This window comes from Manis javanica, chromosome 18, assembly GCF_040802235.1.
Source record: "Manis javanica isolate MJ-LG chromosome 18, MJ_LKY, whole genome shotgun sequence".
In the NCBI taxonomy this organism is placed as follows: Eukaryota; Metazoa; Chordata; class Mammalia; order Pholidota; family Manidae; genus Manis; species Manis javanica.
This window is the reverse complement of record NC_133173.1, coordinates 16,540,669-16,677,669: the sequence shown is the minus strand read 5'-3', so window position 1 is coordinate 16,677,669 and position 137,001 is coordinate 16,540,669. Positions and strand designations below refer to the sequence as shown.

General features: G+C 42.5%; 1 protein-coding gene and 2 long non-coding RNA genes across 6 annotated transcripts; 2 read left to right on the top strand and 1 right to left on the bottom strand.

Annotated features, from left to right (window-relative positions):
• Window positions 1-19,830: 19,830 nt before the first annotated feature.
• LOC140847252 (uncharacterized) lies at window positions 19,831-36,634 on the top strand. The gene is made up of 3 exons (XR_012127068.1): window positions 19,831-19,974; window positions 23,823-24,162; window positions 36,523-36,634. It is a non-coding gene; the product is annotated as an uncharacterized lncRNA (long non-coding RNA).
• Window positions 21,138-116,381, bottom strand: TRPM1 (transient receptor potential cation channel subfamily M member 1). 4 transcript variants are annotated; one of them, XM_037000485.2, is made up of 27 exons: window positions 116,288-116,381; window positions 85,510-85,589; window positions 80,797-80,992; window positions 79,325-79,538; window positions 78,567-78,691; window positions 76,845-77,016; window positions 74,181-74,355; window positions 73,626-73,749; window positions 72,781-72,853; window positions 71,761-71,861; window positions 63,867-64,040; window positions 62,535-62,669; window positions 61,833-61,883; window positions 59,483-59,623; window positions 58,613-58,642; window positions 55,045-55,337; window positions 53,885-54,113; window positions 46,266-46,388; window positions 45,927-46,058; window positions 43,815-43,943; window positions 41,485-41,736; window positions 40,218-40,392; window positions 38,533-38,553; window positions 37,653-37,797; window positions 36,473-36,675; window positions 35,720-35,852; window positions 21,138-24,370 (listed from the first exon to the last, which is right to left on the bottom strand). In XM_037000485.2, the coding sequence occupies exons 3-27, from the start codon at window positions 80,797-80,799 to the stop codon at window positions 23,098-23,100; spliced, it is 4,626 nt and encodes a 1,541-aa protein (XP_036856380.2). In that variant the 5' UTR covers window positions 80,800-80,992; window positions 85,510-85,589; window positions 116,288-116,381; the 3' UTR covers window positions 21,138-23,097. The 4 variants fall into 4 exon arrangements, with proteins under 4 accessions (XP_036856380.2, XP_073083138.1, XP_073083139.1 ...); XM_073227037.1 differs by lacking the exons at window positions 38,533-38,553; window positions 71,761-71,861; window positions 72,781-72,853; ... (6 more) ...; window positions 85,510-85,589; window positions 116,288-116,381 and having other exon boundaries at window positions 40,200-40,392; window positions 63,867-66,492; XM_073227038.1 differs by lacking the exons at window positions 38,533-38,553; window positions 71,761-71,861; window positions 72,781-72,853; ... (6 more) ...; window positions 85,510-85,589; window positions 116,288-116,381 and having other exon boundaries at window positions 63,867-66,492.
• On the top strand, window positions 76,706-83,088 carry LOC140847251 (uncharacterized). The gene is made up of 3 exons (XR_012127067.1): window positions 76,706-76,944; window positions 77,504-77,622; window positions 80,937-83,088. It is a non-coding gene; the product is annotated as an uncharacterized lncRNA (long non-coding RNA).
• Window positions 116,382-137,001: the final 20,620 nt, after the last annotated feature.

The following is a 137,001-nucleotide window of genomic DNA, read 5'->3' as shown; positions in this document are numbered from 1 at the left end:
ACATGAGCAGCAGATACGATAAGATAAGGTTCAAGGAAAAAACTGTCCAAACTCTGCCCAGGTAGGGGGTCCCACATGAAGATAACAAAGGCTTTGAAGGGAGATAACTTCTTTGCCTATTAGGACCAGGCCAAACCGGTCCCAACCAGATTCCAACAGGGGCTCAATCAAACAAAACAGAACTGCCCAAGCCACACCTTGTCATAATCTCATTAAAATAAAATCGTGGTTTGGCTTCCCCCAACACCCCCCCACACACCTTACCCCATGGGCTTTTCTGTGTACATTTTGGGAAAAGAGGAATGGGTGTTTAACTAGAGCTGTCAATCAAATGACCTCACCCTGTCAATCAAAGAAGCGCCTCACCTAAAGTTAGGGGCCTTTGTCTACCTTGGCTCTGGCTTACTCCGCCCTTGGGGTGTATTCAATAAAACTTTCGCTTTGCTTCTCTACTGTGTCTTTGCCTTTCAATTCTTTGTTGTAGCGGAAACAAGAACTGAGGAGAACAAACTCAACCCATAACACTAGGGCTTCTGTGATATAATGAGTTGTAAGATAAATATATTTGGTCATTAAGATATTTCTCAGATACATTTGGTCTTCATCCACAGTTTCTGAAAATGCTTCAGAACCACAAAGATCAGATGGGTGGCTTGTTATGTTAATGGCGTCCTTTGGATCTGTAATTCCGGGGGAAAGATCCCAGAGCAAAATACCTTTGAAACTGGAATCAGTCAAAGGGAGAAATAAAGTGGAAGTTTTGTTTCTTATAAGCAGTCGTCCTGCATCTCTCTCTCAACTCTGCTGCAGAAGAAGAGAGAGCTCCACCCAATCTCTCCAGTCCAGATAAACCCTTGCTGGCAGGTGTAATCACCTGTTGATAAGGAGTCTCTCCTCCCCTTGGAAACACCTGTTGATGTGGAGATACACTAAAGCCAGGTGAGAGATCCTGCAAATATTGCAGTTTTACCCACAGGACCCCATCCAAGGGGCTGGTTGCCAGGGGGTACTAACCATGTGATTATAGGGTGGTACTCTCAGCCCCCATCCCTCAACCCCTGGGAGGAGAGAGGGCATCTTTTCATGTGCCGTTTGGACATCTGTATTTCTATTTTGGAAAAAATGTCTGTTCAGGTCCTCTGCCCATTTTTTAAAAATTTTTTTTTTGAGAGGGCATCTCTCATATTTATTGATCAAATGGTTGTTAACAACAATAAAATTCTGTATAGGGGAGTCAATGCTCAATGCACAATCATTAATCCATCACAAGCCTAATTCTTGTCAGTCTCCAATCTTCTGAAGCATAACAAACAAGTTCTTACATGGTGAACAGTACAAGGGCAGTCATCACAGAAACTTTCGGTTTTGATCACTCATTATGAACTATAAATAATCAGGTCAAATATGAATATTCATTTGATTTGTATACTTGATTTATATGTGGATCCCACATTTCTCCCTTTATTATTATAATTTTTTTATTTTTAATAAAATGCTGAAGTGGTAGGTAGATGCAAGATGAAGGTAGAAAACATAGTTTAGTGTTGTAAGAGAGCAAATGTAGATGATCAGGTGTGTGCCTGTAGACTATGTGCTAATCCAAGCTAGACAAGGGCATTAAAACATCCACGGATGCAGAAGATTTCTCTCAAAACAGGGGGGATGAGGTTCTAAGCCTCACCACTGTTGATCGCCAATTTCTCACCTGATGCCTCCCTGCGACTGCTTGTCTTAGGTTGTTCCTCCCTTGAGGAATCTTACCCATCTCTGGCTAACCTTCTGGGGCCATACAGGGAAATGTAAAGTTGGTAAGTGAGAGAGAAGCCATATTGTTTGAAAAGGTTAGCTTTTTACTTCTTTGCAGATTTATATCCTGTGGCTTCTATGCCCAGCATTTGTCTTGAGATATCTTTACCACTTGGAGGAATTATGATCCTCGGTAAATTCGATATGAGGCATGAATTCTATTTAAGGGTTGTGATTAGGAAGGAAGAAGAAAAGCTATAGAGGTAGCATATGGAAGAAAACATGGGAGGATTGATTATTTCTTTGACATATCTTCTTGTAGAGTAACTTAAGTATGTATAGGTTTTAAACTACTAATTAAATTGCACACACACATTAACATAATAGGAATACAGTTACATAACCAAAGCAGATCTATAATTACCAGCCATCTCCAGTGAAGCCAAGAAAACCAGTTAGGCATCCTAGGCATTTGTGAAAATTTGTCTATGATATGATGGATATTGTCCAACTGTACTTGAACAGTCTGAGAGAAATCAGACAAATTAAACCAACCCATTCCTGGGAACTGTTCACATCCCATATGTTCTTTTAACAGTAGATAGTCTGTAGTTGTAAGATTTTGGAGCGCTACAACTTGCACTTCTCCTAATTCTTGGTTGAGTTCTGACAGTATAGATCCAGTCAAATTTGTTGTTTTACTGTATGCACAGACCAGCTTAGATATCTCCCTCTTCATTCCAATGACAAGTCCAGGAACTGGTGGGATGGATGCAGCTACAACTGCAGCATCGCCTGGATCTTTGTGGAGGTTTTTTGATGATCATCTTCTGGTATGACTCTTCCAGAGAGAGCTGATGTTGGAAGTTCTTCTTCATATCGTATCTTAGTTCATTTTCTGGGTAGCCAAATTAGGCTTTGATCCTCTGTATAAACACAAATAGACCCTTTGCCCACATTTAGATATGCCCTTTATACCATTGTGTAGAACTCATTGAAGGTCACCACACAGGAACTGCTATTTTTTTTTTTTAAGAAAGGAATATTATCAGAGAAGTGTACCTCCATAGCCAATCATCTGACATGCTTTAGGTGATCAAAATTAAGGATATTTAAAGCATGCATTAATCGTTGATTTACCATTAGTTTTATCCTATCAAGGAGTAATCCCCCTTTTCTTTCTTTCTTTTTTTTTTTAATCTTTAATCTACACTTACATGAAGAATATTATGTTTACTAGGCTCTCCCCTATACCAGGTCCCCCCTATAAACCACTTTACAGTCACTGTCCATCAGCATAGTAAAGTGTTGTAGAATCACTACTTGTCCTCTCTGTTGCACAGCCCTCCCCTTTCTCCCTCCCCCCCATGCATGCTAATCTTAATACCCCCTTTCTTCTCCCCCCCCCTTATCCCTTCCTACCCACCCATCCTCCCCAGTCCCTTTCCCTTTGGTACCTGTTAGTCCATTTTTGGGTTCTGTAATTCCGCTGCTGTTTTGTTCCTTCAGTTTTTCCTTTGTTCTTATACTCCACAGATGAGTGAAATCATTTGGTATTTCTCTTTCTCCACTTGGCTTATTTCACTGAGCATAATACCCTCCAGCTCCATCCATGTTGCTGCAAATGGTAGGATTTGCCCTCTTCTTATGGCTGAGTAGTATTCCATTGTGTATATGTACCACATCTTCTTTATCCATTCATCTATCAATGGACATTTAGGTTGCTTCCAATTCTTGGCTATTGTAAATAGAGCTGCAATAAACAGAGGGGTGCATCTGTCTTTCTCAAACTTGATTGCTGCGTTCTTAGGGTAAATTCCTAGGAGTGGAATTCCTGGGTCAAATGGTAGGTCTGTTTTGAGCATTTTGATGAACCTCCATACTGCTTTCCACAGTGGTTGAACTAATTTACATTCCCACCAGCAGTGTAGGAGGGTTCCCCTTTCTCTATAGCCTCGCCAACATTTGTTGTTGTTTGTCTTTTGGATGGCAGCCATCCTTACTGGTGTGAGGTGATATCTCATTGTAGTTTTAATTTGCATTTCTCTGATAATTAGCGATGTGGAGCATCTTTTCATGTATCTGTTGGCCATCTGTATTTCTTTTTTGGAGAACTGTCTGTTCAGTTCCTCTGCCCATTTTTTAATTGGGTTATTTGTTTTTTGTTTGTTGAGGTGTGTGATCTCTTTATATATTTTGGACGTCAAGCCTTTATCGGATCTGTCATTTACAAATATATTCTCCCATACTGTAGGGTTCCTTTTTGTTCTATTGATGGTGTCTTTTGCTGTACAGAAGCTTTCAGCTTAATATAGTCCCACTTGTTCATTTTTGCTGTTGTTTTCCTTGCCTGGGGAGATATGTTTAAGAAGAGGTCACTCATGTTTATGTCTAAAAGGTTTTTGCCTATGTTTTTTTCTAAGAGTTTTATGGTTTCATGACTTACATTCAGGTCTTTGATCCATTTTGAATTTACTTTTGTGTATGGGTTTAGACAATGGTCCAGTTTCATTCTCCTACATGTAGCTGTCCAGTTTTGCCAGCACCATCTGTTGAAGAGACTGTCATTTTGCCATTGTATGTCCATGGCTCCTTTATCAAATATTAATTGACCATATGTGTTTGGGTTAATGTCTGGAGTCTCTAATCTGTTCCACTGGTCTGTGGCTCTGTTCTTGTGCCAGTACCAAATTGTCTTGATTAGTATGGCTTTGTAGTAGAGCTTGAAGTTGGGGAGTGAGATCCCCCCTACTTTATTCTTCTTTTTCAGGATTGCTTTGGCTATTTGGGGTCTTTGGTGTTTCCATATGAATTTTTGAACTATTTGCTCCAGTTTATTGAAGATGTTGCTGGTAATTTGATAGGGATTGCATCAAATCTGTATATTGCTTTGGGCAGGATGGTCATTTTGATAATATTAATTCTTCCAAGCCAAGAGCATGGGATGAGTTTCCATTTGTTAGTGTTCCCTTTAATTTCTCTTAAGAGTGACTTGTAGTTTTCAGGGTATAGGTCTTTCACTTCTTTGGTTAGGTTTTTTCCTAGATATTTTATTCTTTTTGATGCAATTGTGAATGGAATTGTTTTCCTGATTTCTCTTTCTATTGGTTCATTGTTAGTGTATAGGAAAGCTACAGATTTCTGTGTGTTAATTTTGTATACTGCAACTTTGCTGTATTCCGATATCAATTCTAGTAGTTTTGGAGTGGAGTCTTTAGGGTTTTTTATGTACAATATCATATCATCTGCAAATAGTGACAGTTTAACTTCTTCTTTACCAATCTGGATTCCTTGTATTTCTTTGTTTTGTCTGATTGCCGTGGCTAGGACCTCTAGTACTATGTTAAATAACAGTGGACTCTGCCCATTTTTTAATTGGGTTATTTGTGGGGGTTTTTTTGGCATTGAGGCATATGAATTCTTTATGTATTTTGGAAATTAACCCCTTATCAGATAAATCATTTATGAATATATTCTCCCATACTGTAGATTACCATTTTGTTCTGTTGGTGGTGTCCTTTGCTGTACAGAAGCTTTTTAGTTTGATGTAGTCCCACTTGTTCATTTTTTATTTTATTTCCCTTGACCAGTAGATATATCCAGAAAAAAATTGCTGCTGGTAAGAGCTTTTTTGTTTTTGTTTTCTTCTAAGAGTTTTATGGTTTCATGTCTTATTTTGGGGTCTTTAATTCATTTCAAGTTTACTTTTATGTATGGAGTTAGACAGCAATCCAATCCCATTTCCTCACCTGTAAGCTATCCAGTTTTCCCAGCACCATTTATTGAAGAGAGAGTCTTTTCCCCATTGTATATTCATGGCTCCTTTATCATATATTAATTGATCATATATGGGTGGGTTTATTTCTAGGCTATCTGTTCTGTTCCATTTTTCTATGGGTCTGTTGATGTGCCAGTACCGTATTGAAGTCAGTAAGTGTAATACCCCCTGCATTGTTATTTCTCAGGATTGCTTTGGCTATTTGGGATCTTTTGTGGTTCCATATGAATTTTAGGATCAGTTGCTTGAGTTCATTGAAGAATACCATTGTTTTTTTGATAGGACTTGCATTGACTCAGTAAATTGCTTTTGGGCAGGATGGCCATTTTGAAAGTATTTATTCTTCTCATCCATGATCATGGGATAGATTTACATTTATTTGTATCTTCTTTGATTTATCTCATCAGTGTTTTATAGTTTGCAGAGTACATGTCTTTCACCACTTTGGTTAGTTTTATTCCTAGGTATTTTATTCTTTTTGATACAATTGTAAATGGAATTGTTTTCCTGATACCTATTTCTGCTAGTTTTTTGTTAATATATAGGAATGAACAGATTTCTATGTATTAATTTTGTATCCTGCAACTTTGCTGAATCCAGTTATTAATTCTTATTGTTGTTTGGTAGAGTCTTTACGGTTTTATATATATAATATCATGTCATTGCAAATAGTGATAGTTTTGCTTCTTCCTTACCAATTTGGATGCCTTTTATCTCTATCTTGTCCGATTGCCATGGCTAGGACCTCAAGTATTATGTTGAATAAAAGTGGTGAGAGTGGACTTGCTTGTCTTGTTCCTGATCTTAGAGGAAAAGCTTCCAACTTTTTACTATTGAGTATGATGTTAGCTGTGGGTTTGTTGTATATGGCCTTTGTTCTGTTCAGGTACATATCCTCTATACCCATTTCATTGAGTTTTTATCATGAATGACTGTTTAAATTTGTCAAATGTTTTTTTCAGCATCTATTGAGATGATCATGTTTTTTATCCTTTTTGTTAGTGTGGCGTATCATGTTGATTGATTTATGAATATTGTACCATCCTTGCATCCCTGGAATAAATCCCACATAGTCATGATAGATGATCTTTTTATGTATTTTTGAATTGAGTTTGGTAATATTTTGTTGAGGATTTTTGCAACTATGTTCATCAGAATATTGATCTAAATTTGTCTTTTTTTCTAGTGTCTTTATCTGATTTTTGAATTATTCCATGGTGGCTCATGGAATCAGTTTGGAAGTATTCCCTCCTCTTCTACTTTTGGGAATACTTTAAGAAGGATGGGTATTAGCTCTTCTTTAAATGTTTGGTAGATTCAACTGTGAAGCCCATCTGGCCCTGCTCTTTTGTTTGTTGGGAGCTTTTTGATTATCAGTTCAATTTCATTGCTGGTAATTGGTCTGTTCAGATTTTCTGTCTCTTCCTGGGTCAATCTTAGAAGGTTGTATTTTTCTAGGAATTTGTCCATTTCTTCTAGGTTGTCCAGTTTCTTGGCCTTATATAATTCTCTGAAAGTTATTTGTATCCAATGTGACTATTCTATTTTTGTTTCTGATTTTATTTGTGCAATCTCTTTTTTTCCTGATAAGTCTAGCTAGGGGTTTGTCTTTTTTTTATCTTCTCAAAGAACCAGATTTTGGTTTCATTGATTTTTTTTCTATTGTTTTATTCTTCTCTATTTTATTTTTGCTCTGATCTTTATTATGTCCCTCCTCTACTTACTTTGGGTTTAATATGTTCTGCTTTTTCTAGTTTCTTTACTTGTGATGTTAGATAATGTATTTGGGATTTTTCTTGTTTCTTGAGGTAGGCCTGTATTTCTATGTACTTCTCTCTTAGAACTCTTTTGCAGCATCCCACAAATTTTGAACTGTTGTATTTTTTCATTTGTCTCCATGTATTGGTTGATTTCTTCTTTGATTTGTTCATGAATCCATTGATTATTTAGGAGCATGTTGTTTAGCCTCCATGTGTTTGTGGGCTTCTTTGTTTTCTTCATGTAATTTGTTTCTAGTTTCATACACTGTGGTCTAACAAGTTGCTTGATGAAATTTCAGTCTTTTTTAATTTATTGAGGCTCTTCTTGTGGCCTAGTATGTGGTCTATTTTGAAGAACGTTCCATGTGCACTTGAGAAAAATGTGTATCCTGCTGCTTTTCGGTAGAATGTTCTGTAGATGTCTGTTAAGTCTATCTGATCTAATATGTTCTTCATGGCCTCTGTTTCCTTATTTATTTTCTGTCTGATGATCTGTCCATTGATGTTAAGTGGTGTGTTAAAGTCTAGTATGAGTGAGTTGCAGTCTATTTCCCCCTTTAATTCCATTAGTATTGTTTTACATATTTAGTTGCTCGTATGTTGGGTACATAGATATTTATAATGGGATATCCTCTTGTTGCACTGACCCGTTTATCATTATCCTTCTTTGTCTCCTCTTTGTTTTGAAATCTACTCTGTCTGATATGCATACTGATTCTCCTGCTTTTTCTCCCTTTTATTTGCATGAAGTATCTTTTTCCATCCCTTCATTTTCAGTGTACATATGTCTTTAGATCTGAGATGAGTCTCTTGTAGGCAGTGTATAGATGGGTCTTATTTCTTTATCCATTCTGCCAGCCTATGTCTTTTGATTGGTACATTCATACATTTACATTTAAAGTAGTTATTGATAGGTATGTACTTATTGCCATTTTATCAATTGTTTTCTGGTTGTTTTTGTACTTCCTCTCTTTTCTTTTCTTCCTCTCTTATACTCTTCTCTTGTTATTTGATGGTTTTCTTTAGTGCTATGATTAGATTTCTCTTTTTTAATTTTTTTGTGTATCTATTATAGGCTTTAGGTTTGTGGTTACCATAATGTTCATGGATAGTTTCCTAACTATAACAGTCTACATTAAGTTGAACAATTTATTTCAAACCCAATCTAAAAGTATTTTTTATTCTTCTTCCTCCTCCACACTTTATATATTAGATATCATAATCTGCATTGTTTGACTGATTTTGTATACAATTGTTTTTACTACTTTTGATTTATTTTGTTTTGTTTTAATTTCATATTTGCCTGGTAAGTAATTGGCCTACTATCTTTACTGTGGGTTTATTTTCACTGGTGAAAAATATTTAGGCTTAAGAACATTTCCATTTACAGAAGTCCCTTTAACATATCCTGCAATGCCAGTTTAGTGGTTGTAAATTCTTTCAGCCTTCATTTATCTGGGAAATTTTTAATCTTTCCTTTAAATTTGAATGATAATCTTGATGGGTAAAGGACTCTTAGTTGAAGGTCCTTCTGTTTCAGTACATTAAATATTTTATGCCACTCCCTTCTGGGCTGTAAAGTTTCTGCTGAGAAGTCTGCTGATAGCCTGAGGGGTTTCCCTTATAAGTAATCTTTTTTCTTTCTCTGGCTGCTTTTAGTACTCTTTCCTAATCCTTGATCTTTGTCATTTTAATTATTATATGTCTTGGTGTTGTCTTCCTGGGGTTGCTTTTCTTAGGGGCTCTCTGTGTTTCCAGGACTTGGCTGTCTTTTTCCTTCCCCAGATTGGGAAAGTTTTAGCAATTATTTCTTCAAAAAGACTTTCTATCCCTTTGTCTCTCTCTTCTTCTTCTAGTACCCATATTACATGAATATTGTTTCTAAGCATCCTCTCAATTCTAAAGATTCTTTTCTCTGTTCCTCAGCTTCATTGTTTTCCTGTTCTCTAATTTCCATCTCATTGATTGTTTCCTCTATTTACAGCAATCATTATTCATTTCCTTCATTGTGTATTTCATTTCAGTGAGATTTGAAAAAGAACCATTTTCAAGGATCTTTTTCAAATCTTATGTCTCCTTGTTGAAAAGGTTCTTTTTCAAATCTTATATCTCTTTGTTGAAGTCCTCCCTGAGATCATCAATACTTTTCTGCTGATCAGTGAACATATTTATGACTGTTACTATGTAATCTTTATCAAGAAGATTGGTGATCTCTTGCATTTAACCCTTCTGGTGTCTTAGCCTGTAGTTTTGTTTGGAACATATTCTTCTATCTCATTTTGTCTGGGTTTCTATGTTTTTTCCTTTGTATTGGAGAGATCCACTGTTCTGTTTGGTCTAGAGAGTAATGGATTCATGAATAAGGTGTCCTGTGATGTCCAAAAGCTCAAGACTCTTTGCTCACTGGTGCCTGGTTTTTCTTTGCAGTGAAGCTACAGTTGCTGTTGGTGGGTATGGGTGGGGCCACCTTTCTGCCTGTTGCCAGCAGTGGCTGATCTCAGTGTGCACATCTGGCAGCCTACCTCAGCTGGCCCTTTGGGAGCAGAGCAGTGACACTTGTGCTGGGAAAGTTGTGGGCAGGGCCACCCTCTGCCTGTCCAACAGCCTTGGCAGCACTGATAGGCTAATGAGGTAGCAGGGTGGGAGCTCTGGGAGTGTAGTCCTGGGCTGGGCTGCCAGTGAGGAGGAGGGAGTCTTTGGAGCTGGCTTCCACAGATGTCTCCCCAGTTGGGCTTAGAGAGAGCCAGAAAAACTGGAAATGCTTCCCTCTGCCTGCCAGACAGCAAAATCTGATCATTGCTGTGCCAAGTGTGCCAGGTGGGCAGGTGGGTGGGTATGCAGGGAAGCACCTTGGGGATGAGCCACCAGTGAGGGGGATGGAGCATTTGGGACTGGCTCCCATGTGTGCCTAACTAGCTGTGCTGAGGGAGGGCTGGGGAATTGTCCACCTGCCCTTTCTCCTGCGGAGAGAGCTCCATCCAACCCCTGCCCCTCTGGCAACATTCCCATTGCTGATAAATCTTTCAAACTGCTGCCTCTGTGTTGGGTCTCAGTGGGTTCAATGGAGCTTTCCTGTCCTCCGCAAGTGGAAGGAGTCTCAGCCTCCCAGAGTGTCCTGACTCTTCCTGGTGTCCAGCCCTGCTAATCAACAAAGCCTGATATAATGTGGACTTGTGTTCACAGAGCAGCTCTCCAGGACCAGGTGTGCAGAGTTCCTGCACACTTATCCCCTCCCTGCTCTATTCATCTCCCTCCTACTTGTGAGCTTGGATGCAGAAAGGGCTTGGGTTGCGTGCAGTTGCAGCTCTGCCCTTTACCCTTTTCTGTGTTGCCTTCTCTTCTTTACCAGGTAAAGATGGTGTGTTCTGCAGTCTTCAAGTCATTTTAAGGGTTAGTTTTGTATTTGCTATGGTTTCTTCCTTGTGTGTGGGGGTGGAGGTTTCTACCTTGCCTTCCTGGTCCACCATCTTTTTCATCCCCACACTCCACCCCCCATCTCTCTTTTGTATCCTGCTTCTCCATTGGAGAGAGCTTTTACCCTTCGGGAAGCAAACGCTTCCATGTGACACTGCACTAGGCCCCAAGCTTCACAAGGATAGAAGTTCCATTATTTGGGATCTTTCCCTATGAACCTCTTCATCTAGATAGTAATTTATATCCTTTATATTATGCATTATTAAACTGTTAATGTCTTTTCCTGAGTTATGTGAGCTGCTCTAGCAAATTAATCAAACGTCACACAAACTTGCACCCAAAGATGGCAGAATAGGAATGCAAAATGGAAACCTCCTCCCAAAAACACATAAAAGAGGAAAATACAACAAATGCAACTAGACCTGAAAATGACCTGAAGACTGCAAAAGACTTCACCTGAGAAAGAAGAGAAGATCACACAGAGAAGGGTGAGGCTTCAAAGCTGAGATCGAGCAGGACCCATGCCCTCCCCCAACCTCAGACTGCAAACAGGAGAAAGAGAAATGGAGTGGGGAATGAGTAGGAGCCCAGGAGAATGGCACACCTGGCCCTGGAGATCTGCTCCAGGAGCATGAGCCAACATTCCATTGGATTCTAGTGATTATAGGGGCTGGACACAAGGCAGGCAGAACACTCTTGGAGGCTGAGACTCTAGCCAGTGTGGAGGGCAGACATGCTCTGCCAGTCCTGAGACCCAAAGCAGAGGTGGTAATTTGAACTACTTGCCAGTAGTGGGAGGGGTACCAGAGGGGATGAGGGTTGGATGGAACTCTCCCCTTGGGAGGGAGGGTGGGTGGAGGATATCTCCCCAGCCTTTCCTTGGCCCAGCAGATTGGGAACTCTCAGGAGCCCCAGATTCTTCATCCCCCTTGCTTGCAAAGCAGCCCCAAGCCTCCTCCCTCTGCACGCTACTGACAGACAGCCCACTTGGCCCAGTGGCAGCATCAGACTTTGCTGCCTGGCTGACAGAGAGAGATTCTCCCAATTTGCTTGGCTCCATTTCAGCACAACTGGAGAGGTGCCTGGAGGAGCCAGCCCTAAGAGCTCCTTACTCCCTGCTTGTGTCCAAACCCAGTGCTGCATGTCTGGCCGGGACACATCTGTCCATTCACCCCATTAATCTTGCAGTTCCACCATTGCTGCAGGCCTGACAGAAGGTGGCCCTGCCCACAGTGAGATCAGCAGAGATTCCTGATTTGATCACAAAGGCAGCAGCTCAATCAAACTGCCCACCCAGACTTAGACCACTTTGGAAGCCAGACAGAAAGGTGGCCCTGCCCACAGCATGCCAACAGCTGGGCCCCTACATAATAGAACCAGGCACTAGAGAGTAAAGAATTTTGAGCTTCTGGGCACCAGAGAACGCCTTCATTAAGCTATTACTCTTAAGACCAGAAAGCATAGCAGAGACATTTAATACAAAGGAAGAAACAGAATCCCTGACAAAATGAGCAGGCAGAGGAATTTGATCCAAACAAACTATAAGACAGAACCCCAGAAAGAAGGCTAAATGCAACAGAGATCGCCAATCATCTTGGTAAAAATTTCAAAATAAAAGTCATAAACGTGCACACAGATTTACAGTAAAGTATTCAAGATGAAGAGCCACTCAGAGATGAAGAACACAGTATATGAAATGAAACAAACAGTGGAGGGATTTAAAAGTAGATTAGATCATGTAGAGGAGATGGTAAATGAAAGAGAAATTAGAGAGCAGGAAAACAAAAGCTGAGGAGCAGAGAAAAAACAATCTCTAGGAATGAAAGAATGATAAGAGAGCTGTGTGACCAATCCAAACAAAAAAATATTTGCATAATAGAGGTATCAGAAGGAGAAGAGAAAGACAAAGAGATAGAAAGTCTCTGAGGAAATAATTCTTGAAAACTTCCCCAATCTTGGGAAAGAAATAGACACTCAGGTCATGGAAACAGAGATCCCCTAACAAAAGGAATCCAGGAAGACAACACCAAGACATATAATAATTCAAATGGCAAAGATCAAGGATAGGGAGAGAGTGTTGAAAGCAGCCAGAGAGAAAAGAGATTACTTATAAAGGAAATCCCATCAGACTATCAGCAGACTTCTCAGCAGAAACTCTACAGGCCAGAAGGAAATGGCATGAAACATTTAATGTACTGAAACAGAAGTACCTCCAACCAAGAATTCTCTACCCAGCAAGATTATCATTTATATTTGAAGCAGGTATTAGGCAATTTTCAGATACACAAAAGTTGAAGAAATTCACCTCCACTAAGCCAATCTTACATAATATGTTAAAGAAATTGCTGTAGATAATAATGACCCTAAGGCTAAATAGTTTTCACCAGTGAAAATAAACCCACTGTAAAGGTAGTAGACCAATTAATTACCAAGCAAGTATGAAATTAAAACAAAAGAAGCAAAATCAACTATACACAAAGTCAGTTAAGAGATACACAAGAAGTGCAGATTATGACATCTAATACAAAAAATGTGGAGGAGGAAGAAGGGAAAAAGTTCCTTGATATTGTGTTTGAAGTAGAGTAAACAGCAATTTAAAATAGACTATTTTATAGTAAAGAAGCTATCTGGAACCTTTGGTAACCACAAAACTAAAGCCTATAATAAATACACACAAAAATAAATTAAAAGAAAGAGAGAGAAATCCAATTACAACACTAAAGGAAATCATCAATATCAAGAGAAGAGTATAAGAGATGAAGGAACAGAGAGGAGATATAAAAGACAGCCAGAAAACAAGTAGTAAAATGGCAATAAGTACATATCTATCAATAATCACCTTAAGTGTAAATGGACTGAATGCACAAATCAAAAGACACAGAGTAGCAGAATGGATAAGGAAACAAGACCCATCTATATTTTGCCTACAAGAGACTCATTTCAGACCCAAAGATATACACTGACTAAAAGTGAAGGGATGGGAAAAGATATTTCATGCAAATAAAAGGGAGAGAAAGGCCGGAGTGGCAGTACTTAGACAGAGTAGGCTTCAAAACAAAGTAACATGATGTTGCATTATAAAGAAGAATGACATTACATAATAACAAAGAGATCAATCCAACAAGAGAATATAACAATTATAAATATTTATGTACCCAACATAGGAGCACCTAACTATGTAAAGCAAATACTAACAGAATTAGAAGGGAAAGTAGACTGGCACACATTCATACTAGGAGATTTTAACACACCACTTACATCAATAGACAGATCGATACAGAAAATAAATAAGGAAACAGAAGCACTGATGAACACATTAGGTAAGAAGGACTTAATAGGTATCTGCAGAACATTCCACCCAAAAACAGCAGGATACACATTTTTCTTCAGTGTACATGGAATGTTCTCCAGAACAGATCACATACTAGGCTACAAAAAGAGCCTCAATGAATTCAAAAAGATTGAAATTGTACCAATCAGCTTCTCAGACCATACCAGTATGGAACTAGAAGCAAACATTAAGAAAACAAAAAGACTTACAAACACATGGAGGCTAAATAACATTCTAAATAATCAATGGATCAATGAAAAAATTAAAGCAGAAATCAAGCAATACATGGAGACAAATGAAAACAAAAATACAACAGCCCAAAATCTGTGGGACATGGCAAAGGCAGTTCTAAGAGGTAAGTGCTGAGCAATACAGGCTTACCTCAAGAAACAAGAACAATCCCAAATGTACAGCCTAAAATCACAACTAGAAAAAGAACAAATGAAACCCAAAGTTAGCAGAAGGAGGGACATAATAAAGATCAGAGCAGAAATAAATAAAATAGAAAAGAATAAAACAATAAAAAAAGTCAATGAAACCAGGAGCTGGTTCTTTGAGAAAACAAACATAATAGATAAACCCCTAGCCAGACATATAAAAAAAAGAGAGAGTATACACTCATAAACAGAAGCAGAAATGAAGAATGAATAATCACAATAGATACCGCAGAAATACAAAGAATCATTAGAGAATACTATGAAAAAGCATATGCCAATAAATTGGACAACTTTGAAGAAATAGACAAATTCCTAGAAAAATACAACCTTCCAAGACTGACCCAGGAAAAAAACAGAAAGTTAAAACAGACCAATTACCAGCAATGAAATAGAATTGGTAATCAAAAAGCTCCCCCAAAACAAAATACCAGGTACAGACGGCTTCACAGCTGAATTCTATCAACAATTTAAAGCGGAGCTAATACCCATTCTTCTTAAAGCATTCCAAAAAGTATAAAAAGGAGTGAATACTCCCAAACTCATTCTATGAGGCCAGCATCCCTCCAATACCAAAACCAAAGATACCACAAAAAAGAAAATTATAGACCAAAATCTCTGATGAACATAGATGAAAAAATCCTCAACAAAACATTAGGAAACTGAATTCAAAAATATGTCAAAGTGATCATCCATCATGACTATGTGGGATTTATTCCAAGAATGGAAGGATGATACAATATGTGTAAATTCATCAATATCATATACCACATTAACAAAAATAAGGGTAAAAATCACATGATCTAAACAGATGCTGAAAAAGCATTGACAAAATTAAACATCTTTTCATGATAAAAGCTCTTAACAAAATGGGTATACAGGGTAAGTACCTTAACATAATAAAGGCCATATACAACAAACCCACAGCCAACATCATACTTAACAACGAAAAGCTGAAAGCTTTTCCTCTAAGATTGGGAACAGGACAAGGATGCCCACTCACCACTTTTATTCAACATAGTATTGGAGTCCTAGCCATGGCAATCAGACAACACAAAGAAAGAAAAGACATCCAAATTGGCAAGAAAGAAGTTAAACTGTCACTGAAGATGACATGATATTATACATAGAAAACCCTAAAGACTCAACCAAAAAACTATTAGAACTAATAACTGAATTCAGAAAAGTTGCAGGATATAAAATAAATACACAGAAATCAGTTTTGTTCATTGTATGCTATCAATGAACCAGCAGAAAGAGATATCTGGGTAGTAATTCCATTTACAATTGTATCAAAAAAAAAAATACCCAAGGGTAAACCTAACCAAAGAGGTGAAAGATCTATGCTCTGAAAACTACAAGACACTCATGGGAGAAATTAAAGAAGGCAACTAACTGTGAAAATCTATCCCATGCTCATGGGTAGGAAGAATTAATATTGTTAAAATGGCCATCCTGCCTAAAGCAATCTACAGGTTCAATGCAATCCCTATCAAAATACCAACAGCATTCTTTAGTGAACTAGAACAAATAGTTCTAAAATTCATCTGGAACCACAAAAGACCCAGAACAGCCAAAGCAATCCTGGGAAAGAAGAACAAGGCTGAGGGGTATTATGCTCCCTAACTTCAAGCTCTCCTACAAAACTACAGTAATCAAAACAATTTGGTACTGGCACAAAAACAGATCCATAGATCAATGGAACAGAATAGAGTGCCCAGATATAAACCCATGCATCTGTGGTCAATTCATATATGATAAAGGAGTCATGCATATACAATGGGGGAAAGACAGTCTCTTGAACAACTGGTGTTGGCAAAACTGGACAGCTACATATAAGAGAATGAGGCTGGATTATTGTCTAACTCCATATACAAAAGAAAACTTGAAATGGATCAAGGGCCTGAATGTAAGTCATTAAACCATAAAACTCTTAGAAGAAAACATAGGCAAAAATCTCTTGAATATAAACGTGAGCAACTTTTTCCTGAACACATCTCCTCAGGCAAGGGAAACAAAATAAAAACGAACAAATGGGACTACATTAAACTAAAAAGCTTCTGTACAGCAAAGGACCCCATCAGCAGAACAAAAAGGCATCCTACAGTATGGGAGAATATATTCTTAAGTGACTCATCAGATAAGGGGTTAACATCCAAAATGTATAAAGAACTCATATGCCTCAACACCCAAAAAACAAACAGCCTGATAAAAGAATGGGTGGAGGACCTGAACAGACACATCTGCAAAGAAGAAGTACAAATAGCCAATAGGCAAATGAAAAGATGTTCCACATCACTAATCATTAAGGAAATGCAAATTAAAACCATAATGAGATATCACATCACACCAGTGAGAATGGCAACTATCCAAAAGACAAGGAACAACAAATGCTGGTGAGCATGTGGATAAATGGGAACCCCCCTACACTGCTGGTGGGACTGCAAATTGGTGTAACTGCTGTGGAAGGCAGTGTGGAGGTTCCTCAAAAAACTAAAAATAGAAATATCATTTGATCCAGGAATTCCACTCCTACTGGAATTTACCAGAAGAAAACAAAATCCCTAATTAAAAAGATATATGCATCCCTATATTTATTGCTGCACTGTTTGCAATAGACAAGTTATGGAAGCAGCCTACATGTCTATCAATAGATGAATGGAAAAAGAAGATGTGGTGTATACACACAATGGAATATTATTCAGCCACAAAAAGAAAAGAAATCCTGCCATTTGCAACAACATGGATGAATCTAGAGGGATTATGCTCAATGAAATAAGCCAGACAGAGAAGGACAAATACTATATGATTTCACTTATTTGTGGGATATAAAACCAAAGCAAAACAGAAGGAACCAAACAGCATTAGACACATAGACTAAAAGTCACTGAAAAGTGAGTAGTGGCTCCCAAGGGCTGGGGTAAGGGGGAGGAGGAGGAGGACTGTTGAACCACTGTGATGTACATTTGATGATAATAATTGAAAAAAAGCATAATGGGGAAGTTGTTGGAACCTCTAATTTGTAGTCAGTTGGTCAGAAGCATTGGCAACAGCCTGGGGCTTGTGACTGCCATCTAAGTGGGTGGAGTAGGGTGGTGAGCAGACTTGTAGGACAGAGCCTTTAACCTGAGGAATCTTATGCTGTCTCCAGGCAGATAGCATCAGAATTGAGTTCTTAGACACCTGCTGGTGTTTTGAAAATTGCTTGGTGTCATGAGTGGGAAAATCTCCTCCCCTCCACTACACACACACAGTGCGATTGAATCTGGGAAGCAGAAAAGAGCTTCCTTCCAAAAAAGGGGCCCACACTGAGGACAAACTTTGGGCATGGAACACACTGAGCTGAATAGAGACAGAGGAAAGAGAAGGTACAAATAAAAATGGAGGACCAGAAAATCTCCAAAAGCAAGGTGACTTTTAAACATTTTAATACTACACTGTAAAAAAGGAAAAGGTTTTCTGTGAAGTTATAAATGCCTTTCCAAAAACTGCCTCCTTCAAAACGTTCAAGAAAACCAATTTCACTAAAAAATAATCAGTAGGGAAATATGAGTGTGAAATCCCATAGAAGACTGTTATAACGAAGAAGAGCCTAAAAACAGAAAATAGCACTTCTACAGACATTAATGCTCATCAGAAAGGCATGCCCAAAAGCATTAAATAGTATCACCCACTATTTAACACTCACTATAATAACACCAAGAAAATAATGTATGAATCAACTATATAAATCAGAATTAGAAACATTCAAAATGAAATGAGCAAGCTCAGAATAGAATGAGAAATGAGAGAAAAAATTATTTCAGAAATGAAGACTAAAGTAAAAGAAGCCCGAGGGTAAGTAAACACATTTGATTATGCCTTAAAAAAAGTTGAAGATGAGAAGGAGGGAAATTTCAAAAATCAATGAAGAGAGATTTAAAAAAGATGATAGAGAAAGTGGCAAATACTGAAGATAGGCAAAGGAAATCCAGCATACAGATAATGGGAGTCCTTGGGGAAAAGAGGGGCAAGAGGGTAAGGAAATAGAACAGGTACCACAAACCTACTTCAAGAAAACTTGCTCAAAATTAAAAAAATAAAACTTTGAAACTATTCATTGAAAGAACACACTGAACCTGAGAAAATCAACCTGGAATTATTAGTAAAACATCCTTATAAAACAACTGGTGTTCAAAGAAACAATAAAGTGAATTTTTTTGGATATGGACAAAAAGAGCAAGTGACTTTTTAGGTGAAAGAAAATTAGATTATCATCAGACTTTTTGGCAACAATGCTTTGGGGCAGAAGAAAATGGAGCAATTTATTTAAGGTACTCAAGGGAAGAAAATGTGAGAGCATAATAATTGCAATGGATTGAGACATATCATATATGCTTAACTCCATGAGGTCATAATAGTATATACATGTATTTTTAAATCTATCTATTTTTAAATCTGTCAGTCACCTTCAGAGGATGATAGAAAATGAATTCAACATCTTGAAAACTGGCAAATAAATTGGACAAATTAACCTTTCTGTAATTGTCTCTGTATCATGTTACAGTGATGGTCTGATTAAAATGGGCACTTTCAGAAACAGTCAATATTGGAGTATTTGAAGAAGATGCACAAAATTCCATTTCATAAGCTATGTGCATGTAGTAACTCTATCATATGCCTCTGGAATAAAACCAGTATGCAAAGAAAAAAAAATTAACCTTGCTGTACTGTATGAATTGTACCCCTCTGTAACCAAACAGGAGATGAAAAGAATCATCCCTTTATAATGTATTCTAACTAATAAAAGGAAAGAAAATCATAGAATTTGACCAATACACTTTCAACCTCCTCTGAGTTAGGGGACCTAGGCGTTGAGTATCAACAGCCGCCAACATCACAAAAAGACAAGTAGATATATGCACCTCGTCGTGAGAGAAGCAACACCAGCCCAACAGCCTTGCTGGAGGGACTGAACCCAAGCCCGGGTAAGCCTCTGAATCCTTCTGCCAACTTGCAGGAGCATGTCAAACTGCACATGAATATTCAACCAGGAAAATTTAGACTGGGGAATTTTGTAAGGCAAACGGTCCATGTTCTTCAACAGATAAATTGGTAAGGAGGAGAAAGGGACAGAGGGGGAGTCAGCAAATAATAAAAATGAAAAGACTAACTATGGTGATAAAGCTTTAATGAAATGCATGTGTGGTGGTTTTAAAACGTTTCTGCAAAATTTTAAACACTCCTCCCACGGAGGACCCCTCCTCTTGAATCTGGGCTGCCCTCCGTGACTCACTTGTTTCCATGAAAATGCAATGGAAGTGACTCTGCATGACTTCTGAGGATGAGTCATTAAAAATGATGACATTTCCCACTCTCACTGGGACATTCACTTGTGGAGCCCTGATTTCTATGAGGCTGCCGTGCTGGGAGGAAGCTCAGGCCACATGGAAGACACCATGCATAGGTCTGGTAGACAGCTCTCGCTGAGATTCAGATTCCAGCTGACAGCCATGATCAACTCCCAGGCAGGTAAGGGAGGATGCTTCTGGATGTTTTCAGCCTTTAGCTGTTGAATCACCTCCAGACACCAGGTCTTTGCCGCCCAAACACCGCGGAATAGAGACAGCAGTGTGCTGTAGCTGGCTCATACTGGCTTGCAGGGGCCAAGTGTTGACATATTTTCCCAAGTCCATATTCAGTGATGTCACATGGGTAGCTTGAAATCGGTCATGCTAGGAGTATTTACACCATGGAAATCAACAAACACTACAAATCAGGGGCACTCTTGCTGTGCTTATTAAGCATCCATAAGCTTAATAAAATAGGTGTTTTAAGCCACTTAATTTTGGAGTCATTGTTTTACAACAAGGAAGTGATTGCCATATAAAAGGATAATGTTTTTCTTTTTTTTTGCCAGGAGATTGGAATTTCTGAAACTGCTAGAGTGGCTGGTGAATTCTGTTAATATGGGTGGTGGTTATAAAGATGTTCATCTTAGAATTAAGTCATATTTGTTTTGTGTGATTTTCTGTGCCTGTTTTATTTTACAATCAAAGTTTCCTTTAAAATTGTCTGTTTTTTATGTGGGAGACAGTAGGATGATGACTTTGTTTCTCTTTATTTCCAATGTATGTTCAGCAAAATGCATTTTTGATATGGAATAACCTGGTGACAACACCAAGTGTTTAATTTTTAAGTTTTGAAACCCAAATTATGGAAATCTATAGGAGTCTCATGGTGATGAAATATATATTCAGATAATCAGTCTCAAAGGAGAGAGTCACTTATAATGAGGTCTTTTGATAGTCAATTCTCAATTCACCTTGACTGAAGTAAAACAGGGCTTACTTTAAGTTTATATCAAATATACCATTTATGAGTGTGTCAGAGTATTTGGGATATAAGAATAAAACCTTTTAATATGTTACTTGTTATGTTTTATATAGAACAGAAACACACTTCTAATTTATTTACTAAGATAATTTCATACTAAATGACTTGGATATACACAATGTTCCTATTTGAATGTAGTAGATATGGCTAGTTGATCAGATTGGATATTAGTTCCTAACAGTCAGTTCCCCATATATAGCAAAACTGAATGACACTGGGATAAAAGCAATAATATAATAACAAGCAGTCTGGCACAGTGCCATACATAACAGGCCTTCAGTATTTGAGTGGCACTGAGTTAATAGAGTACATAGTTATCTGGTATGATTTCAGGTGTGAGAGAAAGATTCTGAAATTCCACCATGAGAGTGGACTCATTTGGGTCTGTAGGGCAAATATCTTCTGAAAAATTTGCATCCCTCTGAGCCAACACCTCAACAGCAGACAGGTGTCTCAGCAAGATTTATGGGAATGGATTCAGACCCCAGACCTGAGGGAAGGTGGGAGAGACCTCAGAAAAGAGGGGCTGTGTAATGAGTGGAGAGAATTCTGGAGAGAAGCTTTGCCTTCTTCAGACCTGTTCTGTTGAGCATTACTAAATTCCCCAGTTTATTCTGAGAAATCTTTTTTCCAGGCTGTGACAAAGGGTTGAGAGTTTTCTTGGCACCAACAGGAAAGATTTAGGAATCAGGTAAAATGTAGTGGGTTAATCATTTGACCAAATAATTCATGTAGTGGAACTGACCGAATAGTCTCAATGTAGAAATATACAAATAAGCAGTAATTTTATTTATTAAATTACTCTGATCATTTATTAAATTTCAAAGCCCTGTCAACCATGCAATGGTATACCAGTGCCTTTTGATAAATTCAGTCCAGTTCAGGAATTCTGATTCGACTATTAAAATCTCAGTCTCATTTGGGTTTTAATTATCTCTGGTCACTACTTCTGTCAGAGCTGCAAGGTATCAGTCTCTCTGTCTCTTAGTCTCTCGCTCTCCTCTCTTGCCAATTTATGGCGATGTGCCAGTCTGAACCTCAGATGAGAGTGGGTGTAATGGTCTCCTTTTTTGTGATCATCTCCACTTCTGCCTGATGTACCCCCTACCCACCACCTGCCAGCAACAACTCCTGGATACTCTACTCAGTGGTTCTTTACAGGAGTGAAGCCCTTCACTGAAGTAATAGCTGTCAGTAACTCCAGGCATGAGGCTGGTCCTCTCTGTGTGCTCCAGAGACCCCCTGAGACCTCACAAGAGGGGTGCTTGGGGGATGGTGAGGGCCCAGGGGTCAACTCTAATATCTGTGAATGTCGGTGGCTTCTGTTCTAGGCAGGGCAGATCCCTTCCTACCCTCTCTGCCCTTTTTTGTAGAGTCAAGAATGGTGGCAGTAGGATGGCCTTAGGGGTTCCTAGAGAGTGGATCTGACCCGGCATGGGGGCCCAGCACTAGCACGGGGCTTTGAACTTACAAGCTGAAGCAGGGCACCCTGTGTTCTCAGCCATAACAGTCTCTGTGGGTCTTGGCAGTTTCCACCTTGACCATGTGTCCTTTACGTTTTAGCCATAGCTTTGCACAACCTTCTCATAGACAGAGGTACATTTGTATTTGCTATCAAGGACTATATGACAACAGGAATATACATACTGGCTTCTTTATTTTTACACATGAACAAAATTCTTGGTACTGCAAACTATCACAGTGTGATCTCTCATATAATCGTGTGCCTTTTATCTCATCATGGAATTTTAAAACGTAAGACATTTAAAGATAAAACAAAAAAACCCATAAAAATATGATAATTATGGCTTCTTTCTGCTTCTCTCTTCTTGTACCTGACAATTTTCATTTTTCTTTCCAGCCCTCCCCCTTTTTCATGTTTCCTTTCTCCTCAGTTTCTCTTTCACACAGTTGCTTACTCCCTAAGTAACGTATTGATGGCACCCAAAAGGCATTTCTTAGGCTATTTGGTAGCCCTCAGAAATAAAAAAGGGGGTAGAATCTTGTCTACTAATTAAGCTTATCTCAATTGGAGTATTTGTCACTTTCATTTGATCCAACTCCAACTAAAAATCCTAAGTTTACTAACATTCCCTAGCAAAATATTACTTTAAGTTTAGCATTAAATTTAAAATTAATCATGACTCCAAATTGCCAAACATTTTTTAATGAAAACTATTCTAGAAATTGATGATGTTTCAATGACCAAGATGGTACTCATCAGTGGTTTTGATTTAAAAACTAAAGAAACAAAACACATTAGCATTCAGTTTCCGCGGAAGTTTTCTCTGGCTGAACCTTGTGTTCTTCTGTTGTAATTCCAGACACAACTGCTAAGTTACTTGCACTACAGGCATGACCAGTTCTGTCTAATTTGCCCCGAATGGCTTTAACATTTCTAGGAGGGCCGTGTAAACTTTTTGACCTTAAAGCTGGGAATCCCAAAGTTTGGGCTGATTTAACAGACAGTAAGTTTTCCTTCTCAGTTCTCTCAATAACAGCGAGAGGTAAATGGGAAATTTGAGGGGTTGTTTCAGAAACAGAGTTTTCTTCTTTGGTATCTGTAAATTGCTCTTTATGCTCAGCTTGCATTGCAGCTTCCGAGGCAACGGAAGGGATATCTGTACTTCGAGAACGTACAATCTTTTGAACTTCGTATTTCCATGCTGTCGCCCACTGTTGAACTGCAGAGGGGCGTGCCTGGTCCAACACTGAACTGTGCTCTGCACTCCAGTTGCTAACCCCGCTGACCAGCTTTCTTCCACGAGAATATACAAAGCTTCTGGATTTCAGTGTTTTACGAGCCTTGGACGTTTCATCAGGGTGACAGCGTGTCATTTTCGTTTCTTCTGGGGGACAGGAAACAGTGCCTTCTACCTTTGTTGCTTCCACTGTTGGCTGAGGCTTTTGGAAATCTGATTTGTTCTGTCCATCCACAACATTTGTTTGATTTAAACTTGGGGAAACTGTTTCTTCTCTTTTAGAGTCTGTGTGCCTTCCATCATCTTTGGCTGAAATCCCAGTATCTGGACCTAATTTGGGCTCCGAAGCATTCTTTACGTTGTCTAATGCAAACCGACTGCACTCTGGTGTTGCCGATGCGCCCATGTGGGATGAACGGTGGACGCTGCCCTGATGCTCTGGTGCCAGATGTGTTTTCAGTTCCTTGTTTTCCTTCATTTGGAAGGAACAGGCATTCTTCCTGAATCCTGTCCCTGGGGGCGTGGGGAGAGGTGCTTCCTCACACAACAGCTCCTCCCCATTAAACTGGTATCTGTACATGCTGCAGCCATCGGCGCTGTTTATGCTGCTTTGCCTTAGAAGGTAAGTCACCTCACATTCAGAAGAAGCTCGGGACCGTGTCTGTATGAGGTCAGATTTGTCAATTCCCGCAAGATTTTCAAGTGCATTTACCATTCTGGTAGATAATTCTTCTAGTTGAGAAAGTCGCAGGTCAACAGTCTGTAGGGATGTTTTCATAAAATTCTCTCTCTCATTGATTGCTTCCAACCTCATTGACATATTTTCAACTCTGAGGAACACAAAGGGATAGATTTTTTAGGTTGAGATTAACCAAATATTATTTAAAAAATATAACATTATTGCCATGTGATTTTTCAGTTTTGAGAATCACAGAGCTCATTGGCCACATTTTCAAACTCCCTACACTCCTTATATAACTACTAAAAATAACTGTGAGGAGCATCAGAAAATAATAGAACCATAGGTGACACATACAGTGCTTTATATATTCATTTATAAATACTCACTGAGTTACTATTCTGGGCTTGTTGAATCCTCACAGCAGAACTATGAGGTAGGCACTATTATCGTCATCAGGAAATCAGGTCATGGAGAATATAAGTAATTTGCCCAATGCCACACAGCTGGTAAGCAGTGCAGCGGGGTTTGAATACACACAGTGTTGCTCCAGCTTTTGTCACTTAGCTGGTACATCACATCGCCTCTGATAATAAAGGAAGATACTGGCACTTAAAGATTTTTTGAGTTTTGACTATAGCTGTTGGCAGTGAATGGTATGATGATAAAATAAATTAATTAAAATCCTTATTTGAAGTTCAGGGGAATTCAGAAGATGAATTGTCAATAATTAAGTTCAGATTATTAGATGGTTTATTTAAGGGACAAGAGGTCATTTAATTGTCTCAAGAATACCAGAACTTTAAATGGTCATTATATTCAAATAACTAGTATTCCCTTCATGGGGTTGTAAAAACAAAGATCATAGCAGATTATAAATATCTACTTTTGGATTTTTTTAATTCCTAGGAGATCAGGCAACAGCTTATGAAACCAAATGTTGCCCGAACTAAAATCTGTTGGTATAGACTATGTTTTATATTTCAAGAATATGTGCAGTATGAATTCTTTCAATTGGCTCATGAAATTTAACTCTGAAAGGCAGCAAGGTATGCCCAGGACCTAGGGCAGCCTTCTGAAGGTTGAACCTGTCTGTGGGATGGTGGGTCAGCGGGAGTGGTGGCTCCCAGCTGGGAGTCACTGGCAGTGCAGTGGTCTGTTCTGGCAAGTTCACCCATATGTGAAGGCAAACGCTTTGGTCTGATTCTGTCATGCTTTGCTTTTCTTCCAACCTTCTGTCTTTTCTTAGAAATGTACAGGCAGTCTCTAGGGTCATCCACTTTGCACTGAGTCTGTTTCTTAGAAGTCTTTGCTGTCATCTCTCCATATCCTTATAAATTCCCTCACCTGTTCCTCTTGCTTCTTTCCCTCTTACCCACTTCCTGAGCACTGTTCTTACTCTGCTACGTCTCCAGTGTTCATCACTCCCTGCTGCTACCTTGCCCTACTTTTTTCCCAAATGGCTTTTTTTAATGCTGTGCTTCTGCCTGCCACATTGACAGCTATGCTTGGATGTGTGGGAGGTCCTTGGCTCCTATTCTTAATTCTTTTGTGGGGAGAAGACTATTTATATGCCCCCTAGGAAACCACATCATTTGAGCAGGAAGGGTCTGGCTTCCTGGAAATTTGCCACGAGGAGGACCGAATTCATCCTGTATGAGAAGTCATTCCTGACTTCCTGCTTTTAAAGCTTCCCTAGCAGAGATGCTACAGGTTCTAAGGTTCTCCTCCTGCATTTCAGGGACAAACAGAAGAACTTTTCGCTACTAATTTTCCATTACTTCCTAGTAAGGCTTTCTCTGTTAAATGTCATTAATGTCTCCTTGCTTACTTCAAATCTGTCACCCCTGTTGATTCCTTTTGTGTTAAAAACCACATTACCTCTGTAACATTCCCACTTGAGATCCTTTGACAAACACTACATTAAGAGATAATGCACTTATGCAAACTTTTAAAAATAAATAAGCTGGTAAAATGGAGTAAGTCTCAGCCCTCCCTAATCTTTTTGAATTCCCTGCCTATGTTTTTCCTGTATTACCTAATTCAGATAAGAGCAGTGCTGGCCACTCATTTGTGAAAAGGAAACCTCAAAGTCATTTGATTCCTTAGGCTCACTTACACTTACTCTGTTCCCTCTCCCTCCCCTCTCCGTCCTCCTTCCCCCTTCATTGAGTAGGTTACCAAGCTCTGTGGACTCCTCTTTAAGTGTCTTTTAAATCTTCCATCCCCACTGCCTTTGTTGAAACTGTGGAGGAAACAATACTTCATGATGTGGCTTAGGTTAAGAAGAATTGTCAGATACTTATTTCAAGCTCACAAACAGCAGCAAATTGTAAATGCCTGTGCACAATCAAGGGATGTTGTCCTGAGTCTTTGTAGCAGGTGTCAAAGGAGAAAGAAACAGATGAGTTTAAGTTCACTCATAACTGAAGTGATTAGCATGAATGATGAATGATGAGCTGTCTCCCATGCTAGACATGTTTTGTGACTTCCCACTTGAACGTGTTTTACAAACCTTGACATCGCTACAAAGAATGACTACCATTTCAGATGGGGAAAGACGGGCTTTCTAGGAAACAGCTTGACAAGAGTCCCATACCTGTTTACACAGTGAGTGGCAGGAAAACACAAAGGAAATCTCATTGTGACAGAGCTCACAGCAAGACGCGAGCTCTCTTAGCTTTCTAGGTCTTACTTCTGCTTTCCTTCAGCACTGAATGAAATGCTGCTGTGAACATAGGAGTGCAGATACCTCTTCAATATCCTGTTTTCATTTCCTTCGGGTATGTGCCCAGGAGTGGAATTGCTGGATCATCTGGTAGTTCTATTTAAAACATTTCGAGGAACCTCTTTACTGTTTTCCACAGCGGCTGAACCAATAGGTTTTCATTTCTCTAGGAAAAACACCTAGGAGTCGATTGCTGGTTCATACAGTAGGTGTATGTTTAACTTCCTACGAAACTGCCAAACCATTTTTCAGAGTGGTTGTACTGCTTTATAGTCCCACCAGCAGCATATGAGAGGTCCATTTGCTCAGTGTTCATCTTGGCACTTGGTATTGTCCGTATGTTTTTCTTTTAGCTACCATAATATGTATGTAAAGGTATCTCATCATGGTTTTTAATTTGCATCTCATTAATAGCTAATCATGTTAATAACTTTTCATGTGCTTATTTGCCAAACTATGTCCTCTTTGGTGTGTCCATTCTAATATCTTTTGCCCATTTTTTATTGGGTGTTTCCCTCCTTGTTAAGTTTTGAGAGTTCCTTAGGTATTCTGTACACAAGTCCTATGTCAGATATGTGATTCACACATTTTCTTCCTGTCTGTAGCCTGTTTTTTCTCATAGCAGTGTCTTTTGGAGAGCAAGTTTTTCAATTTGATGAAATCCAGTTAATCACTTTTTTTGTTTATGTATCTTGCTTTTGGCACCATGTTTAAGAATTCTTGGTCTAATTCCAGGTCATGAAGATTTTCTCCTGTGTTTCCTCCTAAGGTTTTATGGTTTATGTTTTACATTTAGATATGATCCATTTTTAGTTTTTATATGTGTCAAGGGCTGATTTTCGCATGCGAATGTCTAATTGTTATAACACCATTTTTTGAAAAGATAATTTATTCTCCATTGAAAAAAAGTCCATTGGCCATATTTGGATGAGTCTACTTCTGGACTCTATTCTGTTCCATTTACACACACACACACACACACACACACAGAGGGTGAGCTCTGGAGTTCATCAACAATCCCAAGTTCCTCGCTCTCTACAGTTTCTCTGGTATTCCCAGTTCCCTGGAGCTTCCTCTTTCCATCTTCCAATCAGAAATCAGAAACATTAATTAATCTGCTCTCCCTGAGTTTCCACAATTAAGCCTACCTGCAGGGCCAAGTGGCAGGAGAACAGAGAGAGGAAAAAGCAAGGGCTGGCCCCACTTTCTTGGTTCTGATTAATAGGTAGAAATTTCTCAGGCCACTAGACCTCCTGCCACTGACTCAGGCAGGGGAACAATAAGCAGGAACAGAATAAGCAGGATGAGGTCTCAGAATCCCTTCATTTAATATTTAAAGATAAATGACTTCATTTGTATGACTTCTCACTCCAATCCAAAATGGTAACACAGATACACAAGCATGTCACTCCTTGCTTAAAAACAGTAGCAGCTTCTCATCACCCTTAAGATAAAAGCCAAATAATAAAATTGGCAATAAAACAGGGTTGGGTACCAAGGAGTGTGTTAAAAGGAAACATGATTATCTCCACTGGCAATCACATTCTATGATCTGCACAGTTAACCACTTTCTCAGTATTAAGTGCCATGTCAATGCACCTTTGGGTTTTCCCTTCCAATTTGATAGCAGCCCCTCTCCTTCTCCTATGATAATTTCTGTTTTTTATGCACATTCAAAGCTCTTCAGAATCTGGCCCCCACCCTCCCTTTCTGCCTCTTCTTATTCTTCATCCTTAAATTTGCTCATACTCTTCACAAACATGCCGTCATCATCAAAATGAAAAAACCTGAGGACCCCAACTACCAAGGCATTTGATGACCTGATTGAGAAAGCCTGTTGTAGAGCTTATAGCTACCTGGGCTGTTTGTGGAGGAACCAGATGAATGAGAGCTGTTACGGTGACGCCAGGGACCGAGCCATTGTATATAAAATTATGTTGCTACCCTGGCTTCAGGTATGGTTTAATTAGATTAACACAACTGTGTTGTTTATTATAACATAAACCTTTTTCAAAATGATATTAATTTTACAAACTGCCATTCTCTTTTGAGTATTTCAAATCATTTACTTAAATAATTTACAACTGTTTTCCTAGAATGACTAGTATTTGGCTCAAAGGGACCATTTCTTTGGATGTTAAGTATTTTTGTGATAGAAATGCATGTTCTTACACACTGCAGTACTGATTCCTTTTCAGATCTACATTTATCCATTTCCCCCAGTTTGAACTGATGGCTTCTGGAACTATTTCTGTGTTTGGTGTTTTCTTATAGTTCACATAGATGTTTAATTCACACACTGTGGTAGCATTTACTTCACAGCAAAGATTTTTCCATTTAGAATATTTTTGAAAAGGGCATTAAGGCTATTTTTCTAATCACTAAACGCATGGTTTTTCACCTGGCTAGCCTTTGCCATACATTCATATCAAAGGAAACTAGAACCAAATAAAATCTATAAACTGGCTGTGCCCAAATTAAACAGACTGTTTTCGAATAGAATTTAAACTTGATTTATGAAAATATTTGCCAGGGCCTTTACTGCTTCACATGTATGTCCTGCTAAAATCATAGGCTAAGAGCCCAGAACCTAAGTTACTTAATTACACTTGATGAATAATAGCTGTGTTTGCCCCCTCAGATTTCTTTGATTCAGAGATTAGTAGAGATTGGTTTATGGGAGTTTCTGTGGAACTTTTGTGATAATAAGAGAATACTTATCTATGGCATAACTTTATTGGACTTTTATAGACTCTTACTATTAAATAAAAGGTCCAAATTCAGGTTTTCATGGTAAAAGTCCCTGTGTGTCTTTCCTAAAGACAGTACTTAGACATTTGGAGTTCTGTAGTGAGCCAGTTACTAAAACTTGATGTAAGTACAGTCATCCTTTCATATGCAACTATTACCCTTTACCTGCAAGGCATCTTATAAATTGTATGGGAACATTTCCTTAATGATAGAGCTAAATGTGAACATAAGAACATAATGTCAGTGGAACAATGAGGTCCAGTTCATACTTGAAGAAACCTGTGCATCAATATCTCCTGGTATTCTATATTGAGTTCTAAGTGAATTCCTACCCTGTAATTTTTTTCAGGACTATAGATCATAAACTTGTCTAATCCAGTCCAAATTTTATATCCACTATTTTAATTTCCATCTACTTCTTCATAAAGGGCCGCCTCTTAAGTTCAGTAATTATAGGGAACACTACCCAGGGCAGAGCCTGGTTGTGCTCTCTTAAAGAGTTTTTAATATGTGAAAGACTAAACAAAGAACAAATTTAAGTCTTAAATCTTCCTTTCAATAAGAAAAATACTGAAGAGTTCCTAAAAGGACACTAAGCTGCTTAGGATTCTGACTCCATGCCGCATCATGTATGTACCCCAACATGGCCACACTTCAGACCTCCTTGGTTTCTAGAATTCAAATCATCTAAGTCATTAGCCTTTTCAGGCCTGTTCCATTTCCTATTCAGGCCAGGCTCTGTGGTCAGCCACTCAGTGAAGCTCTTACTAATATCCTAAGTTCTCTCTCCCTTACTTTCAACATAACAGTGTCAGCCTTTCCCCTTCATCTAGGAACTCCATGGCTGACCAAGGAGGCAATGTATTATGTTTATGCTGCCATTTGCAAACACCATATCATTGTGGCATCCCCCCTGACTGGTTCTTGGGAGCATAGGTCCCCTTCAGCCTCCTATGCCCTACATATTACTCACTTTCAACATCCTTGTCTTTGGGCTGTGGAGTCACTGATGAAGGTCCTGGGAGCCACGATGACTGGGCCCAATGCAAACTATTGTTATGTAATTTCCTTCAGGTCCTTCTTACTCCTGCTGGGCAATCTCTTGGCTAATTCCTTTCCTACCATATTACCCATAAAGGTGCATTTGAATCCTCCCTATTATGTCACTTCTCTAATGTTGCTGGGGGTACTTTATCCCCATTCTTATATTGTTTCTTCCTATATGTCTGGACTTCACATTAGTACAAAATTCCTGGCCTTTCTCCAGCCTTTTCTTATTTCTTGAGGAGGACTGAATTTTTGGTTGGTTTCTTGATCTTGAGGAGGATTGATTTTTCTGGTTGGAGCATGCTTTTCTCTCTCACTCTTTCTCTGGAAACTGGCTGCCTACATGGAGCGCGGGCTCCCAGTTTGTCTTGTTCACACGGTAAGCTTAGTGCGAGGCTGAGTGCCGATGAGATCAGCTTGTGGGTGGCTAGTGCTGCCTGGGGCTGAGTGGATACATCCAGTTCTGGGGCATGTATTTGGCAAACACTGAACCACACTCTTTAGCACAAGCACATTTATTACTAATAAAAGTGATATTTTTTCTCTATCTGCCTGATATCTGTCCTGAACTGGCTCTCAAAATCAGGTAAGGAACAGGTCATTTATTAGGCACACTAAAATCCCAGCATTTAACTTCTTCCCCATCATTCAAGAAACTCTGGCTCCTATTGATTTATAAGATTAAGACATTCAGAAGCTATCTTCCCAATACACCTCCCTATCACTGCATGTCTGTGACCTTCTCTGCATCAGAGGAATCACCAGCCTCCTTTCTAAGTCCGATCTCTCTTTCAGGTCCTCTTCTCATTACTATCTCATTTCTCTCCTTATCTTGCTAAGGCCTGTGTTACCAGCATCTTCTCTTCCGGGTCATTTAGGAAGAGGATGCTAAATAGGAAGATTTCAAGGTTGACAACTGCTGATTTCCAATCAAGCTTAGAGGAAACCTAACACCTTACTCTACATCCACAAATATGAGAAGAAACCACTTAACCCTGAAGGTTTTGGGGAATCCAAACCTATAGTATAGGTTTGGCTATTCTAAGACCCATAGATCTGTAAGTACTGGACCAATTGCATTTAAATGTATCATTTATGACATAACTTGCATGCTTTGAAATTCAGATGTATAAAATAAAATTTATGGAATGGAATGGAAAATATTGAATAGGAGGAAATGTATGCCACATATTCTAAAAGCCTACAACAATATATTTGTTCTAATTAAATAGTAAGTTTGGTCCTGAGCTTCCTTGAAGCCATGTAAAAAAGGAAAACATACTGGATTACATAATTCTCATTGTTTGAAAAAAGGAAGTTGAATCTCTGACAAAATTTTAAAGGAGAGTCTTTCCAGCTCAATTGCTCTTGAACTTGTAAACTGGAGATAAGAGATGCCAGACCACTGAAGATTGGATTGGCAAGAGACAGAGATGCCCTTCAAACTCCAATTGATAAGGATACATGTCACCAGTTAGTAACCTGATACAATGAGATTAGAATATTTAGGCTGATGAGTTCTACCTTGGTTGTGCTGGTAGGAATTATAAAACGTTCTCCTCCTGCCAGCCCTCTGGGTTAACTGATATCAATCAGCCCTTGAAGCAGAGAGACCACACCTTCCAACACAAATGCTTGTTCTGGGGTTGCTGATACTAATGATTGTTCCTGACAGGTTTGGGTAGAAGAATTACTTGCATATTGAGATGGTTTCTAGTTCCTAAGAGTAAAACTAAAGTTTTGAACCCAGAATATAGTTGATATCCTATTTGATATTCCAGGAGGGAACTCATTGAGAATAAGATAGAAATATGCATTCAACCCAGGAGACACACTTTGGAGATGCCCATTTGCTCAAAAATTTAGCTTCTGCTATGGGGAGATGGGTCCTAGCCTCAGGTGTGAGGTGGTCAGAGAAGTTTTCTATGAGGACTTGGCATTTAAGCAGAGGTCCAAAGGATTAACAGGCAGAGGGAACAGCATGTGCAGAGGCCCTGTGGCAGAAAGGAAGTGGTACCTCTGAGGAAAGGAAGGAAGGTCAGGAGACTGGAGTGCTGAGCATGAGGGGAGGATAGTCCAGGACTTTGTGAGCCTGTGTGCAGTGGGAGCCACTGAGGGGCCTTTACAGAGAGCGCATGGGCTGGGACACAGGCCCTGACTAGAGTCTGTGGAGTGCAAAATGGATTGAAAGAGCAGTGGCGAATACAGAGAGCTCAGATCTGGGACACCTGTGGGAATCCCATTGGAAAACAGCAGTAGGTTGTACTAGCGTGCTGGTGGTAGAGAAGGAAGGAGGTGGGTGGACCCTATTTATTCACAAAGCAAGTAGAAAGAACTTGATGACTCCAAGTGAAGAAGAGGAAGGCATCAAAATGATTTGCCAATGTCTGTCTTGCTAAATGAGATGGCTGATGGGGCCACTCCCAGGGCCCAGAGCACAGGAGAGGATGCCCAGGTTTGGGAGGAAAACCACGAGGGAAGAGCCCTGAGACAGCTAAGTGGGCATATTGGATGGGGCTTTGGTTAAATACCTGCCTGCAGTGTTGGGTTAACCTAAACCTGAAACATATTGTAAATTTCCTATTGAAGGACTAAATGTTGGATCTTATAAAAAGTTGAAGTTATATGATAACTATAAATGGCTAAATTATGACAGTTTTATGTATAACTTCCCAAGCTTTAGGGGAAAGCCACGAACTTGGGTTCTGCACCTATGACCTCAAAATATCCCATGTGGAGGAGCACGACAGGTGTGTATACGCATTTTAAGAGTGAGTAATGCAAGTACTGGCCCAGCTTTTGAAAGATGCCCAGAGAATGGGGAAGCCAGGAAGGCCACCAAGGGTACCTTTCACACTCACCTCTAACCAGACCCTGCTGACTGACTGGTGCCAGTGATGAACAGCTGAATGAAAAACAGGGGGAGCATCAAATGGTGATGCAGAAAATAAAAACAACCCAATATATAAAGAAGATTAAAGAAATGGCAGAAACATCTAAGTAGTCAAAAATTAATTTTAAAAGCAATTACTGGTACCAAAAGTTAGGTAAAAAGAGCTGAAATTTTATTTCTATCCTTCACTGTTCTTCCTTGCTTCTCAGCTGTCCTGGTTAAAAGTGAAGGAAAACTACCTTCTCCCCAAACATCCTCCTCTTTTTGCCTCTGGCCTTCGGTTATGATGCAGCCTAGAAAGGGTCAACCAAGAAACCGGAGGGGCAGGAATGTGCTCCCGTCACTCACAGAGGACTCAGCCAAGGGAAACGGGAAGTAGCATGTTTTTATTGCCTGGCTCACTTTCATTCCTATTACGTGTGCGCAGAGCCCCAAGAGGAAAATGCAATTAGGTGAGCGACCTGATAAGCACATTCTTGGGAGCCTTGGTCCAAGAATGGTAAAAATCTGAACAATGCTCGGGGAAGGGAGAAGGGGGAAGAGGTAGAGTAAAACAAAACACAATTTCCATTGTAAATTACTGGCTGTGGTTGAATTCAAGTTAATGTCTAATTAAAAAGTGGAAATTTTAGATGATCAGGATGGGAGTAGCTTATCTTTCTCATGAGGAAATAATTTTTACATCTTGAAAACTTTAGTGCTTACTATGAAAATAGCCAAGAGATATTTCAAAGTTTTATAGAAATATTCCTTGTTCAGGCCAAAAGTCGGTGCCGATAGCCTTTGAGCTTGGATGATTGGTTTGCAAGGTGGGCAGGTCTAGGAGCGGAGATGGCTCAGACCTGCAACTGCCTGGGCCTGGCCTCTCTTGTGGGCTGAGGCGTCAGTGGCTTGAACATCACCAGGGAGACTTCAAGGTGTATCGTGAATACTGTTATTTAATCGTTGGGGCCTTTTGTTGGGGATGGTCTGCTGAAATAAATATTCTTTCGAAGTCCTTCCATGTTTTTATACTTATCAATATACATTTGAATCTGTATCAAAAAACGTTAATTCTGAGTACTCAAGGATAGAATGATGCACCAGAATCCCCTTAGGCTTAGCATCACTTCTCCATGCTCATCCTTCTCTCCACATTGCTGCTTAAACTCTTGGGAGCAGTGTTTTACCAATTATCACAATCTTTAATAAGCTTCAACTGCTTTTATTCAGTGATAAAGGTTCTTAAAAATAACGTGATTAAAAAAATATGGACAGTGAAGTTTTACTGTTCCCATCTACTACTCTTTGCTGATTCCTCTTTCCCGGCTGCAGGAAGAGCAATGCCGTGAAGTCTGGAAAATTCCACCTGTCTCTGACCTGTCTTTGGTTGCTCATTTATCATGCACACATGCTTTCATTCATTCTACATTTATTAAGCACTACTGCATGGATGCTGCTGCTCTTGCTGGGACCCAGGGTATTAAAGTGTCTGAAATACAGGCCCTGGCCTCGGTTAGAGGCTTCTGCCCTCGTGGGGACAGACACTTCTGCCCCTCCTGCGATTCTTGGTCTCCTGGGAGCATAGAGGAGCGACCCCTTACCTCTGTTCTGTGCGGTTGGGAAAGGCCTTCAGAAAAAGCAAGGAGAGCATAAAGCAGGGCGAGGAAGACAGTCTCTAGCGGAAGACCACCCGCGGCAAGGGCAGCACCGTGTCAAGAGCAGGGAGAAAGGGCTTCCCCGGCAGTTACAGACACCCTGCAGCTGACTGTTTACTCCCGGGTAACACGAAGTATTGTGGTAAAGTTCCCACTGTAGGGGTGGGCAAGAGCTGCTTGGGGTTATTTTGGTTTTGATGTGGTTTGGTTTTGGCCTGGAGTATTTGAAAAAAATGTCATCATTCACTTCCATATACAATATATACATCATCATCTTGAACTTTCACACTGTTTTTGGGGAAAACACGTAAAGACCCAAAGTTTGAATAAACAAGAGAACTCAGAGTGCATGTTTACATGGACTTTGGCATCTGCCTCAGAGTGGGGTAGGGGGCCCCGCAACCCCCGGCCCAGGGCCCTGGGTGACGGACGCGCGGGGCGCACCTCTCGCTGGTGACACGGATGCGCTCATCGCTGGACGACTGCTGCTCGTCCTCCTTCGCCCGGAAGTGCTCCTGCACGCACTGCTCCTCGAACTCGTGCAGCCTCTTCAGCTCCTCCTCGCTGAGAAACAGCTCTGTGTGGGGGGAGACACGTTCACCGCGTGGGAAAGCGATCCTCAAAGAATCAATTGCGAATTTCACTGCCCCAGCCTGAATTAAGCTCCCTTCGTTGTCACATGTAGGCAGCTCTCTGACTGCTCCAATTGTTTATGACACAAAGACAGGCTGTACTAGGCAGCAATCATCTTTCTGCTGGAGCAAAATGGCTCACTTTTTAACACACATGAAAAACACAAAATTACAGCTATTTGGAAAACAAAACCAAGTACCATTTTCTGGAAAACCTTTTGCTTGTGTTTTATGGATAGTCAAGGGTACCGCATTATTTTCTCATCCTCTTTAGATGCAACAAATCATGGAAACATTAAAACATTAAAAGGGACACTGAATTGATATAGAAGAATTATTTTCAAGAACTCAGTGTCTGATCTCTTCATGAGCACTAATTACTAGTAAATTAACAAAACTAGAATGAAATCAACTAAAAATGAGAAGCATTTTTGCAAAGAAAGCCAGTCGGACGAGAATGTTGTGTTTTCACACACTGAGGTAGTTTAATGAGATTTCCAGGAGTCCAATTAGAACTCTCTTCTGAAATTAGCCCAAGATAGAAACGAAGGAGCCCTGCACATACTCAGCCCACGATCCTTTTCGTCTTGGTCCCCTTCTCTTTTCTTTCTACAGTGCCCGCGAAGACGCATGATGATTATGTAGATGTGGCTTAAAATGATCATGGGTGGCGGTAGGACTGGCCGGTCATGAAATGTCATGATCAACTGGTACCGCTGGAATTTCCACACTTGATTGGATATTGACTTTACTTCAAAGAAGGTATTGCTTTAAAAAAAATATCCATTTTTAGTTCATTATATTACTTTTTATGGTGATTTCCCAGAACAATCAGCATTACACTGAAATAAAAATATGCAATGAAATGGTCTTTCAGAGCAAGTTCAGTATTGACTCCTAGATTACCCTGTCTTTTGGTTTACCTGCCAGTGTGGATTATCCACACTCAAGGACATTTTACTTGTATAAATAATTAAGAATTAAGAGTATTGAAATTGCTACCTATTGTTTTCCTGAAAACCCACACTACAGTCTACTGACTCATGCTTCTGAAATTTTATTTCATATATTTAAAGTTCTGAGCCATTCAACTAAGCATTTTGAAGTATTTCAACTTTCAATTCAGTCAAATAAGAGTCTGAACCGGATTCTCTCTAATGTCCTGGTCAGCAATAAGTTTCCATCTTTCTGTGAAGGACTTTTCCCTCATATTTTTCATTTTAGAAGCTAAGATACTTTCTTCCGACATTTATTAAGCGTTTATTAAGACAGTCAACACATGCCTAAAGAAGCAAGTTTTACAAGAAACTTGATTTTATAATTTAAGCCATTTCTTTCCCAGACCATTTTATCTTCTGTTCTGTAAATGATAATAAAAATTTTATGTAATATTATAGTAATTGTCACAGCTTATGAAATTAACATTGCTTTCTGCACCTCTGACACTGGATTCAAGACACAATGTGATCCAATCTCCTCTACCTCAGGAGACTTTCATCTAAGAAAGTATTTTCATTAAAATATGTGCTTAAGTGTTAAACTACTAACCAAGATTAAATTTAAATTAGTTAACTGTTGACTCTTGACTCATCACACATCAGTGCTGATTAAGTTTGAACAAAATTTTACACATTTAAAAGCCCTAGTGAAATTCTGTGTCAATCCCTGGCATCATGGGCAATTTCTGAGATTACACTGAAAATCTGTGAAGTCATAAGCACACGGCCATCAGCTGCGACACACACTTGAAAACCGCGATGAGCAGGTTCACCAGCAGGATGTTGGCGACCAGCAGGTAGCAGGCCATGATGGCAGGTGTGAGCCAGGCGCCCGGGATGCAGGGAGGGAGCCGCTTGCCTTCCTCGTCATACTGGTTGTCACCGCAAGGAGCTGAAACAAAAGTTTGTGTTTCTGTGCTTGCTTTTTACACAGAATGAAAAGAATAAATAACTTCCATATATCATTAAGTGACCTCTTTCTGTCCGAATATGCTTTTTTTTTCCTGATTTCATAAGCAGTCATTGTCCATGCGAAAAAAATATCAACTCATATACAAAGAAGGTGAGAAACTCATTTCTGCACTCAGAGATAATCATTCTTAAATTGTCATATTTGTAAACATTTCCCATTTCTTTATTGTGTTTTTAATATATGGAGGTTCCTAATTTTTAAGCAGACATATCTTTATGGTTTCTTTCTTTACTGTTATCCATTGGAAAGTTATTGTGCCTAATTATTTAATATTAGCTTAGGTTGTCTTCTTGGTTTCATATTAACTTGGAAATTAATTTCATTATGGGCTGAGAGGTAAGGATTCCCTCTGCCCTCAAATCCATTAGTCAAATGTTCTGATGCCCTGATTGAAAAATTATCTTTTCTCTCTCTGCTCATTGAAATGTCACTTTGATCATATGGGGCCTATGTTTGAAGAAAAAAATAGGATGATCCCAACAGTCATTAGTGAAGTAATTTCCACGAACTTATGGTCTACTTACTTTTTACTTACTGTTTAAAGAAGTATTGACACCAGAAAACAAGAGATTTGAAACCAGTATAAGACTAGCCAAGGAAAAGATTAATACACACATTTCATGGACTACAGTCATCAACTCTGTGTAAACTTACGATTAATTTCCATGGCGTAGACTATATAGTGATTGGAAATCAGGATTTTATTTGTTTCAGTTGAGACAGGAAGGAAGGAAAGAAAAGAAGATGACAGTTGAGAGAAAAGTAAAACAAATGATTAACAACACTAGAACTTTTTTCTTCCAGAAGAACCAACTATTCAAGCTTGGAGCTAACAGATTCACACTTGGTAACAGTGATCTATTTAGAAGAATTGTACACATTATTAATCCTGAGAAATAAAGATCTACATATACTTCATTAGTGTTCTTTTTTACCATATGTTATAAACAATAGCAAAAACTCACTAGTTAAAAACACTGTGAAAAGACACGAGGCTACTGGCAGATGATCATTGTGATGTATAGGTTCACCAATCGAGCATTTCCTGTGTCCCAATGCAAATACCTCATAAGCACAAATAAATGCAAAACTATTATGGAATAATCAGATCCAGAGTCAAAAACCTACATTTAACTGTGTTACTGAAAATAGCCTTAAGTTTGCCTCATTACCCAATCTAATTTTTTTAAAAAGCAGCACAATAAAAATATTACAATTTATGTCCATATCCAGGGACTTTGAGCAAAAATGCATGCTTACCTAAGTTAATATTCTTTGGAAACCAAATTAGATGTTAATGCTCTGGTTTGCCAAGCTACAAACATATTCAGTAATTGACTATGATAATGTGTTCCCAATCATGTTATAAAAACTGGAGGAGAGCATTATGTGAACTAGTTATCAGTCTAACCTAGTGGCAGTCCCTGCATTTCCTACGGTGGGGGATGGTCAAGGCCTATGTTACCAAGATGCAGACATGTTCCTGTGCCTGATGCTTTATGACAGCACAACATGCAAATGAAAATACTGGTCCAGATTTGAAAATGGGACTGAAGAGCCTCTTTCACTGGTGGTGCAGTAACTGGGTGAAATAGGTGTAAGAACATTTGGGCTTCCCTTTTCTCTGCAACACAAGAGATGCTCTCACCCACCAGCTCAGCCTGGGGAGGACCTGGGTCTACAATCCTCCAGAAATCCATGCAAGATTGGGCTTTATTTATTCTGTTTACATCTAGATTGTTGTTGGTAAAAAAAAAAAAAACAATAGCGCTCTTGATGTTGTGTGTACAGATTTGATAAACATAGTCCCTAACATAGTACATTCTCAATAAAAATAATCAGCACCAGGAATGAAGTGGAAGTTGAAAGCTACGTGGACACTGGACTTTGGTGGCCTGAGGGAAAGGATGACACGTGGCACCAGAAACACTGTGGTGCTCACTCTCTCATTCTATTAGAATAACACGACTAGCTCTACCTTGGGGTGGAAAGAGATTTTTTAAGCTGAAGAAAAATTAGGCTATTGGCATTGGGACTACATCATGTGCTAGGATATTCACCAGCTCCAGCTAAAGGGATGTGAGACTCTTTCAGAATTTTAGTTAATGGTTTTTAGAGCAGAAGAAATGACTGATGTTTCAAAAGTCTACACTTCCTAATCTGCCTTATTTCTTCAGAAAATAATTTGTTGCCTATGGCAGAATAAAAAAATACTTCATTTCCAGACGAACACGTTTCCATTTGTTAGGAGCTTCCATTACAACACACTTCCATTAATCTGTAGCTGATCATCTGCCTCAGAAGCAGGGAGAGAATCTTACTATGAATTCTATTCTTACGGTCGATCTGGTCTGCAAACACTTCTCCGTAGATCATCCAGTAGGGCATATAGAAGATGTTTCGGGCCAGTTTCCATGAGGGCTCCTCATCTGGGTGCAGAATGGCTTGACGGGCCACCCCGAAACTCATCAGCACAACCAGCATGATGACCACGAAATACAGCATGTCAATCATCTGAATAGAGAAAAAACATGTCTCTTGCTATCTTACTTCATGGGCCAGGTTTGCCTAGTTCATTATTTTGCTCTCCCCAAAGACATCATGAGTGCTAATTAGGATGAAGAAAGCCCCTTTCTTTCCCTCCCTCCGCCCCATCTGTGGGCTGCTGGTGTGCATGTTAGTGCTGACAATGCATGTTATTCTAGAACATTGCTACCCTTATCTCCTGTGCTTCACCTTCCTTCTCCTCTACTGTTGCCCATAAGCAAATATTCCTCTAGCAAATAAAGCTGTGAATGGAGAAAGGGAAGAATTATGGGAAAATCTGGGGATCTGCAAGGGAACCTAAGGAGTAAGAGGAGGCAATACCTAAGGAAGTAACAGTATAGTGAACCGAGAGTACACAACGTTGTTCATTCATTATGCAAATACTGAGTTGTCACAATGAGCGATGCTCTTGCTCTGGTGGTTACTGAGCTGGTATCATTCCTGATTTTGAACATTCCCCAAAGATGAGAGCCCTTGCTGGAATAAGTTAGATCATATACCCTACATTCAAAGCCACTTGCCTAGAAAGAGTTATTCCTAAACTTCCTTTCTTCTGGGACCAGTCCTAATGTTGAAGATATTTTAGGTGGGGTAAGGACAGTCTGCTGGGTCATCTTTAGTTTCATATTCTGTGACTTCTTCTGGAGGAAATGCTGCCATGGCTTTGTCTTGGCCTAATTACATGAAGTTTCTGTGTCCACCCCAGGCCAGGGCACATGAGCTGAAGACTGTCTGGAATATGGGTAGGGGAATGACCCTGGGCCCCATTTGTTCTGGCTTCTACTACATGTTAGGAGGTTATCAATCAGTTATAGCCAATATAGGTACGTATATATGCATATATATATAGTAGGCCCTCGACTCATGTTTCCCAAGTTTGTTAAGTTATTAACATGTAGGAGAACCATGTATCTTAAAACAAAACATATTTCCTGTAAGAAACCAACTGCAAAGGCAAGACCAAATGAAATCTAAGGAAGCCACGCCTGAAGCCTGTTCTTAGGTCCCAACCACAGCCTCGGCCGCCATCTCTAGTTGCTCATGGGTGTCAGTACTAACCATCTTTCCAATCATCATCACATAGGGGCCCAGATACTTGTTGACACCAAAGATATCCAGGACTCGGATGTACCAGAAGATGATATCCACACAGTAGATCACTCGGCCGTAACCCATGTACGGCTGTTTCTGGAGGCGAAGGATGGCTCCAATCATGAACGTGGAAATGGCCATGAGATCTGTGATGTTCCAGTATTCTTGAAGCCAGACTTTTATTTTCTGGCTGAGTTTGCCTGGTTCTGACATGACAATCTGAAAACCAATGCAAAGAGCCATAGATAGGGAGTGCTGCGTCGGAAGCCTCATTTTCTTAGGGTCTTGGAAACATGGGACTGGTGGGACATTCCAGGGCATCTGGTTCCCTTTCCTGCATAAGACCTTTAAACACTAATCTTCACAGGCAGAAAAAGATATTCTAGAAAGGGAAATTCCATGGAATCCTCTGTATTCTTACATTCAGTGTTTCACAAACTCTCAGGAAATGCCTTCTAAATTATGTCCTTCTGGCTATAATTAAAGCAGCTGCCTCTGGATTTCTTTGCTAATTCTCTGGACACGTGCCTGTTAGCCCCTGCTGCACAGTTAGTCCAGGAGGAAAACTCTATAGCAAAGATGAACCTGTGTAGTCCCACGGAAGGATAAGCCACCTGTGGAGATGGCAGAATTGGGCTAAGAGATGTTTATTTGCCAAAATTCCTTTGCAGCTTAGCTAAGAAAGTTAAACTTGATTTCTCCTACTTGCAATATTACCCTTTGAAAAATTGTCACTGATTGCAAGTCACCACTTCCTCAGAGTAAAATGGGAACTCTTTAACTACGAGCATGCACTAGAACACACAGAGCAAGCCCCAAGGTGGCACCCCTTTAGTTACGGAGACTTTGGGTAGGCACTGGGGACCACAAGGGTGGTAGGGGGTGGTGGCTGTTCATCAGACAACACAGAAGGGATTCACTAGTTCAACACCTCATGCACTCTGGCTGAAGGACACCCTCTTTCCTATCACTGAAGGGTGAGCTCCTGGAGTAAGGTGTATTTTAGCACATGGCTGATGCTCAGTAAGATCACAGTGGCACTAGAGATGGTATGGAGAACCAACTCCCAGCTGCAACATCTACCGAGTTTGAATGATCTCAACTAGAAATGAAAGAGTAGTAGTTGAAGAAGGTGAGTTATAAAATTTTGGATTTGGTATTCTTGGTATTTTAGGTTTTCATTAGACTGAAAGCATCAAATTCTACCACAAAGAAGTTGCCAGGGATATTTTCAGTTCAGTGAAAGGGTCACGAGTAACAACACAGTAAGACTACTGCTCTGGATCAGCTGCAGAGAGAATGTGAAATCCTTCTGTACGCTTTTTCAGTTCAGGTTCATTTTCTCTTGGATCTAAGTTTTCTGTTTCTACGCTAAGAGAATGTATTAAAACCTTGGGGATGCTGAGAAACATTTGCAGATGCTATTAGAAAGAGAAGTATCTGGCCCCTGCTTCTTCTGCCACCTGCAGAGATTGTCCTCTCAGAGGTACATGTTAACTTTCAGTCCTCTGTGATACGAGTCAGGCATGAGATGGTGTCTGTCCTTTTTCAACACTTAGTTGAAAATCTTGCTCCCTCTGTTTGTAGCAGATGCTCTAGTGGCCTGTCCAGGTACTTTGGTAGCTTATGCCAGGGGGGTGTGCCCAGCCCCCACCTTTGCTGCAGGTGCTGTTGTTAGGCTTGAAGCTGCCTTTCCCATGTTTGTTCAAGGTGGTACAGACTCCACAGTGTCCAATATCCTCAGAGTTCCCTGCAGGATTAGGCCAGGGACAAATTCCACTGAAGGCACACCTTTCTCAGCCCTTTCTCTTTCCTGGTTTGGCCCCTTCTCTCCCTCTCTGGAATCTCCTGAGAGCCCTCCTTTGAAGAATCAGTTGCATAAGAATTCCCATCGTGGGTGTAGGGAACCTGAGCTAGGACTGTGCTATTCTGAGTCCTGAGTTGCAGGGAAAATGTTCACTCTTTTATCTTCCTGTTTTTCATTTCATTTGCCAGAGAACTGAGCCACAATTTGTACTCAGTTGTAGTATTTGGTTTATCTCAGCTACCTGGAACATTTACTGTTGCCTTTGTAGGCATCATTTATTTTGCCTTGTGGTTTCAGTCTCCAGTTCAAATTCAGCTGGAAGCAGAAGGCATATGAATCTTAAGCATAGGAATGGAATAAACTGGTAGTTGTGAGACCGCAAAAGAAAGACACCACATGGAACTTGGAATTTGCATAAGAAATAAGAAGAAGGTCTATCTGAGCTGAAGTCAGTGGTTGGTGGGTTGGGACAGGCCTTTGGAGTAATCACCTCTCGGATTTTCTCTAACGCCAGGCTCACAATGTAGGCAATGACGATCCATTCCTGGAGACAGGGCCAGCGTTCCATGCGCACTAGGATGACATAGTTAAATAGCAGTAGGTAGCCCAGGTATGATATCTGAAAGACAGAACAACTGCTGGCAGTGTACGGGAAGAAAACACGTGGTGGAAAAAAGTTTTGAAACTACGTTTTCAGGTTGACACATCTTCTAAACCAAATTTCATTTCCAACTGGACTGAGTCATTGACAAGAAACCTTCTAATCACATCACCAGCCCAGACAAAATCTGCGGCAGATCGGGAGGCATTTTGTCTGTTAGCACGATCCAGGCGGACTCTGACATTTCATTTTCTAAATGAAGATCTATTTGTTGCTGCTCTCACCTTCCGGGGAAATCAGGGAGACAAAATTATGATAAATGAGGAAACTTAATAGTTTACTGGTATGTCTTCTCTGTTCCTGGAAGTTGGGAAACGTTATTTCTCCCTCCCTTGAAAATTTCCCTCTTGAATCTTTTCAGGACTGACGGATGTGGGAGGTTAGAAGGGAGGACGCTGAGTTGTTAGCCCAGGCACACAGGGCTGTCCCGTGCCCCCTCAGTTAGCACCGACACGTCTGCCATATTCTGTGGCCATAACAGGGGCCCTGTCTTTGTGGCAAGAAAAGATGTAGAAGGGAGGGGGGTGAGGTATGTGTAGTGAGGAAGGAAACAGAGGGAGGTGGGCTGAAGTTGGCGGAGGTGGATTCACTGTGATGCTGGCGAGCTTCAGGGCCTTCCCTGGCAGACGCCCTTTCTGAGGTCTGAGGGTGGCAACTCATCAGCTACCAATTGTGTATTTGTGAACCAGCAGTCCTTTTTGTTTTTTAAGATTCCCCCTCCCGAGTGTATAAGCTTTACTAGTACACAGGTAACATCCTTTGTCTCCACTATTTACTCTTGGCAGGTGGATCAGAGCCAAGGTTCTCAAATTTGGGTTGTGTCCGAATCCCCTGGGAAGGTGTGAAACGTGTGGCACCCACCCCCACGGCAGAGATACCGTTCAGGGGTCCTGGTGGGATGGGCTAGTGGCTTTCTAGCCCTGCCTGCTAAGCTGAATCTGTGCTGAGCTCTTCTGCAGGCCGGGTGCAGCTGGCTCTGCCCAGAGCAGGAGGGCGCTGGTGGCTTTGCTACATCACTAAATGTGACTGTCGAAATGTTGGGCATCCAGACTCACAATGGCCTGGTCCCCAGGCTGGCCCCCAAGTACTGCTCCCCAGAGCGTTTGTCCCCTGCACACCCTCATCTTTTGCCTCTTCCGTGGCCTTGGAGCCACACTGCTAGGGCCTGCCTGCTGTGGGCTGTGGCTTGGTGCTGGGGACATCAGGAAGAGACTTGGGCCTCCCCTAGATGGCCATGGTTGCCGGAGCTGCCTCAGGCCTGCCAGCTGTGCTGAGACCACCTGTGGTCGGGTCGCTTTCCCCCATGGCCTTCCCACATGCTCCATCTCCTCAGCACCCTGCTCCTGTGCCTCCGTGGATGTACCAGCATGCATGAGGCAGGGGCGGCTCTTTGGGGACATGTCACACACTCCTGGAGATGCTGAGACAGTGGCCACCCACGGAGGGGAGAGTCTCAGGCTGCTGTGCCCCTCAGCATGCGAAGGCCTTGCTCTGCTGCCCTGTTCTAGGAATTCATGCTCTGGGTTCAACACATCCTTTTAGTAACCCCGCCAACTTCACGAAAACATGGCATCTCTGAGTTTGTCTGTAAATCACTAGTCATCTTTGTTCATTTTGAAATAAAATTGTACTTCCCTAAGTTTGTATTATACAAGACACTTTAAAAAAATCCTTCATCTTAAGTCACCTTAGAGTCTGTTTTGCTTTATGAAAAATGGTGTGTTTAGGGCTGGGATGGCCACATTCCTACATAATGTATGATGAGGTATCTAAATCCAATTATAGTAGAAGATCTGAATTTGTTTCAGTATCATTTTCATAATTCATTTTAGTTCAGTGAATTGTGAAACATTTTTTAAAGCCCTTGACATTTGTCTTGATTCTAACATAGCTAAGTGTTCAAAACAGGATAAACAGCAAATGCTAACAAGAGGGCCTTACTGTGTAAAACCAGAACTTGACAATGGGAGCGTTATAGAATTCACAGATCTTCGTGCCGACGGGAATACGCCTCTGCTTTTTGAGCTCATTCTCCTCGTCGCCCTGTCTTGAGGCGGCATCTGCATTCGCATCCTGGAAACAGAGCACAGCGCATGGCAAGAAGGTTGCTGAATAGGAAACGTCCCCCAGCACAATGTTTATCAGACAGGAGCCTTAGAAAAAAAAAGAAAAGATTATAAAAACCTTCCAATCACTGCAGTCTCTAAATTCATGGTAAGAGAAATCTCAGTTTTGAAAAAGAGAGCAAATGGATACTTTCATGACCTGGGCATCACTAACCACATTCTCTTCTTCTTTTTCTTTACCATCTTCATTTTCCTTGGATGTCTGATATGAGAAGTCATCGTATGTCCGAAATTCCAAAAATAGGATGGTGGGGGGAAGAAGAATCCCCATTATAACCTATGCATGATGAAGAAAATGGATTTTTAGGCTATGGCAATTCTTGAAAATTTTCCTAGTATATGATAACTTTTGACATTACTCCAAAACCTAGTGGCCCCCGAACAGGTTTATCTCTGCCCTGATGTTCGTGGCTTCTTTGGTTTGGTCCATTGGTAGAATTACAGTGAAAAATTTAAGAACATTCACCAAATTTTTGTAGATGAATAGCAAGTAGTATTGGGGGGAATCGTAACTCAAAAACAAAGATCTTACAACAAGTTTCAACGTAGGTAGGTTCTTAGATTAAAATACAATAAATAAAAGTAAATAGGTGAAATATAATGATACCTCTAGTGAAGTAGGCCGAAGTTATTTTATACAGAAATAACTTCAATATAAGTGTGGTTATGTGAACCAAAAGTTGGGAGGCGCATGTGACCCGGGCTCTGTCTACACAGCAGAAGAGTGGCCTGGGCCACAGATGGAAAATCTTGCTGTCGTTTTCAGCAGTGTCGTGTGCTGTGTTCTGAGTCTCCACCCCTGAAACCTGCTGCCAATGCTCAGTACTGAGTTTGAAAAATTTCCCTCAGGAATCCACTATTAAAAACAATGCAAAAGCACTCTGCCTACCATATATAAAAATGACATTATAAAACATCAGTAAGTAAGACCATGTAGTACAGGTGCATGAATAGACCAAATAATGGAACAAGATGGAAGGTCCAGCAAGAGACTCAAGTACTCATAGAAAATTAGTATGTGATAAAAAGTACACATCAGATTGGATGAATAAAGGTGGCCTATTTAATAAGTGGTACTGAGAAACTGGGTGATCATCTAGAAAACAATTAAGCTGGATCTACATCTCACACCAGAATAAATTCCATCTAGCTTAAAGATTTCATAAAAGAAAAAAAAAGGCAGGGTTGGGGTAGAAGAGAAAGAATATGAAAATATCTAAAAGTAATTGCAGAATTCTTTCAGAAGTGGATAGTTGGGGAAGGCCTTTCTCATTATGTGCCCAAATCAAGAACAATTACACCTTAATTTTAAAAAATGATTAATGGAAAAAAGAGAAGTAATCACAGAAAAGATCAATATATTTGGTACTTATAAAAAGCACAACCTTCACAGCAGAAATGCCATACCTAGAGTAAAAACAACTCATGGAAAACATATTTACTGCTCAATCTTTCTCATTTGAAAGGAACTTCCAGAAATTGAAAAGAAAAATTCCAACAATCCAGCAGAAAAATGGGCAAAAGCTATGAACTGAGATACACAGGTACTGATAGGAAAATGTGTTCACCTTCATGTATAATAACTTAAATGCAAAATACCTGCACAGAGATGTCAATGTTTACCATCAGATTGGGAACATTCAAATGTCTACTCACACACACCATGGTGGTGAGACTGTGGGAAAGCAGACATTTCCCTACATTGTTGGTAGAAGTGTAAATTGGGACAACCCCACCACAGGCAGGGCTGGTCAAACCTATCAAAATTGCAAGACCCCTGTGGGGTCACCAATTCCATTTCTGGACATTTATCTAACAGATACGTGAGACCCAGTTTGTGTCCAAGAGCATTCATTGCAGCAGGAGTGTGACATCACTATATGGGACTGGTCTCCATGGCCTCCGTGGGGACTGGCTGTGTATTAATCTGCAGTAATGGACTGTAAGTCAGCTAGGAAAGAATGAGGAAACTTTCTAGGTAATACTTATGGAAAGAGCTCCCAGATTAAGTGAAAAAGCAAGGTACAAAACTGTGACTATGCCAACTCCCAGGGAAAAGAGGAAACATGGAGAATGTGTGGGCTTAGTAGCTTTCTGTACGGAAAGATACTCAAAAAACAAGTATCAGTGGTTGCCACCGGACAGGAACAGGGCAGATGGGGGCAGATGGGGACAGGCGTGGGAGAGAGACTTGTCACTGACACTTTCAAATAGTTTTATTTTTATTTTCGAGCCATGTGCATATGATTTTACCTGTTCAAAAATTTAGTTAAAAAGAATAACCCAAGGAACCCCTACTTTTGAATAATTATATTTTTACATCACAAATTCAGAAATGCTTTGAAGGAAACTTGATGCTTAAAAATATTTACACATTTTGGTGCAACAGCTATGGATGGTTCATCAAAAAATTAAAAATAGAAATATCATATGATCCAGCAATTCCACTTCTGGATATTTATCTGAAGAAAATGAAAACACCAAACTGAAGAGATATATGCACCTCTATGCTTATTGCAGAATTATTTACAAAAGCCAAGATACCGGAGCAACCCAAGTGTCCATCAAGAGATGAAAGGTAAGTAAGATGTGGTATAGATACACAATGGAATATTGCTCAACTATAAAAAACAGCAAAATATTGCTATTTGTGACAACATGCATGTGTCATTAGTGGACATTAAGTGAAGGGAAGTAAGTCAGAGAGAGAAAGACAGATGCCATATTATTTCACTTGCATGTGGAATCTGAACAAACTAAAACAAAAGTAGATAAAAAACAAACATAGACTCACAGATACAGGAAACAAACTGTTGATTACCAGAGCAGGGAGGAGTTGGGGTGGTGAAATAGGTGAAGGGGATTAAGAGATATAAATCTCCAGTTACAACATTAGTAAGTCCTGGGGATGGGATGTGCAGCATAAGGAATATAGGCAATAATATTGTAACGACTTTGTATGGTGACAGATGGTAACTAGACTTATCATGGAGATCTTTTTATAATGTACAAAAATACTGAGTCACTATGAGGTATACCCAAAAATAATAGTATACAGTAAAATATTATACCTCAATTAAAAAAATCTATACCTTTTGGTATACATAGTATTTAAAAGAAGCATTAGGTAAAAAAAAGAAGGAAGTGATAGCAACCTAATCAATTTTCTTGGGTGTCTATTTCTGAGTTTTATTTATTAATATTTAAAAAATCAAAGTGATACAGGCATGTGGTTGCAAAACTGAATAACCTAAATGGAATTATAGTAAAAAAGATCCCTGGTCACATCCCGCTACTTCTCAAGTCCTGCTCCCAGAAACAAAGTCTCGTAAAGCTTTTTATTGTAAAATAAACCACAGATATGCAAAAGCACACAAAGGTACAGATTCATGAGCCATTATAAAGTAAGCATCCTTGATTTTATTATCACACCTGGGTTATAAAATTGGCTGGCATCAGCCCTGCAGAAACCCCTCCCTGTACCTCGTCCCCACTACAAGCCAACCCCCCGAAAAGAAGTCTCCATCCTGACTTTAAAGGAATAGATTCTGTTCTTTTATAGCTTTATCACCCGAGCATGCATCCCTAAACCTGGGTTGTCCAGTTAGGTAGGCGCCATGAGCCACGTGTTGCCACTGAGCAGTTGAAACATGGCTGGTCCAAACTGGGATGTGCTGTAAGTACAAAACACCCACCAGATTTCCAAGATTAGTAAAAAAAAAAAAAAGAATATAGACTACCTCATGAATGATTTTTTTTCCTATTGATAACATGTTGAAATGACAATATTTTGTATATACTGATTCAAAAAACTATATTGTTAAATTAATTTCAACTGTTTCTTTTTTAGTTTTTACCATGTTACTTTAAACATTTTTTATAACTTAAAATTTTTACTCAGTGTAGCTAGAAAATTTTAAATGACATATGTTGGCTTGCCTTTTATTTCTATTAGACAGCTACCGTTTAATCCTGCCCTTTAAAATTCTGGCATGTTTAAAAATGGTTTTTAAATTGTTTCCTCACTGTTGAAGAGCTAGAGGATGTGGACCTGCAGAGTTGATTACAGAGTGGATTTGGAGTATTGCAAGACTCATGTGCCATTTGAGATGCTCCTCTGTCCTCATTATGTCCCTATGTCCCGCCACTTGGCAGCTGGATGCAGAGGCCAGAGCAGGCCCACTTTGGCAAGACTGTAGATGGCGTGTTCTTTCATCAGGAAGCGGACTCTCTCTTGCAGTGATGTTAGCAGCCATGAACGTTCAGTGCTAGATTAACTCACCCATTGGGAGTTGAAAATTGATCATGTTCTAATTCTATCACTTTTCATTGCTTTGTTGGAATAATTTTACAGAGATGCTTCCCCTCATCTACTCAGTGTTTACCCAGGGGTACAGTTCACGTAGGAAATTCAGAATAAATACTTGATTCTTTTCCTTTTATTTGCCTGTTTTCAAGATAATGAATTGGCTTACCAATCATCCACTGAAGGTGACTGATTATTTTTAAAAAATACTGTTGTGAACTCATGAATTTAAGCCAGTTTGCTAAGTTTCAATGCATTGACATACGTAATACTGTTGAGTCACATTGTCCCATCTTTGGCCAGTGGAAGATTCCACAAGTGGGCTCCTGGGTCCCCTACTCTGAACCTACTGATCTGTGACAGCTTCGTTGGCATTTATTAGGTCAAGATGTGTTCCAAGCTCATCTTGCACATTTCCTACTCCAGACCTGGAATCAACCATTTCTCCAAGAAGTTCTGTCTTCAGTTAGTGGGAAATACAATTTCTAGACCACAATCTGGGCACTAAGGATGTTCATTGCTTTGGGGAAGATCCTTGTTTCCAAGCTGTTCATTGGTCAGAGCTGGAATTAATTCATACCGCTGCTTCCAGTTGAGCACTGTAGGCTTTCTACTTACTCTCTTGCAGATTGCAACTGCATTTCCTTTGCTCCACATGCACTCTTAGTTCTCAAGGACAGACAGGATAGTAGAACTAAAATAACCCCAGCACTACTTAGTTGCTTGGACTTTATGGCTTCAAAATAACAATATTACTACTATTACTATCAATGAGGGTTGCTGAAAACAGTTACAGTTTTGTTCTGCATAGGTTGCTTCCCCTTTCTTAATGGTTGTATTATATCTATGTTATCAGAATATATAAACATTACATACTGGTCTCCTTCCTTCTTAATCTCAGTGCTTAGTCTCAGCACAAGTAAATATGTATCTGATACTTACCAGTAGTCCTTATGCTGATGCCTCACTGGCTATGTGGTTCTTTAAATCTCTTTTTCTAATAGATTCTTCCAAAAGGGCTCATAGGAACAGTATTTCCTTGGGTCCTTGCATGTTGGTAACAGTTTGTGTGTACCCTTTATATATGACAGTTCCATTTACTGGATATAAAATCCTTGCCTCACATTTTATTTCTGGTGTATTTTCTGGGTGTGCCATTTTTTTTCTCTGACATAAACAGTTGCTGCTGAAAGTCGGATGATAATCTAAGTGCTTTTCCTTATAAATCACTTGTTATTTTTTTTGCCTAACTGCCTGAAGAATTTTTTCTTTTTCATTAAAATCTTGCAATTTTGTTAAAATGTATCTTGATGTTGGTTATTCTGGATTGCTATACCCAGATTCACAATTTGTTTTTTCAATATATGGTTTCATATCATTTGTCTTTAAGAGAAATTGTGGAGTTATTTTTTAGACAATCACTTCTATTTCTGGTTCTAGATCTTATTGATACTTTCATATTTTTAACAACATAGGTGATATATTTCTATTTCTTTGTTAATTTCCTGTTGATTTGTTATATTCTTTGCTAATTTAATTCTGTTGGCATCTTTTTATTTTACACCAGATTATTTTATTTCAATCCATTCCTCCTCTGCTCCCATGTTTAATAGACACATCAGTATTTTTAGTTCCTACCAAGCTACCTTTATAACTGAAACCTTTATTTCTTGTTTCAACAACTTTTGATAGTTTGGATTCTGTACCTTCTAATATGGGGATATTATCTTTTACACTGTTTTCCCCTCCTCCTTCCCCCTCCCAACTTTTCCTAGCTGTACTTTTGCTTATGTATTTTCATACTTGAAAACATTTGTATTCTATTTAGGAACCATAGTTAAGTCTTCAATGATTGTCCATAGGATTATTCTAAAAGTTGAGAACCAAGAACAAGCTTTTACATTTTTGTTACTATATACATTTTGTTTATTGCACCTCCACATGGCATGCTATGGTTATAATTTTAATGCAGAATTCTGGTGCCCCTAAAGGAACATGTTCTCAGAATCAGAGGTCAAATGGTCTTTTTGGTACTCTACCAGTCCAAATCATTCCAAATTTTAATTTGAATTGTAATGGAACCTTATCTTTTGTGTGCAGTTTTTTATTTTCCTGAAATTTGATTCCCCTTCTATGTGCTCATTAAGGATTTTCTTGTTAAGGATTATAAACTGTTCTTGTTTCTCTAACCTCTATTCTCTGTTCTCTGTAGCTTCTTAGTCCCTCCATCTATTTATTGGAATCATTTCTATTCTTCCAGCTCTTCTCTCCTCCCACTGACTCCATATACTCATGTAATCTGACTGCCTTTACATCCTCTTACATAGCTTTTGGACGGGGATTTTTAAAACTTGGAGCTTGTTTCTCACATTCCACATCATATTTTTTCTTGCAATTTTTACACTTCTTTTCCTGGAGTGCCTGCTGAAGTTTTTTTTGAATAGGTATGTAGGAAGTATATAACTTGAATCTTTGCCTATCTTATATAGATATTTTCTAGCCTCATGTTTTAAATAGCTGGACTACATAAAAATTTCCAAGTTCCAAATGTTTTCCTCTCAAAATAAGGAAGGTCCCAGTATTCAGTATTATTGATGGAAAATCTGATGCTAATCTGATACTCATCCCTTTGTAGGTAATCTTTTATTTTCTTTAAAAGCTTTAGGATCTACTCATTATTCTTGGTGTTCTGAAAACTATTTATCAATATCCAAAGTTATGTATAATGTCAGCTTAGTGCATTATATAGAATTGGATACTTTAGGCATAACATTCATATTTTTAAGAAAGGGTGCCTTCTATTTGCCGGAAACATGCTACACAGTATAATATATGTTGCCTTTTCTTTGTCCATAGCAAATCCATGAGATCACTATAATATTTCCATTATGAAGCTAGGTGATCTGAAGATTAGAATCTCTGCTTGAGATAATTTATGAGTTAACAAACAGCAGATCACAATACAGTTTTCTGCCCCTAACATCCTTTTCAAACTCTTTCTTAGCTTCTTATTCTCTCATAAACTCCATGTAATGAAAATATCACCGATTAAAATATTATCACAATTTTATCTATAAATTTATATCTATATGTAATTCTATGTCTAAGGGAATCTATAGAAATAGAATTCAGGTAGCTGTTTAGTGGTGGGCTTGATGGCCTGTCCAGGGGTGCATAGTAAGTCAGGAGGGACTCCCAGGTCTGTGAACCAGGTACCCTGGTGTCAGGCCTCCTGGGTTCCAGTCTTGGACCCACACCTACCAGCTCCAATCCTATGCCAGTTATTTGATCTTGAAGCTTCAGGTTCTTCATCTATCAGACAAGAACTACCACAGCTTCTTCCTCGTGAGGTTGTTCAGAGGAATAAATGAAATAATCTGCAGGAAGTGCTTAGCACAGGCAGGCGCTTAAGAGCTCACAGGTGTCACTGTAACATCCTGACAGGTCTGACAGCACATCATACATACCTTCAGGCCGGGGTTTTTCCTCATTCGCAGCCTTCCCATCCACATGTCTGTCAGCAGCATCTGGCTGCAGGTGTGGGCGACGAAGTCCCGGTGCTTGGCAGCGACAGCCAGTTTGAGGCAGGTGGAGTTGCTCCAGTTTTTCAGCTCGTAGGTCAGCAGTTTCATGGCAACCTGCTCATCATGCTTATAAGACTGGTCCAGCAACTCCACGGCAAGCTGGCCAAAGTCTCTAGGGGAAAGAAACGGGATCCGGGTTGAAGCTGCAGTGGCCACATGCTGCTTGTTAGGGACCCATGTCCCCAGGGACACCATGGGGCCACAGGTCACAGATCCCGACTTCCAGCCCTCTACAAGCAGGAGCTCACAGGGTTTGTTGCCAGAGGGGAAGGGCTGGGGCCAGGGTCCCTCTTCGGTCATGTTGGGGGCCAACTGCTCTTGCTGCAGATGGGTTTTAGGTTGCCCCCAAGTCTGTCTCTCAGGCCCCAGGGCCCCAGAGATGAGAAGACAATGTTCATAAAACAGGCATGCGGACAGGGAGGACACAATGCACCTGTGGGACTGGTGCTTCTCTTTGTGGTAGGGGCAGGGAGGCATTGAAAGGCACCCAGGAGGGATCACAGGTGCAGGGAAGGTCCTGTCTCCTGATCTGGGTGCTGGTCATACTGCTGTGTTCCATTTGTGAACAGTCACCCGGCTGTGCATTTAGGATGTGTGCCTTTCTCTGTATGTCTGTGGTACTCTAATAACACACTGATTATCAGAGAATGCAACACTCTCAATGCTGCGGCAGAGAGAGGGTCCAGTTGCCGTGGAGGCCCAGAGCAGGGAGGGCCTCATCGCTGGGAGGGAGAATGATGGGGGCCACAGGGGGCAGAAAGGAGAAGGCGATGCAGCTTGAACTACAACTGCGCTCCTCTGAGTGCGTGTTTCCTTAAGGAAATCGGTGGCTCAGTAGTATCCATGGGGAGGCAGTACACAAAAAGAGTGATGGTCCAGAAACATGTCAAAAGGGAAAATATTGATATGAGGGACAAAGCAATTTATGAAAAAACTTTAAATATAATTGTACTTAAGTGAGAAACACATCTGCCACCCTCCAAAGAGGCTACTACTTAGGACCTTCATCCTTCCTGGTTCTTAAATTCCCTTGAGACACTCACTTTGAGTTGTTGTCCAGGTCCTGGGAGATGTCATCCACCAGCTCGCTCTCGGAGGACTCGTGGGCCATGGACTTGTAGAGCTTGCAGGCCACCAGGGCCTTGGCCAGGTTCTCCTCGCCTCTCTGCCAGAGGAAGACTGCCATTTTTTGGCGTTTCATCAGCACAGCCCACACCATCAGCTCGTGGAAGGGGTACTGGAAACGACTCACAGCGGGGTCATCCACGTCGATATCGATCTCTTCTTCCTTTTTCTTCTTCTTCTTTTTCTTCCCTTTGGCTGGAAGCTCATCGTCCTGAGGGAGACAAGCACAGTTATCATGATGCTGCTGTAAACGAGCAACAAAGGCTTTCGGGATTACTGGAAAAAGGGGAGCCTCTCTGTAGGGAGAATAAAGAGGCTTCTTACGTCCATGTCCATCTGCATTCCCCACTCAGTGGACATTAATTCCTTTGAAAAGATGCACGTATGTGTTGTGATAAGTAAACCATCTAAACCCACACAAACTGAAAAAGTATACTACTGTTTGAGGAACTTACACCGCTGGACTGGCAGGTATATTTTCCAGCAGCCTTTAAAAACTGAGGAGACGCTGCCGAAGTAAAAGACTTAAATACACACAGCACCATGGGAGAGAGGAAGCACACGGTTCGCTTCCTCAGGGAAGTCTTCCAAAGCCAATACTCGTTTGCCAGAAGTAGTTGAACCAGAGATTAACAGGAAAAATGTACAAAAGGGGAGAGGGAAACATCTTTGCTTTTCCTACCAGTGCTTTAAGGAAGCAAACATTCCATTTTGAATGAACTTAGTCCTTTCACCCATGAAGTGCATAGGGACGGCCACCGTTTCCCATTTCCTAAAGGGGTTCTGAGGGACAGTTCTGAAAATGGAGCAGGATTCAGAAGTAAGGCGGGTACAGATGGGAAGAACAGGGGGTGAAGCATGGGAGCAGAATGGAAATACACGGGGCTTCAGTACTCAGCTGCATAGTAGAAATGGATATTTACTCTTCTGCAAGTAGCTTTCCTGTTAAATACCTATTTTTATTCTTACAATGGTTCTCAGAGATTGTGAAATTTTTCCTTTCCTCAGATGGGAAAATTGTGGCCCTAAGTCTGAATAGCTTGCCCCCATTCACAGTCAGAATGGCTGGGGCCCCAAGGAGCCTGGCTCACTAATTCTTATCGTGTGTTATTCATGACTGACCCAACTTTTATAATCTCATAATAAATTGTTATAACATTTTTATTGAAACTGTCATATCTTGCCTTTTTTTAAAAATGTTTTTGTTCTGATTTTCTAATTTGCAAAACTAGTTACAGTAATTTAGGTAAGGTTGTTCTACATAGGTTAAACATTGCCATCATAGAAATTTAAAAATAAATCTAGCTTTATTTTCAACAATATATTAAATAAAAATCCAATATAGCTAATTAAATGCTGTAAAACAGAAGCCCTTTTAAGCCTGCCTTTCAATAATATATAATATCAAAATATTAATTGTATATACATTTTCTTAAAATAATTTTAAGATTGCTAGAGAAAGACTATAACAAGCAAGGAGTCAATGTCCCTAAAATGCAAATAACTGCCACAAACCAAAAAGAAAAAAAGAACAACCCAATAAAACAGCAGAAAATATGAACTAGATGTATGAAGAGAAATTGTCACACCTGCCATTACAGTAAGACTCTAAACACCTTCCACCAATGAACTTGAAAAAATGAGTAAATATAGAAGCAAACTGAATAACACAATTCACAACTTTGATCTGCCAGATAAACATACGAATTATACCAACAGGGTACATGTTTGTCTCCAGCACAACGGATCATTAACAAAAATCCATGAGGCATTATACCCCAGTTCCTTTTACATTTTCTGTATCAACAAATTCCAAGTATCAGAAATCATGCAGTCTACATTTAAAGAATAAAACTAGAAATCAACAACAGAAGGATAACAACAAAAATATGTATCTGGAAAATTTAAAACACCCTTCTAAATAACTCTTGGATTAAAGAAGAAATTAAAACCTATTTAGAAATGAATGGTAGTGAAGGTCCTACTTACCTAAACCGGTGAGGTTCCATGACAATAATGCTCAGAGAAAAATTTATACGTTTCATGCACTTATTGGAATAGAGGGAGGACTGAAAATGAGTGCTCTTTACTTTGAAATAGAGTCAATAAGTACAGTATAGTAGGTCTAAAGAAAGTATATGGAAGGAAGGAATAAAAACAAAGCAGAAAAAAGAAACTTGCTTGATAAAGCAAAAATGCCTGTCAAATATGTAGGCAAATTTGCTTAAAATAAAAGAAAGAAGATGTAAATTTTTTTAAAATTGGAAGAACAAAGAGCACACAACTAAGACACTGAAGAGACTGAAAAAATTATAATACTATATAAAGGTACATACCAATGAATTTGAAAGTCTAGATGGAATAAATTATTTTCTAGGAAAATATAAATGACAAAAGTTGATCCTAGAAAATAGAAAGCCAGAATGGACTCTTATTTTAAAGTTCCTATAAAGGTAGTGAAAGGTATAAAAGGAGGAGTGTGGCCGGGCCATTTTACAATAGATGAAGCTTCACCCAACGGAAAAACCCAACGTGAGAAAGGATTTGAGAGAACAGGAGCTTATGGAAAGTTCCAAATCATAACCCTTATTAGACTACAACTCCATCTGCTATGAGTGGCAATGCTGAAGGTCAGTCTTAACTACAAACAGAATCAAAACCTTCTCCCCTGAATCCATACAGAAATTGGGATACTGTTTAACTCATGAGTTTATTGGAAAAAAAATTTTGCAATAGTCAGTCTTCATATTCTGTGTTATGATATAGTATTTCTTCCATTCATTGATATATTTTTACGTCTAGTGCTTTGTTCTTAAGGTTACTTGCTAAGATTCTTTTTAGGTATGTTTGTCCTATTATGATTGAGCTTTAGTTGATTTCCCAGATACAAAGTAATACTATTTGCCTAAGATAATTTTCTTCCTATATCAGAGAATATTTTTGTTTTATCATTTGCTTTATTTCATCATTCTTTTTCTAGTAAACTTTTTAAAGAAGTTAAGGAAACTGTTTCAGATTTTTTCCATTCCTCTGTAGCATCTTTTGAAAAATGTTGTCATACTGTTTTCTTTCTTGAACTTATTGGGGTAATACAGTATAGTAAAGACTTGCTAACATTAAATTATATTCGCATTCTTAGAGGATTTAATGACTTGTTTAGGACTTTAAAAATATGAGTTCATTTTGCTATTATTTATGATTTCACACATATAAGTGGCATTATTCTCTAGTTCTTTGTCTCATATTTCTCTGCTTTTGAAACCATCATTTTGCTAACTCTATAAATTGAATAGGGTAGCTTTATCCTTCTTAAAAAATACCTATGATCCTTTCATATAATTTGACTAAATCATCTAAGTAACTTTGGTATAGTGGATTTATTCATGGAAAACAAAATCATTCAATTTTACATTAAAATATAAAATGAAGAGGGTACATATACTTGACCAAGAGATCATAAAACTATTGAAAACAAAGCCTACTTACTTCCATTCCCAGCAGTTTAAGAGCTTTAGGCTGCATAATGAAAGGGAAGAAAAAAACATCAATTTAATCAGATAACCAACGTCAGAAGTAGTCATGTTAGTAGTACATTAGTAGTGTTTTTAGTAGGAGAATAATAATAGAGCTAAAAGTACTTGTATTGTTAACAATTAAGGACAATATCCAAGGAAAGGAAATGCTTATATGGAAACTCTGCTTCCATCAGCTGAAGTCAGTTGAGGAGACATGTGCAGACACGTGACCCTTACTCCAGGTAGAATCAGACACGTTCCCTAACAGGACTGCAGACTCCGCTCTAGTGGCCCTAAGGGGGGACACGAGGGGGGCTTCATGGAAGATCTGACTCCTGAGTTGAGTTTGCACAGTGCGTGGGATTTTGATCTTGGGGAAGATACGGCTGCCCAGTAGTACAGTTTGCTTTCAGTGGAGGTCCCTGTGGGCGGTCAGAGAGCCTCAGATGCTGTGATGATGAGCTCCTGGCGGTGGTCCCTCAGGCAGTGGAGGCACTGGGAGATTCTCAGCAGGGAGTTCACTGCCAAGTTTCTTGCTTCAGAAGGGTAGGGTCACTACAGTGGCAGGGTGGTTTGGAGAGGCAGCCCAGGAGGAGGCGTATGGTAGGCAAAGGGCGGGCAGTTGGAGGGTTGAGTAGCCCGACTTCTAAGGGGTAAAGGAGAGAAGCCTGGGCAATCTGTAGGGATGGTGAGGCCTTGCAGGTGGGAGGGCAGGTGAACTTGGGGTGTACTTGGGGTGGGGTGATGAGCGTGGCTTTGAACAGGCTGAGTTATGGGAAGGAGAGCAATGAAACCACATGCAGCTCAGGAACCACGGAACCACCCGCCCACTTAGGCCTACCCTTTTGGGTCCAAACAAGTTGTTGTAAAGGGTCCGGAAGCTCTTCCGAGTGTAGTGGCAGCGGTAGGCCCCGCCCATGAGGTACTCCAGCACCAGGCCTATGTCTATGAGGCTGATGTGGTAATCAGGCGGCAGGTTGCCCTGTAGGAAGAGAAGCCGTGTCTCAGGCTCTCAAGAACTCAGTGGAAGTGTGGCATTCATCACACACCTCGGGCCTAAGTGCTGGTTCCTGGCCATGACTTGGGTGTTGACATAACAGATGGAGTATTAACCAATAGTCAGTCTATTACCATGTGACTGTGGGAGGTGATGGGTTAAGCCATACTTCAGGAAGTGGATTAAACTTTCCCAATGAGCAGAGTTAGGAAACATGAGGGTATATATAGGGTAGGGGCTGGGCTGTTTGTGGGCATAGACAGCACAGACTTTAATGTGCATGTGTAAACGTGAAGCGAATGTGGTGCAGCCGGTGGGAGATTTTCTTTGCATAAGCAGATTCGTTTTGTTGGGAAGGCGCTTTGATAGCTGCTTGCAGGGGAGAAGCCAGCTTCAGGGGCTGGAGTCCCGATTTCTTGCAGGAGAAGGACGTGACCATCATAACAGGAAGGAGGACTCTGTGGGAACTAGTGTGGGGACAGAATACCCCTGGGCTTGGACTTCGTAGGGAAGGCTCCACAGTTCTGCCCCATGACTTTTGGGGGCCCTCAGATTTCAGTAAAAATGAAAATACCACAAACTTTCTGTTGCGACTGGAAGTCGGTGAAGGGGCAGAGTTTTGCAAAAAGATGGAAGAGGCTGTGTTGAGACAAAGTCAGTGTGTGAAGCAGGGGAAAAGCACTAAGAGAGGCTATGCCTGCATTTGTCCATCAGTCACCCACTCAGATTGGACTCAGAACTGACCAATCAATTATAAGGAGATTTTACTATGTGCCATTTATTGCTGGCTTAATTTTCTAGGGCTGAAATGATGGTGGACACCTGGGCTCCATCACGTGGAGACTGCACATTCTAAATGTCCTCCCTTTTACATTCGGACTAGCCACATTTAGTAAATCCTTTCCTCAGGCATTCTTTTTGTTTAGCTCCTATCAGATCCTTGCCCATGTCCATGTCCCATCTGCAGAGATAAGGAGATACAGCCTTGCTCTTAGGGAGCTTTGGTGTGTGGGGTGGGGAGGGGTAAAACCACAAACAGCTCTGATGCAGCAGCAGGTTCTGGGTGGGTGGGTGGAAGGGTGAGAAAGGGGTTCCCGGAGCAGGCGACGTGGGAGGTAGCTAGGAGCTGGCAGAGCAGAATTGCAGGGGGAGAGGAGGGAGAGAGCCCCAGACAGGAGCAAGATGGAACATGCATCTGGGGATGGATGGGAAAGAGAAGGGCATGACGACAGGGCCAGGCCTGTGGGGAGCAAGTTCTTGATAAGAGCTTGATCTTCACGAGGTTTTGGAATGTTTTAAGTGGGAATCCCCGTGACTTGGGCTGGTGGGAGGTAGTGGGACCGGAGGCAGGAGTGGGATCATCAACACCATTTAGGTGAGAAATGTGGGGTCTGAACTTGGGCAGCTGTAGCTTTTGAATGTTTGTACTTCCTAATCTAAAAAATCTGAGAAACAAGGGCACTGGTTCTGGTTGGTTCCCAGGTCCACAGATTCTGTTGAGATCCAATCAGTGCCTGGAGAAGCCAAACTCTCCTATTATTAGAACTCAGTATTTGTATGAAATAGGACCAGCCTGTCTAGGACACTGACTGAAAACCCTATTCTCTCATTTGAGTTATTTTCTCTTGGTCAGAGTATGAATATATGTTCCACACTTTGCATGTCATAGACTGCATTCTAGTAAAATTAATCACTCTTAGGATAACCCAATCTAATCTTCTAGCCTCAAGAAATGCCATGGTGACACAAGATCCTGCAACATCTGTCACTTACTAATGAGGGAACAGAAAGGGTCAAGAACAACTAACAGCTTCAGTCTGCAGAATGACATGAGGCACGCCCCTTCCGGAAGGACATATAGTGAAGGATCTAGGACATGAGGCTGCATTGGCCAGTGGAGGCCCAGGTCAGCAGTAAGGTGAGACTTCGCCTGGCTGTTGTTCTGAACTTGGTAAAGATGCCAGGGTGCCATAATCCAACAGTCATTCAGTATGTGTGTGGGGATGAACAGTAACTTAAAAAAAGATCATTATTGTTTGTTGGTTTTAAGTAAACTCTCTTTATGGAGAGAGGAATTCTTTATTTCTTATGCCTCCAATAAATTGACAACACATTTTACAAATTTAAAAATGGCCTTGCAAAATATCTTATTGAAAGATACCTATGGGTGAGGATTACAAAACAGCAGACTGACCTTTTTTACATCCCTCACCAGCAAATGAAGGGTGTTTGGAGGACCCAGTCTCTGAAAGAGAAGCATTCAAGCATATTAAATATGTTTTTCTTTTCAACTCTGGGAGCGAAACCCTACCCTGCTCTGTAGAACTAATGAATCGTGAGAGCTGGAATGTAACCCACTATCAGCCTGTTTCTTTTACAAGACAGCACTGGTTGTGGTTAAGAGGTATTCAATACATTCAAGATATGTTAAATACTTTCTACGGAATTATTTTAAAGAGCATCTCATGATGTGAAAAAGTGTATTAGAAATTTACCAAATTTTAGCAAGTAACTGTTGAGGACCACTGTACTGTAGTCTATTAAGAGCACAATAGCATTATGTCTAAAAAACAATGTATGTATTTAAAAAATGCCTTACTGCTAAAAAGTGCTAACCATTATCTGAGCTTTCAGGAACTCATATGACCAGAGATCACATTAACAAACATGATAATAATGGAAAGGTTTGAAACATTGTAAGAATTACCAAAATGTGACACACAGACACAAAGCAAGCACATGCTATCAGAAAAATGGCACCAATAGGCTCATTGCAGGGTTGTCACAGATTTTAATTTGTAAAACAATGCTGTGTCTGTGAAGTGCAATAAAATGAGGTATCCCTGTGTACAGACGGCCAATTGTTCTCTGCCCTGCCTCCTTCCAAAACACTCACCGTGTTGTAAAGTTCTTCCAGCCTTGGAATGGTAAGAAAGTGCTGCATGTTCACTCCATTTTCAATCAGGAGCTTCACAAAGTCGACTCGGTCCAAGACCAGAGCGTCCAGCATGGCTTGCTCCAGAGCGTTCACCTGTGTGGACCAAGGAGAGGGGGCCCTGAGTGCCTCTCAGAGGCGCACTGGGTGGGAGGCAGATCAGAAGCATCTCAGAAAACATATTTTGACCCGGCAGATACTGGAGCATCTGCGGCTGGCTCTCTTTGCTCTTTGTCTTGAGTAAATACAGCCCATCTCCTCTCTTTTTTCTTCTCAGTTCAGCCCTGACATGTCCTATCAAAGTATCAAAGAAAAGCAAATGATCTTGTCCTTAAAACAAGTTGAAGAGGGTTTAAGTTTACAGCCAGACTGGTGTCACTCTCTCTATGGAGTGTTCAGGTTTTAAAAAATTAAAATAGAGTTTATTTGCTTTCTTCTAATGTATACGTGGGAAAGAAGACCCACATAAGCCATAGCATTCTTTTCAAAATCTAAGTGCAATCAGTACTTGAATCTCCAAACTCTGAACTCTTTGAATAATGTTTTTTGAGGTGGAAGATTGTAATATTTTGTGCACTTTATTTATCACTTGTCTCTTTCATTTAAAAATTATGGAAGCTACCACACTCAGTATAATGCAAAGCCTTGCTGGAGAACAGGTGGACACAGTTTGTTTCTTGGCTGTGAATTACCTGCTGGGGCAGCTGGGTGGAACCACATGGGCACGCAGCATGCCACCAGGTTGGGTGACCGTGACGATGCTAATCACATGTCCCTGCAGAGGCCCAGCACCTGTCTTGCCTGCGTCCTAACAGCAGCAAGGCCAGGGACTGCCGTGCAATGCGTGACTGCGTCCTGCAGCCCAAATGACTGCTGTTACCTCCCCTCCCCAGTCATGGGCTCCTTATTCTGTTGCCTGAATTGCATTTATTCAGTAATAATTGGTTTGTTCCCATATTTTCATGCATTAAGCGTCTGCGTGTCTGCCAGGCAGAGAGCACTGCTATTGAGCAAGGTGACCCGGCCATCTCTCAGAGTGGCTTCACACTCCCCCAGAGCAGGAATATCTAATGATCACGACAACTTGGCCAGCTGCATCACAGCCAATGTGCTGTTGCCATTTGAGATACTGACCCTATCCTATCAAAGCTCTACTACGGCCTTCTGGGACTCAGGGCCCTGGTGGGGCTGAAGCAAAGGCAGCAGGAATTGTTCCTTCCCTCGGACAGAGAGGGAGGCTGGCTCTGTGAGCCCTGTGATCCTAGGAAATGGGAGCAAAGACGTCCCACATACCCAGTTCAGCAGCTCGATCTTCCGGGGGTCAGTTTCTTCCTCCACCTCCTCTTTCACTTTCCCTTTCTTCTTGCCCTTTCCTTTTCCTCTGCCCCCCTTCACAGTTGCTAAGGGTGGCTTCTTCTCCTTCTCCATGAACTTGCTGTCCGTTGGCGGGGCCAGGCTTCCCAGGGGCTGCAGTCCACAGCAACAGAGTTGGAAAAAGGTATTAAAGTTGCCCCTTGTCCCAGAAAAGTACACTGCTCCCCCCTCACCTGTGCATACACACATGCACACAAGCACACAGGCACCCATGCATCCATAGGTGAACATATACATGCATACAGACACACACAGGCACACACACAGTCATTGTGGGCCTGGAGAAGGCCCTGAAGTCATGAACTACTGTCACTTCTGTGCTTAATGAAGCACATTTACATACTTAAAGTGGCTGACATTTTGACTGATGTGTGTTTTTGCCTAAAGGAAAGGGTGCTGTGAGGTAAGTTCGAAGGCACCAATAAGAAGTGCCTACAGTTACAAATGTAGAAAAAAATGAGCGTGAGGGGCTCAGAGACCATGAGTCTACCGCAGATGCCTGCTTGGAAAGAAACGTGAACTGAGCTTATGCTGCGGAAAGCAAATCTCCTGGTGCCACTGAGATGTACACAGTGTGGTGACAGGCTGGATGCAGCAAGGGAAGGTCGTGCTCTGCTCAGACAACAGCAGGGAGCGCGGAAGAGGACCTGGCCCCTGGGCTTGTCCTCTGGTCACGTGAAGAGCATGCTGGGTATGGTCTGGCTGGAGACACAGAGATACCAGTGTTGAAACAATCTTGACCCCTCCAGCTGTTCTTCTATCTTCCCTGGCTTGCCATGTCCTCTGGCCAGACTCTTCCGGTGAGTTGTCTGCACACCCTCTCCATTCCTTCCCTTCCCGTACTGTCCTTCACGTGCTAGGCTGCTTCTCCCATCTCCTCGTGGCTCTGGCTGGGGTCACTGATGGCTGTGCTGAAGCCACCATGGGGGCATTTCCTAGTCCTCCTCATGCTGGGTTCTCAGCGTGTCTGACATGCTTCCTCTCCCGGCTTTTCTGACACCAAACACGCCAGCTTTCCTGTCTGGCCACAGCTTCTCCCCACAGGCTGTAAATGTCAAGCCTCTTCAGGGCTCTGTCCTCAGCCTCCTCCTTTCTATTCTGCTCATCCTTCTAAGCCCCTCGGGCCCCACAGGGCCAGCCCGCGTTTATTTGCCCACGACACGACCTCTTCTTTCTAGATTTAGTTCAGTGGTCTTTCCGGAGTTCCTGCTGCCCACTCAGCACCTCCACATGGATATCTCAAGGGCTCTTTAAGCTCATGACGCCCACAGGAACACTCAGGACCTTCCCACCAAGCTATTTCTCTCCCAGCATCCATTATCTCAGTGCAGTGGCCAGCCGGAAAATGGGGGGCTCCCCCCACTGCTCTCTCCATGACTAATTCATCTCTAAGTGCTGTCATGTTTAAGGCTAAATTATTGCTTAATTCTGTCCAGTTCTTGATTTTCCTCTGTCCCTGCTCTAGTCCAAGGTGCTGGCTCTTACCTGCATTACAACAGTAGTATAATTACTTCAGTCCTCCCACCCGCCTTTGAGCCCATACAATGCATTTTCTATGACAAGTCCATAATGATGTTAAATATATGAAAAGGGCCATGAACTCTCCTGCTTATCCTTAAGTGGAGCAGAGCAGAGACTGTTTCAAGGGTTGTGGGTTCCTGGTCAATATAAAGATGTGGAAGAAAGTGTGTCCTGGCTGATTCCTCATGTAGACAAGACCATTATGGTCCTGAGTGAAAGACTGACACAGCATTCAACAAATGGTGATGGGAAAACTGAATATCCACATGCCAAAGAATGAAGTTGGGCCCTTATCTAATATAATATACAGAAATTAACTCAAAATGGATCAAAGACTAAACATAAAAGCTAAAACTATAAAACTCTTGGAAGAAAACTCAGGACAAAATCTTTATGATACTGGATTTGCAAATAATTTCTTCAATATGATGTAAAAAATACAAGTAATGAAAGAATAAATGGACAAGTTGGACTTCATCAAAACTAAAAACTTTGTGCATCAAAAGGTATTATCAAAAGAATAAAGGCAACCTACCAAATGGAGAGAATATTTGCAAATCACATAACTGATAAGAGACCAATGTCCAAAAATGTTTAGAGAACTCCTAAAACTCAACAACTAAAACGAAAACCACGGGATTCAAAAATAGGCAAAGGACTTGAATAGGCATTCTTGAAAGAATATACAATGGCCAACAAGTATATGAAAACATGCTTAACATGGTTCACCATTAGGAAAATGCAAATCAAAATCACACGATACTTCCTCACACCCATTAGGATGACCCTTATCAAAAACAACAGTGTTGGTGAGAATATGGAGAATTGGAACCTTTGTACACTGTTAGAGGGAGTCTTAAAGGGAACAGTTGCTCTGGAAAAGTTTGATGGCTCCTCAAAATATTAAAAATAGAATCACCCTTTGATCCAGCAATTCTACTTCTGGGAATGGGCCCAAAGAATTGAATACAGGAGCATGAACAGATATTTGTACATCCATGTTCATAGCAACACTATTCAAAATAGCAGCAAGTTAAAGCAGCCCAGGTGTCCACTGATGGATGAATGGATAAGCAAAATGGGGCATATACACAGGCACAGTGGAATATTAGCCTCAAAAAGGAAGGAAATGCTAACACTTGTCACTACACGATGAACCTTGAGGACATTATGCCAAGTGAAATGAGTCAGTCACAGAAGGATAGATACTGTATGATTACACTTGTATGAAGTATGTAGAATCGTCGAATTCATAGCAGCAAAAAACAGAATGGAGTGCCAGGAGCTGGGTGAGCTGGGGGATGTGGACTTGACACCTAAGGATACAGAGTTTCAGTTTTCCAAGATGAAAAGCGTTCTGTGGATGGAGGGTGGTGATGATGGTCGACTGCAATGTGAATGTACTGAATCCCACTGAACTGCACTCTTAAAAATGGCTAAGATAGTAAATTTTATTGAAATATCTTTCACCACAATGCAACAACTGAAAAAAAAAGCAATAACAAGGAAACAAAGGGGAAAGACCAGGCAGAAAGGCAAAAACTGCTAGACGTCATTCTGTGAAGACCTTCAAGCAGCCCTATGGAGAGTCCACGTAGACAGGAACCGAGGCCCTCAGTCAACAGCCAGCATCAGCCTGCCAGCGATTTAGTTGGCCATCCTGAAGGGGCTCCTCCAGCCCCAGTCAAGTCTTTAAATGACTGTAGCCCTAGCCTATTGCTCGACTACAATCTTGTGAGAGCCTCTGAGCCTGAACTACCCAGCTCAGCCACTCCCAAGTTCTTGAACGATAGACACTATGTGAGATGATAAATGTTTATTGTTGCTTAAAAAAAGAAAAGTCCTTAAGTGGATCACCAAGCACTTGGAACCCAGCTTCCTGTCCTACAGTAAGTCAGCAGGCTTTGCAACACACGGCTCCTGGCTGGCTTGCAGTTTCCTCCCAAGTCACCCTCTTCTCACTGCATCCCAGCCACACTGGCTTTTCTTTCCTGTTCAATAAATTACTTGAAAATATCAATTACTTTCTTGCCCCAGGCGCCTCCCATGCTCTTCTCTCTTCATGGAAGGTGTTGGCCTCTCCCTCTTCATGGGCCCGCATCTGTTCACTGGTCAGGTCTTAATGTGGGTTCTATGTTTTCAGAAAGGTCTTCCTTGGTACCCTCTATCCCCCACATTCCCTGTCATGCAGATGTGCATTTTTCCTTTTGAGCACATAATGCAATTTACAGCCCAGTATTTGTCTGATTACCTGTTTTGTGTCTTCCTCCTCCTGCTCACCTTCCCAGCCCATGTCCACACCAGTGCCACATGGAGAGTTCTGTATGGGCTGCAGTAGGTCTTCTGTATTCAGCCCTGTGTCCCCAGAGAGCCTAGAACAAGGCTTGGCATATAGGAAGTGGTTGACCAACATTTATTAAGAAAGTTAATGAGTGAAAATATGGATTTTTTTTTAAAGTTTGATTTGGTTGAAGAAAGTCAAACAAGAGATCTGTTCTACCATTCACTGCTTCTGAGTAAGTGAGGATCACAGCACCCTTCCTCCTTCCTCCTCTCGTTTGACATCAGTCTTTGCCCCCGAAGATTAAAGGATGGAAGAGAGGTGGTCAAACATAGTATGAGACTCTCTAGGTGCTCAAACAAGTTCACCCGGTCTCCTTCATGGGTCATACCCTAGGATTCTAAGACCTCTGTTGGCCATCTTGGAGGAGTAGCTTTTAGCCTCAGCCAGCAGAGTCCTTAGTTCTGAGAAATGGCTTCAAGGTCTACCTGGATGAAGGTGGACAGTAGGATGGGCTCAGCTCTCATTTGCTCTGTATGCTGTCACCCTACTCCAGATGCCATTTGTAGAAAGGGCTCTTCTAACTAATATACTTTAAACACAAAGTATTACACAAAGTGTTCTGGAAGAATCACAAATAATAAGAGAGGTGTGACAGACTGTGGAGAGGGTACTTGTGGCATTTGAATAGGTTGAGAGAAAACAGTAAGTACAATGGGTAACATAACTGGAATTTAAAAATCTTGACAGGCTGAAATAACGGACTGAATCTAGCAAGATGAAATGTAACAAGGAACAATGTCATCCACCCGGGCCCAGCTGAGTACCCAAATAGCTAACCCCAGAGCTGAAGGATGAGGGAGGTGTGGTTTAGGAAGTGTGCACCTGACAAACCCTTGGGAATTTCTGCAAACGTAAACTTAATATTAGTGAAAAATTACATACTGCTGTATTACTAGAAGTGTAGTCCCAGACAAGGCATGTGACAGTCCTTCTCTGGGCTTCATCAGTAAGATCACACCACACAGGGTGTTAATTTGTAGACACCACTCTTTTAAAAGGATGTGGGATGGCATGGGCCATGCCTGAGTAGAGGAAATTCCTCTTCACAAATAAGGGTTGAACAATCACTTTCTAGAGATGTCATTAATAATATTCCCTTATTATTCTTTGAATATCCATGGGATCAATAGTGATGTGCCCTCTTTCATTTCTAATACTAGTAATTTGTGTCATTTCTCTTTTCTCCTTAGTTAGCCTGGCTAGAGGCTTATCAATTTTCTTGAAATTTTCAAAGAACTAGATTTTGGTTTTATAAACTTCCTTGGTTGATTTACTGTTTTCAATGTCATTGATTTCTGCTCTAATTTTTATTCTAATATATGCATTCACTACTAAGAATTTTCCTCTAGGCACTACTTTTGCTGCATCCTACAAACTTTGATAAATTATATCTTCACTTTCATGTAGTTAAAAAGATTTAAAAATTTCTCTTGAGAATTCATCTTTGGTCTATATGCTATGCCGAGTGTGATGAGTAAACTTGAGAAAAGTTGCTTAACTTCTTAGATATATCATTTTTTTCCAAATTACAAATTGAGGACAATCAGGCCTCTCTCAGAGCTGTGGAGGCTGATCAGTAACGTTCAGGTATGTGAACACAGCGCTATGGCACAGTATATTATCCAAACATCAGGTACTTTTACTAACTTCTACTTTAGATTTTTGGTTCTAGTTCATGATTTTGACAAGGACAGGCCCTCTTCCAGACAGAAGCCAAATAAATAGTTCTCATCCTGATAAGTAAACAGGCATTCCATTCTGCTTCTAAAATATTAGTGAGCTGGCTAAAGTTTGGAGACTTTTGTATTTAAAATGGGCAGCAGTCTCAGTGTCCCCAGGACTTGCTCCCAGATGCTCAGATTAAGTTTCATCTATTTCCCTTCAAAAATTATTAGCCCTAGTTTTTGTGATTCAATATAAAGAAATTACCTTGTTACATGTGTGTATCAAGCACTACTATCTCTTTGTTGTTATTTTTTATTTTTTCATTTAATAATAAAAAAATATAGATACACAAATTTTGACTAGTGAGATATAACAGACTTAGGATTGGCTTGTTGTATAGCAATTCTCAAGTCCTCCCTACCGCCAACTCACTATTAGACCAGTAAGAATTATAGAGAGACTATAAATGCACAGACATATAGTAAATTGAGCACTTAAACTATTAAAGGAAGACTTTGGAGACCAGATATCCCCTTGTGGGGCTACGGTGAAGGACTTTTGGTTCCAGGTTGCAGTCTTGATCATATGTTTCCTGCTTTCCCTCCTTCTCCATGGAAATGACAGCAGAGGACTATGACAAAGAAAACTCCATTTCAGGGAGGAGAGGTAGACCAGAGCTATTAACAGATTTCTGGAAATATTGCTGGGCAGTTAAAACCGTGGAGAAAAAGCTGACATCCACAATGAGTAATGTAGAGGTGGGACCAGATTCTCAAAGAATGAGTTAATGGTGGGTAGAAAGCATGGTGATTAGCAGAAAGACTGACTACAGGGCAGGAGACCACTTATGCCTTCTTGCACATTATGCTACAACCCCAGTCGGTGGATACAGAGCAACTGCATTCCTAGGCTAAAGGAGGACCTGCCCAGGGAGGTCCAGAGCCATCATTATGCACCAGGCAGGGCCTGCATGTTGGGGCAGGTCCCCTGGGTTAGGCTTTTTCTATAATCTCAGAAGCATAGCTCTCTCTGTATGGCTGAGTCACAAATGTGTCTTCGGCAAGTTGCTCGTTGGCAAAGAAAAAAACAGACAAACAAGACTTGCACCTTACTTCCTGAGTAGAAGGTCTCAAGAGCTCATGGCAGAGTTCATCTTTGCAGCCCTTCTTGGAATCTTTCAGGTTCTCTGCTATGGCACTGTGCCTCATAGTCTTCCTGGGTCATTTTATTTTGCTCTGAATTCCCTTACCAAGAGTAGGAAAATTAGAGAAAACCACGGGAGATTAAAAAGGAAATGACACTACTTAAGGTACCATACTATTCTTCTTAATTTGCGTAATTCAATAAGTAACAGACACAAATGCACTGCCCCCATATCCTTTTCCTTTAATGGACTCATCTTATTCCACAAACTCTTCACACTAATTTGATAAAGAGTAATTGTAAAAAATGAAATGCACTTGTGCAGTGATATGCCAAGCATATTTTGAGAAATATGGTCTTTAAAATCCAATATGAACCCTCTAGGTATTCCAAACCCTTTTAAAGCATGAAAGCCCTTTTTGCAAACAAAAATTTACCCTGAATCCCAATCCACAAAGCAGATCAAAGAAGTTGCTTTGATTGAGGGAGCAGGTGTAGAGTTGCCTGTCACACATACTCATTATAGACACCCTCACAACACACCACACACAATCACACCACACACAACCTTATCACACACATACGAACATCTTCTCACACATTACATATATCACACTCACAGATACCACAGACGCACGTCACACACACACACTAAACCACATGCATATATTACAGACCATACATCCACATGCATATTATGCAGGCTACATGTGTGCTACTCACAGACACATGCACACAATACACTGATACACACACACACACACACACACAGTTCTCTAGGCCTCCAGGGTTTCGTGGAACATAGTTTGAGAAGTCAGTGCTCCCAATGCAATCATTATATTTAATTTTAATGAGCTCTTTTCTTCTTTAAAAGAAAAAAAGCCCATTATTACCAGTAAATTTTTAGTGATTATTTCTTTAAGAATCTGGTTTGAATCTGTGATTACTGCTAGTAGCTCTTCTGACTGGGTCTTAGAAGTTAAATAGCAACATCTCCTAATAATCCAAATGGATTACACTGTGGCTCATCAGAAACCCCAGATAATTTCCTGAGATCTGTGTCACACGGGAGAACATACTAATATATCATCTGCACAAAGTCATGATAAACGGTATGAACTGAAAAACATTTAGTTTCACCGGCCAGTGGGGCCCAAAGACAAAGATCTGGCTTCGTGCTATGTCAACGCGGTTCCAAGCCAGCGCCAAGCTCAGCTGGTCCGGAGCTGATGCGTTTGTTCCTGGAAAGGCAAGAAACGAGGCGTTTCTCACTCTGTGGCTGGGCAGCCTGGGTTTGGCAGGTTCTGTGTGGCGAGCATGGGCTGCCCCAGGCGGATTCAGCGCTGCCCTGGAGCTGAGCACCACTGCCTTTTCCCCTGCCTCTGGGTGACTGCTCAGGCCCCGAAGCTCAGGGCTCCATGTTCTCAAAGATCAGCCTGGGAACGGGGAGGAGGCAGCTTCTTTCCCTGTCAGCTTGGCATGGTCGCCCTGGGAGGAGCACAGAAGAATCCAGGGACTCTGGAGCCCTCATCTGCAAGAGGCAGGAGCCCGGGGACTGCCCAGACATGTACCAGGCCCCGCCCAGGGGTGCTGCCCCTGCAGACTGAAGGTGAGCAGAGCCCAAGGGCGCCAGCCCCCAGCCACAGGGAGACCAGCACAGCACTGCTCAGCAGCTGGCCTGGGGGTGACACCCTCTCTTCTCTTGTCTCTGTCCCCTCATTATCCCAGTGTAGCCGAGAGTCAGGGAGGAAGTGCATGACTTCGAGTGACCCCCCTGAAAGGCCAGGTTGCTGCCGGCCATAAGGAGCAGGATGGGGAAAATGGCCAAAGCACTGCAGGATACAGTGGTTGCAAATGAAAAGCCATTTCTCATTTTGTCCTCTCTGAGTTGAAACCCTTAATGAACTAGTTACAAATAGAAACTGGTTCTGACTTCAGCCCATTATGGGCGTTGGCACCTACAGAAAACACCCCCTCTCAAGAAACCCCTTTTGAGCTTTGCCACGCTGTGGTAGCTTCATGCAGGGATAAGGTAGCCTGGCTGGCTCGCGATTCTGTCAGCAATAGCCACAGTTCCTGGCAGAAGAGGGAGAGGGTTTTCCCAGCCATGAGCTGTGCCAGCACTCAAAGGGCAGGAGTAGCCCTTTCCTGAGAGCTCACCTTTCAGCAGGGCAGTTAAAATTGCCATCTCTATGTCTTGCTGACCCTCAGCACCCATTCTGAACACGGTGACCTGAAAACAGGTTAATCATGAAAAGATTGGGTAAAGCAAAGTTGAAAATACAAGGGAGAATTGGGGCATTGTTTTTAAAAAGGACTATAGAGACATGCATAGTGCAAGGACTCTGAGAGCTACACAACTGTAACCAGGCGCATTTGATTTCCAGAGGTGACAGGATTGCTTGTCCTGACTTTGCAGCCTTGCCAGGGCCCGTGTTTTATTATTTACCCACTCTGTGCCAAAGCCCTGGCGAGGAGGGAGCCATTCAGGATCTACACTCCAATATTTAAATTGCTACCAGGGAAGACAAAATCACTTCTACTCAGATTTGATATACTTGTAGGAAATTTGTAGATTTACAATCTTGAAGCACTGTCTTACACATGCAACAAGAGTGCCTATATCTTAGAAGCACAATTTGAGAGGGAAAGAGTGGGAAATAATTACTGTATTTTGAAAGTGAAGCGATAGAATTTTGTAAGCGTATGTCTCTCTACAAGTCTTTCAATCTGATTAATTATCATGAGCATCAGAATTGGTACCATGTGGCAATGGTATCACTAAGGTCTGAAAGCACCTGGCTCCCTCTTCCCTCCTCAGCACGTGCGTATTCTGCTTCCATCACGAGGATGTAACGGCCAATTTGGTACAGACTTGCAAACTGCCTCTTGGAAAAGGCTGACCTAAAATATGAACAACTCCATCGTGAACACATGGACAGAATTAGAAAGGAAACATAATTCTCTCTGTGGAGCTGGTTTGGAAATAAGCGCGAGACACTTACGAGTTCTCTCTTTTTCATGCACTCCATTATAATGGCAAACAGCTGATGTGATTGTGTCTTGTTGTAATTAAATGTTTTCTGAATGGTAACTAGAAGCTGATCCCTGAGGGATTCATTTATTATCCTGTTCCAAGGAAACACAAAGAAGAAACACCAGTTAAATCTGTACATGAATGAATCAGACATCTCTATGTCTGACTGCTATCTTTGATTCGAAACTTTACCACTGGAGGGTACCCCCTGCTAGGAGACAAAAAGGGACCATAGTCAAAAACTGCATTCACACTTGGCCTAAATTCCAGGCTCGTTGGAAACCTTGTAAGGGAAAATGAAGCCGGGAGAGAGTGTATTCTCCCAGAGAAAGAATTCCGTAAGAAAGAGAGCATGCTCTGACAGCTCCCTCACATGCTGGCCTCGGGAAATGGGAGAGGAGATCTAGTAAATCTTCATTTTTAACATTTTTGGAATGGCTAAATGTATCACTTAAGGTTGTCTTCTTGGCCTAACAAGAGGGCACTTAAAAACCCATCCTTCGCGACATATCAGAAATCCTACCCTCCTTCATCACAGTGCTTGTGTGCAAAAGACAGGATGTCCGAGGCCCGGCCGCTGCCGTCACAAACCACCACGGGGACTGGAGGGTCCTCTCGGAGGTATTCCAGGGCGATGGAAACCACGTTAGGGCCTCCTTCCACCACGAGGCCCACAACGGGCACACCTTGCCCCATTCCTGCAACAAAACCCACATTCACTGCACAGACCAATGTCATGACACTGCCTGCCTGCTTGTGTCAATTCCTGGAACACAGGGAAGGGTCAAACCTCTACCACTTCCAGGGTGCTCCCTGTGGTGTTAGTGTTCAAGAGACTTGAAGGATTCTGGCACGTGATGACTGTTTTCATTCTTTTATTCAAACCCCATGTTATGGCCTCACTGGAAAAACCAGTATCTTAATCATGAACTTTCTGAATCATCTGCAGGTAATCTTCACATATAACTCACCTGGCAGACAGGCTCTTCCAGGTGACCTGTGACAAATATTGCAAGATGAAAATAAGCCTCCTTTGTTGCCCTGCCCCAGGTGAAATCTCCCCCAGTGGCTGTCCCTTAAAGAATGACACAGAGAAAGAGGATGTAGGCCAGGGATAGGGGAGGTCAGTTTAGTTCCCAGCCTCGCACATGTTAGCCTGAGGGCCTTGGGCCACTCACCAAGCTACCATGACTATAGATGACTCTCTGTAAAAGGTGAATCATCACAATGCCTCGCTCAGCTCCTAAAGGAGCAATAGATACAAAATGGAAGAAATTGTCCAGCCATCAAAGTATTCTGCAAACCTTAAGTGGCATGTAAGTGTGGTATGTTGTAGTAGCTCTTTCTGCTTGTAGTACCTGCAACAGGTGGTGAGTTACCTGGGGAGGCCAACCTACAGACCACCATTTGCCTGTCAGTTAATAATTGCTCCCACCCTCTGTCTCTATCGGATAGCAGGACTGTCCAGGAACACGGTAGGAAGGGGCTAACGTTGGCGGCAGCACTAGCAGGGTGGACTCTGAGAAGCAGGAGGCAGCCAGATTCTAAGAGCCTGGGATTCCGGAGAGGGAGCACAGCAGGAGGGGGAGAGCCAGAGACCGATTCCCTGCTCCACGATTCTACCCCAAAATGGTCACGGCGGTTTAAATACTGAGCATATTTCACCAGGTGTCTGTTAGATGGGATGGGAGTTAGTTGATAAACATTAACAAACAGCAAATAGGAGAAACACCCTTGGCCTCATAACTCTGAAGGCTTTAAATATAAAATCTGCTGGCATACATTAGGAGGAGATCTAAGAATTTCCAGGAGCTGAACTCAGAGCTTCTTTTTGCTTCCATGATGCTTCCTTACAGTCAGGAATTCTTCAAAATTTTAACAACTTTGTCTTCTCCTATCGGACTAATCTCAGTTAAGTTCATTTCAGCAAATATGCATTGAGGGTCTGTTTTGTGCCAGGCTCTGGCCCAGAAATACTGGAAAAATGGATCAAGATATTATGGACCCTGCCTCTGAGATTGCTAACTCCAGCAAGGCTGGGCACTCTAGATTTTTCAGGAATATGATGGCCAAATCACTTTCTTTTCTAAAATTGGTTTTTCTTGGTTTAGGGTTGACTCCCCAAGCTCTGTGATGTGAGAGGTGACGACTGAGCACCCCTTTGCTGTCCTTGCCCCACTCAGAGCCCTAGGCAAAGGATGACAAAGGGAAGTCCACAAGTCACATGGCCAGGTAAAGTTGGGCAGTGTGAACACTTACAAGTCCAGGAAAATTTAAAAATGCAAGAATAAAATATGTAGTCATCAACCAGTTAATTAACAAGATCCAATCCTTGGAAATCTGCCTGTCATTGAGGACCATCTCCATTCCAGCCACTTGTGCCGTCTCAGAGGCCCTAAATTATGCCTCCTAGTCACCATTTCCAGGCCTAGACTGGCTTTCACAAAAACCTAGCTGGTAATGGTAAAACCAAAACACTCTAAGATCTTTTAAAAGCAGTTCGACAGTAAGAATTGCTGGAGTATGATTGTGTTCCAACAGATCACACCAGCCATTTTCATTCTAACCGGTTGTCGTTACTATCGTTTTGTCAGGCTGTGGTTCTTTCCTTTCTACAGCTTGACCCCCACAGTGTCTCCATGGCGGAGGGGCTGTGCCAGAACTTCCTGGTGTTGGTCTTCTGCAGAGATGTGCTCCCAGGCAGGCTGTTGGGAGCAGATGGCGCCTGCGACCCTCTGCAGAGGTTCCCCACCTGGCCCTTAGTCTGAGTGAGGTCCCAAAGCTACTTGATTTAATATCTTATAAAACTTAGCAGTTGATCAAATCATACTGCATCTTTGAACAAGAAACATTTTTCCTGTTCAAACTTGAAAGAAATGACTGCAGTAATTACAGGGAACTGGACGCGCTGGGTAACAGGTTGGGCAATGCCATCTCCATGGCAACCGCGGCAGGGCTGTTCCTCCAGCACCCCTCCTCCTCCTCGGGAACCCGGGCGAAGCATCCGGGCACAGCTCACGGGTGCGCTACGGAGGTGGCTCAGCTACGGGGTCTAGGCTTGGAACCCTCCGCTGACCCAACAAGAATCACCGCCGAAGCTCTAAAGGCCCTTGGGCGGCTTCCTTCTCAGCCTGGTTTGCACGGTGACGGCAGCAGCCCAGTGCCCGTGGCCTTCGCCAGAACTTACTGGTGTTGATTTTCTGCAGAGAGATGTGCTTTTCCAGCTGCCTCCGGAGCTTCACCTCAGCGCCGTATCTGCCCAGGGTGCCGTTGTCGGCCAGGATGAAGTGGGTGTGGGAGCTGTTAAGCACGGCGAGCTTACTTAGAGGGTTGGACATGGTCTGGTACACTCTCGTTACCTGACAAAATGCACAGCACAAATCAGAGCTGCAGCGCTTAGATATTCACACTAACAGAGGAAGTGAGAAGAATGCATTTATACGTGGCAACTGCTTCATCTAATTGTGCTCTTAGATCGACTCTCACTTCCCTATCCTCTCTACTGAAGGATATATTGTTGGTGGGGGCGAGTTTCTGTCTTAAATTAGAAAAAAGCAAATTGTTTTAGATAATGACAAGTCAGCATTTTATTTATTCATTAAAAAATTTTAAATATATTGAGGTGCATACAGTAGAATGCACAAATCTTACTGTACCGCTTGATGGGTTTTGACATGAGTACACACTCTTGTAAGCATTGCCCAGATCAAGATATCAAACATTCTCACTAATTTTTTTTCCCTTCACCTATTTCATCCATTCCCATGCCCCCCTCCCCTGTGGTAACCACCAGTCTGTTCTCTGTGTTTATGAGTCCATTTCAATTTTGTTTGTTTTGTTTTTTAGATTCCACATACGAGTGAAATCACATGGTGTTTGTCTTTGTCTGACTCATTTCACTGAGCATAATACCTTCTAAGTCCATCCATGCTGTTGCAAATGGCAAGATTTCATACTTTTTCATGGTAAGTAATATGCCATTGTATATATGAAATCACATCTATTTTATCCATTCACCTATTGATGGGCATTTAGGTTGTTTCCATATTTTGGCTGTTGTAAATAATGCTGCAATAAACATAGGAGTGCATATAGCTATTTTGATTAGTGATTTTGTTTCTATGGGTAAATTCCCAGAAGTGGAACTGCTGGGTCATACAGTATTTTTATTATTCATTTTTTGAGAAGTTTTCATACTGCTTTCCATAGTGGCTGCACCAGTTTGCAATCCCACCAGCTGCGTATGAAGGACACCAGCACTTTAATTAGTGATGGCCCAGCAGGTGCATTCCTAGCAAGTCTTGCAGAGAAATAACTCGTGTTAACACAAAAGCCTGTACACAGATGCTTACGGCAGCTTCGTTTGAAATAACCTAACTAGAAACAACTCAGATGCACTTCAACAGATAAGTGGTTAAGCAAATGTGTCACATCCATACCATGGAATATCACTCAGCAATAAAAAAGAATGCATGGTTGGTACTCACGACAACCTGAAGGATCTCAAGAGGATTATGTGGAATGAAAACAGCCAGTCCTCAAAGGTTACAGAGTATATATGATCCCATTTATATAATATTCTTGAAATGATAAGATTATAGAGATGAGGGGGGCAGATTAGTGGTTGCCAGGGGTTGAGGAGGTAGTGGCGGCAGTAGGGAACTAGGTACGGTTTATTAGACAACTTCGTAGTGGTGATGGAAATGTTCTGCACCTTAACTGTATTGATGTCAACATCCTGGTTGTGATATTGTACCATAGTTTTGCAGGATGCTACCACTGGGGAAAGGGGAAAGGTATATGGCATCTCTCTTTATTATTTTTTACAACTGCAGGTGAATCTACAATTATCTCAAAGTAAAGACTGTGATTTTTAAAAATTGCCGCTGTCTGGGGAGAAAACACTTACATCTTTTCCGACCAGGTCTTCTTTATTCTCCACAATGCCCCATGGAGCAATTCCTATAGCACAAACCCGGCCTCTGGACTTGGAGGAGTGGTCTTTTAAGGCATCCCCTACGTGGCTGATGACACCTGTGAGCAGCCAGATGTCATATTTTCAGGCTCTTTACCTCCCATCACACCACATTTATGAACTTTAGGAGTTCCTTCTCTCAACCACTCCATTCCCTCCTGAACAGGCTTGACACATAATCTTCATCATTAAAAGACAGTACACTGAAAGTCTGAGTCTATAATAACTAAACATCCTGCCTTAGCTTCCAGAAAAGGGAAAACCAAAACCCAAACCAAAGCAACGTGCAGGGGTTTCCTTCACAAGTTTCTAAGACTTAAGGATGGAAGTAGCTGGGGACTCTCTGGCAATCCGTGACTGCATTCAGCTGACTCTGAGAGCCGGACTGCCCCCCAGGTCCCTCAGCCTCTCTGTGCCTTAGGTTCTTCTCCCAGATGATGGGTAAAGAACTGTCAAGAACTTCAATGAAAATGAGGGTTCAGTTCAAGGAATGGCCTGGAGTGAGAGCCAGAAAATGTGGACCATTAATCATACCAAAATAAAAAACAAGCTACTGAATAAAGATTTCACTTCTGTCATAAATATTATCAAGATGCAATATGTTTTTTATCTTAATCATTCAAAAGCTCTTTGGGACCCGCAGTGAGTTCTGGGTCTGTATGCCCACAGCACAGGTAAGGGCCTGCTCTTACCCGTGCTGACGCCCCCAGTGAAGATCCAGGCCCCGGTGGTCATGGCGGCCTTGATCAGTCCTTTCCCAAAGACCTGTTTCAGCTTGGGCTGCATCTCAAAGTTCTGGAGGCCTCCATGCACGGATATTAAGAGCTTGGGGAGTTCCAGCTGCCAGTCTTTCACCATGAGATGAAGCAGCAAATCTGGCTTGGTGTCATAGGATACGCGGATATACTGCAAAAGAGTGTGTGACACTCAGCGTGCATTCTTGCTGTTTCCTCTTGTATCACAGCAGAACAGGGGTATGGCTCATGTCCAAGCAAGGGCTGTCTGGCTTTCTCTCCCTCGGGATTCTCAGGCCCTCTGTGTGAGTCTGTGGCCAAGTGACAGAAGGGAAATTTGGAATGACTGCCAGATTTAGCAAATAAAAACACGGTCACCCAGTTAAATTTGAATTTTATGTGAACACCAAAAAAAATATGTCAGTGTAAGTGTACCTCATGCTATATTGGGACATAATTACACTGAAAAATTATCCATGGTTTATTTGAAATTCAAATAAAACTGGATGTCTTCTATTTTACCTGGCAACCCTAATCTTGAAGGAATCAGTTCCAAAGCTGGCTCAGCTGAAACCATGGCCCCAGAGGTTGGACAGGATGTTGATGATGGAGTGGCTCACTGGCCACAGTGAGTGGGTGTTGGGAATGGGGATCATTGGCCAACCTCTGGACTTGACCTTCCCCTCAAGGTGAAGAAGGGGTTAATGGTCAGATGCCTTGGTTCCAATGAATTCCTTCTTTGCATCCATGCCAATATAATGGTGCCATTCCACAGACCCTATGTTGTTGTATTTGGAACATAACTGAATTTTATTTGAGCAGTGATGTTGGGCCAGTGAAATAAGATGAAATTGCAAAATGATCTGACTGGGCATGTGGGAGTATTGTTCAGAATTAGCTGAAAGGGCTCACAGTGCTGGCGCCGCCCCTCTCTGCCAGAGCACATCTGAAAGGCAGAGGACGCTCCCTGTTGACATGCAAAGGTGAAAGACTGTGGTCTTCTTGGGCCAGCTGAATGCAGGAAGGCTGTGGATGGACTTCAGAGGGAAGTATTTCCAAACACTCCTATCCCATTTAAAAGGGGCTGAAGGTCCACAGTCATAAACAACAAAACAAAACCCCTAAAACAAATAACATAATTTCTTCCTCACTACTGGAAATGGAGCGATGAGTATGGCTGCACAGTTGGAAGCATGATTTGTGGATGGATTTAAGGGTCTCTATGTGTTCTGTATAATACCACCTAGTTTCCAAATGTCACGGCTAAAAAGCTGAGTGTGCAGATCTATGTCTTTGCAGTGGAGTATCTAGGAAGATTGAGCCACACCTGTGAAAGAAGACCCAGGTGTCTGCAGTCTGGAGGTCTGGGACGCTGGGCCCCTGATGAAGCCTGCAGGCTCAGTGGCATCCCTTCCTATGACCTCTCTTACCATGGCTTTATTGGAGTATCCACCACCCTGGAATTCAAGAATCCCATAGGAATCTGTTGGGTAGCTCTGGGTGTGTTTGCTGACGGACCATTTTTCAGGCTGAGTCTCCACCTGTTTGTTTTCCTCTTCATCTTTGCTAGCTGTTCCACTTGGCAGAGGAGGAAGATGCTGGTTGGTGAACTGCCCACAGCAACACCTGGAAACGAAGGCAAAGGAGCATCTTCTATAACATGTTCCCCAAGATGAGGTAGCCTGAATGGGAGCATAGCGCCTGAGCAGGGCCAGACTAACACCTTACTTATCCAGCTTTATTGGGGACAGAAATGCCCATTATGATGGCCTTTTCCAGGTAATCAATAATCTTTCTGGAAATAATCATAATAGGTAACTAGATAATAATAATAATAGATAATCATATCTATTTACATACCAGTCTTCTCTAAACACATTGGATGGTTGCCCTTCCTCACTGAATTTATTTTAACTTTTTCATGTCTTGGCAACATCAATATGGGCATCAATTACTGAACATGCTGTGTCAAAGTACAGTCATTCCCTTGAGATATGGAGGTGACCTTCGGGGATTTTTCAGTATTGTTGAACTCTTCTATTGTTTAATAAAACAATTCTCTGCACAAGCAAATAATATTGAAAATATATTTCTGCTGCTGCTCATGCTTATGGGGTCATATCTAAGAATCTTTTGCCAATTCCAATGTCATGAAGATTTATCCCTATGTTTTTTTCTAAAAGTTTTATAGTTCTAGCTCTTGCATTTATGTCTTGGATACATTTTGAATTACTTTTTATATATGGTGTGAGGTGGGGGTCTAAATCAAATCACCATTTGGTTCTTTCCCCATTGGTTCTGCAACCTTGCTGAACAACAAATTGGCAGTGTATGGATTTATTTTTGAACTCTCAGTTCTATTCCATTGGTCTGTATGTCTGTCCATTTGCCAGTACCACACCACGTTGATAACTGTTGCCTTGTAGTAAGTTTTGAAATAAGGTAGTGTGAGTCCTCTTACTTTGTTCTTTTTTTAAAAAAGAAATGAGATTATTTTGGCTATTCTGGGTCCCTTGCAATTCTATATCAATCAGCTTGTCAGTTTCTACAAATAAGGCAGCTAGGATTCTTATAGGAATTGCACTATATGTAGATCATTTGGGGAATGTTGCTGTCTTAACAATGTTAAGTTTTCTAATCCATGAACATGGGATTCTTTCCCAATTATTTAGATTTTTATTAATTTCCCTCAATGACGATTTGTACTTTTCAAAGTACATTTTTCAGTTATTTTGTTTATTTTTAAATATTGTAGTCTTTTTGATGCTGTTGCATATGGGGAATTGTCTTGTGAGTTTCATTTTCATATTGTTCATTGCATGTACATAGAAATACATATGATTTTCCCATTCTGATTTTGTATGCAGTAACCTTGCTGAACTTACTAGTTATAACAGTTTTTTAGGGATTTCTTAGGATTTTCTGTATACAATATTATGTCATCTGCCAATAAAGACAATTTCATTCTTCCTTTCCAATATAGATGTCTTTTATTTCTCTTACCTAACTGCCTTGGCTAGAACTTCTAGTACAGTTTTTAAGAAAGTGGTGAGAGTGGACATCCTTGTCTTGTCTCTGGTGTTAGGGGCAAAGCATCCGATCTTTCACCACTAAGTATGACGTTAGTTGTGGATTTTTTATAGATGCCCTCTATCAGGTTGAGGAGGTTCTCTTCTATTCTTAGTTTTCTGGGTGTTTATTTTTTTTTAATCATAAAGGAGCATAGGATTTTGTCAAATGTTTTTAGTGTCAAATGAGATGATTATGTGATTTTTATTTTTTACTATATTGATATGATGTATTATATTAGTTGATTTTCTAATGTGAAAACAACATCACATTCCTGGGATAAATCCCAGTTGATTATGGTGTATAATTATTTTTACATGGTGCTGGATTTGACTTGGTAGTATTTGTTTAGGATTCCTGCATCCTTATTCAACAGAGATATTGATCTGCAGTTTTCCTTTCTTGTCATGTCTTTGGTTTTAATATCAGGATAGTATTAGCCTTATCAAATGAATTGGGAAGTGTTCTATGATTTTCTATTTTTTGAAAGATTTTGTGAAGAATTGGTATTAATTCCTTAGATATTTGGTAAAATTCAGCTGTGAAGCAACCTGGACCCATGATTTTCTTTGTGAGTAACTTTTGAATCTTATCTTTCTACTTCTCATATGTCTATTTAGCCTGAGTATTTTTTCTTGAATCTGTTCAGTAGTCTTTCTTGGAATTTGTCCATTTCACCCAAGTTATTTTCATTGTCATTTTTTTTTATTGTCATTGGTGTACAAATCACAGTATTCCTTTATACTCTTTTTTATTTCTATAAGATTGGTAGTAATGTCCTTTCATTTCTGAGTCTAGTACTTTGAGTCTTCTCTCTTTCTTCACCAATCTAACTAATGGTCTGTCAATTTTGTTGATCTTTTCTAAGAACTAGCTTTTATTTCATTGGTTTTTCTTTATTGTTTTAAAATTTCCTACTTTTATTAACTTAAATTTGATTCTCTATTATTTCCTTCCATCTGCTTCCTTTAGGTTTAGTTTGCTCTTCTTTTTCCAACATGTTATGGTAGAAGTTTAGGTTATTTCTTTAAGATTTTTCTTCTTTCTTAAATAGGCATTTGCAACTATAAATTTCCCTCTCACCTGTGCTTTAGCTGCAACCTATAAATTTTGGTATGCTGTGCCTTCATTTTCAACTATCTTGAAGTATTTTATGATTTATTTTTTGATATCTTCTTTGACTCATTGTTTATTTAGGAGTGTGTTGTTTAATTTCCACATATTTGTGAATTTTCTATTTTTTTCCTGCTATTGATTTCTTATTTCTAATTTCATTCCACTGTGGTTGGAGAATATTATTTGTATTATTTCTCTCCTTTTAACTTTGTTGAGACTTGTTTTATGGCCTAACATGTGTTTGTCCTGGAGTATGTGCCCCATACCCTTGAAAAGAATGTATATTCTGTCTTTGGATGGAGTGTTCTACAGATGTCTGTTAGGTCTAGTTGATTTACGGTGTTGTTCAAGTCTTCTGTTCCCTTTTAGACGTGCTGTCTAGTGATTCTACCTATTACTGAAAGAACTGAAGTTACCAACTATTATTATCGAATTGTTTATTTCTCCCATTATCTCTGTCAGTTTTTGCTTCATGCATTTTTCTGCTCTGTTATTAGGTGTGTATGTATTTAGAATTGTTTTATCTTCCCGATGGATTGACCTAATTATCATTATAAAGATGTCCCTTTTTAGCTCTAGTAACATTGTCTTATTTTAAAATCAATTTTGCCTGAAATCAGTATGGCCACTCCCATTTTCTGTGTTACTGCTTGCAAGGGTTGTGTGGCCTGGGTAGAAGAAGGGAGCCCCCACCTCCCAAATGCCCCATCTGGGGCTTAGCTTCAGCAATAGATATATGGGAACAGGATGAGAAATGCTGAAGTCCTCCTCCTATTACTGGGATATAGGGAACCCTGCATTCTTGGCTGCAGCAATCTGGAGTGGAGTCTAATTTACTGAGCTGGCAGGGGGAAGGGTGGAAGCTCTTTTGGTTCAAATACTAGGGTCTCTAGCCTTTCTTGCTGAATTTTTGTAGGTTTTCTTGAATAGACATTTATTTATTTGCTGTTGGTTCTTAGAAACATTTCCAGTGGCTTTAAATGGTTGTTTTTTCATTTCGTTTTTTTTTTTTAACCCATGCTAGAAATGCATGCTGCTCACAGAGGGGTCTTGTGTGTGATCCCCTAAGGTCCTTTCTGCTTCCTCTGCTGCTTAGCCACTTGGTTGTGTGGGGTACTGCAGTGCTGGCAGGTGTTAGGGAGGGCTGGCATTCTCCACATGAGTCATTAACCACATAGTTTCCTCAAGGAGGTCTGGGTGCCACTGAGACAAGGAGGGGCATTTAGCTGCAACAAAAGAAAGACTTTCATGATCACTGGCATTGTCCCATAATGGTATCTCTTACCTTGGAGGGTAATCATTAGGATTTAGGCAGGGAATGGAATCTGTGGGGTTGTGGTGGAGGAGGTGAGCTTGGGAGCATGGGGGGCACTGAAGTTGCACGTGTCAGGTAAATTTGAACCATGTGATCTCTAAGAGTCTGTGCACTCTGCTTCAGTGATCCTACCTGCCTGGATTTCACAGTGGGCACGTATAGATAAATCATTCCCCTCAGCCCTCCAAACTCAGCCTCAAAGCTTGCTTTCAGAGATGAAAAGTTTTAGCTAAATTCATCTCTGGCCACTTCCATGGCTTTAGAAGGTCCTCTGCTTAGTTTATAACACATGCATTTTCATGGATGAGAATGAAATTGTTTGACATTTTGTGTGCAAAGTAAACTATTTCATAAAATTATGGCTAGTTCAGTTAATCACTCAGATCTTTCCTGTGATGGAAGTTCCTTCTCATCTGAATAACATTATGAGTGTTGGACACCAATTCTTTCCTGAGGCTATCTGCATCTTAACAGAAGGGCTTATTAGCCCAAGTGCTTCCTGGTTAATGACTCATGTGGGGAATAGAGTCTGGTAATCCTTCCTGACTCCTTTTCCGCCACCCATAAACATTTGAAGAACAGCTGCTGGCAACTGGTGGACAAACACTGATTTGGTAAGTCTTAATTAGGGCTTCCAATTTACCTGTTGGGGTCTTTTGTGCTGGGAATTACAAAGATACATTCTCTTTTGCAAAAGGTTTTTTCTATCCAAGATTTCTGTCCCTGAAAGAGAAAGAAGTGGAAATTAGGCCAATATATTCCCAAGCCATCATCAGAGGTCCTTCTTTTACTTTTATAAAGTTAATATGCCATTCACAGGAGGTCTGCCCAAAACATCCAAATAGACACTTCCAATAAGGATGGATGCAAGTCTGTAACGATCTTAGCTCTGGTTCCTTTTAAGAGAAATGGCTTGGAAATATGGGTTCCTGGTTTGCATAGGGCTGGAAAACCTAGGCTTTGCCTGCAAGTTGAAATGTGTGAAGAAGGAATTATGTCATGCTGGGGTAAGTCAGTGGTGTGAATGTGAGTTACTGGAGAAGCTGAAAAAGTCGGCATGTCTCTAATTAGGTCTTTGTTTTGCTCTCAAGAACCCAGTCTTCTGTAGACTTCCAGGCCCTTACACACTGTGGCGATTTCACAGGTGGACTCTTTAACTGGTGCTCAGGTTTGCAGAATGTTACTATTATAACTAAAAATATGGAAGGGTGTGAGGAAGCAGGTACTAACATAACACTGCTGTTGGAATTGGAAATTCATGTGATCTCTGTCAAGGGCAATTTGGCAGTAATTTACCAAAATTATAATGCATATACCTTTTGTCATTCCACTTGGAGGATTGATTTTATTCTACAGATATGCCTGAACACACACAAAATGATGCATGTCCAAAGTTATTTATTACATCTTTGTTTGTAATATCAAAGTCATCTACTGTCTATCAGTAGGGGATTGTTCCCTATGTTATGGAACAGTCATTGATGGAATTCTTGGCAACTATTTAAAAAAAGAAAAAGAATAAAATAAGATATTCTCTCTACATTGATAGGGAAAGACCACCGAGCTATAGTAAATGAAAAAGCAAGACACAGGTTAATGTCTACAGTATTGTCATTCTGTTACAGAAGAGAAATACTAATATGCAAATATACTTGCTTGGAAATAGACCCAACATACTGGGAAGAGTGCATGAAGAGCAGCTAACACTGGTTCCCCCTGGGGGGACCTCTGGGGGACATGGATGGGAAGGAGCCACCCATAGGCTGGGTGTCCTTTTAAATTTTTTTAAAAGACTTAATTTTTTTAGAGCAGTTTTACCTTTACAATAAAACTGAAAGGATGGTACAGAGATTTTCCATACAGATGTTAACAACATTGTCCACCAGAATGGTACATTTTTTTCTCTAATAAATCTTTATTTATGAAGATTAAAGTTTCTGACATATCATTATTCTTCTGTCTGATAAGTATATTTTAACATTTCTTGCAAGGAAGTCTGTGGCTGACAAATACCCTTTGTTTTTGTTGTATGGGAAAGTATTTAATTTCTTTCACTTTTGAAGGATAATTTGTCTGGATATTGGATTCTAGGTTGATGTTTTATTGCTTCTTTCACCACTTTAAATATTTCAATCCATTCTCTTACTTGCATGGTTTTTTTTTTTTTAAAAAAACTTCATTATTAGGTACATAGCAACATTGAGAGAGATGTACAGAAATTTCCTGTATATCTCCTGCCCCTACACACACACAGGCTCCACCATTATCAACAACCCCCACTGGAGCGGTGCATTTCCAGAAGGTAATATAGTTGGAATTATACAGTATTTAGCCTTTCAGACTGGTTTTCTTCACCTTTTAGTGTGCATTTAAGATTCCTCCATTTTTACGGCCTGATAACTCATTTTGTTTTAGCGCTGCACATATTTCATTGTCTAGATGTACCACAGTTTATTTATCCATTCACTGCTGAAGGATATCTTAGTTGTTTCCAAATTTTGGCAATTATGAATAAGCCTGTTATAAGAATCTGTGTGCAGGTTTTGTGTGGACATGTTTTCAACCACTATGGGTAAATACCAAGGAGCATGACTGCTAGATTATAAAGTTATAGTATGTTTAGTTTTATAAGAAACTGCCAAACAATCTCCCAAAGCGGCTCTGCCAACATGATTTCTGTTAAGTGCACTGGCAGAATGGTACATTTTTTACCACAGCTGAATCTACACTGATACATCATCACCCAAAGTCCATGGTTTACCCACAGAGTGTTTCACGGCCCTAAAACTCCTCTGGCCTCCAACTACTCATCCCTCCCTCCCCCTGACCCCTGGCAGCCACTGATCTTTTATTGTTTTCATAGTTTTGCCTTTTCCAGAATGTCATATAGTTGGAATCGTACAGTATGTATCCTATTCAGATTGGCTTCTTTCACTTAATAATATGCATTCAAGTTTCTTCCATGCCTCCCCCGGCTTGATAGCTCATTTCTTTGTAGTGCTGAATAACTGCCACTGTCTGGGTGTAGCACAGTTCAGGTATCCATTCACCTTCTGGCGTTAGGTTGCTTCCAAGTTTTGGCAGTTAATGAAAAGGGATACAATAAACATCTGGGTGCAGGGTTTGTATGGACATAAGTTATCCGCTTTAAAATTTTGAATTACATATCTGTTCAGTTATGTAACTATTTAAAAATATTAAAAGTTTGTCTGAAATGAAAAAGTGAAATGAAATCATTTCTTTTAAAGAAAAAAAAATCACCCACAGTCCTGCTGCTCTGTGACGAAGCGCTGCCATTTTTCGGTCCCTGGACTCTATGTCACCTATATCCATTTGCTGAGATGCTATGCTGGGCGCTGTGGGGACTTCCAAGGCTACCTGGGAACGTGAGATGAGAGGTGAAGACTGACCTGCTCAAGGGGGTGACAGCACAGGACAGCTCCCTGGAGCAGAGGGAGGCAGGAAGAGACTCACCCACCTCGCTGGGGAGCCGGCGTCTGGCGCTGTTATCTCCTGAGGGCTGGATCACTGTGTGTGGTGGTATTTGTGTACATCTGACCTGTGTGCTTGTGTATGTGTAGTGTATGAGCATAAAGTGTAGGGTGGGTATGTATGTGTGTGGGGTGATGTGTGTGCTGTGCACATGGGTATGGGTGTATGGGAGTGGGTATGTGATGTGTGGCATGTGTTGTGTGGGACATGTATGGTGTGTGTTATGCATGTGGCATATATGCAATGCAGTGTGTGGTGTGTTTATGGTGAGTGTGTGTGTTCGTATCTTTGGGATCTGTGTGAGTGGGCTGGGTTGGCAGCCCAGGGAAATGGTGCAGCCTTGCATGAGAACTCTGGAGAATCCTGAGTCATATGTTGGAGAAACCACGGAGGGCAGAGCCTCATGTCCTTAAACCACCCTCCCACAGTCTCCAGGGAAAGCATCACAGTGTGACCTGTGGCCCCAAGGGTCTGGTGGGACAAGGCTTGCTGTTGCCCCTTGTCTGTCCCCACCCACCTGGGAAGCAGTGGTGATCTGGGGACTCCCTTGTCACCTCAGATGCCACTTCCTTGGAGGGTGGCAGCGACAACCCAGGGTCACAGAGGCTCTCCCCTGTGAGGTCAGATTGCTCCCAGAGAGTCCTGGCCCCAGGCCCAGCCAAGCAGAGATGGTCCACTTCCGGTTTCCATCCTTTCGCGAGGACCTGCAAGGCCTGCCCAAGCCAAGCCTTTCTGAGGAGATCTCAGCATCAGCTGGTCACTCGGCTTCTTTTTGAATCACAGGAATGCTTATAATTAAACACCTTCCCCAGGGACCTTCAGAAAGTAGTACTGTATACTTTTCTCTCCAAATAATTTAATGACTGCTTGAAGACCACATAGATAATGGGAGTTCAACAGCAGCATCAGCCCAGCCCAGAGGAGAAAGCTCAGACTGGCCAGCCTCCCAGGTCCCTCCCTGCCCAGCCCTTCTTATGTAGAAGGTTCTCACAATCTGGTGCATTGCAGCTAGGCAGAGCGTTTTCTGTCTGGAGAGAAAATATACATTCCATTTTTCATTTCATGCCTCACTTTCCAGAGAAGCTGAAAGAGCATAACATTAAAAAAAATAATAACATGGAGTTCACAGTATTCAGACTTTTGACTTAAGACAACAAGAACACTAAGCAGCTATTGAAATCCCGCGAGCAGGCCACTTTTTCATAGAGACACAAGATGGCAACTCTGAAACTCCTTTCTGTGTATTCTAGGACTGAAAAATCAAATCAGTATACTGTGGCTAATGGGAACTGGGTTTCTCACTGTTGAAGAAGGGAGTTACAAATGTGGAAAGTGGGAAAGGTTAGAATGAATCCTTGTAGCACTGGGCTGAGATTGAACTGATCGATATGAACCATGGCATGTACTATGTAGCAGCTACAGAGATATATAAACACAGATACAGGTATATGGTCCTTCTGTGTGTGCACACACTCACACACGCACCATGGATAACACATTGTATTAGTTATCTATTGATTAACATACCAAGTTGCCCCCAAATTTAGTGGCTTAAAACAAACATTTTTTGTGTCACAGTTTCCATGGACTTGGAATTGGATGTGGCTTATCTGGGGCTTCTGATTCTGGGTCTCACAGGGATGCAAACAAGCTATGGGTGGGGACGGGGGTCTCCTTTGAAGGAACACCTGAGACAGATCCACTTCCATGCACACTCCTGAGGTTGTTGGTGAGACTCTGGTCCTCCAAAGGGTGTGGCCCCACAGCTCCCTCATTTCCCTGCCATGTAAGCCCTGTGTAGGGTGCCTCACAACATGGCAGGTGACGTCCCTCAGAGTGAGGAGCACAAGAGGCAGGCAGGACAGAAGCCATGGTCTCTGTAAAGCGGCATATCAGAAGCGGTATCTCATCACTTCTGCTGTGTCCTGTGCTTTAGAAGCAGGCCACTCACTCCAGTTCCCACTCTCAGGAAGGATTACTGAAATGCAAGGCCCTGACGTGAAGCTTTGGATTGCCCAGGCAACCATTTCAAAAGACACCCAGCTTGTATAAATGTAGTGCCAGCTGCTAACTAAACAACCAGATAAGAAATGAGGCCTCCCCCATCCATGAAGATCCCTCTTGCAGAAGGCCTTGGGTAACCTAGTAACTGACCACTTGAGTCGCCCTGCTTTCCTCCCTTCTTGCCCTGCTCTTATGCTTTAAAGTAGCCAATAAAGAGTGAAAACTTGAAACCCTAGGCCCCACCCTTGGGCCCTAATAAAGGCAGAGCTGTAGTTCTGGACCCCATCTCTCTCTCTCTACCAGTGACCTTGCTGTGTGGCCCTCGGGCATGCCATGTCCCCTCCAGGACCTATGAATAATAAATCTTATCCCTCAAAGCTCCTTTGATTTTTGCTGAAGTGAGTCTTGCATTCATAATAAGAATCACGAGGGCCAGCCCAGCCACAGTATTAGTCCCAGCTGGGGAGATGTCTGTGGGGGCTTGCTGTGAGTAATACATCCCACTCACTTCCATCCCTCCCCCGGTGAGCACCTCAGGCGTTCCTAGAAAGAGTCACTCAGTAGCCTGGGGCCAACACAACAGTTACACAAGGCATCAATGTCAGGAGGCAGGACTCATGAGGGTCATATGCCCAGCACACATGCCCATGTTTGGCTGTCTGTATATACATGCATATGTCTCCCGGCTCTGGCCACTGAAGCAGTAACACTCTGAGAGCTGTGCGTATACTTAGCCATCAAACACTGGTTTCTAAATATACTCCACTGAGAGGAACAAGGGATCCTTGGAGAAATGACTGAATCTAGGACCAGGGCAAAGAGAGTACAAGAAAAGCCTGGAACATGTTGTACCAGAAAGTGAGGAAGTGTTTACTTTTGACACAGGAACTCATCAAAAACCACTTTGAAGGGGTTCTCACTGGTTTTATCTGGGATAATTTGAGCATGAAAGTAAATGACCACAATAGAGAATTATAACTTTGTTCGAAATTATAGCTTTGTTTGAAATAAGGACTCATAAATCCACACTGATACACATCCATACATAAGTAAATATGTGGGGAAGATGAAAAAGTTATTTCTTGTGGTAGAAAGTCACCTAATAAATGCAGAAGTTTTCCTAAATTCTAAAATTAGAAAATCACCATTTGGCAGCCATCGAGAGACTTCCATGAATGTTGTAAGTAGTGGGTAAAAGTTTGAAGAGTAACACCACCCTTAATCTCAAAATATCTCCCATAGACACTCATGATTACAAAGAGGAAAGTGACAGTGGAGAGGTGCGGGGGACACCACCTAAAACAAAGTGAGCATCACCAGTAACAGGACAGGCACTCATCTGGGCCCCCTGACAAAATGCGCTGAAAAGGCCAAAAATGCCAAAAAGGCATGACTGGGCGAGGAAACCCCAGATGACGCAAACAGAGGGGCATCCGACAAAATAACTAACCTATACTCTTCAAAATGTCAAGGCCATGAAAGACACAGTACTTTTTCTGGAGAATAGAGACAAGATCAGAGAGTGCCTGTCCATCTCTCAACCCTGCCCCCTCGCCCCGGCCCTCAGCCCTTCCCCCTGCTCCCTCCCTAGGCCCCTCCCCAGCCCTGCTCTGCTCCCTCTGGCCTGGCCCTGCTCCACCTCTAGGCTCCGCCCCTCCAGGCTCTGCCCCCTTAGCCCCACCCACTCCCTATCTGCACCCTGACCCCTCGGCCTGCCCTGGAGGCCCTTCTCAGCAGGCGCGCAGAAGTAACCAACCCAGGACACCCTTGTCAGTACAATGAGGGGAAATCAGAAAACCAAAGTTCTGAACAGCCAGGCTCCTGAACAAGTACATGCCCCTCGTTTTTATTAATGTCTGTTCAGTCACAGGCAGTGTTGAAATGCCTCCAGTCTCCTTTTCTTCTGGGTGCAGGGCTTCCGTCCCTCCCAGGAGCATCAGCTTTGATCTGCTCCCTGCCTCCTGTGCAGGAGTGATGCCAGGGTTCTTGTTTGCAGAGTCAAAGAATGAACTTAGCAAACACCCAAGGTAGGAGAGCCAGGGAGAGGTTTTTATTTAGAAATAAAGTGAGAGGGAAAGAGCTCCTGGCTCACGCCAGGAGGGGACAAGAGAGCCCGGGGTGGTGCGTTGTCTAGAGGATTTATAGGCAGTTGAGGACTTTTGGGAACTGAGGGCTTATGGTGTGGACTTGCACCACCTTCCCTGCCCTCGAGGTGGGCTGGGTTGTTGTCTGTTTGCAAGGGCAGTTTACAGTGAAGTCACGGGTTATGCTGAGATACCCTTGCAGAACGCTCAAACATTCCAGGCCAAGTTGCTCCTGACCTTTTGACCTTTTGAAGGGCCCCCACCAGTAAGATGGCAAACTTCCTGCTTCTCTTCGGGGGTCCTCGGTTCCCGCTGGCGCCACCTGAAGCCCAATCACCTCTCGCCCCCCTCCCAATCCCAGCACCTAGCCAACAGCCACCAGCCCCGTAAAAGTGACACCTCAATCAATTCATGCCCCTTCCTATATAACCCAGCACCTTTCCCTAATAAAGCGGAATTCTCCGGTGAATTGCTGCTGTGTGTCGCTCCTTTCCTTTCATTGGTGCCGAACCCGGGAGACGGGACACCCCAACTGGGCCCCGTCTTCCCCCCGACACCAGCAGCAGCTTGCCCTCGTCCTCTTTTTCCGGCGCTGGCTCATCACACTCACCACTCCTCTCTGGCCTTTAGGTAAGTTTTCCCCCGGAGTGGGCCACTCTTCCCCGAGCTATCGCAGTGCCATTGACCATGATCGTCCGGCAAGGCCCTGACGCTTGGGGATGAGGAGGGAACTCTCCCTGCCTCAGGCCTTCATGGCTGCGGCAGACCCTCAGGCCCCTCCTCCAACAGTCATAAACGCATTCACCGTCCCTTCCATCAGTGCTGAAACTTTTTAAGCAAAATTTCCCTGGGGTGGGCCACTCTTCTCTGAGCTATCGCAGTGCCATTGATGGTGATCGTCCGGCAAGGCCCTGACACTCGGGGACGAGGAGGGAACTCTCCCCACCTCAGGCCTTCACAGCTGTGGCGGACCCTCAGGCCCCTCCTCCAACAGCCATAAATCCCCACCTCAGGCCTTCACGGCTGCGGCAGACTCTCAGGCACCCCCCTCCAAGAGCCATAAATGAGGTGACTCCTTTGCGGATGAGAACGCTCCCTTTTCCCCCCCTCCTCCTTCTGCTCCGTCCACCGAAATCTGTTCTGTCTGCCGAAAACTCCTAGCGCTAGGTACCTCGTGACTCCGGCACTCTGCCTTCTTAGGGAAGTCTGGGTGACAACCCACACTTCCTAAGAAATTCCAACTCGTATACAAGTTTCCGCAGACCACCAAGGATCATCGGGGACGCCCTTTGTCTCCTTGCGGTCTGCTTCCAGTCCGAGGATCTCTGTTCATCTTCCCCTGTTTGTCTCCTTCTCTGACCTTTAGCCATGGGAGCCTCCTCATCCCTCCCTGAAAGTTCACCTCTTGAATGCCTGCTTAAGCATCTGGCTACCCTCTCCCTGATGCCTGATATAAAACCAAAACTTCTCCGTAAATATTGCTCCCAAGATTGGCCGACATACCCCCTAGACAATAACAACCAATGGCCCGCAGGGGGAACTCTTGATCCTAACATCACTCGCGATCTTTTTAACTACTGCCAGCGCCTGAAAAAATGGAAGGAGATTCCCTATATCGAAGCTTTCCGCCTCCTCCTCCCCCCCGCCCCCTCCCAAGTTCTCCTAGCCTGCAAGCCACTGCCCCGGCAGAAGCCTCCCGTTCACTCCCTTCCACTTCTTCTCCTACAACAGCCCTTCTCCCTTCCTCCCCCACCATCGCCTCCCCCATCTCACCTCCTCTGCCTTCGTCCCCCGCAGATTAAGCCTGAGCCTTTCAGCCCCACCTTTAACTAGGTCCCGGGGGCCTCCTCCGTCTTTGCCCTCATCACCTATTTCTCCCCTGTTAGGGACCGCCTTTGTCTTCTCACATGTTTGTAGGGAGAATGGGAAAGCACCTTCCCCCATGTCTGAATGCAGCATGGGAAAGCACAAGCTAGAGAACAACTGGTGCAGTCCTTAGAAGTTATCTGTCCACAAAGACATATCTTGCCAAGACTCCTCACTCTGAAAATAGGGAGACCTTGAAGATGTGTAGAAACACCGCCCCTGCTTCTAGATATGCCATTCCCCCACTTGCCGATGTAGCAGGAATGGAGAACAAAGAACATTCTGTTTACGCATTCCATAAGCAATTAACTGGAGCCCTGCTGTAGCTCAGTTAGTAGAGCATGGGACTACTTAACCTCAGAGTCATGAGTTCAAGCCCAAGTAGAACGGCAGAGGCAAGCAGCTGGGCTGCTAGCTGGCGACATGTGGGTCTGATTCTATCTTTATTTTCTTTGCCCCCCTTCTGCACTTCAGGACCTGCTCGACTAAGCACGGCTAGACCACATCACTCCCACACAGACTGAGCCAGAACCCTTCAGTCCCCCTCAGACTCGGTCCTGAGGGCCTCCCAAAATTATCGCCCCCTCCGAGAGGTAGCAGGATCCGAAGGCATCGTGCGCGTTCATGTCCCTTTCTCCTTGTGAGATTTAGCCCAACTAGAGAAACGCCTAGGTTCCTTTTCCACTGATCCCACGACATACATCAGGGAGTTTCAGTGGACCCTCCAGTCTTACAGCCTCACATATCATGACATTTTCATGCTCCTGGCCAATACTCTCCTCCCTGAAGAGCGTAGATGAGTTTGGGACTTCGCCCAAACACACACTACCAAAACCCACAGGACTGACCCCACCTATCCCCCTGGCCCCACTGTTGTCCTGGAACAAGACCCACACTGAGATTATAACACGGCCATGGGTCTCTGCTCTTGAGATATTTTTGCCTCCTGCTTAATAGCAGGTCTGAAAAAGGCAGCTCGTAAAGTAGTCAATTTTCAAAAGCTCCAAGACATAATTCAAAAGAGAGATGAAATCCCCTCTGAGTTCTTAGACAGACTCACTCAAGCCCTATTACAGTATACCAGCCTGGACCCAGAAACACCTGAAGGAAGACATGTCCTTATGACATACTTCCTAGCTCAAAGCTACCCCGACATTAAAGCTAAACTCAAAAAGTTGGAACAGGGCCCCGCTACCCCACAGACTGAGATCCTAACAGTGGCCTTTAAAGTCTTCCATAACTGGAAGGAGGAGAAAGAACGCTGTAAACAAAAGGCTGATCAGGCCAATTTCCAGATGTTGGCCCAGCTGATAAAATCACAACCTGGGTGCCCCTCTACAAACAAGCCCCCCCCAGGAGCTTGTTTCAAGTGTGGAAAAGAGGGACATTGCTCAAGGGCATGCCCCTCCCCCAGATCTCCTACCACCCCATGCCCCAGATGCCACAAAAAGGGCCACTGGGGATCTGATTGCCCAACCACCCGAAGGGGAGGCTGGACGAACAACCCCCATCCTAAACCCGCCGTAGTGGGGCTGGCAGAAGAAGATTGACGGGGCCCGGCGGCTTCTCGCCCGACCATTTCAATCACCAAACAGGAGCCCAGGGTTACTTTAACAGTAGACGGTCACCCCATCTCCTTCCTCCTAGATATAGGAGCCACCTTCTCAGTCTTGTGAGAATACCGGGGCCCTACCATGCCAGCCATTACTCCTATAGTCGGGGTAGGAGGTAAACAGATTTTCCCATTAAACCCCCCCCTTTTATGCACAATCCTAGACAATCCCATACCTTTCTCCCACTCCTTCCTGGTTATGCCCCAGTGTCCCATCCCTTTACTAGGACGAGACATCCTTTCCCTCCTCCACGTTTCCATAACTATATCCACTCCCACAGCCCCCAGTACTCCCTTTCTGATGGCTCTCATAGCCGACGACCCCCCTCTACCCAATGAAAGCTCCAGTTCTGCCCTCATACACCCTGTAAATCCCAAAGTTTGGGACATTACAAGCCCCTCCGTGGCCCTATGTCCCCCTGCCTCTATCAAATTATGTGACCCCTCTCAGTATATCTGTCAGGCCCAATACCCCCTAACCACTTCAGCCCTCATAGGCCTCCAACCCATCATTCAAGATCTCTTAAACAAAAATTACCTCAGACCCACTCACTCCCCGTTTAATATCCCCATATTAGCTGTTAAAAAACCAACGGATCTTTCCGCCTCGTCCAAGACCTTCGCCTCATCAACATAGCCGTTGTCCCTATCCATCCCTTAGTTCCAAATCCATACAGCCTTTTATCGCAGATCCCTGCCTCAGCATCCCACTTCTCAGTCCGAGATCTCAAGGACCCATTTTTCTACCCCTCTAGACCCCTGCTCCCAAGATTTTTTTATCTTCACCTGGACGGACCCATACACAAGACATTCTGAACAACTCACTTGGACAGTTTTGCCACAAAGCTTCCGAGATAGTCCCCATATTTTTAGACAGGTCCTAACTCAGGACCTCAAACAGTTTCATCATGATCACTCCAAGTCCACCTTATTACAATACATGGACAATCTTCTACTCTGCAGTCTCTCGTGGGAACAGTCTCTACTTGACACTGCCTCCCTTCTTAACCTTCTAGCTTCCAGAAGTTACCGAGTATCCCCCGTCAAAGCTCAAATCTCTTCCCCTCCTGTCACTTACCTCAGATTCCTTCTATCTCAACAAAGAAAGTCCATTACCTTAGACAGAAAATGGCTCCTCTCTGACCTGCCCGTTCCCAAAACCAAGACAGAAATCCTTTCCTTTCTAGGCCTGGCTAGATATTTTAGAGCGTAGATCCCTAATTTCTCCCCGTTGGCAAGACCCCTATACGACCTCAGCAAGAGCCCCCCTAAAAAACCATTATCCTCCTCACCCCGACACTCCTTCATTAAGCTCTGTCAAGCCCTTGTGGAAGCCCCAGCTCTCCATCTTCCTGATTTGTCGAAGCCCTTCTCATTATACATTCATGAGAGGTCCAGTCAAGCTCTAGGAGTCCTAGGCCAATACTATGGCCCATCCTTTGCCCCAGTAGCTTATCTCTCCAAGCAATTAGACCCCACAGTTCGGAGATGGGCCCCCTGCCTACGAGCATTAGCTGCTAGATGGCTCTTGCAGAAGGCAGCTCATAGACTGACATTCAGGGCGCCCCTTACCATTCTGTCCCCACATTACCTAAAAGATCTCTTAACCTACAAAAGTTTACAGACTCTCCCTCCCTCCAGACTCCTGACCTTACTGTCCTCTTTCCTCCAAAATCCTGTGCACCCCCTTTGCCATCCATACCCGAATCGTGACTTTTTCCTCCTTTACTGCGCTCTCGCTTTTTTTCCCTCATTCCTATTGTCTTCCCCACCACCCCAGCCTCCTTTGTATGGCGATTCAAAGTCAGACAGACTTACACACAGCATCAAACAAAAGTTACTGTCCTCATTGCCACACCAGACTGCCCTCTGAAAAGCTGCTCTGAGCCTTTATACCTCCACTTTCCTCCCTCCACCGAAGTGCTCACTAGCAGCTACCCTTATTCTCCCTACCTCTGCTTCCTCTATGACCAACAACAAGCCTATTGCAGGCGATGGCCAGACACCTACAGGAGATGTCCCTACTGGTCTTGCGCCATTCACTACATGGGTAACTCCCAGTACCCACAGTATTACTCCTCCAACCGTTTCATGAAATATCCCAACGGCTCATTCTACTTATCAATCCCAGATCCCTGGGACTCTCGATGGGCCGCTGGAGTCACAGCCTCAGTTTACTATGGGGGGTCCTCAACCCCCCACGGTACCCTTCATCTCTCTCGAAAATATGTTCCCTCTCATTCCCAGATCTCTCAAGTTGCATCAGATATCAGACATTCCAAAAAAGTCATTATCCAAACTCTTGATGGCGCCTCTTCATCTTCTTATCCCCACCCCTCTTCCCATTTCTCCTACTCTTCATTATAGCTCATTCAGGACACCACCATCTTTCTCAACCACACCCTTAACACCGCCAATTGTTTCTTGTGCGCATCACTACAGCACCCACTGCTGGCCGCCGTGCCCCTTAATATTTCCAACTACTCCTTCCATGCAGAAAGACAACCCCTCTGCCCCCTGGCAGACATACTCCTATGAGAACCAGAATACACAGATAATCTCACCATCCACCACTGTGTAGGCCCAACTCCACCCCCCTCCCGCGCACTTCACTGCCTCCCAACTCCAGCACACCCTGCATTCTCGTCACCCTAATCCCACAGCTTACACTTTACAGCATGGCAGAATTCCTTGAGCTCCAACCTCCCTTGCCCTCGCACACAAAAAGGGCTGCTTTCCTTCCCATCATAGTCGGTATCGCTTTGATCACCTCAGCCATTGGGGCAGGGTTTTTGGGAGAAGCCTTGGGTCACTCTCTATGGGCAGTTAGAGATCTCAACGCCAAACTTGAGGGAGCCCTGACATCCACTGCCAATTCCCTAGCCTCTCTCCAAAGACAGGTCACTTTGCTAGCTAAAGTCACCCTTCAAAACCGGCGGGCCTTAGATCTGCTTACAGCTGAGAAGGGCAGCACCTGCGTCTTCCTCCGGGAAGAGTGCTGCTATTACATCAACGAATCCGGCATTGTAGAAACTGACATCACCAAACTCACCGACCTTGCCTCCAGCCTCCACTCTACTTCCAATTCCAACCCATTCTCTTCAATACTAACAAACTCTCTCCTCACCTGGCTCTGGCCCATTGCAGGCCCCATAATAATCATTCTTCTCACCTGTCTCTTCTTACCCTGTATAATAAAGTTCATCAAATCCCAAGTCGGAAAAATCTCTAATCAAGCTTTCAACCAGCTTTTACTCAGGAACTACCAGCTTCTGGCCACAGAAGATCCCTCACCCTCACGTGACCTCCTCACCACACGCTGAGATGGACCCCTCTCTCCGCTGGAAATTGTTCCTGGAAACAATGGCCACAGACGCCTGGCTCCTGACACCCATATCCTCTTGGCACCATTAGAATCAACAGGTCCTCGACCTATGGTTACAGGGAACCTTCATTGATTTCCAATCTGAAGAAGTCCACATCTACTCGTCCTTACTGCGTGGAGTCCTATCAACCCTTTCCTCCCAATCCTCAAACCCTCACTCCCTTCTCCGCCCCCGTTCAGCAGGAAGCAGCCAGAGAGAAAGCAACGTCCACAACCCCATAGAGGAGAAAGGGGGGAATGAAGGGTCCCCACCAGTAAGATGGCAAACTTCCGGCTTTTCTTCGGGGTCCTCGGTTCCCGCTGGCGCCACCTGAAGCCCAATCACCTCTCGCCCCCCTCCCAATCCCAGCACCTAGCCAACAGCCACCAGCCCCGTAGAAGTGACACCTCAATCAATTCATGCCCCTTCCTATATAACCCAGCACCTTTCCCTAGTAAAGCGGAACTCTCTGGTGAATTGCTGCTGTGTGTCGCTCCTTTACTTTCACCTTTAACTGATCTCACTGAAGATGTCTGTATTCCTAGTCTGGTATCTTTATCCTAGAGAATTAGTATGACCTTGACTTTGCATAAAGCTGAACACAGAGTTTCGATAGGGACTTTATTTTGTTAGATTGCTTTGACTGTAAATATCTTGCCTTGCTTTTTTCGGAGGCCCTTACCCTACTCTGTCCATGGTCCCTGTCTCAGGAGAGGCGCTTTTCGGAGGGCCCGGAGTCCGCCCCTGCCTGTCTGTGGCCCTGGGCAAGTGCAGCTGCCGGCATCCACAGCCCACTCCAGGCTCAACCCACTTCTCTCTGCTTTACTGAGAATCCTTTTCTTCCCCAATGAAAGAGCTAGCATGTGACTAACATATTTTCCCTGTGGGAAAGAGTGCTTTGCTTTAGTATTAATTACTGACTTTTTAAAAAGTTTAGTTAAGAATATCCTCAGTTCAAAATTCCAAGTTCCTGCGGAGTCTCCAGACATGTCCTCGAATCTTTGGAGGACAAACAAGAGGTATTAGAGTCACTCTTTGCCTGTAATCTTTCCTGCAGGGAGGGTCTCCGACCTCCCATCTCACCCCCCAGCCCCGCCGCCTGCCCTTCAGGCCCTCCACCCCACTCCCCTCCTGCCTCTCCCGATCCTCCCACAGAGCCACGAAAGCTGCAGCCCTGTCCGGGGCTCTGCTAGGTCGGCAGGGCCTCCAGGAGGGCCTGGAGAGAGGAGGGACTCAGTGTCCTGTGATCACCAGATGAATGAGGCAGTCTTCTGGCTGGAGCGCGGCCACGCTGCTTAGCTCTTACCGACACCGCCTTCATAAGCCTTGCCCAGCCGGGCACATGCTTAGCGGGAGGGAGGGAACCCAGGTCACCCAGGAAGCGCCTCCGTTCACCTTGGGGAGGAGCTCAGCCTCCTGAATGGCTGCTCAGAGGCACCGAGGCAGGGGAGGGGCTACTGGGTGGAGGGCCCCTGAGTCAAACATTCCTCTTACGGCCAAGGTAATAACAAAGAGCCGCAGAATCTCTCTAAGCCTGTCCTGGGGAGAGGAAACCAGAGCAGAGCTTCCTGTGGTTCCTTTATAAACCCCTTAAGTCCCCCTACTGCCTGGTGTTGGCAGCTCAACTGAAATATTCCTGCCCATCAGAAATGGTTATTTTAAATGTCTCAGGGCAAGATAATAGGAACTGGTGGGGGGAGCAGGAATTGTTAAAATCTGACCCACTAGGACTACATCAAATTAAAAATCATCTGCATATCAAAGAAAACATCAACAAAACAAAAAGGCAACCTACTGTAAGGGACAAAACATTTGCAAAAAGGGGTTAATATCCAAAACACATAAAGAACTCATTCAACTCAACACCAAAAAACAAATAACTCAATTAAAAAATGGACAGAGGACATGACATTTTTCCAATGAAGACACGCAGATGGCCAATGGACACATGAAAAGATCCTCAACATCACTAATTGTCAGGGAAATGCAAATCACAACCACAGTGAGATATCACCTCACACTAGAGTGGCTAATATCAACGAGATAAATAACAAGCATTCATGAGGATGTAGAGAAAAGGGAACACTTGTACACTGCTGGGGGATTGTAAATTGGTGCAGCCACTGTGGAAAGCAGTATGGAAGTTCCTCAAAAAACTAAAACACCATAAAACCCAGAAACATACTCAGATAAAAAAATCATGAATTTGAAAGCTATATGCACTTCTGTGTTTATTGCAGCATTGTTTACAGCAGCCAAGATATGAAGCAACCCAAGTATCCATCAGTAGACAAATGGATAAATAAGAAGTGATACATATATGCAATGGAATATCACTCAGCCATAAAAAAGAATGAAATTTTGCCATTTGCAACAACAGGAATGAACCTTGAGGGTATTATGCTCAGTGAAATAAGTCAGACAGAAACAGACAAATGCCACCTGATTTCAATCACACATGGAAACTTAAAAACAAAACAAATGAACAAACAAAAACAGAAATAGACTTGTAGATACATAATATACTGATGGTTGCCATGGGGAGGAGTGAAACAGGTGAAGGGGAGAAAATCAGCAAATAAATAAATAAATAAATAAATAAAATTTGACCCACAAGAGCATTCACCCCACTGGGAATCTACTGATCAAGGCCAAGTGCAGGGCCATGGAGGGAGTGCCATCATCACACCCCTAAGCCCTCTGAGCTGTGACTTTCTCATCTCTGAAATGGAAATTGCTTTGCATAGTTTTGAACCTCAGCTAGAAAAACACTTGTACAGTGTTGGAGAGGTACTAGATTTAAATGGAAATCCTGGTCATTATTTTTATCACAGGATAGTAAGATGCATAACAGAAATAGAGGCAGTATGTCCTCAAGGCTTCAGTTGCCGGGAGTTCAAAACCAACAGGTGCCGGGAGTTCAGAGGGGTAAGTGTAGGAAGGAAGGGGGTTTAGCTAAACCTCAGAGGATGGGCAAGATTTGAAAAGGTGGATGGGAGACATCTGGGGCTGGGCGTGGGGGTGGGGGTTGTTGGTGGAACAGCATGTGCAAAGCAGCGGGAGTGAGGGTGGCTGGCGAGTGGAGGGAGGAGGGAGGGAAACAGGCTGGGGGAAGGCCAGGATGGTGCCAAGGAGCAGGCAGTGAAGGGCTGGAGGTGAGAGGCAGATGCCTTGTGCCACCCCTCATCTGAGCAGGCCGCAGTGGGGCAGGAGAAGACCCACAGTGAGATCAAGGTTTTGCTGGGGCTTCTCCTGGCAAGTGAGGAGCAGGCAGACGCCAGGCGGCCATATGGTCATGTGCCAGGTGTTTTGTGAGTGCCCACCATGTGGCCAGCATGGGGCTGAGTTCAGGGCTCTGGTGGAGGTGAGCCAGGCAGTCCTGGCCCTGCCCTCATAGGATTCCCTCATGGTCAGGTAACAACTAACAGCAAACAAGCGAGGTAGCAAATAAACCAGAGCATTGCAGATTGTGTTAAGAATATATGGAGAGAATAGAGAAAAAGATAGGATAGAGTATGGTGTGTGTGTGTGGAGTGGGAGTCCAGGTAGGCTGGGAAGTCTTTGCTGAACATGTTACACATTTAAACTGAGAACTGAAAGACCAGAAGAACAGTCTAGGGTGAGGGAACAGTGTGTGCAAAGACCCTGTGGCAGGAATAGCTAGGGGTAGTTGCCAAGGAGCATGGATCAGGAATATGGCATAACGAGACTGGAGAGGCAGGCGGGGCACATTCTGGAAGGATTTTAGGTCACAGTAACTGGTTAGCAGGCAAATAGCATGAACTTATAAGGAATGGACAGTTGGACAAAGGCGAGGAGGGGCACCAGTAGGAAGACTGGAGTGTGGTCAGGACAAGAGATGTGTGGGCCTGGACTAACTTGGGGGCAGTAGAGGCAGAGTGGGGTGTGCAGACTGGAGATGGCTGGGGCCGGAGGGACAGGGAATGGGTCTGACGCTGACGAGAAAGGACTAAGAAAGGTGAGGAACCCAATAATGACCGCTGGGTGTCTGACCTGTGGGACTGGGTGGCTGGTGGTGCTATTTATGGAGGTGGGGCAGCTGGGGCACAGGTGTGAGGGGGAAGTCAGGCTGTCTGCTGTGGATGCCTTAGGCTCCAGGTGCCCGCTGGACTCCCAGATACAGTGGAGGTGTCTCCTAGCTGCTGGTAGCATGAATCTGGGACTCAGTGTACAAGTGGTGTCTAAAATAATGGGCATCCCCAAGATTGCTGATTTGATGGACAGACTGCAGATAGATGAGAGAAAGGCTCCCCAGCACTGGGCCCTAAGGAGCAGGAAAAGGCCGGCAAGGGGGTGGGGACAGAGCGGCACCATGGGGCCTTGATGGCCCCTCTGCCGTCATGTGTCCATGATGGGCTGAGCCAGGTGTGGGAGGGAAGTGGGGCGGAGTGTGCTGAAGAGCGTGGGAACTTGGCGGGGTGGGTGGTGGGGTGTCTGCAAGTTCATTTTTGTTTGTTTGCTTTTGGTAAAGAAAGAAATCTCTGCTCCAAACATGACCAAGGGAACCTTTGAACAATGTGGGTGGTGGTCACCCTGGTGCTCAGTGTCATATTATGCCCTGGGCTCATGTGGATTTAGAGCAAAGGGCCTGAGGAAGCATAGACAGCCAGGATCACCCGCTGCGAGACATTTCTGTGGAGGAGAGCCCACAGTAGTGGGGGCTGGAGGGGCCCAGGACTCAGAATTTGGCCCCCTGGCACATGTGCCCATGGTGGGGATGACCTACAAGGAGGGGTGCATGAGGGAGGAGCAGGCTGCAAGGGGACACCCCCGAGAGGGCTGAGGCTGGGATGGGGTGACAGGGAGCAGTTGGGGGCTGGACAAAAGAGCTTCTGGCCGGGGTAGATGTAGCCACGGGAAGTGGCTTCTGAACATAAGAACTGTTCACTGCTGGGCGAGTCCCTGTTTACTCAATGGCCCTGTTTCTTGGGCCAAAATTAACAGCAAACCCCACAGTGAAATGACTGATTTGTGGACCAATTTAGCCAAAAGAAACCGCTTGTCTCATGTCTATTTAGAGCGCAAGCCTCAAACTCATCCCGAGGCTGTATGTGGGCCCCCCTTGGACTTGGTTTGACCTCTGCATAAAGAGAAGAATTTGCTGCCATTATTAACTGAGAGGGAGATTACCCGTGAAAATCTCTACCTCTGGCTTCTCTGGAATGCTCTTGGGAAGTGGGAATGCCGGCTGATGTCTGCACAGCTCTAGGTGATTTTGAGTCCCACACACTCCCTGGCCCTGCCCTTGCCTGGCTTCAGGGGGCACCTGTGGGCCCCATGAAGGGCAGCACCTGCATGCCTGGAAGCTCTCCATCGAGAGAATCAAGCAACCTCCCCACCAAAGCACTGACACAAACCACCTTTCCTCCTGTGGGCGAAGGATTAAAAACCCCGGAGTCATGCCTTCCTGCCCTACCACTGTAGGAGGCCCTGGTCCCCAGTCCAACATGCCATTTCTGGGTGGTTGGGAAACAACTGCCAATGGGTGAGAAGAGTAATGACATTGGCTGAGATGCCCCATCTCGCCTCTGTCACTGCCCCATACAGGTAGGAGCCAAACTCAGTGCCCACCCTGCCGTTGCCCCCACTTGGCTGTGCCTCTGGTTTCACGTCTGTAAATGAGGACGATAACAAGAGACTCTGATGCAGAGCGTGGAAGAACTTTGAGACCTAATTTTCTGAGCTTTATCATCACAGTCCCCAGAAGAGAACAGAGCCAACCTGCAGCCCATCCGCTCCCCGGGGCCACGGTTCCCTCTCCCCCGTATCACCAGCAACTCTCTCTCCTCGGCCCCCACTGGGACACATAAGACAACCCTCTAGACTAGAGTCCCAGAAACAGAGTTGGATCTTTGGCTAAAGGAAGTGACTTTCTTCTTCTTTACTTTCTTGTTTAAAAAATTGAGATATAATCCACAAACCCTAACTAAAATTCACCTTTTAAAGTGTGTAGTCAGTGGTTGTTAGTATGTCCCCCAAGATTGTGCAACCATCACCACTGTCTAATCCCAGAGCATTTTTCCCATCCCCCCGAAAAAGTCCTGTACCCATTAGCAGTCCCTTCCAAGCCCCCCAACCCAACACCGAGTCTCCAACAACCACTAATCTGCTTTCTGTCTCTATGGATTTGCCTATTCTGGACATTTTACATAAATGGAATCATGCAATATATGACATTTTGTGTCTAGCTTCTTCCCCTTGGCATGATGCTTTCAAGACTTTTCCATGTTGTGACATGTCAGAGTGTCCTTTTTATGCCTCCGAATATTCCATGGTACAAGCTCCTCACTTGATGGACGCCTAGGTTGCTGCCCCTCTTGGCTACAGCAGAGAGTGGTGCCCTGCGGACCCGTCTCTTGCTAAAGGGAATAGTGAGGGAAGCTAGGAAGAGAGGAAGGCAATTCATTAACTGCTGGCTGTGTGGTTAGGGTAAGGGATGACACTTTTTTCTTTAATTTCTTCATTGTCCATATTGTGTTTTTAATTTTCTAAGAAAAACCTAACTGACTTTAAAAAGTAAATGAGAATGTGCCGAGGTAGCTGGCCAATGTTTGGAGTCTATGAGCCCAGCTGCAGATGGCTCTGTGGGGCCAGCCTCCTGGTCACACCCTTCGGGTTTTTGCAGCACCACCAGCAATTTAACCTTCCAGTAACACTTCTGGTTGCCCTTCCATCATTTTGGGTTTATGCATAGTTTAAGCTGCAATTGCAAATAATGGAGTCAGAGGGTATACCTTGAATGGCAAGTAGTAGCTTAATTCACAATTTCAGAGAGATCTTATTTTTTTCTATATTTGAAGAAAAAGTTGCAATGAACTGGATGTTTGTGTCCCCTGCAAATTCATATGTTGGTATCCGAACACCAATGTGAAGGTATTAGGAGGTGGGGCCTTTAGGAGGCCATTAGGGCATGAGGGTGGAGTCCTCAGGAATGGGATTAGTGTCCTTATAAAAGACCCCAGAGAACTAACTGGCCCCTTATGCCATGAGAGGACACAGCAAGAAGACAGTCATCTGTGAACAAGGAGGTGGGCCCTCACCAGACACGAGACCTGCCAGCAACTTGATTCCAACCTCCAGACCTGGAAGAAATAAATGTCTGTTGTTTATGAGGCACCCAGTCTGGTATTCTGTTCTAGCAGCCCAAACCAGAGAAAGCAAAAGTCTTAACAAAATTCAGGGTATGGATTTCATCCAAATTGTCTGGCTTTTGGTGTTAAAATGTGAGCACATGCCCATTTGTTTTTGGAATAATCATGCTTGATGCAGGCAGATCACATGAGATTATTCTTAATTCAGAGCAGTGCTGGCCAGATGCCTGCTAGACTTCTCACGTGTGCTGCCTGCCAGGCTGACCTCACCATAAGTGAGGGGGTCATTGGCCTTTGGATAGAATGCAGGGTGGTGATTAGTTAAGCCCGTGCAAGTACAAATAGTCAATTAGGAGAAACAAAACAAAACAAAACAAAACAAATGGTGGGTCTCATCAGAGCGATCCAGACGCTTCCGTAAGCAGCTGGGCCAGCTGAATAATCAGCACTGGGGTTCAGGCTCTTGGGTCTTCAACATTTGCTGCTCACATTCTGTCACTGACAGGAAAGAGGGGAGCTGCTGTTCGGGAAGATGACAGAGTTGCGGAGATGATGGTGGTGATGGTTGCACAGCAATGCAGGTATACCTAAGGCCGCTGAACTGTATTCTCAGGGTTAAGACGGTAGCTATAAAAGCTATGATATGTGTATTTTACCATAATTAAATATAAAAATTCCTGTATAATGTGGATAACTGGGCTCTAGTTCAGGCCCTGAAATCAGAGTCAGGGCATGGCAATCAGTTTTTTATCCAGATTTCTTAGTTTGATCAAGTTTTTGAGATCCACTATCCATGTTGCATTCAGCTTCCTGCCACTCTGCTTGGGTCCTTCCAAGCCAGATCGCCCAAAGAACTGCAAGATCTTGTTGTAGGGCAGACAACTCAGGACAGATGCTTCTGATGGCAGTGCTGGCATCTGGACAGCTGGGGAAGAAATCGTTACTCAGAAGTTGCTGAGTGCGTCTAATGCCGTTGGACCTGGTGTGCCTTTCTTGAGTGATGGGCAGGGCCAGGGTTAGGATGAGGCCAGTGAGGTGTGCCCCTTGGGGTGCCAAAAATTCAGTAACTGAGATAAATAACATTTCATACTTTGTTTAAAAAAATCAATGCAAAAAATCCATGGTGAACACAATATCAAAATTTTAAAGACAGGCTATGGTTGCTTATTTTGTGCAACCTTGCGTTATTTTGCAAAGGTCATTTCCAATCAGCTCAGTTCTTGGGTCTCTCAGCCAGCATGTCTCCCCCTCAGTGGTCGTCTGAGAGCTGACAGTGGCAAGCCAACATGCTGTGTGCAGTGAGGCCTCATACATAGTCATGTTTTTGACTGTGGAGTTATTCTCTTCCCCATGCAGTTCAAAATATGGGAGGATATTTTTCTAAGTGTATGCAGGGCACCCATTCTTCCTTCTCTTACAGACTCCAATATGGCTCAGCACGACGCCCATGACAGGTCGCTGGTGCCCATGGCAGGCTGAGCCTCCTGCTAGTCCACATAGTTGCTGGAGGACAGTGGGGAGGCCCACGTTGAGTGGACTTGGGGGTCACAGCTGAGAAGGCACATTTCAGAGGCATGGTGGCTGGGACAGGGCGGGAGCCATCTGGGTTTCTGTAACAGCAGAAGCACAGGGACCCCGGCCTGGGGGTGATACCCCGCAAGGCCAGGGAGGCTTCAGCTCCAGGGCTCTGCCCTTACAAGGGCCTATTCCAGACCTGAACTAGATTTGCAACATCTAATTTTCTGTTTTTCTCATTAAAGAGGAGCCCTGAAGTATATACCCAAATGTCCCTCCTTGAGCCCTGCCTGCCCCTCTGAGTCACAGCCGTGCCTCTGCTATGTGGCCCACATGAGGCTGATGTAATATGGGGCAGAGGATGACATTGGGGCTGGCTTGGGCACGGGGTGGGGCGGGGGGTGGCCATTCCATGGGATGGCGGGTGATAGTGGTGGGGAGGGTGTGGTTTTTGGCTTTGCTTAAAATTAAACACAAAGAAACACCCCTAAACTAATGTGCTCAATGGAACAAATCAAAAAGACTTAGAAATATCTAAATTAAGGTGTTTGTCTCTCCCCCACCAACCTAACCCCTGTTAACAGTGGTGTGTTCCCTTCAGACATTTTGTCCTGCTTACTCAAACACACATACTTCGTTTAAAAACTTTAAGAGAAATGAAATGTTAGTGAAAACTGTGGGCATCTTTTAGAGCCACTGCACGGAGGGTCCCTCACCCTGTACCAGGGTGTGGCATTCTACTGCACCGCATTGCCAGGAGTCATTGCTTTCTGACCATATTCCACATGCGGACACTCTGAAAAGATTCTTCCCAATGGGCCTAAACTGGTGCTTGAAAGTTTTACTATTAAAGTCATTTCTTTGAGTTGAGGCTTTGATGGTGGCCCTTCAGGTACAAGTACAATAAGACATGGTAGAAAGACAAGGATTTGGGACTTTGACATACCCGAGTCAGCCCCTAGATGTGCCATTTCTTATCTTTAAGACCTTGGCCAAGTGATTTAACTTTTCTGAGCCTAGGGTGTCCTGCATGGAATATGGAGTTGTTGTAAGGATTAAGTACAATTAAGTGTGAAAAACCTTGAGCACACTGTCTGGCAAAGACTAATATTTAGTAAACAGTTTTTGAGTTTCTTAAATAAGCATTAACTGAATTAGGAGTAACAATGGTAAGATTTAAGCTGCCCTTTACTTGCCCAGGATCTGCCGGGCCGGGTGGGTAGACTTTAGGATACTTTGTTCCTATTCCCTAGTCCAGGGACATGGAGACAGGAGGCTGGTGGGATGGTGTGGATAAGAGTCAAGCCCAGTCCTGGCCAGCTGTCCCCAAGTTCAGGGACATTGTGACAAGACAGAGACTCTTTCCTCAACAATTCACAGCCCAGTCATCAGCCCTAACAACACTGGACATAAATCTTAGTTTGTGCTTTTGCAAAGCTTCCTTCACCAGGGTTCCCTTTCTCTGTCCTTAGAGCAGCTGTGTGGACAGTATGACCATCCATGCTAAATTGGTTTCCTGGAATTCCTGAAGACCAGGGTGCATACATTAGTCAGTAAGCGCCCCTCATTTCACAGCACTGCTTGTGCACAGGTTGGCCTGGGCAGTAATCGTCTCCAGGAGACTGAGAGCCAGGATGGGGCAGATGGAGGAAGGGCGAGGGAGCCCCTGTGGTGGGCACTGCTGAAGGGCCCCGGGTTGGGAGCAACAGGGAGCATCCTGGCGGGTGGGACCTGGGGTGGGCATGGCTGCAAGAAGATGGGGGAGGCGATGGGTGTGCAGGAGGAGCTGCCTTCTAGGCTGTCCTCACCAGTGTGGTCTGTAGTGACCTGTGACTCATGACCAATGTCTGGGCTGCCCATGTATTTATAGATAAATGTTCCTACAAACAACTCAGCATTTAAAACTTGGAGGGTTATGTCAGAGAAAATGTCTCTTAAAAAGTTCAGCAGGCCTTTACAGTCTGGGCCATCTTGGGTGTCATGAAGGAAGGCCAGCATTCATGTATTTCACACTGGTAGCTTATGAAGCCCCCTTGGGGGCTGGGCTTTGCTGGTTCCAGGTGTGCTGAGTGGACTTAGACCTCAGGAGCTCCCAAGTGGGCACACTGACATGTAAAGGTGTGTATAGTGTGCTGGTACCAGACACGGTAGGAGTAAACACTTCTCTCTGGAAGATGGGGGAGGCCTTGCAGAACAGTCTAAAGCAGAGAGGGTACATCTGGCTCATCTTTGGTACATGAGAATTTGGCCAGGCATAGGAGCAATGGGGAAAGGCATTCTTAGAAGAGGGAAGAGTAAGGATCCCATATCTCCGCTGCAGTGATCGTGGTGACTACCACGCAGAACTGAGATGCGGTTGGTTGTTGGGGAGAGGGAGTTGGTCTGCAGAGACCATGTGCTCCCTCACTGTGATTTTTATAGATGAGGAAACAGGTGGTGGAGGGTTTCAGACTTTGGCAGGGGCTCTGGGACTTAAGTGGGCATCTAGAGGGTGTCATGGAGCCTCCAGCCCTGGTTGGCCTCATGTCCTGGTGGCTGGACCTGACCCATGTGCACAGCCTGAGTCCCATCACATATTGGTCTCCTCTGGCAGATTCAAAATGCTTTCTCCAAAATCAGTAGATGCTTTTGAACTCCTCCATTTAAGGAGAACCGAGAACTTTTTGGCATTGTCCAGGAAGCAGAGCACGCACATGGGCCCCAGTCCGGTAGTTCGGCATGGAGGTTTACCCCAAATATGCTATTGCACATGTGCACCAAGGGACCACACACATGTGTTCACAGCAACACCCTTCATGAGAGACTCAACAGACAGCAACCCAGATGCCCAGCTGCAGCAGGATCTGTAAGTACACTGCTGCATATTCTCACAAGGGAACATCATATGGCAATGGGAACAGACAAACTACCACGAACATAAGGATGGTTGTCAAACATAACACAGAGCAAAAGAAACACATCATCAAGGACACACAGTATGATTCTATTTATATAAAGTTCAAATGCAGGGAAAGCTAAATAATGTATTATTTAGGGATACAGATGAAGTCCAAAATAAAACAGCCATGCTCCCAAAGAATCCACAAAAAAGCTACTAGAGCAAACAAACAAATTCAGCAAAGTTGCAGGGTACAAGATTCATACACAAAAATCAGTTGTGTTTCTAAACACCAGCAATGAACAATCCAAAAAGGAAATTAGGAAAACAATTCTATTTATAGTAGAATCAGAAAGAATAAAATACCTAGGAATAAATTTAACCAAGGAGGTGAAAGACTGGTATGTTGACTTACAGTCAAAAGACATTGCTGAAATGCAACCCAAAACCATGAAGCACGACTTCACTCCTACTAGGATAGCTATAGTAATAATAATAATAATAAAATAATAATAATAATAATAATAATAAACCCCAAAGCATAAAGCAGTAACAAGTATTGTCAAGGATGTGGAAAAATTGGAACTCATATATTGCTGATGGAAATGTAAAAAAAAAAAGTGCTGGTAGAACAGCCACTTTGAAAAACAGTTTGGCAGTTCCTAAAGAAGTTAAATGTAGAATTAGTCTATGACTCAGCAATTCTACTCCCAGGTAAATACTCAAAAGAACTGAAAGCAGGTATTCAAACAAGTAATGTACACTTGTGCTTGTAGTTGTGCTATTCACAGTAACTACAAGGTGGAAATGGTCCAATCGTCCATCAATGAATGAATGGATAAACAAATTGCAATATAGTCACCCAGTGGAATACTATTCAGCCACGAAAAAGAACAAGGCACTGATATAGGCTTTACAACATGGATGAACTTTGAAAACATGCTAAGTGAAAGAAGCAGACACAAAACACATATTGTATGATTCCATTTAGACTAAATATCCAGAATAGGTAAGTCCATACAGAGAGAACACAAATTGGTGTTTTCCAGGGGATGGGAGGAAGGTGAAAGGGGAGAAATTGCATAGCAGGTTTTGCCTGATAGTGACAGACATGTTTTGGATAGCTGGGAAGAGGAGGCTGTGGTCATGCAACATTGTGAATGTGCTAAATAACACTGAGTTGTTTGCTTTAAAGTGGTTAATTTTATGTTCTCTGTGTTTTATCTCAATAAATTATTTTAAATAGTTAACAACATTTCAACCTCAAAACAAACAGAACAAGAGATACAGAAATGCAGAGGAGTGAGCCTCCAACAGCCAGGGAGCGAAGCAGTGCGACTGGAGGGGGCCAGGGTGACGTACACGGGTTTGCCTTGCTTTCCTTTGAACTTTACCCAGGCATTTTATACACTGCTTATAAATGCTGTAGCTCACAGTAAGCTCTTTTGAAAGAATAAACAAGAGGAAGAGAGAGAAACAGAATCATGTGCTGGGCATTAGTGAGTGTCCTAATCTTTGCTTTCTCCCTCCTTGATTGGGAACCTGTGGATTGCCACAAAGATCCTGGGGACACCTCTCCAGCTCCCCTTCCTGGTTTGGCCTGGCCAGCTCCATCAGGAGGGAAAGCCAGGTGGGAAGGCACTGTTTCTGAGGGCCTCCCTGAGAGCCCAGTCTGGGCTGCCGTGGTAGGAGGGTGCTTCCCGTGCCTGCAGGAGAGTGGCTTGAGGGCCAGGGTGGCCTCCCTGTGCCCACTGGCTCCCACTGGGGCATCCTGTCCTTTTCAGTGGTGCTTCTTGTCCTTTGCTACTCAGCAGGACCCTGCCCCCTAGACTCCTTCTCTCAGGACTCCCAAGACCCACTGTGTGTGTGCATGTGAACACACACTTGTGTGTCCCTCAGGGATTGTGATGCCTGCCAGGGACACCAAAAAAAAAAAAAATAGAAAGCTAGAGATTGGCTCCTCACTGAGTGTTGTTTGCTGACCTCAGACGAGGCCATGGGGAGCTGGCACTGCTCATCTGCCTCTCTGCGCGCCCCCTGCAGAAGCTGGAACAGGGGCCCTCACCTACCCACCACTCTGCCCACCACAGGGATGGGCCACAACCACCACTATCGGGGCATAGAACTGGGCATTTAGGAAGAAGAAGAGTTTAGCTCAACCCTTTGGTTTTACTTTTAAGGAAACTGCGGTCCAAACCGCTAGGCTGGTTGGTGGCCAGAATGGCTGAGACCTGTCTCCCTCTCACACAGACTCTGGGAAGCACGCTTTGGGAGGCGAGCTGGAATGACTGTCACAGAGCGAAATGCACACAGCATAGCCACTTCCAGGGAACCCGCAATCCGGAAACATTTTATATGCACACAGGCAATATATGGATGGTTGTTGCAGCATATTTTGACCTGAGTGAAAAATTGGAAACCTCCCAATTTCTCACTGGTGAAACCAATTACAATGTACCAAATCATGGGCTACTTAACTATTAAAAAGACTAAAATAGAACTTAGAAGTTATGAAGTGTAAATATCTGTATTACTAATTGAAAAAAAAAGTGTCTTTCCGGTTTGAGCCAGCTGTGCAAGAACAAACCTTGCCATGCAAAGGCCTAGAGCTGTGTTCGCCACCATGGTAACGTGGCTACCTACCCATGCTACCAAGCACCTGAAATCAGGTGGTCTGATTGAGATCTGCTGTGAATTTAAGTGTAAGACAGCATGCTACCATTTACTACGTAAGACTGTCCAAAAATAGGACATAAAATACCTCACTCATATGGACTACATATTGAAATGATAATATTTGGGCTATATTGAGTTTATTAAGTTTTAAAATTGATTTCATTTATTTTAACATGGCCTAACTTTGTTTTTTTAACATGGCTACTTGACAATTTAAAATTATGTCTGTGGCACAGGTGGTTGGGTGGCACTTGTGTAGAATAATAGACATCAAACTCCCCAGTATGCTCAGCAGTGGGGGTGGGGTGGGGAGGAGGCAAAGGGTGTAAAGAAGGCTTCACCTGCCTCTTCTACCTGGTTGTACAACTTTACATATTCACATATTACCTTTACAATGATTCACAAACAAAAATGGACACTGTTGCCATGGTCTTTGCCCAGGATGTTTTCCATGTCACCATGCCTGACAAATCTGCCTGCTGCCATGCCCTGCCTCCAGGGAAGGCCCGTGGCCCAGGCCACCTGCCACATCAGCATTACTTTTGTCTTGGGGCATATCAAGCATGACCAGCCCGTTCTCACCGCATTCATGGAGAGGGCAGACCAGGTGGGGCAGCAGCCGTCAGCAGTGTGGGGCCTGGGAAGGCACAGGGGAAGAAGACAGCAGCTGCCATGGGGAGCACAGCAGGGTGACATTAGCTTGTTTTCTTAAAGCCAACGCCTGCATTGTGAATGCATTCTTTCCCCCCAGTTGTATAGCAATTGAAGGCACAGCTCCTGGAAACCAGCAAGATAAATTCTAGTACCTGTGTTCTACGAGAGCCTGACAAAGTCGCCCCTGTGTGTGAAACATGTCTGGGGCAACGCACCAGTCATTTCTTGGGCCCTGGTTGCTCCCAATGGATGCTGTAATTCGTTTACGGATTGCTGGGTCTAATGTTGGAGCTAGACAAAGAGCAGCATGGCAGGTAGGGACTGGTCAGATCCCTTTGCATATCAACAAGTCTCTAGCTACGGTCTTTTTAATAGAAGTATCACGATGTGGGAACCCTATTTATCCCTAGGTCATGGAAGGAAACCAGGGAATTTACACACACACGCACACACACACACACTCACACTCACACACACACAAATTATAGGACATCTTGAAACATTTTCAACAAAGCAAAGGAGACTTTTCTAAAAACATCTATTGCTGCAAGTAAGAGGACTGTAAGTCAATACAAAGTCTGTTTTAGTGTCAATTCAGAATGAAGATTATTAGCTACTTAAAATGCCCATATGTCATTCTGTTTCTTGTACTTATCAACTTTGCAAAGCAAATAAATGAGGTTGCAAAGAGCCTAACCAAATTCCAGACTCCTCCTAGAAAATAACCAATAAAACATAAACAATTACAGTAAACACATTCAACATTAGTTATGTTTCCAGTTGCAGAGAGTGGCCAGCTTATGCTACAAATATTGTAAATGCTGTGAGTTAAAACTGTGCTAGATAATTTGTAAAATAGTATTTGGTGAACATTCTCAAAAACAATCCTTCCCTAAAATCAAATCCATATTATTTAAGTCCACTCTTAGAGAGGCCAGTTTCCCTTCTTAATTCCTCACCAAATATTTAATTTAGATGGAGCAAATTTGCGTTCTTTTTTCTCTCCCTGCCTCTTTCCCCTCCTTCATTCTCACTGCCTACATCCTGGGCATCCCAGCGACAATTCCTGGAACTATTTTCATTCTTCCCTACATCTCCACTATTGCTGCTAAGGTTAAAAAAAAAAGGAAAATGTATTTTAGTCATTATTTTAGGAAATTTAATTTTATTATGTATATTTTAAATAATTAAAAAATTATTTTAGAAAATTCAGTAATAATTTTGGAGCATTATTAAAGTAAAAGAAGAGGAAATGTACAAAGGAATGGATAAACATCACCCATGCAGCCTTCATCCTAAAATAACAATGGATAGCATGTTTTCAGTATATTCCCAGTACCCTGAATAGATATTTTTATGAATAGATTAGATGTGTGTGTGTGTGTGTGTATATATAATGAAAAATGATTATTCTACACATCATTACACATTCTTTTCTGTCATTTTCAAAGTGACTACATTGTATTTCATCCTGTGGATAGACCATGATTTATGTGCCCAGTCTCTGTTTTGGACCCTTGGACTGTTTCCTGTGTCTCACTATAGTAAACAATGCCATGTAAAATTTGACCTGCCCTCAGGATTCTTTCCTCAGGATGGATCCCTAGACATGGACTTGTTGCTCTTTGGCATGTATGGCTGAACTGCCTTCCAGAAACCAATTCCCACTGCCCCCAGGAGTGGGAGGGAATCCCAACCTCCCTCCACAGCCTTGTGTGTAACCAATCTTTTCCCTGAACTTTAATAGTTAAAATGTCAGCTGATAAAGCCTGACAGGTATAAACCCTTACCCAAACTTCAGCGTCCCCCCGGGCTCTCTGGGACAGGCACACACTCTCTCCAGGAAGTGAAGGGCCAAGGTAAGATGCTAAGGAGAGACAAGCGGAGGCTGAGCTCTGGATCTGAGCTTCTCAGCAGACCCCTGGCCCCTGTGTTCAGAAGCTGGCCCTGAGGAAGCCTCAGTGTGTGGGAGCCCGGCTGGTGGCTATCTGACAATGCTTTTCCCCGCAGGCTGGGCCCGGATTCAGCAGCCATTCCCACAGCACCCTGTCCAGTCAGCCTCAGCAGGAGAAGAGCTAGAGGCCCCAGGAAGCAGGACCCTGCACCTAAGCCCAGCCTCACGTGGGCTTAGCCACACCTGAGGTCATGCACACCTGGGCTTACCTGGTGCAGCGGCAGCGTGGGAAGGGTGCAGCCTAGCTTTCTCTCCTCCTCTGGCCAGGCAGGAAGCTGTCTGAGGAAGGGCCACACTTTAAGAGGAGAAGTCCACATGAGAAGCATGTGAGTGCCTGTGTCCAGGCCTCATGATTCTGGTGAGACTATGGCCCCGTGATCTGGATCCCAGGCCAAAAAAAAGGAAGCCAGGGCCCCATGCTGGCCAGGCTGCTCAGTGTGGAATCCCAGGAGAGCAGCCTTGGGGTCTGAGACAGTGGGAGGTGGTGGTGGGGGCAGCTAGAACTTCCCCTTTGAAGTGACCCTCCCCCCAGCCAGGCCTTCGCCTGCTTGTCAGCATGGTTTGCATAATTAAGACAATTGGACCTCACAGTCCTTTGAGAAGCCCCTCATCAGGGGGGCAGTGCCGGGCCCTGGGAGCCAGGAGGTGGCGGCACATGGCACTGATCATCCCTAATCCTTTTCCAGATCATTGGAGGTTGGGCCAGAGGCCAAGGTGAACTCCACTTTGAATGCAGCGTGAGTCCCCCATGACTCATCCCCATCTGGGGGCTCCTCATCCCCACTGTCCGCCCTCCACAGCAGCCCGTGTGAACTGTAGCCTAGCCATCCCAAAGCTGCCATGATGGGAGCTTTTTGGATTTTTGGATTTGCTGTAACAGTGTGCTTGGTTATTCCAGCTTTCCATGAGCTTTCTTAGTATGGCAGGAAAGAAAAAGCCCAAACCCTGAAATTCTCCCCTATGCAACCCTCTATGCAGGGTCAGGTCTCCCCACACACCTGCTGCAGATGAGTGACAGAGATGCAAGGGCAGTTAGGCAGTTCCCATTTTACAGGCCAGGACACGGAGGCTTTGGGTGGCTGACTTGCCCAGAGAACGTGTGAAGGGGAGCATAGCTGGCTCAGGCTGTCATGTTCACCCCTGGAGCCAGGGATACAGCCTGAACCTGGGACAACACCCACCCCCAGCTGCAGGAGGCCATACTCACACCCGGAGGACACCTCTGAACTTGGGGGTGGATGACGACTGTGCAGATGGGCCGGGCCATTTTCTGGGGAGTAGGGCCGTCCTTCACTGTCATCAGCTTCTCTCAGGTCTGTGCCCACCAAGGGTTGACAACCTTGTCCCAAAAGAGTGGGTGGTTGGGGGTCCAAGTGTGACTCCCTCACGCTTTGCCAATGCACACAGGGAGGGGGCAAGCAGGGCAATGCCACCGAGCCACAGCTCTGGCCTGGCAGCACGACTGTTTTCTTAGTAAACTGGTGGTTGGCTCTGGGGGTCTGATAGACTCATAGCTTTTCGCAGGAGTCCCTCCAGGGGCAGAAGACATTCTGTAAGTGGCAGTAGTTCTGCTGGCATGAGTCAAGGCAGCATTTGGAGGCAGGACATTCCTGGGACATCAGGCATCAGACTGCAAGTGGTTAGGGAGGTGCCCTGTGAAGCGTGAGCCTCCCACCTTCTCTGCGGCATGCTCCATGGCCGGCCCTGTCATGGCTGCAAAGTGTGGAAGCTCCGTGGTCAGTGCCAATGACCAGCCTCGTCCCAGCCAACCAGTCAGTGCCTCTCCAGCCAGTGGACACTATTGTTACTAGTCAAATTGGCCCTTTCTCTTATTTGACTCTCAGATAATACAGACAGAATGAGATCTCCAACCCTCTGCAGCTGAACACCCCTCCGCCCTGGGGCTGGCACGGCATGGCAGGCAACCTGGAACTGCCATGTGCAGAATGGTGGCCCAAGCCACATGTGGCTGCTGACCAAACACTTGAAATTTGGCCTGTCCAAACTGAGATATTCTCTGAGCAGAAAACACAGAAATTGGCCAAGCCTCGTGATAATTTTATATTGAGTGCATATTGAAATGATATCTTGGGTATATTTGAACTGAATAAAATGTAGTATTAATTCTTTTTTCACCTGCTCCTATTTACCCTTTTAAAGGGACTACTAGAAAACTTTAAACATCTGTGGCTCATGGCTCTGGCTTACGTTATATTCCCAGTGTGGAGCCGAAGCTGCGGGAGTGTGTGGGGGGTGGGATCCTGAACAGAATTCCCACTCTTGGGAGGCCTCTGCTCCATGCACAGCACCTGGAATGGCCCAGTCCTGAGACAGTGCATGGGAATCATGGACAGGCTGTTAGTGTGCGAGGACCGCTAGGTGTCCAGTGAGCAGTCCAAGCCGACGGTGATAGCACTAGACTAGCGACTGGGCGATGCATTGTGGAGTTAGCTGGTGCCAGCTTTTGCTGCCTGCGTATTAACCCACTCATCACCCAGCCTCGGACGTGGGCATATTTCTTATTCTGAGGGAGGATTGAAGACACTGGGCCTCCCAGAGGATAAACAGTTTGCCTGCTGTCACAGACGGTGAGGGGGCTGGGACCAGGACCTGTGTGCTCACCTGTGTGGAGCTCTGAGAAGGCAGCCGCAGCCAGGCAGGGGTACCCCCAGGTGGGGGCAGCACCCACATTCTGTTTCCAGGGGTCTTGGTTTGGGTCTCTGTCAAAGGGGACTCTTGAGACAAGTCACTGTTGTCTCTCATGCTCCTGTGTGCCCTACATGTCCTGACCAACGCTAAGCTACCCAAGCCTGTGTGGCTTCAGGGAGGACACTGACAAGACTCGCGGGCTGTGTGTGTCCTTCCGTGGGAGGCACCAACAGGCATTTGTCTCTCTTTTGTGAGGTTGGTCGACCTTGACGGTGATGGCGCAGAGCCTTTAGACCACTAGGACCTGCAAGATAGTGAACCGCTAATTCTACCATTTCTTCTTCATTTATCAGCTGGAATTCATTTATAAAGCGAAACTTGCCCTCAACAAATTGGTTAGTACAGTTCACACGGGAAAGACAAGGGAAAGGATTCATTTTCCAGAGAAATTAGCTGTTTCCTGGCATCATCCCAAGGTGCCAATGTTTCTTTTTTTCAGAGTGTCAGTATGAATTCACGGATTAAAACATGTTTGATGCATTTCGATCTACAGCAGTAAATGTCCTGACTGTAGCTCAGATTGCCCCATTTCACATGCCTTCTGGCATCACACCAAGAGCCTCTGAGAACTTCCCTGCTATCTGGAATGAGAAGTTGTTTGGGGCTCTTCTTGGACACTTCCTGCCCTAGACCTGGGCCTGGCCATTTCTCCAAGGAGCCCTCGTCCCTTGTAGTGGGAAATGGCACTGAGAAACCAGTATTTGCTTCTGAATTGAATTGTTTCTAGGCCTTTTCAGTGAGCAGAACTATGAAGTTTTATGTATATAATATATACAATGTGTACATATATACATATTATATATAATAATTACATATAATAACATTATATATAAAAATGCATCATGAGTTCATACCGATAATTCCAATTCCAATTTAGAAACACAATGATTTGTGTCCTTGATTTTATATTTGTGTCTCTTTTTGCTTATGCTGACTCCTATTCTAATGACATTAATACAATTTTTCTTGTTTTATCCTAGGTGTACTTTCAGAGCAACAATACCAATATAGCTGTTAGTGATACAATTACTGAAAGCAATTTAAAACATTGCTTTGTTCTTTGGACCTTAAGCATGTCCATTAGGTTTTTAAGAATCACTTAAAGTGATTCTTCTCTGTGTGTTTATCCTGCAAACTTGATACACAGTTGGATTCACTTATTTAATTTTCCTTTGGATTTTTAGGAATTGCTTTTTTTCTAAGTATATAAGACATTTATGTTATTGCAAAGTCAAAACTGCAAACAAAATTATTCAGAAATGTCTCACGACCACACAGATCTCTCCTCTCCCTAATCCTTCCCTCTCCACAAGTAAACTTGAAGATTAGATTATTGATTTGAGATCTTTTATTATTAATATAGATATCTAGAGTTATCAGTTTCCCTCTGGGCACTGCTTTAGTGGCATTCTATAAGTTTTGGTATGTTGTGTTTTCATTTGCTCATCCTAAAGTAGTTTTAAATGTTTCCTGTGACTTGTACCATAACCCATTGGTTGCTTAGGGGTATGTATAGTTGTGAATTTCTCAAATTTCTTTCTGTATTTGGTTTCTAAGTTAATTCCACTGTGGTTGGAGAACATTCTTTGGATGATTTCAATTTTTTAAAACTTATTCAGGCTTGTTTCATGGCATAGCATGTGGTCTATCCTGGAGAGTGTTCTTTGTGAATGTGAGAAGAATGTGCATCTGGTATTGTTTGGTGGGGTGTTCTATTAGATGTGTCATTTTAATTTGAATTTATTTTACTATTAGTAAGGTTGGGCATCTTTTCATGTTTAAGGGCTCTGCATTTCTGGTTCTGTGAACTTTGCCTATCTCCTGTTCATTTTTTAAATAGGGTCTTTTTCTTTATCTTTAGGCTTGTTCATACATATTAAAGATGATGAACTTGTCATTGTAATAAGGTGGCAAATATTTTCCCCAGTTTGTCATTTGCCTTTTAACTTTACTTACTTGCCTTGACCTCTTTTTTTCTTGCTATTCACTTCAATTTACTACTGACATAACATCTTTTATTCTGTGCAGAGATGGGTGAATGACTCAGAAATGACTTCTAAGGTTTGCAGGCTAGTGGGAGAGATGGCACCTACATGAACACTTCTGAAATATAAGGCAGATTCTGAGAACATTCTAATCAGACTGCCAAGTGATAGGAATATGTACAGGAAGAGAGAACTCATCCAAAGAGAGAGGGGAAGGCTTCAGATGGGCACACAGTGTGGATGGGAGTCCAGGTGGCAGATTTCAGGAAAGGAGGCACTTTAGGCAAAGAGCTACAGGTGGGATACAGCAGGGCTTCAGGAAGGCCAGCAGGCCCTGTGAACTGGAGCATGGCCCCCTAGTCCAGGATGGGTGACGGGCAAGGAAAGGGGAAGACCAGGCTGGGGAGAGAGGGCAATGTGGTAGAGACCTGGGGGCTTGAACTGACACTGCCCAAGCAAAAGTTATGTAAATGCTGATGTGGAAGGATTGTCCCAAATACCTTCCTTCCCAAAGTCTTATTTTATCTAGGACTAATATCCTTGCAACAAACTATATTGCTTCTGGGATTGGCTGTAGAGGAAAGCTTCCACTTTTCCCATTTCTGAATGATTTAAAAACATTTTAAAGCAAGATAGTGTTGACTATGAATAACTTGAATGGAAGACTCTCTGAAATAAAGAAGCTGAGTGGTAGATTGAAAAAAAATGCTTTGTAAAGTAAACTCATGTTTCATCAAACAATGCTCTATGAATGAAGAAGACTAGAGAGGAATTTAAAATCTTTGGTGTTGCTACCAAAGACAAAAAGCAATCATAAAAATAAATGAATGGAACTTCAGGTGGAAAGAATGGTGGAGTAGGAAGGCAAGGTGGAAACCTCGTCCCATATACACACCAGAGAAACAATGACAGCAAAAGCAACTAATCTTAAAAATGACCTGAAGAACAGACCATCGACACCTGATGAAGAAGAGAACACCACACAGAGGAGGGTAAAGTGCCAGAGCAGTGACTGAACTGGACCCAAGTCTTCCCCCATGGGATGAAGCAGGGAGAAAAGAAGATAAGCTCTCAGAAACTCTGCATACCAGTCTGGTAGATCTGCTCTGGGAATATGAATCCACAATGCATTGGGCTTTGGTGATTAATGGGACTGGTAGAGTTGGGGCACCCTTGGAGGCTGAGACTCCTGCCACTTGTGGAGAACAGGCATGCTCCATCCATCAGTCCCACTGAGACTCGACACAAAGGTGGCAGTTGGGGTGGGGGAATGGATGGAACTCCTGCCGCAGGAGAAAGGGCAGGAGGGCAATGTTTCCCCAGCTTCCCTTCAGCCCAACTGGTTGGGTGCTTGGTAGAGTGAGCCCCAAACATTCTGTTGCCCTCACTGGTGGTTCAGCCCTGACTTGCTTCTCTGTGCACCCACTTGCCTTCCCCCCTGGCCTGCTCAGCCCAGCAGCAGTCAGATTCTGCTGCCTGGCAGGTGGAGAGAGTCTTTGCCAGCTTTCTCAGCCCCCTTTCAACCTAAGAGGGCAGGCACCTGAGGGAGCCACTTCTAAACACTCCTTCCTCCTTTGTGGCAGCCCAGCCCCATTCTGTGCTCCCCTGTGTACCTCTGTTGCCCCCCTGTCAGCCCAGTAGTGCTGCCATCACTGCCATGCAGACAGAAGGCAGTCTGCCCGCAGAAATCCCAGCAGTGGTGCTACTACATGGCCCACAGGGGCATTTGCTAACAGAGACCATCCACTGCCAGCAGACAGGCAGAAAGGCAGTCCCATCCACAGCCAACCAACAGAAACTGTGTCTCCACTGCAAAGGAGAACCAGCACAGGTGAACAAAGAGTCTTGAGCTTCAGCACCACAGGATGCCTTCTTCATAAAGCCATTACTCTCTAGTCTAGGAGGCATAGTGGATCTATCTGATACAGATGAAGAAACACAGAAACCCAGACAAATGAGAAGGGAGAGGTATATGTTCCAAACAAAAGAACAGGATAAGACAACAGAAAGAGAGCTAAATGGAATGGACATCACCACTCTTCTTGACAAGGATTTCAAAATAACAGCCATAAATATGCTCATGGATCTGCAGAAAAGTGTTGATAATCTCAGGGAGGGCTTCAACAAAGAGATACAAGAGTTGAAGAAGAACAACTCAGAGCTGAAAAATACAGTAACAGAAATGAAAAATACAATGGTGGGAATGAATAATAGATTGCTGCGAGTAGAGGAGACAATCAATGAGATGGAAATTAGAAAATAGGAAAACAATGAAGCTGAAGAGCTGTGAGAATAAAGAATCTCTAGAAATGAGAGGATGCTAAGACAGCTGTGTGAGAACTCCAAATGAAACAATATTTGCATATAGGGGCACCAGAAGAAGAAGAGAAAGAAAAAGGAGTAGAAAGCATCTTTGAATAAATAATTGCTGAAAACGTCCCCAATCTGGGGAAGGAAATAGATATCCAGGTCCTGGAAATTCAGAGAGCCCCTAACAACAGGAACCCCAGGAAGACAACACCAAGACATATAATTATTAAAATGACAAAGATCAAGGATTAGGAAAGGGTATTGAAAGCAGCCAGAGAGAGAAAAAAGATTATTTATAAGGGAAACCCACCAGACTATCAGCAGACTTCTCGGCAGAAACTTTACAGTCCAGAAGTGAATGGCATGAAATATTTGATGTAGTGAAACAGAAGGACCATCAGCCAAGAATTCTCTACCCAGCAAGGTTATCATTCATAATCGAAGGAAAGATTAAAGGATTCCCAGACAAACAAAAGTTAAAAGAATTCACCACCACTAAACTGGCCTTACAGGACATGTTAAAGTGACTCCCATAGATGGAAATATTCTTAAACCTAAATATTTTTCATCTGTGAAAATAAATCCACAGTAAAGGTAAGAGATCAATTACTTACTAAGCAAGTATGAAGCTAAAAAACAAAGAAATAAAGTAGTTAAATAAACTATAAACAAAATCAGTCAATAGATACACAAAAAATGCAGATTATGAAAGCTAATATGTGAAGTGTGGAGGAGGAAGAAGAATAAAAAAAGATGTACTTTTAGACTATGTTCCAAATAGAATGACTAAATATAGACTATTATATATTTAGGAAACTATCTATGAATGTTATGGTAACTAAAGCCTATAATAGATACCCCAAAAATTAAAAAATAGAAATATAATCAGAACACTAAAGAAAACCATCAAATAACAGAAGATTATAAGAGAGGAAGAAAGGAACAGAGAGAAACTACAAAAACAACCAGAGAACAATTAATAAAATGTCAGTAAGTACCTCCCTATCAATAATTATCTTAAATGTAAATGGACTGAATGCACCAATCAAAAGACAGAGGGAAGCTGAATGGATAAAGAAAGAAGACTTGCCTATGCTGCCTACAAGAGGCTCATTTCAGACCTAAAGACACACATAGACTGAAAATGAAGTGACAGAAAAAATATTTCATGCAAATAATAGGGAGAAAAAGCAGGAGTAGAAGTACTTGTATCAGACAAAATAGATTTCAAAACAAAGAAAGTAACAAGAGACAAAGAACATTCCATAGTGATAAAGGGATCAGTCCAACAAGGGAACATAAGTATCTATGCACCCAACATAGGAGCACCTAAATATATAAAACATATACTAACAGACCTAAAGGGAAAAACAAACAGCAGTACAATCATTTTAGGGGATTTAACACCCCACTTACATCAATGGACAGATCATCAGGCAGAAAATAAATAAGGAAACAGAGGCCTGAACAACATACTAGATCAGCTGGACTTAACGTACCCAAAAGCAGCAGGATACACATTTTTGTCAAGGGCACATGGAATGTTCTCCTGAATACATCACATATTAGGACAAAAGAGAGCATCAATTAAAGATTGAAATTGTACTGAGCATCTTTTCAGATAACAATGGTATGAAACTAGAAATAAATTACATGAAGAAAAAAAACCCCACAAACACATGGAAACTAAACAACATACTTCTACATAATCAATGGATCAATGAACAAAACAAAGAAGAAATCAAGCAATATATGGAGACAAATGAAAACAAAAACACAACAGTTCAAAATATATGGGATGCCACAAAAGCAGTTCTAAGGGGATGTACATAGAAATACAGACCTACCTCAAGAAACAAGGGCAATCCCAACTAAACAGTCTAAATTCACAACTAAAGAAACTAGAAAAAGAAGAACAAATGAAAACCAAAGTTAGTAAAAGGAGAGACACAATAAAGATCAGAGCAGAAATAAATGGAATGGAGAAGAATAAAACAATAGTAAAAAATCATTGAAGCCAAGAGCTGGTTCTTTGAGAAAATACACAAAATAAAGAACTCCCTAGCCAGACTTACTAAGAAAATCAGAGAGAAAACACAAGTAAACAAAATCAGAAACAAAAAAAAAGGAATAGTTACAACTGACACCACTGAAATACAAAGAATTATTAGAGAATTCTATGAAAATTATAAGACAATAAACTGGATGATCCAGAAGAAATGGACAAATTCCTAGAAAAGTACAACCTTCCAAGAGTGACCCAGGAAGAAACAGAAAATCTGAAAAGACGAATTATCAGTAAAAAAATTGAATTGGTAATCAAAAAACTCCCCGCAATATGTCTAAGACCAGATGGCTTTACAGCTGAATTCTACCAAACACTTAAAGAAGAGCTAGTATTCATCCTTCTTAAGGTATTTCAAAGAGTAGAAGAGGAGGGAATATTTCCAAACTCAGTCTATGATGTCAGCATCACTCTAATACCAAAACCAGACAGACACTAAAGAAAAGAAAAGAAAAGAAAAGAAAATTATAAACTAATATTCATGATGGACATAGATGTAAAAATACTCAACAAAATATTAGTAAAGTGAATTAAAAAACCCATAAAAAGGATTATCCATCATGAACAAGTGGGATTTTTTCCAGGGATGCAAGGATGGTACAATAGTTGCAAATCAGTCAGTGTGATATACCACATTAATACAACAAAGGATAAAAACCAGATGATCATCACAATAGATACAGAAAAAGTATTTAACAAATTTCAACATCCATTCATGAAAAAACTCTCAAAAAAATGGGTGTAGAGGGAACATAACATAATGAAGAACATATATGACAAAGCCACAGCTAACATCATACTCAAAGGCAAAAACCTGAAAACTTTTCCTCTAAGATCAGAACAAGACAAGGTGTCCACTCTCACCACTTTAATTCAACATAATACTGGAGGTCCTAGCCATGGCAATCAGACAAGATAAAGAAATAAAAGGCATACAAATTGGTAATGGAGAAGTAAAACTGTCACTATTTGCAGATGACATAATACTGTATAGAGAAAACCCTAATGACTCCACTAAAAAACTATTAGAACTAGTAACTGGATCCAGCAAAGTTACAGAATACAAAATTAATACACAGAAGTCTGTTGTATTCCTATATTCTAACAATGAACTAGAAAGAGAAATCAGGAAGATTCCATTTATAATTGCATCAGAAAGAATAAAATACCTAGGAATAAATCTAACCAGGGAGGTGACAGAACTGTACTTTGAAAACCATAAGACACTGATGAGAGAAATTAAGGAAGATCCAAATAAATGGAAGTCTGTCCCATGCTCAAGGATAAGAACAATTAAAATTGTCAAAATGGCCATCTTGCCCAAGCAATTTACAGATTCATTGCAATCCCTATCAAAACACCAATGGATTTTTCAATGAACTAGAGAAAATAATCCTAATATTCATATGGAACCACAAAAGACCCCAAATAGCTAAAGCAATCCTGAGAGAGCACAAAGATGGGGGTATTACACTCCCTGACTTCAAGATATACTATAAAGCTACGGTAATTAATGTTTGATACTGGCACAAGAACAGACCCATAGATCAATGGAACAGAATAGATAGCCCAGATGTAAACCCACAGATATATGGTCAATTAATACATGATTAAAGGAGCCATGGATATACAATGGGAAAAAGACAGTCTCTTCAATAACTGGTGTTGGAAAAACTGGACAGCTACATGCAAGAGAATGAAACTGGATTAGTGTCTAACTCCATACACAACAGTAAACTCAAAATGGATCAGAGACCTGAATATAAGTCATGAGACCATAAAACTCCTAGAAGAAAACATAGGCAAAAATCTCAGCAAAAATCTTTTGAATATAAACATGAGCAACTTTTTCCTGAACACATCTCCCCGGAAAACAAAATAAAAATGAACAATTGAAACTACATCAAACTAAAAAGCTTCTGTACAGCAAAGGACACCATCAGTAGAACAAAAAGGCATCCTACAGCATGTGAGAATATATCCATAAATGACTCATCCGATAAGGGGTTAACATCCAAAATATATAAAGAACTCATATGCCTCAATGACCAAAAAAAACAAATAACCTGATTAAAAAATGGGTGGAGGACCTGAATAGACATTTTTCTAAAGAAGAAATACAGATGGCTAACAGGGACATGGAAAGATGGTTCACCTCTCTAATCATCAGTGAAATACAAATCAAAACCACTATGAGATATCACCTTACACCAGTTAGAATGACCACGATCCAAAACAAAAGAAGTAACACATGCTGGCAAGGATGTGGAGAAAAGGGAAGCCTACTACACTGTTGGTGGGAATGTAAACTGGAAAGCAGTATGGAAGTTCCTCAACAACCTAAAAAGAGAAATACCATACAACCCAGTAATTCCACTTCCAGGAATTTATCCAAAGAAAAGAAAGTCCCTGATTTGAACAGACATATGGACCCCTATGTTTATTGCTGCATTATTTACAAAAGCCAAGTTATGGAAGCAAGTCAACTGTCCATCAATAGATGAATGGGTAAAGAAGAGGTGGTACATACACACAGTGGAATATTAGCCACAAAAAGGAAAGAAATCTTGCCATTTGGGACAATGTGGATGGACCTAGGGGGTATTAGGCTAAGTGAAGTAAGTCAGGTGGAGAAAGACAAATACCATTTGATTTCACTTATTTGTCTAAAAATAAAACAAAACAAAATGAATAAAATAGCAGTAGACTCATAGACACTGAGAAGCAACTGGTGGTTACCATAGGGCAGAGGCTGGGGGTGGGGGTGGGGTGAAGAGGGATAAAGGGGCACCAAAATACTCAATCTTAATTTCAGCTGGTCACGGGGATGGTAGTAGAGCATGGAGAATATAGCCAGTGGTTCTATAGCATCTTTTTATGTTGGCAGGCTGTAACCGCACTAGTTGGTGTGAGGATTTAATAATGTGGGTAACTGGTGAACCACTGTGTTGTATACTTGAAACTAATATAAGATTGTATATCAACTATACTTCAATTTTTAAAAAGTTAATAAAAATAAATAAATGAATGGGTAACTAGATTAGACAGAGGCCTACAGAGGTCTCTATCAATGCTTTTGGCCACCATAAAGTCTGCCTCCATTTCTCTGTAAATCCTCCACTGACTAACAGATAAATAAAGCAAGTTTTCCCACTTGTAGGAAATGAAATTGTCAAATATTTGGGTTATAGGCCTTGAAAACCCCCATCTGTCTGCAAAGCTGAGGGCCTTTTCCTGGTGAGCCTCAGGGGCCACATTGGCTGAAGTGTGTTGCTCCTTCTCCAGAGGACTCCTTGTCCCATCAATAGTTAAATCTTGGCTGCAGCTTTTCACTCCAGCTTCCTCCACACCACACAGCTCCGGGCTGGAGGAGGGGCTGGGGATCTTAATATGCCTCCATCGCTGGTCATCCTGCACAGAGGACGTGGGCTCTGAGAACCCATCGCAGAGGTAGCCGTGGAAGGATACCACTGGACAATGGTTTCTCATCTGGCCATGAGAGCTTTTTTCCCCTTTCTTCCCTTCCTCTCTCTTATTTATTTATTTTTGGCTTCTCAATGGGCTATGTCGCAATGTTGGCAAATGACATGTGCTAGGATAACAAGCACATGGATGAAAACCTGCCAAATATTTAATATTTTTTAATTTTCAGAATGAAGATAAAGACAGCGACTCTGCAGTGGAAATAATCAATTTGGTCAAAGCTTTGTGTAAGTCTAACAACGGTGTGAATGTAAAGAACCAGTGTGGCCAGTCTGGGCAAAGGAGGGCAGTGTGCCTGACACTGTGGTGGGCTGGCTTGGTCATAGCAGGAGCTTCTGGAAGTTCCAGAGAAAAAGGGTTATCTGAGCTGGTTTTCCTTCTAAACAAATTCCTGGCATCTCCACAAGTCCACTAACCCCATGTAAGAGGCCCCAGTGTGTCACTGTGCTAGAATTAACCCAAGTCTGAATGTAACATTCTGCTGTCTGCTAGAACCTAACAGGGGGGCTTCCAAACTCCAGACGTCATGGCTCATGCTTCTTAAGCCTTCACTCCGGAGCAACGGCAAATCTCCCCACCTGTGAGTCCCGTTTTGTGAAAGTCAGTTTGACCTTTCCTTCCTTTAAGATGCCTGTTCCTAAGAAGAAATTTGGGCTGGAACCATGGCAAGATGTTAATTTGTGTCAGCCTGACTTTGTCTATAGCAGCCGACTGCCTAAGAAGAACAGAATGGCTGGGGGATGAAAGGATGAGCCTGAGCCTCATGAGGCAGCTGTGCCTTCTCACAGAGCAGCAAGGAAAGCTGCCTCAGTGTGTGGGATCGCCCCCCGCACGGGACCCCCTTTGTCGCCTGGCACACACTTCATGCCCCGTTGGCAGGGGAGAGCTCATAAGGGCCTTCAAGATAATCTCCTACCAGTCTTACCTTTTTGAGTCATGCTTCACAGCTACTAAAATCTGGATTTTAGTCAATTAGCTTGCCATAATCCATAAAGCAAAAAATATACCCCAAACAAAAATTTAGGCACATCCAGTAATTCTCAGCAAAGCTTGAAGCAAAAAGTTCTGGGGATAGAGACCTCTTATTATTTGAATTCTTTGCCTCAATTAGCAGAGAGACTTTGAATTCCAATCTTTTTGATAAAAATCATTTGAAATGTCTCTGAAAAATTAGCCAAGGCAAGGCTGCTAAGAAGGGCACACAGAGCTTACAGCGGGTAAAGGCCAAGTCTGCCAAGTGTGGGAACAGGAGGAGAGGTTGTGGCGTTCTGCTTTTGAAAAATTTTAATAGACTTTATTTTTAAAATAGCTTTAGATTCACAGAAAAATTGAGAAGATAGTATAGAGAGTTCTCATATACCTCACATTCTTCTGTTATTAACATTTCTATAATGTATATTTATATTATAATGTAAATATATATATATATGTGCTATATATTACTATGGTAGCACATATATTATGGAATAGTGTTATACTTAATAAGCCATATTGAATGCTTTATTCAGATTTCATTCATTTTTATCTATTGTCTTTTTTCTCTTCTAAAATCCCATATTTTAATTTTTTTCTCCAGTTATATATATTGAGATGTAATTGACACATAGCATTGTGTAAATTTAAGGTGTTCAATCTGTTGATTTGATACACTTATGAATTGCAAAATGACTACTCCCATAGTATTAGCTACCACCCCCATCCTGTCACATGGTTACCATTCTTTTTGTGGTGAGAACACTTAAGGTCTACCCTCTTAGCAACACTCAAGTATATGATACAGAATTATTACTATAATCATCATGCTGAGTACTAGATCCCTAAACTCATTAATCTTATAACTGGAAGTTTGTACTCTGACCAACATCTCCCCATTTCCCCTGCCTCCTAGTCCCTGGTAACCACCTACTCTGTTTCTCTGAGAGTCTAAAAAAGTTTAACAATTTTAGATTCCATATATGAGATCAAATAATACTTGCCTTTCCCTGTCTGACTTATCTCATTTGCCTAATGTCCCCAACGTCCATCCAAGTTGTCACAAATGGCAGGATTTCTTTCTTTCGGATGGCTGAGTCATTCTACTTTTTAAAGGTCATTATTCTTTCCCAGTTGGTTCAGAAAGCAAGTGGACAACAAAAACCTTGGTTAAAGAGATTGTTAGCAATTAGTCCCAAATGTTCCCTAGTCCTGGGAAACTTTGCTTAGCTGAAGTTTCTCCTCATCATGCCCAGTTCCTTTCTCCCAAGGGGCCAATTAAAAAGTTTTAAAAGCCACTGGGATGAAGAGGAACGGAGTCTACTTTGAAGGGACCTTACCTTCAAAATGCTGCCTCTTAGAATATTGTATCTGCCTGAGAGCGAGCAGTTGTCTCAACTTCTCACCTGGGGCCCTTGGAGCTTGAGTATTCAAAAAATGATCCAATGTGAACTGCATTTGGGCAACTCAGGATACTATATTTTCCTCCTGGAGAGTCACAATGCATTTAGAATATTAAAGGCTCTGAGAAGTCCTGCAATGAAGAAACCTCTTTACTGTTATGTAACTCAGCATTTCCTAAATTTATTGACCCTGGAATCCCCCTTTTCTTCTGAAATATCTACCTCTAAATATCTTTCAGATCCAAAGTAGTACAAGGAAGGATTTGGGAAGCCCTACCCTCAGGTAACCATTGGCCTCAGCTTAGGCCAATGACTGTTTTGCATTGACACTAACTGCCTCCTTGAGGTCCCATTTGAAGGTCTGGAAAGGAGCTCCTGATGTTCCTAGGGAGGGCTCCCAGGGCTTTGGTGAGGTGGGATCATCTCCCAGTGTGGCTGCTCCCTGAACCACTCTCACTGCAGCTGGCTGCCGTGCATTTGCCCCGGCTGAGGAATGGTGCCTGGTAGCCATGAGTCTCTCGGCTGAATCTGCCGGAAGAGAAGGGGGAGGCAAGCAGCCCTGTCATTGTCCCTGGCTCCAAGGAGAGCATCTGCCTCCTGAGCCTCCCACTAGGCAAGACTGTCCTATGGCTTCTGGACGCAGGGTGCTCTGGAGGGCCACCAGTGTGCTCAGCTTTCTGTGAAAACCTGGCCTGGGTGGTTTCACTCCCACATGCGTCAAAACAGCTGACTTTGCACTTTCCCACACAGACATCTTCAAACACGCTCTACCCTCGCTCTCTTTCCGGGCCTTGATGTTTATCTAGCATGTTTGTTAGGCTTGCATCCCTCTTTCTGTGCCCCATTCCTGCTCCCTGTGGGACAGCAGCTCCATCAGGGATCCTTTCCGCCTGGCCCAGCCTGGGGACTGTGACTTTCCTTGGCTCCCACTGAGCCTTGTGCTAGCACCTGCTGCTGTGGATGGCAATGACTGTGCACAGCCCCATGCTCCCTACCAGTTGTGACCTCCCAGGATGTCATCGTGTGCAGGGGTCCCCATGAGCCTAGTAGGTGTTCAGCTGAGTGTTAAATGCTCTGCACAGCTCCCCACAGACGGATGCCCACTCTGCACTGTGACTTGTTCCATGCTTCCTCTCTCGCTATGCACTGGAGCCTCTGCATGCAGCCTTGCTCTTGGGGTTTCTGCCCACACCTGGTTGCCTTGCTGCCAAATCTCTGCTCCACTCTGAGCTACTTGGCTCTCTTGGCCACCCTTATCTGCCTCCAGATCCCCATCTAAGCCCCTCCCAAGAGCTGCAGGAAACCCAGAACATTCTCCAGCCACTGCTGGAAGGCCGGCACCTTTTCTCCACCTGTGCTTGAACTATGACATGCAGGCCACATGAGGACCCCAGCCCCAATCTGCAGATTTAATGTAATTAACTAATGTCTTTCTTTAGCTTTTAAAGAATTCAAATGAAACAATTTTAAATTTGTAATTAATATAATTTTTAATAATTTATATATCCATATGGTTCAAACATTTAAAACTCATAAGCTGGTGTATGGTGAAATCTCCCTCCCATACCTGGCAGCTATTTACACAGTTTCCACATCTTCAAAATTGATAACAACTGTTTGGTTAATTTTGTTACTATCTAAAGATTCTTATGTGTGTGCAGGCAAATATGAGTACAGGTTCAGAAATGGAAATGTTTCTGAGGAGTCTGCTCTGCCAGCCTGGAAACCACTGTCCTCGTGTCAGGCCATTCGTGGGCAAGGGAAATGGGGAAGTTGCCTGACCCAGTGATTCGGGAATTTGTGGGGGATGGCTAGACACTCACCTGTAAACTGGAAAGGAAAACGAGGAGAAGGAGGTGATTCTGCATGACATGCTCAGATAGTCCTGCAACCTCCTGTAATGATTGTAGCCTGCCTCCTCTTCGTCTGTATCTCAGAATAGCTAGTAAGAGCCAATATTTTTTACACTCCTATAAAGCACTCTAACCTTAAAAAAAATTATATGGTAAGTTGTATATAATATAAATGTATAATTTAAACCCCTTTAAAGTGTACAGTATAGTATCATTAAGTACATTCATGTTGTGTAACCATCACCACCATCCAACTTGACTTCTTTGTCTTTCTGAACTGAAGGTTTATGTCGATTCTCCCCTCTGCCCAACCCCTGGCCACCTCTATTCTACTTCCAGCCTCTAAATTTGACCACTCTTGGAACCTCATGTAGGTGGAAACTTACACGATTTTCCTCTTGTCACTGGCTTATTTCACTTAACATAATGTCCACAAGGTTCATCTGTGTTGTCACATATGTCAGAATTTCCTTCCTTTTGAAGGCTGAATAATATTCCACATTTAAAAAAATCCGTTCATTAATTGATGGACATTTGGGTTTTCCCACTTTTGGCTATTATGAATAATGCTGTTATGAACATGGGTATATAAATTCTGTTCAAGTCCCTACTTTCAATTCTTTAATTCATTTGTGTATATATCCAGAAGTGTAATTCATGGATCAAATGGTGATTCTATGTATAATTTTTTGAAGAACTACCACACTGCTTTCCACAGCAACTGCACAATTTTACACTCCCACCAGCAATGCATAAGGTTCTATTTCTCCATATCCATGCCAACATTTGTGGTCTTCTATTTTTTTAAATAACAGCCATCCTAAAGTGTGTACTAGAAAATAACTCTTAATACCCACAACAACATTATGAGGGAGGTAGTACAATTGTCTCCATTTCATGCTTTAGACACAGCAAGACACCATGAGACTAAACAACTTGCTTAAGGTATCACAGCTAACAAGTGGCAGTTATAGAATAAGAATTATAGCAGTCAGGCTATAGAGCTGTGCTCTGAGCCAACCTGTCACACTGCCTCTCTGCTGGGCCCACCAGCATCACTCCAGGATTTACCCTGGTGCCATCCCTTGAGAGCTTTCTTGGTAGATATTTAGACTAAGTTTGCCTGTTGAGTATTAAAATTTTGGAGAAAGAAGAATTAATGGAATTAAAAGAATCTCCTAGTGTATGGACTATTCTCCTTAATGCTGAGCAACAGACAATAGAAAAAGACCTTAGGGGTTCCATGTATTGGAATTACAAGGCATATACTTTAATGCAATAATAATTACATGATCAAGGAGATACAAGTCAAAGTTGAAATTTTTTCCAGAAATCTTAAAATTATAAAAAGTAACTTAACAACTGTGAAAAGCAGCCAACTAGAAATTGTAGAACTGAAAAACCTAGTAACTGAAGTTAAGAATCTAATGGATTAGATTAACAATATATTAGACAAGTGAAAGAAAGAATTAATGAATTGGAAGCCAAATGAGAAGAATTTTTTTAGAGTGAAGTAGGAGAGAGAAAAGTAGGGAAAACATAGAGGCAAGGACAAAATTACTCAATGAAAAGGTCTAACTGTGTTCATATGGAATTCCAGAAGTAGTATAGAGAAAATGGAGTAGAAACATTAGAAAAGATAATGGTTGAGAATTTTCCAAACTGACAAAAGATATTAACAAACAACTTAAGAATCCCAATAAATTCCAAGTAAATATGCATGCAAAGAAATATACATATAGACATACAGTAGTGAAATTGCTGAAAACCAAAGACAGAGAATATATTAAGTGCTTAAAGAGAAAAAAAAGTTATTTTCAGTAGGCAGCTACTGAAAAGGCAGCTGATTTCTTAATAGAAATAACAAAAGACAGAAGATAATGAAATGAAATATTCAGAGTGCCAAGAGGAAACAATTGCCAACCTAGAATTTTATGTCCAGCAAAAATATCCTTCAATAACAAAAAGAAAATAGAGACATTTGAGGCTAACAATAAGAGAGCTCATTAATAACAGGCACAAATTTAAAGAGATGCAAAGAAATTTCCTTGGATAGAAGTAAAAGTCTCACAGATGGAAGAATGGAGCAAAATGTGCGAAGAACGAAGATAATAAATGTGTGTGTACACATACAAGGATACCAGCCCTATAAAATAGCAGTAACACCTTGTAGGACTTAAAACAGAGAATTTAAATATTTGACATAGCTTCTGGCTTCTGCTTGGACATGTAAAGTCCAAGCCATCACCTCCATTCTCACAACAAGAAAAGCCTTAAATCTATCATAAAATTGAGGTAATAGGAATTGACACCCAGCGAACTGGAGAAACAGGCAAGTACAGAGAATACACAGAATTACAGGAGTCAGGTGGGTAGGAAACTTAAACCACAGTTAACAAATTGCTGGAAACTGACTGTGAACTAGCTTGAGAGTTAAACTCCAGGGAAGCCCAATTTTTGGGAGCCCGCTACACTTTTATATTACTTCCAAGAGCCGCACCAGGTTCTCATAGGGAAGATTAGCAAGAAATCTCCACACTGGCAAGCGGAGGGGGAAAATAGCTGTTCTGAAATATACTCAGAGCCTTCTGTTCTCTGTCTGTCCTCAAGGGTAACTATTGGAGCCTAACCCACATGGGGGAAGGGGCATACCCAACTCCAGCCCCTTCTGGTTTTCCTGTCTCTTGTAAGTGGGAGAGAAAAGCTGAGAATCACTTGTGAAGGTGAAAGCACAGGGCACAGTCTCACTAAAAGACTTACTTGGTCAGAGAGCATCCAGATGCTTCCCTACCCGCTTCCTACCACACCTCACCAGCACAACAGGGGTCACAGCTGAAAACAACTGCAAGGCTCAGACTCTATTCAGGGAGTTTCAAGGGAACTCAAAGACAACAGGGAGAGAGAATGAAAGAAAGAAAAGCAAGGAAAGCAAGAAAGCAAGAAAGCAAGAAAGCAAGAGAGAAAGAGAGAAAGAAAGAAAGAAAGAAAGAGAGAGAGAGAGAAAGAGAGAAAGAGAGAAAGAAAGAAAGAAAGAAAGAAAGAGAGAAAGAGAGAAAGAAAGAAAGAAAGAAAGAAAGAAAGAGAGAAAGAAAGAAAGAGAGAGAGAGAAAGAGAGAGAGAAAGAAAGAAAGAAAGAGAGAAAGAGAGAAAGAGAGAAAGAGAGAAAGAAAGAAGAAAAGGAAAGAAAGAAAGAGAGAAAGAAAGAAAAGGAAAGAAAGAGAGAAAGAGAGAGAGAGAGAGAGAGAAAGAAGAAAAGGAAAGAAAGAAAGAAGGAAAGAAGGAAATTAGAGGAAAGTAAGCATCAGATACCCACAACTATAATAAACAGTAAACACAGTGTAACTCATATCCCGGTTTTATTTACCTGAGCTTATATTACCCAGTATATATGTCTGACTCTCAACAATTACTAGACATGCTAAAAGGCAAGAAAAAAAAACACACAGTCTGAGAAGATAAAGCAAGCAAAAAATCCAGACTCAGATACAGCTAGAGATCTTAAAATCATCAGACTAGGAATTTAAAATAATTATGCTTACTATTCCAAAGGTTTCAGTGGGGAAAAAATGGACAACATGAAAAAATGGGCTAGTAATCTAAGAAGAGAGGTGGAAACTCTAAAAGAGAATCAAAAGGAAATCAAATCGAATCAAATCAAAAGCACTGCAACGGCAATGGCAAATGCCTCTGAAGCCCTCACCGGTAGCCCGGACATGGCTGAGAAAAGATCAGTGAGTTGGAAGATGTCAATAGAAACTTCCAAAATGGAAATGCATGGAGAAAAAAAAAGAATGAAAAAAAATAAAAAGAGAACATGAAATCCAAGAACTGTGGAACAATTAACATGTGTCATATGAATACCAGAGGGAGGAGAGAAAGAAGAAATATTTGAAGTAATAATGACTATTTTCTAAAATTAATGGCAAACAGAAAACCATAGGTCCAGAAGCTTGAAAAACACCAAGCATGCTAAATACCAAAAAAATCAGCACTCAGGCTTATCATATTCAAACTTCAGAAAACCAAAGACAAAGGGAAAATATTGGAAGAAGCAAGAGAATAAAAATCACTTTATAGAGGAAGAAATATAAGAATTACATCATCAGAATTTACATCAGAAACTATGTAAGAGGAGAGTAGAGT

Bases quoted from the DNA above. Each gene is read 5' to 3' on its own strand.
- TRPM1 (XM_037000485.2), bottom strand. The intron at 38,554-40,217 runs GTAAGAATAGAA...ATCACTATATAG, and splicing joins GTTTGCAGACCAGATCGACC to TCTACGCCATGGAAATTAAT. The intron at 35,853-36,472 runs GTATGTGCAGGG...CCCCCCACACAG, and splicing joins CGAAAAGGATCGTGGGCTGA to AGCTGTTTCTCAGCGAGGAG.